General features: G+C 50.7%; 2 protein-coding genes across 3 annotated transcripts; one reads left to right on the forward strand and one right to left on the reverse strand.

Moving 5' to 3' along the window:
- The first annotated feature begins 5006 nt into the window (after positions 1 to 5006).
- B4GALNT3 (beta-1,4-N-acetyl-galactosaminyltransferase 3) lies at positions 5007 to 100478 on the forward strand. Of its 2 annotated transcripts, none has more exons than XM_079714306.1 (20): positions 5007 to 5325; positions 76612 to 76715; positions 77663 to 77740; positions 84675 to 84770; positions 85138 to 85228; positions 85577 to 85677; positions 86128 to 86195; positions 87255 to 87333; positions 87452 to 87518; positions 89061 to 89204; positions 89988 to 90097; positions 90786 to 90886; positions 91110 to 91171; positions 91720 to 92524; positions 93497 to 93816; positions 94538 to 94691; positions 94909 to 94981; positions 95344 to 95497; positions 96033 to 96159; positions 97823 to 100478. In XM_079714306.1, the coding sequence occupies exons 1-20, from the start codon at positions 5157 to 5159 to the stop codon at positions 97929 to 97931; spliced, it is 3012 nt and encodes a 1003-aa protein (XP_079570432.1). In that variant the 5' UTR covers positions 5007 to 5156; the 3' UTR covers positions 97932 to 100478. The 2 variants fall into 2 exon arrangements, with proteins under 2 accessions (XP_079570432.1, XP_079570433.1); XM_079714307.1 differs by having other exon boundaries at positions 91723 to 92524.
- Positions 100479 to 101785: 1307 nt separating this feature from the next.
- On the reverse strand, positions 101786 to 102708 carry NINJ2 (ninjurin 2; the record flags this gene model as incomplete). Its single annotated transcript, XM_079715335.1, has 2 exons — positions 102483 to 102708; positions 101786 to 101952 (listed from the first exon to the last, which is right to left on the reverse strand). The coding sequence occupies exons 1-2, from the start codon at positions 102634 to 102636 to the stop codon at positions 101786 to 101788; spliced, it is 321 nt and encodes a 106-aa protein (XP_079571461.1). The 5' UTR covers positions 102637 to 102708.
- Positions 102709 to 141949: the final 39241 nt, after the last annotated feature.

The following is a 141949-nucleotide window of genomic DNA, read 5'->3' on the forward strand; positions in this document are numbered from 1 at the left end:
CAACTTGGATAATTGTCTATTGACTTGCTGGGGAATCCTCTTTCCTGGGGGCAGAATGCTGGAAGAGAGCTTGTACTGGTTTGGAGGCAATCACAGTGCAGGCTGGAAAGGGAAGCCCGACCCAGCCATAGATGCCAAAAAAGCTTCAAAGTGTATAGTTCTGGTCTGGGTCACGCCTCGAGTTTGAGGACTGCATTCAAGACTCATTTGCTTGGGAGGGAGATGAAGTTTTATGCTCTCAGTACGTGAACTGCCTGGGATCTTTCCCAGCCAATGAGCTTTGTTCTGACCCTTCAGCACAACATCTCTGCCCTCTTCCTCTGGTTCCCTTTACTCTCTGTGATGTAGTCTTGCACAGATCCTTCTACAGGGATGGTAAATATTCATCTGTTTCCCAGTCCAGTATGCAAAATGATTTAGGACCACAGATGGCGGAGCTAAGGCTAGGGGCTTGGCCCGGGCTCATACAATTCTTTCTATCAGCCAGAGAGAAGGGTTCAACTGCATTGGAAATCAGGAGAAGTAGCCAATAAGAAGCATTCAGTGAGGGTCTCCACCTTCTCCTGGGGCTGACCACTGCAGTAGCAAACTCTTCAGAAAGATTTGTGAAAGATGGACTCATGGAAGAAAGGGACAGGAAAAAAAAAAAAAGATGTCTTTAGTAAAGAGCCGCCCAGGCAGCATGAGTGAGGGTGAGGAGGTGAGGGTGGTGAGGAGAGGATGAGAAGAACGATCATGTGGCCAAGTGGGTTACGGACTTACGGATGTGCTGAGAGTGAGCTCACAGTTTCCAGGGTGAATATATTTCTCCAGGGTAGCAATATGTGCAAAGGGAGAAAACAAAGAAGTACCAGGTCTGAACTTCAAAAGCCTGAGTTTGAGTCCCATGTGAGATAAGGTTACCTACATCACCTTGAGTAAGTTATTTATCGTCTCTGAGCCCATTTCCTACGTGCAAAATGGGATCAGAGAAACCTACAGCTTTGGGTATGGATGAGTTACATGAGTTGACTGTGGCCCTTGGGGATCACTTCAGCACTGTTCATTTCTCTCTCAGGATTTCTCTCAAAGGATCTCAGGCCTCTGTGTCTCAGTTGAAGACACTGGCTTAGTGATGGCCCAGAGTTCCTCACTGGTTTATCACTGGAATTTCCAACCAAGGTATCTCCATGAAATACATTTGAATAGCAGGGAAGCTCCCCTAGTAAAAGAGAAGAGGAGGGTGAGGGTCTGTGTGGGTAGAAAGCAATATGGAGGGTGGGGTGGGAGAGGGAGGACTCTCTGGGTGCAATGGGAAGATCGCCAGAGGCTTAAGATCTGGTTTTAGTCCTGATTCCGTCACTTACTGGTCACGTGAACTTGGTGCAGGTCACCTTCAAGAAACCGAAGCTTACTTGTGAAGTCTGTCTGTAAAATGGAGAATATGTCCCCTGTTAGTCTCCTGTGACAGTGAGAAATAAAATACACGTGCTGTAAGCTCAAAGGTGCTGCATTACTATCATTAGTATTCTTTTGGCCATGCCGCATGGCTTGTGGGATCTTAGTTCCTTGACCAGGGATCGAACCCAGGCCCTCGGCAGTGAGAGTGCAGAGTCCTAACCACTGGACTACCAGGGAATTCCCCCAAGGCGCTGCATTATAACGTAGACATCAGGTTTTAGGAAAGGGGAAGGGTAGCACTGGGGTTACGGGATTTAGTATATTCTGACATCCCTATAGTCTAGAGTAAGAATTGCTCTGGATACAAGAGTTCTGCTCTTATACCTACAGGTCAGTGGACACCCCTCCCTTTTACAAATCAGAATTTTTGCTCCCTGTGCTAGCCTCGGCCCATTTTAGAAAGCTTAGGTTGACTTCTCTTAGAAAGCCTCTGTAATTTGGGAGAAGAACCTTTGTGGTTTGGCTGGACTCTGACATCCTTGCCAAGCCAAAGACACAGTCTGTCCCATCAATACTACAGGTGACATGCTGGAACTTATTTCCTCCTTTCAGGTACAGTTTGTGTGATATGGCCCTGGGCCATTGAGGGCAGGTGCCAGGGCTGAAGTGGGAGAGTGAAAGGATGGAGAAAATCATCAGAAGAACCCGTGAGCATCCAGTTAAATGGACACGACGATGAGCAGACCTCGGTGGCAACATTATGCCACCAAAAATTGTCACCACAAATACCTCTGGATCTGAGGGAGGAGGACAGCAAGCTCAACTGATTGAGAAAGGAATTTGGGTCTCAAAGTCCAGATCCTTTCCTGCTGTGATGTCACTAGGAGTTGAAAAGGGATTTGGAGCAAGTGGTGTGAAATCAGGGTCTGATGTGAGGCAACCACAGCAGGAAAGAGAACAGAAGAGGGAGGGAGAGTCCCAGGAGTCTCCTGGCCTCCTCACCCCTCCCCACCCCTGTGCCCTCTCACCAGAAGCAGGAAAGTAACCATCTGTTCAAGGTATAGGAACAGAGGAGGAGTGAGAAAAGGAGGGCACAGAACTGAGAGGTGCAGACTGATCTCTTTCATTTTCTGAATTTCTTTGGAATTCACTATTTGGACCAGAAACTCTACCTTTAAAGTGTCACTTTTCTTTTCTAGTGGAATGTCTTTTTCCTCAACTGGATGGCATGCTCTATGTTTTATATCTCTCCCAGTTCCCACATAATAAACACTTCAAGGGTCTGGTAGATTGAAGTGGTGGTATACTTCTCCCCAGAGGGCCAGTCTTTAAGGAGAGAATCGTGGGGCTGCCACCAATTTTCATACAAAGTCCTGAAAGTGATTCAGCCTAATGTCCAGGGTGGTTGCCCCCAGTGAGAGAGAGAGACTCCATGTGCAGGGGCCCTGGTCATCTCCCACCTGCCTTGGCCAAGCTTGTACCCTCTGGCCGCTCCTGTCTTGGTCTTTTGGAGAGAAAGAAGGGGTGGGAAGTGCACACAGCTGTGGTTTGGACCTTCACAGAGACATTTCCCTGGGGCTATTAGTAGAGAATTGTCCTTCAGATTCACCTTTTGCTGAAGAACTACACTGAGAATTCTGGGGGACTTTCCCTCCTGGGGCTACCTCCCTCCTCAAAGGGTACCAAGTGACAAACAGACGCTGTGCTGCATCCTGAGGATGCACAGTTCTCCCCCCCCCCCTTTTTAAAAATTAATTTTTATTGGAGTAGAGTTGTTTTATAATGTGTTAGTTTCTACTGTGCAACAAAGTGAATCACCTATTCGTACACGTATATCCCCTCTTTTTTTGGATTTCCTTCCCATTTAGGTCACCACAGAGCATTGAGTAGAGCTTCCTGTGCTATACAGTCAGTTCTCATTAGTTATCTATTTTATACATAGTATCAATAGTGTATATAGGTCAATCCCAATCTCCCAATTCATTCCCCCCACACCCCGCCCGACTTCCCCCTTGGTATCCATATGTTTGTTTGTTTTTTCTCTACGTCTGTGTCTCTATTTCTGCTTTGCAAATAAGATCATCTATGCCATTTCTCTACATTCCACATATATGCATTAATATACAATATTTGTTTTTCAGTTCTCACTTTTGAAGCCTTACAGGGAAGTTGGGAGACTATACTCAAACTCAAAGGGAGTGTGCACCTACCAGTGGGTGGGTACACATCAAGCTGCCAGTTGTGCTAAAGCTCCAAGGAGGATGGGGTTACTCAGGACTGGGCGGGTCCAAGAAAGCTTCATAGACCTGAAATGGACCTTGGAGGAGGGGTCAGACCTGACCAGCTAGACCAACTGGAAAGGAAAATGTGTTGGAGGGGGTGAATAAACTCATTTTAGCTGGGGCAGCTTTCACGTGGCCACGTAAAGTTGGAAAAGGTTTCGGAAGGCCTTGAATGCCAGATTTACAGTTTGCACTTTAATCAGTAAGCACATTTTCAAGCAGGTGTATGGATGCATAGAGGATTTTACAAAGACGATCTGGTGGTAGTGGAGGAGATGGGGGTGTGGCAGGTGGGGAGCCTGGAGTTGGGGGTCTAATTAGAAAGGCTCCAATAGTCCCGTAGGGCCTATGGGATGGTTGGACATCCAGCTACAGTGGTAGCAGATGGAAGGGGAAACCACTCAGTTATGTGAACAGCTGTGTTTCAACAGTATTTGCACGTTGTTCATTTGGCTTAAAAATGTCCAGGAATGCTTTTGACCCCCTGCTTTCTCCATAGTCTCCTGAGCATTGTCCCCAGGAGAAAAAGCAAAAAAGAAAACTGCAGTATTCCTCGATGGATGACCTTAGGCAGTCCACTGTGCTCCTCTGGACCTTAATTCTCTCATTTAAATCAGATAATAATGTTTTACCTGCCTGAAGGCAGAGAATTGGAATTCAGAATATCTTGATGAACTTTTTTAACTTTTGGAAGTGAGTTTGTGTTTTTGTTGTTGTCGTTTTGTTGGTTTCTTTTCTGATTTGTAATTTTTCCTCGGAACCCTCCAACATCCATTCTCCCCCCAGGCTCTGTCATCCTCGTCTGGGAGCAACTACTTGTGTTTACCCTGGGGGCCGTATAACTCTCCCAGGGTCTCTTGGAGATGTGGTTGGGAGAGGAGACCGCGGCTGAATTGAGGCGCCAGGGTTCCCCAGCTCCGATGTCTACTCTAAGGCAGGAGTAGGGTCGCTGCGGACCACGAAACGCCCCAAGCCGCAGCCTCCCCAGCACTACCCCCGACCCGCGCCCCGCGTCTACAAAGCTTCGACCTCACTCGTGCTTGGGGAGCAGAGTGCAGATCACACCTGCCCCACGCACCCCCGGCTGGCGGAGGCGCCGGGGATTGACCAGCGAGGCCCGAGCGGCCGTCCCCATCCCGGCTCCGCTCGGGGGCGGGGCCCACCTGTGCCGCGGGGGCGGGGCGGGGCCGGGGGCGGGGCCGGTGGGCGGCGGGCGGAGGCGCGGGCGGCGCGGGCGGCGCGGGAGGGGGCGGGGCGCGGCGCGGGGCGGGGCGGGGAGGCGCACCTGGGTAGCCTCCTCATGGGCAGCCCAAGAGCGGGCGGCGAGTGAGGAGTGGCGGGGCGGCCGGCAGCGAGCCTACGTCCGGGCGTGAGCAGGAGCCGGCGGGGCCTCGGGAGGAGCATGAGCCGGCGCCTCGCGGCGGGGCGGCCGGGGCTGGCGGCCGGGGCGCGGCGCTGAGAGCCGTCCCGGGCCGGGGCCGGGGGCGCAGCGCCATGGGGGGCCCTCGGGCCGCGCGGCTGCTGCTGCTCCTGCGCCCGTTCAAGCTGCTGCGGAGGCGCTTCCGGCTGCTGCTGCTGCTCGCCGTGGTGTCCGTGGGGCTCTGGACTCTTTATCTGGAACTGGCGGCGTCGGCCCAGGTCGGCGGGAACCCCCTGAACCGGAGTGAGTAGCGCCGGGGCCGCGGCAGGCGCGTAGCAGGGACCCGGTCTTCATCTCAGACCCGGTCTTCACCTCGCTGGGTCTCCAGGTGCCGGGCGGGAAGCCGGGAGGGAAGCCGGGGGAGCCTCGGGGCCACCCCTGGCCGCGCTGGGCTCGCAGACCCGGTGCCAGAGAAACGCGTCCACGCCGGCTGAGGTCCGTGTCTGGAGCGCCCTCGGCCGCCTCCACCAGGCCGCTCGCTCCAGTCTGCGCGACCCAAACTTTGCTACCCGCCTTCTCCGTGGCTCGCTCCGTTTGCTCCCCTGCGGCGTTTTCGGGGAGGGGTCCTTTATTTTAAAGATACCGCCGTTTGCCACTCGCCTCCCCAGCTTCCCACAGGCCACTCCCCTCCCAGCCCCTTCCTCTTCCTCCAAGTCTCCCACCTCCCTCGAGCGGTCCCCTCTCCTGGTCCTGGCCACCCCCCACCCCCAGCGGGTTGTCTGCAGCCCCCCTCGGGAACCCTGCGGAATGAGCTGAACCCCCAGACCCTGCTCAGGGCAGCTCAGTGGGCCGGGCAGTGGGTAGGTTCCTGCTTCTCTTTTTCCACGGAGCCAGAGCCACTAAATTTTTCTGTGTCTCAGTTTCCTCCTAGAAAAAAGGAGGGGATGCTCTCTTTCTCTTTTTACTTCAACAGGCATGCCTGTCCGAGGTGATTTTCAGTTTACTACTGACGGAGTGAAGTAAAACCTCCGAAGTGTCAGGCACTGTGTAAAAGGTCGCTGCAATAGTTGGAAAAAAGAGAAACTCCCAGAACTACTAGGTGCCCTTCCCAAGCCTGAAGGGTGGAGGTTTATAATTCCAGACAACATATGGAATTATAGACATTCCCCCTTTCAGGAAACCTAAGGGACGACTGATGAAACTCTGGTGAGAGGATGCTCTAAGTTCTTGTGTCAGCTGTTCTGGCCAGGGCTGGGTGTGGTGCTTTGCCTCCTCTTGTGGCCAAAGACAGGGAATTACTAGGGTCAGTAATTGAGCTGGTTCAGGACAGGGATGGGTATTTATGGCGGAACCTCTCACTCTGTGGCTGCTGAAATATTTCTGGCTGTGTGTTTGGAGACTGGGCTTCCATTCCTGGTTCTGACGCTAACTAGTTGGGAAATGCAGGCGCAAATGGCAGCTTCTCAGGTAGAAGAAGGGAGTTGGTTCCTTTCAATGTGAACACTACGATTGTGTGATCTCCCCGCCTGAGCATTTCCAGGGTCAGGGAGCCCAGCACACCACGAGGAAGGGTCTTCCCAAGTCAGGTCCACAGGTCTCAAGTAGGAAGAGTTCTTCCTTCTGAAGACCAATCTGCCTTCCCTCAGTTCCCCAAGCCTTTCTCGCTCCTCTGAAAGACAGAGTGTATCCACTCTTCCATACCACGGCCACTCAGAGAGTCCCCCGTGGATGAGCCCAGGTGGAGTGTGGGTGGATGGGAGGCGCTGGGAGGGATCTCCCTTCTCACCTCCTTGACCACCATCTTGTTAACCTGGTAGCCAGTGGAGTCCCCTGCACAGATTAAAACCAGAGAGGAGAGACTTCCCTGGCGGTCCAGTGGTTAGGACTCCACGTTTCCACTGCAGGGGGCACGGATTCCATTCGTGGTCAGGAAACTAAGATACCACATGTTACGGCATGGCCAAAAAAAACAAAACCAGAGAGCAAAGCAGTTGCTTTGTGACCCTGAAATGAATGGCCTCCCATCCGCCTCCCTCACCCCCCAGCACATACTTTTCCTTTACCCCAAGTGAGCTTTCTCCTCAGAGTCTGGAAGCAGTTTGCCATAACTATCATCTCACACCTGGCTCCCAACCTCTGTCTCCTGTTGGCTGTCTCATCCTTAGCCATCAATTCCTGGGTCAGTTTCTTTTCCCTTCTAGATGAATCTTCACTTTCTGACTGGGTTTCCTTATTCTTTGTTTCCTTTTCCAAACTGACCCTTCTCCAGAAGAATGTTCTCAGCTTCCTAGTCCAGAATTGGCTTTCCATTTCCCTAACTTGTTTATAACGGGGGTCCAAGCCTGGGCACTGATGGATCCCTTGTATCTTCTTCTCAGCCTCTTAGAACCCTGAAGCCCACCTGCTATCAGGGTGGCTTGTCATGCCGGGCTGTCCCATCGTATTCTACTCTTTCCTTGATTTCCTTTTGGAATGAGATTTAGACAGTGGCTGTGCTTTCTGGCTCCTGGTCCCCCACCTTTTGTTTTTAAGAAGCTCAGACATCATGCATCAAAGTCCTGTCTTGTCTTATAGGTCTTACTCCCAGCCATTCCTCTGGAGGGAGAGTGGGGAAGGAGGGATTAGAAAGCAGAGCGGTAAGAGGGTTGCTAGCCTTCCCTCCCATACACCCTGGCATACAGCAGCAACCAGAGCCCCAGCTTGGCTCTGCTTGCCAGCAAGCCACCCTGCCTCTCTCTAGCAGCCCCTGCCAGCTCACTGCACCACCAGCCTTCCTGTGATCTATAAGGCCAGCCTCCGTTACCAAGAACCTTTCATTTGCCTGTCCCTTTGTGACTGCCGCCCTGATCTGGTGCTGGGAGAAGTGTATGGAGAGCTGGTAGTTACAAACTCCAGAGTGGTTAAGTAATGACAGGGAGCGTGCTTCCTGCTTCTTATGGAATAACCCCGTAGTTTGAGATGGGTGATACGCAGTTTGGGCTCTATCTGTAGAAAAAGATACAACCACATTTGGAGTAACTTCAGGGAGAAGCCACCGAAACTGTTCATGGATAGAAGAATGGGTCCCTTGGACAAAAGAACGAGAGCTGTTTACTCACTCACGCACTTATTTATTTGTTATTATTTTTTATAAATTTATTTATTCATTTATTTATTTTTGGCTGCGTTGGGTCTTTGTTGCTGCGTGCGGGCTTTCTCTAGTTGCGGTGTGCGGGCTTCTCATTGCGGTGGCTTCTCTTGCTGCAGAGCACGGGCTCTAGGTGCGCGGGCTTCATACTCACTCATTTAAACAAGTATTTGTTTAGCACATAGCTCGAGCAGGGCATTGTGCTCGGTCACTTAGATGTGGTGATGGCTCTGTTATGGTTTCTGCCTCTCACAGCTTTCCCTCTAGGAGGGGAGTTCAGGTGCGTATGAGAATAATCGTAATAGGAGACAACCATTAAGTTTTACAGAGGTAGAACCTACACGTTGCTGTGACACTTCTGGAAATGAGACACGGCTCTTTCAACTAATATTTCATGGAATTGGTGACATTTCAGGAGATCTTGAGGAGTTGGTAAGACTTTAGTGGACGCAGAAAGAGAAAGCTATTCCAAGCAGAGAGAGCAGCAGAAGCCAAGACCAATAGTCAAGGAAAAGTTAGTGTTTGGAAATGTTGAGCATCTGGGTTTGGTGAAACAGAGGGTGTGAAGGAGGATAGGGGATGGTGCCATAGTGTGAAAGACTTTGAATAACAACCTTAAAGGGTGGCGTTTATTCAGTAGATGAGAGAAAGCAGTCGAAAGTTTTAGAATAAGGTAGTGTTGTAGAATGGATAGGGAAATAGTCAAGCTGTTTAACCATACTGTACTTTGGTATGGATGGTGGTGCTGGGATGGGGCGGGAGGTTCCTTGCTGTGGCTGGCATTAGTCTTTAGCTGCTGGGTCATGGAGCTCTCCTGAGGACAGGTCAGGGCTCTAGTGGGACAGTCAGAGGGCCTGGGGCATTCACTATATACCGACACGTTCATAAGTGTTCCAGTATTTTGAGAACTGGCACAGGTGTATCGGTGTGTACTGGCTGAAAGCAACCCTGGGCACAGACTATTATTGGAAGTTAAAGACCCCGTCCTGGCAGCTTTTAATGAGCTATACCCATTTGTTCAGACTGGATTAGCTACGTCCTGCCTGAGGGCAGAGGTCTGGACTAAAATGGTTTCTAGGTTCTTTGCTCTATAATTGACCTGCTGCTGAGACCAGCTTGGTGCCGGAACCAAGCGATCACAGCTGGCCACAGAGCCAGGGCCGAATGGTGGTGCACACCAGCCTCTTTCCACATCTCACAAGGCTGGGTCTGCAATGTCCGCATTTAAGTGTCCAGTGTACCTGCTAAACCCCAAGGTGTTTCCAAGCCTGAAACCTATAACACATCTGCCCGGCTGGCCCCTGCGATTCCTAAGTGACTCCGAGTGGGCTGCGGTGGCATAGCCACAGATGTCAGGCGGGCCCTGCGGCTCCCGGGGTCACCACAGACATTCCGATTTGGAAGGGAGACAAACCCTCCAGTGACAGAGGTAGCTCAGGGCAGAACGGTAATCTGAGACGCAGGCCAGGAGAGAGGGAAAAACAGATGAGACAGATGTGTGGCAGAGCGGGAAGGCTGTGGCTTAGAACTGAGCCTCAGAGCAGAGGCAAGTGTGGAGGGCAGCACAGCTGCTTCGTGGGCCCCTTGGGCCCGGGTCCCTGTCGCATGTCACCCTGGCTGGGCTGCCCCTTGTTCCCATGGAGCCTCTGGCTCCTTTTCCTCTGTCCTACTTACCTCTCTTTATGCTGCCATTCTGGCCACCTGGCTGCTGCATGGAACTTCAAGCCAGTATTCAATTCAGGGCAAACACTAGGCACTCAAATACCTTCTGGTTATGGATGGTAAGCTCTGCATTTCCAAGCACCTGATATTTTCCACTGGCAGATACTTGGCTTATCAGTGATGGATCCAAGAATAGAACCTAGGAATTCTTGTTCCTCGTACCATAATACATATAAACAGCAATAGCCTTTAAACACAAATGCAAAGGATAAGAATTAAGCCGTCAGTGCTTTTCCTATTAAAAGTATGTTTCCTTTGGACCAGCGCCGTCTGTACCAGGACCACAGGGTGTGAGGACAGGGGCCTTCACCCAGCCTTGGCCTCTCCTTTCCTGGTCTCTCTAGTCCTTTCTGACGTGGCCGCAGAATCCCAGCAGCACAGCCGGCCCCGCTATCCTGCTGTCACCCAGGGATCCTCGTGTGGGCTGAGGCCCCGATCTCCTGCTCGGTGGTGGTTGGGCTGCCGGCCGCCCCTGTCCTGGGAGGTGTCCAGATGCTCCGCACGGTTCTGACTGCTTTGCAGCACGAGGCCTTTGAAGCAGCCACTTCTGTGCTGGCTTTAGGAGTGGCTGGTGGTGCACTGCAGTAGTTTTCCAGGCCCCAGAGCCTGGCCTGGGCTTTATGGAGCGCAGCAGAGCAGCCGCCAGAGCAGAGTTTGCTTTGGAAGGGGGCCTGGAGGCTGTTCTTGCAGCTGGCCGCTGACTGTCTGCTTCTCTACCGAGTTCCACCGCTCTCAAATCCTACCCTTTTAATTTCCACGAGCACGCTTCCTTCTATCCGAGGATGATGAGGTCTCAGCTAGGCCCAGCATACGTTCTGAGCTTTCAGACAACCCTCCTTTGACCTTGTGATCCACAATTAATAGATTTATATGTTACCTGATATAAAAAGTACTACTGGAAGGGGTGAGAGTAGTTTGGATGGGGTATATATAAAGGGTCCTGGGCTGAATATGTTATACATTTGAGCAAAGCATGACGGATAGATTAAATTTTTACAGACTCTTAGGTTCCAACAAGCACTGCTTTCAGTGTTAGAAGTATCCATGAGATGAGCAAAAATAAATATTTTTTTTAATCTCTGTGATATTTTAGTATGTAATTTACTTCTTATGCTAAACTTAAAAATTTTTTTTTACCATTGACCAACATTTTTCGAAAATAAGCATGCAAATTGTCCATGTGGTCCCTGTTTTGTTTTGTTTTGTTTTACTTTTCATGGAAGTACCTTTTTTGTTTGTTGGGGTTTTTTTTTTGTTTGGTTTGGTTTCGTTTTTTTTTGGCCGCCCCACGTGGCTTGTGGGATCTTAGTTCCCTGACTAGGGATCGAACCTGGGACCCTGGCATTGAAAGCCCGGAATCCTAACCACTGGACCACCAGGAAATTCCCATGGGAGTATGTTACATGTACAGAAAAATGCACATGTAAGGGTACAGCTTGATGAATCTCCACAAACTGAGCATACCCTTGTCACGAACACCCTGATGAAGAAACAATGGTACCAGCGATTTCTGTCACTACCATAAGCATAGATTAATATAGTCTATTTGTATACTTTATGGAAATAGAATCACAATGGAAATGATTATAAAAACAACACATGTTCATTATACCAGATCATCGCTGTGTATCTGGACCACATTAACCCCTATAAAATTACCTTTTTGTGCATTAGGCACCTAGTACCACTGATCCAATAACTTAAGGAGGGGCAAGACCCAGGACCTAAGTGCTATGAGATATAGCCCTGTGAAATTCTCCAAGGATGGGATTGAGAGTCATTGCTTATCCTGTGTTTGAGAACCTTCCAGAAACGTTTCTTCTGGTCTTTATTTTTTTTTCCAGTTTTAGAGGTATAATTGACATATTAAAATGTCCAACATAATGATGTGATATATGTATACATTGCAAAGTGATCACCACAATACGTTTAGTTAATATCCATCATCACACATAATTACAATTTTTTTCTTGTGATGAGAACTTTTCTTCTGATCTTGATATTAGAACTAGCTCTTTTCTCTTGAGCAATCCGTTTGTTTTCCTTTTTATTGGCCGTGTACATTATATAACCACTCAGGTTTCTCCCTTTGTGTTGGTTACTAGAAAGCTTTAGAATTCAGTTTTTGGTTCATTTGGAAAAAAGTGTAAAAGATTTTATGATTTTCACTTTGGTACCAATTTGATTCCTCTGTCTTTTTCTTTTTTTCCCACAACTACTATTAGTTTATGTCATCTTCTATTCTGTGGTACTTGCAAGCCACTTTAACTTTTTCTGGACCAAATCAAGGCATAAAGAAATCAATAAAAGTGCTATGGTATATATAAAAGTATGAAGAAGAAACTGACAGTCACCTATAATCCCACTACTCTGACCTAGAGATTCTTGAAAAGAAAAAATAAAGTATAATAGCTGTGATAACCAGATGCTGGATTCTGGAAAGAATTCTAGATTAAAAACCCCCCAAAACATGAATTATTATTTTCCTGACTTTTTTTGTTTTTAGTCTATTTAGGTATTGAAAAATTGAATGACATTCAAAAATAAATTCTCACCTCCTTATGTGTGAAGCAGACATCAAAAACTTTGAATTTACTGACATGCTGGGGCCTGAGCCACTGTCATTGGAAACAATGACATAAATGTAAGGAAAATTTAATAAAGCTTGGGGCACCCCTGACAATACTAATTAAAAAACCGAGGGGACTGGCCAGGAAGGCCAGGAACCTCAAGTTTGTCCTTTGGGCTTCTGACCTCCCCCCAGGCCAGTGGGGGGACCAGGAGTGTGAAGAGCTGTGGCTTCTGGATGCAGAAAGTCACAAACATCATCCGTCCAGCCCCTTTACTAACAGATGAGAAAACAGGCCAGGGGAAGAGGTGTTATCTGCCTCCTACCCATTTCTTCTCTTCCTTTAAACTGTGTTTTTGGGAATTCCCTGGTTAGGACTCGGTGCTTTCACTGCCAGGGCCCAGGTTCGATCCCTGGTTGGGGAACTAAGATCCTGTAAGCCATTGCAGGTGGAATTGCGCTTTATGGCACCAAGACCTGGGAAGAGGGCCCAAGGTGGGAAAAGGAGAAGGAAAGGTGGGGGTGGGAATAGAGAAATGATATTCCAGACAAACCATGGATTTTATAGCGGCAGACCTGGGAGATACTGTGGGTTCAGTTCCAGACCTCCACAATAAAGTGAATATTGCAAGAGGGTCACACAAATGTTTTGGTTTCCCAGTGCATATAACAGTTATGTTTACACTATACTGTAGTCAATTAAGTGTGCAGTAGCATTATGTCTAAAAAAAAATCTACATACCTTCATTCAAAAACACGTTATTGGTCGAATTCAGGGAAAAAATTTATTGGTTACAAAAATGCTAACCATCATCTGAGCCTTCAGTGAGACATAATCTTTTTGTAATAGAGACATCATTAAAAAAAGTAAGTAACATCAATGATCACGGATCATAGATCACCATAACAAAGAGAATAATAATGAAAAAATTTGAAATACTGTGGGAATTACCAAACTGTGACACAGAGACACGAACTGAGCAAAGGCTGTTGGAAGAATGGTGCTGATACACTTGCTCAACACTCAACGCAGGGTTGCCACAAACCTTCAATTTGTAAAAAATCCAGTATCTGAATTGGGCGATTGGGATTGACATGTATACACTGATGTGTATAAAATTGATGACTAATAAGAACCTGCTGTATAAAAAAATAAATTAAATTAAAAAATTAAAAAAGAAACTAATACTAAACTTTCTTTGGGTTATTTGTATGGAAATATGTTAATATAAATATTTCAGACATTACAGGAAATTCCTAAAAATCTTATATGTTCTGGTATGATGTTATAAGTCATAATTCTAGTTATTATTTTAAAATGTATATCTCAGAAATAACTAAATTTCCTTGTCAATTGCATTATTATGAACTTTCATCAAATCTTTAACCATGGTCATTTTTAAGTCTTTTGTCATTTACAGACAGTTCTGGGTGTACTCTGATGCTTTTGCAAAAATGTTCCTATAAAAGGGTTTCATCTTCAGGGAATTCATGGAAAAGACTGACAAGCACAGGTTTCTGGTAACTGACTATACTGCTGAACTGAATGAATAAGCATCTTCAGAACTCTAATGGAAAACTGATGAGTTCAAAAAAGTGCTAACAAAAGATCAAGATGAAAAAAAATTAATTACATGGGACTGAGTGAACTGGTGAGGATGATTATAATTTTTGTGACTTTCTGTTTGAATCAAAAAAAAAATCCAATATCTGCGAACTGCAGTAAAGCCAGGTACGCCCGTATAAATGCCCAGGAAATTGAGTGATGTGTAGTTTCCAATTCTTTTTTATTTTGCAAATCTTGAATGGCTGCAGAGGTGATATATTTTAAAACTTAAGTAAAATGTTTATGGAGCATTTAGTTTTTTGTGGGGGACTGAATGGGATAAAAAGCATTGATGATTCCTGGAAAAACTTATGGAATTTAAAGACAGGGCAGGGTTCGAATCCAAGCTTTATTTCTCACCAGCTGCAGGACTTTGTATAAAGTACTTATTCCTTTTCAAGCCTCAGATGCTTCATCTGGGTAATGGGGTTATATGACCTCCCTGTGGAGCTTTTCTTATGATTCGATTCGATAAGATTTAGCCAGCCTTGCACATGTGAAGTGCCCAGTTAGATTGAACATAAGCCTTGCACATGTCAGGAGCTAGGAGAGAGTTGGCTCCCATTTCTTCCCCTTCAGAGTTTACAATCTGGTAGGAATTAGAAAAAGGCTGGCAGGCAGGAGTATGGAGATGCATTCCTCAGCAGGCCCTCTTGCCACTGTCTCTCCAGCTTCTTGGCCCGTGACACAGCTGTGCCCGGTCCCTCCACCGTCTCCAGGCCATCCACGCCCGCACCTGCCACCACACGCACATTCTGCCACCAGTCTCTTTTCCATCCTCCATCTTTCTGTCTGCACCCCAGACACAGATCTGCACTGATGGGGAGGGGTGGGTTAGAAGTCAAGGGTTTTGTGGAGAATGAGAGCCATTTGGCGACGGGCCAGGGCACCAAAGTTCAGCAGTTGGGCAACGTAGCCTGTCGCTCTACTGCGTGTCCCTGGGTATGCTCGGAGGACTTCCGGGACTCAGAGGCAAGAACACTGGGCTTTATCTCTGTTTTAATCCAAGCTCTGAAGCTGACTTATCGTGGGTGCTTGCACAGGTCCTGTTTCTTTTGAGGGCTTCAGTTTCGCAGCCTTCCATTCAATGGGATGCTTGTTTCCGGGTCTGGTTTGGAGCCACTACCGTGTCACAAAGGGGCCAAAGGGCCAGTCCATCTTTGGACTCTGGGCTCCGGTCTTTCAAGACTCAGTTGCCTGGTGGAGGGGTGGCAGTTATCCCAGCGCTTCTGGCTATTTGGCCTCCAAGGTCATCCCTGACCATGTGGCCTCCATTCAAGCAGTTGCTTCAAAGATTAAAGGCCTCTCTGCTGAGATCTTCTTACAAATCCCCTGATCCTCTCCTTTCCACCCTTCCTGCCAACCGGGGTCCAAATGGATGTTTGCAGGCCTGTGCACATGCACAGCCCCCTTGCCTGCCAGCTGATCTCTGGACCTCTCACCACCACCTCTTAGCCAAAGATCCGGGGCGGGGGGGGTGCGGTGAGGACTTGGAAGGCTTCCCCAGGAGCCAGGCACAGAGTGTCAGGGTGAATTCTCAGTTCCTGGTTCTGCTGCTTTATTTCAGCTGAGCAGAGGGCTGGGAAAAGGGAGAGGCTGAGAGCACATCTCAGGTGAACAACTTCCAGCAACAGAAGGCAGGCAAGCTGCATAGGCACAAAGAGGGGTAGAAAATTAGGGAGGGACATTGAGGCAGAGGCATCTACGCCATGTTTTCTTTTGGTTCAATGACTGTATTGTTCATATCTGTAAGTTTTACTTGGTTCTACTTCAGATTTGGTTCCTTTTTAAAAATTGTTCTGTGTTTAATACTCTAAAATTAATTTTGCCTAGTATGTTATCTAGAGCTGCACCAATGTTCACATCTTCATGTTTTGACCCCTGGAGATTGCCCTTACTTTATGGAGCCCTTAGCTATGTAAATAAGAAGTTTGTCAAATTTTATGCAGCATTTCTTAGTGTTCTGCTGTATTTCCCCAAAAGAAGAGCTCTGGCTTGAAGTTTTTTATTTTTATTTTTTATTTATTTTTTAACATCTTTATTGGAGTGTAATTGCTTTACAATGGTGTGTTAGTTTCTGCTTTATAATAAAGTGAATCCGCTATACATATACATATCATGGCTTGAATTTTTAAGACCTCCTCCAGCTCCAAGAGTCTGTTGTTATTGGGGGGTGTGTGTGCATGTCTAAGCAAAGGTGGCTATTTGGAGGGGGTGTCTAGCATAAGCTAGCTAAAAGTTTAGGGAACTCAGATCCTGAGGGCAGAGGCTCCCACAGTGTGAAGGAGATGAAATTGGAAGGGTGGACGTGATTGCAGAGTCGAGTGCCAGGGTGCTGCGCGTTTGAACTTGATAGAGAGCAATATAGAATTTTTTTATGTCTTTTTTTCAATTGAAGTACAGTTGATGTACAATATTATGTAAGTTACAGGTGTACAATATAATGATTCACATTTTTTTTAACTTTTTATTTCATATTGGAGTATAGTTGATTAACAATGTCGTATTAGTTTCAGGTGTACAACAAAGTGATTCAGTTGTACATATACATGTATCTGTTCTTTTTCCAATTCTTTTCCCAGTTAGGTTGCTACAGAATATTGAGCAGAGTTCCCTGTGCTATACAGTAGGTCCCTGTTGGTTATCCATTTAAAATATAGCCATGTGTATATGTCAATCCCAAACTTCCTAACTATCCCTCCGCCCCACATTTTCCCCCCTGGTATCTTAAGTCTGTTCTCTAAGTCTGTGAGTCTGTTGTGATTCACAGTTCTTAAAGGCTATACTCCATTCATAGTTATTATAAAATATTGACTGTATTCCCCGTGTTGTACAATATATCATTGTAGCTGATTTTTATTATACATAGTAGTTTGTATCTGTTAACCCCCTACCCCTTTATTGCCCCTCCCCGCTTCCCTCTCCCAACAGGCAGCCACTAGGTTGTTCTCTTTATCTGGGAGTCTATTTCTTTTTTGTTATATTCACTAGTTTGTTGTATTGCAACATAGATTTTTGAAAGCAGGGATTTGATATGATGAAGGCAGCGTTTCTTATTTTCATACACGGATTCATGCTTTAATTCTTCAGACACTTACTGGACACCTTTTTTTTTTAAAGCAGTTCTTTATTTATTTTAAAATTTATTTTATTTACTTTTTTTGGCTGTGTCGGGTCTTTAGTTGCGGCTTGCGGGGTCTTCGTTGCAGCACCTGGGCTTCTCTCTTGTTGTGGCGCACAGGCTCCAGAGAGCGTGGGCATGCGGGCTCTCTCGTGAGGCGCGCCAGCTCAGTAGTTGTGGCATGTGGGCTTAGTGGCTCCGCAGCATGTGGGATCTTAGTTCCCCGACTAGGGATCGAGCCCACATCCCCTGCATTGGAAGGCAGATTCTTTACCACTGGATCAGCAGGGCAGTCTGTGGACACCTTTTATGTCCTAGGAACAGTGATTATTGGCAGATGAAGCTGCTGGAGGTTCGTAAGATGGTTTGGCGACAGAGGCCACCTAGGTGGTCACTGCAGTGACCTAAGGTGTGGGCGATGAGTGCCTAGCTGAGGAGGGTGACAGGAAAGCTGAGACCTGTCAAAGAAACACGTGACACTTTGGCAGTATTGTTGATGCAGAAGGTGATAGGATACTAAAGTTCTGGGCTTCACATGTGGTCCTCTGGCTATGCTCTGCCGTGATCATTTAAATTAAGGGCCGCCTTGCACATCCAGTGTCTCAGAAGTGGTCTCTGGGGAAGAAAGTGCCTCTCTTTCTTCTTACACTTTCCTCTGGGACTGGGATGCCGTGCTGGTCCTTCAAGAGAATACATACAAAGGGACAGGAGACAGACACTCATTCACCAAATATGTAGTGAGTGTGCGTATGTGCTAGGCAGTGTTGTAGGTATTAGGGATGGAGAAGGGAACCAGACATTTCAGGGCTTTGCTGTCATGGAGCTTACATTTCATGAGGACAAGACAGGTAATGAACACTTCAACAAAGAGATGAGAATTTCAGATGGCGGTGAGGTCTTGGGAGAGAATGAAACAGGTGATGGCACAAAGTTTTTGGATGGAGGGTGGGAGAATTGAGGCCGGGAGAGTGAGGGGCTCCCGAGGGTCAGTGCCACAAGCACCCCAGGAATTCAGAGGATGGGAGCTGGCAGAGGGGGGACGGGTGGACCAGGGTCAGCGCTCGTTTCCAGGAAGAGTTATCTTCCTGCCACCTCCCATAGTCCTGGAGCAGTGTCCTCCTTCCCCCTCCTGCTGGGAGTACCTGAGCCAGGGGCTCTGGCCAGGGGCTCTGTCTAGGCTTGGGGAGAAGTAATACAGTAAGTCCTCTACAAACGAACGAGTTCCGTAAGTCCGATTTGTTCCTAAGTCCAACAAAGTTAGCCTAGGTACCCAGCTAACACCATCGGCTCTATAGTGCTGTACTGTGATAGGTTTATAATACTTTTCACACAACTAATACATAAAACCAAATAAACCCAAAACTTAAAACATTTTTAATCTTACAGTACGTTCCCTTGAAAGATACAGTAGTCCAGCACGACAGCTGGCACACGGGGGCTGGCATCGAGTGAACAGGCAGGAAGAGTTACTGACTGGAGGAGGGAGAGGAGGTGGGAGATGGTAGAGCTGAAGGGTTGTCAGCAACAGGAGACGGAGGAAGCTGCAGTTTCACTCACGCCTGACGTTGATGGAACGCACGTTTGTATCTTTGAAATTTCGCAACTTGAAGGTTCATATGTCGGGGACTTCCTGTAATGTCTGTTTTTCCTTCTTTGCAAACTTGGATCCCAAAACTGGGGTGTGGGGAGCACATCCTATGGGCATCCCCGTTGGAATGAACCTCTGCCCCCCTCCCTCACTCTGCTTTTTTGTACCCCGTTAGGGTACTTCTCAGAGGCTGCCTTGCCTGAGTTATTTCTGTTTGTCTGTCTTCCCCCACGAGATTGCATTTCTTGAGTGCCGGACCTGGGCACTTTCCCCTTGGTCTCCCTGGTGCAGAGATTTTTAACCTTTTGTGGCTTGTGTACACTTGTAAGAATCTGATGTGGAAACTGGCGACCCTCTCCCCAGAAATTTGCCTCCCCCCTCATATTTTGCATAATATTCTGGGGAGGTGCACAGGCCCCTGACACCCGTCCGTGGATCCCTAGTTGAGAACTCTGCCTGAGTGCCTTGCCCGATACCTGCACATGGTAAATTCTCAGAGTTTGGTTGACTTGGGGACATCCTCCCAATTAAATCCCTCTACCCTAGTTGGCGGTGGTGGGGAGGGGGACAAAGAGCCAGGAAGCAGTCCGGCTGCTAGGAGATGCAGAAGAGCGTGTAGAAACTCTGGGAGTGACTGTCCAGAGAGCAGTAGCTTCACGGTCGCTTCTCGCCATGGGGAACCGGAGCTGGGGTCTCCTGTCCCTCGGGCTGGTCTTCCTCAAACTCTTCACTGCTGCTCTGCAGGCTCACGATACCCTTCTGCCTGCCGTTCATGCCCCTGCCCGTCCTGTCAGCCTCATCCCTTTCCTGAAGCCTTCCTCGTTGTTTCTGTGCCAGCCGACCTCACCCTTTCTGGAACGTCTGTTGAACTATCTGCAACTCACAGCTGGTATTTTCTTTGATGCCTCCTTTGTCTGGGTTGGCCTTGTGAACTCCAGCTTAGGTTGTCAGAGAAGCCAGAGGTGGCTCCCAAGTGTCCAGTCATGGCAGTTTGCTTCACCCTCCCCACGAGCACTCATGGAATTGATAGAATTCAGCCCGCACAGCCTTTGCTGGGCCTGCATTTCCCCTGTGTGGCACTGCCAGCCCTTCTGCCTTAACTTCTGAGGTTGCTGTGGTGTCCTCCACGCCACCTGCCAGTGTCTTTACTCTTCCCTTTCTCCCTCCCTCCCTCTCTTCCCTCCCTCCCTCCCTTCCTTCCCTCCCTCCCTCCTTTCCTTCCTAGCGTATGACTGAGCAAGTCTCTGAAGTCAGACTACCTGAGTTTAAATCTGTGAGCAGGTGACTGAGCATCAATGTGTCCTGGTTCCTTATCTATAAAATGGAATTATTAATAGTAGTGCCTACCTCACTGGGTTTTGTCATGACAGTTAAGTGAAGTAACACATATAAAGTATTTAGAACAGTTCCTGGTACATACTGTTTAATAAATGTTAGCTATTATTATTGATTATCACTTAGTCAGCTTGTAAAGCCCCTTTGTCTCTCTTTTGATTGGTTTTTGGGTGCTTTCTCTCACATATCATAAAGAATCCTAGGATAGGAATGGAGCACAGAGATTTTAAAATTCTGAGATGGAAAATACCTGCATTTCTTATTCCGGGTCAGTGGCAGGCATCTCCAGTAGAACATGAAATTCTCTTCCTGAGCCCAGTTGCAGACTCAGAATTTTTCTCAACACAGCTCGCCAGGCTGTCACTACAAGTTGACTGGAGTTGCCTCTTAAAGTGCAGTGTTTGCCCAGCCTTCTGATTTTACCAGCGAAGGATTTAAGGCCGAGAGTGTTTTCAGCACCTGCCCAGGGAGCAGTGCTGGGCCCAGAACTCCCAGTGCCCACGCAGTGCTCTCACCATCCCTTTCTGTTTGCTGAGAAGCTTCCTTTTTTTTTTTTTGCGGTACGCGGGCCTCTCACTGTTGTGGCCTCTCCCGTTGCGGATCACAGGCTGCGGACACACAGGCTCAGCGGCCATAGCTCACGGGTCCAGCCGCTCCGCGGCATGTGGAATCTTCCCGGACAGGGGCACAAACCCGTGTACCCTGCATCGGCAGGCGGACTCTCAACCACTGCGCCACCAGGGAAGCCCGAGAAGCTTGCTTTTAATGTCTGAGATTCACGTGGTCCTTTTTCCCTGATGTGTACTAAGTATGCATATGACTGGTTCTCAGATCTATTTATCTTGCCAGTTACCTAGCTGAAGTTATTGCCATTTAGCTGGGGGTGGATCATGTGTCCAACTCAGCTGCTGTTGGGCTGATCTGTGGGTTTTCTGAATTTCTCCAGCGACACTCTGCATTGATAGTGCACTGATAGCTGAAGGTCACCTGCAAGGAAGTTCTTATTGATGTTGAATTCTCATATTGCAAAGGGCAGCCAAGACGTGACAGTCCTCATCCAGCAGGTCCCTTTGTCCCTTGCACCCTCCCATCCTCAAAACAGAGCCCATTCTGCTAAAGAAGCATAGACCTTAAAAAAAAAAAAAAAAAGCGCGTGGAGTTATGATTTTCTATCTTACCTCCTTGAGTTGAGGAGGGATGGGGAATAGGAATAGACAAAGTTGATTGATTGATTGATTTAATAGATCTTTATTGGAGTATAATTGCTTACAACCACTATGGAAAACAGTATGGAGGTTCCTTACACAACTAAAAATAGAACTACCATATGACCCAGCAATCCCACTACTGGGCACATACCCTGAGAAAACCATAATTCAAAAAGGGACATGCACCACAGTGTTCACTGCGACAAAGTTGATTTTAAATCAGAAGAATCCAGGAGCACGTGAATCATGAAACCCTTTGGTAGGAAAATATGTAACAAGTTTTGAAAAATGTTATCTTCTTTCTTCTCTGTAGAAGGATACAAGCGGATGAGGGCTGATGTTTTCATAATCCTAGTACTAGGATTATGAAAGTCTGTAACTGGCAATTCTTTTTGGGGGTAAAAGATGAAATGGATGACAAGTTGAAGAAAAATTGCAGGTAGACAGCAATAAGTGGGTTCAGAACGTGTTTGGAAGATTTCAGAGAGGAGGTGGAAAAAATAATATTAAAGCTTGATTTAGCCTGTTGAATAAGAATTCAACTTTGCTCTGATGCATGAAAATTGGAAAAATATTTGCATAAGTAACATTCTACAATAGTGAAGCTTTAATTATATTACTTAGGAAATACCACCTGTCTGTTGCAGGGAAACATTTACAGAAGCAGGTGCTATTAAATTGGAAGTTGATATTTACCACTTTGAGAAAAAGAAATGGGCATAAGCTGCCCAAGGTACTTGCTGATATAAAAATTAGGGGGGGTTCGGGGCGGGGGAGAGGCATGGACGTGTATACACTGCTGGGCGTGGGGTGGATGGTTGGTGGGGGATGGCCGCGTGGCGCTGGGGGATCGGCTAGGTGCTTTGTGGCTGCCTGGAGGGGTGGGATGGGGAGGGTGGGAGGGAGGGAGACGCAGGAGGGAGGGGATGTGGGAACAGATGTATATGTATGACTGATTCACTTTGTTGTAAAGCAGAGACTAATAAAAAAAAATTAGGGGGGGTTCGATTTCTGGGAAATGAAAATATACTGTAATATTTTTAGGGAAACAACTATGAAATATTTTTGGCACCCCTTACAGATCCAAAGTAGTTTTCTCTTAGTTTAGCAAGATAAACATATATTGTACATAACTTGGTTTGTACAATAAATGATTATGCTTGGTATATTTAGACGTCGGGAAGCCTGAAAGGCAGAAAAAAAACCCAAAGTTGTTTCTTCTAAAACCAAGAAAAAAAAATTCTCAAGAAGGAGTTGTTTTTCTATACTTTTCTGCTCCTTTATGTCTCTGAGAAGGTTTAGAAACTCCCAGGGCGGTGAGCACTTTCCCCAGCTGGCAGGGCTTTCATGAACCAGTCACGTGAGGGATGCATGGATGCCTGGGGAGAACAGTGGGCCTTGTTTCACGTGGAACCTTCTTCCTGGGAACTTGGAGCCAGTCAGGCTGCCGGCATACTTTGGGATTAGAGGCTGCAGCCCCTTTTCCTGAAGGAAGATTAGTCATTTCCACCTGTCTGGGAGGGTGTCCTCGGCCAGAGTCTATGGGTGGGGGACTATTTGCATGCTGAACCTTGGAATTCACGGGGAAGACAGCAGATAGGGCTGCTCCTTTATTAGAGAGGGCAGGCAAGAGGTGCCAGCATAGACAAACCCGTGAGACCCACTGAAGGGTTCCGACTCTCAGAACAGGAGAGAGATGCGGATGGCTCAGGAGCTCAGCGGGCTGCAGTCTGTGGTCCAGGCTCTCCCCTGGGCAGCTCAGCTCCTGCGCAGGGCCTTTGGGTTCACGGCTGTGCCTTAAGGGTGTCACTGTCCTATCCTGCCCAGAGCCCTCCCCTCCACCAGCTGATGGATGTTCCCTGGGCTGCCAGAGCTAGAATGGGGGAGTGGGATGTGGAATCTGGTCTTCAGCAGAAGGGGCTGCACCTGCGGGGACCTTTGGCTGTCCACAGCCAGCCAACGAGGGAGACAGAACGAACCGTGAGGGAAACGTGGAGGAGGAGTCGTGCTGCTAAGGAAGAGATGAGCAGCGGGGTCAGGTGCGGGTTAGAGGTCCCAAAGGGAGGCCTGGCGTGCTTGGCCAAGCAGCAGGAGGTCACTGGTGAGCTGGCTGATCGACTGAGGCCTGTCCTAGCAGAAGGAGGAGAGGAGAAGCCATGTTACAGAACCGGAGCATCTGGGCTTTCTTTTCAGTGCAGTGTTGGGGGAAAGGACCCTGGGCTGGAGCCAGGGGACCTGGGTTCCAGTCTTGGTTCTGATCTGAACTGGCTCTGTGACTTTGAGCAAGTCAGTTCTGCCCTGTGGGCCTCAGTTTCCTTATTTGCAAAGGGAGTGGGCTCCGCTCCTTTGTCCTTGAGGTGCTCTATGGCTCTGACATTGTTCGCAGAGGAAGTGGTGTTGGCACTGAGGATTCTGAGCTGGAGGTGGCTGGAGAAAGACTGGAGGCGAGAAGGTGCCGGATTCAGAGCCCGTCCCTACTCCGTTCCTAGCCGTGTGACCCTGCCTTCCCAGGCAGGCAGAAGTGGGAGCTGGGCACTGGGTCCAGCTCTTACTGGCGAGACAGTGGCCGTCCCCCACCTTCCCCTCCCCCACTCACCTGGGGGTAGGAGGATAGGCTCCCCAGGTGGGGTCAGTGAGGGAGGGGTGAGGCTGGATGAGCCCTGGGTAATGGGCCTCTGGGCGATGGTCTCGGAAGCCTTTGGCTGGAGGGGCTCAGTGACCTTGCGAGCATCTCACAGCCCCTGGTGACCACGGTCATCTTCCTTGTAGCCCTCCTCCTCCTCTGCATTTCTGAGCAGTCCCCCGCCCCAGGCCTCCCCGCCGTCCCTCCCTGCCCCTGGGCAGCCCTCTGTGTGCTCAGCCCCCAGAGGCAGGCCTGCTGCCCGGGATTGGCCTCTTATTTTTGCAGTGCCAGCCACAGGCTTCCTGACCAGACCGTCAGAAGCCGGGGGGCTTGGAGGTGGGGGTCAGGGAGCCACGGGCTCGGGCTCTGCCTCAAAAGGTGCCCCTCCTGGAGGAGATGCCCCTCCCAAAGAAGGGGGCGGGCACTTCTGGATTCTCCCTCCCAAGGTCCCCGGCTCAGGTCAGCTGACTCGGCGAGCGTCCCCATGGTCTCTGTGTGATGGGAATGATGATCCTGACTCCACAAGGCCGTGGTGGCCATTGAGGCCCGGGCATATTTAAGCTCTCAGGAGAGTGTGTGTTCCTTTCCTTGCTGGACCTCGAGCTCAGAACAGGACAGCGTGTACCCAGAGGTGCAGACGCGGAGGAGAAGCTGAGCTTCCACACACACATGCTCCTGTTCCCGGTCCCCAGCCCGAGGCCGACCCTGCGGGGGAAGCGGGACTCTGCTGTGTGCTGTGGTCCCTGCCCCCTTGCTGTCCTGAGGCTCCCAGGCTCCCATTACCTCACCGCAGGGCCCATCTGGCAGAGGGAGCGTGGAGCTGCCTGGGTGGAGAGCAGGACGCTAATTTTAGACCTGGGGACTCCCTGCCAACAGCTGTGGCTGCCTGGCAGTGGGGCTGGGCTGCCTGCCGGGAGCCCTGGGCCCAGCCCTCCAGGTCTGCTCTCGGGAACACATTCCTGCCTCTGTCCCAGCTGCAGGGATGGCCTGGGGGGACAAGGGTTCCTCTGCACAGGGGGTGGGACCTGAAGCCACTGCTTTCTCCAAGTCTTCCTTTCCCCTTCTTGCATTAAGATAGTTCAGTCCTCCATCTCTTTCTAGGTGGCTCTGTACCCCGGAAACTACTGATAGGGCACCTCCATCGTGGGGCAGCTGGGGCAACATGGAGAAGAGAGAGAATCCCCAGACTGTCCTGGGTTTATGGGCTAAATCCAGCCTCCCGCTCACCACCAAGCTAAGTCTAATATCGTTTTTCTCAACTTTTTTCCTCTTGGCACACGTCAAAAATGACGGAAGAAGATATTTGCATCACATATGGAGGTAGAGAGATAAGCATATTTGTGGCTGGAGACAGCCAGCCCTAGGGTTCTGCTGCCCCGGGAACTCAAGGGGTTGATACTGGCACCTGTGTCACCCACGCGAAGCCCACCAGTGGGTCAGGACACACCTGTTGGAGGCTGTGACATCATTCTCCAGCATGCCAAGTCCCAGCCCCAGGAGACAGCTCCTGGGTTAATCATAGACTTGTGCTGGAAAGGGACCCAGGGAGCATGGAACCTGTCCTCACCTTTTACAGATGAGGAGACTGAGGACTAGAGAAGCTTGCCCAAGGTTAAGCAGATGAGAATTAAAAAAGCCAGTTCTGGTTCTAGTTCTGCTAGGACATTTCTTCATTTATCTGATATTTATTGAATACTGTAAAGTTCAATATTCTGGGGATACAAAGATGAAAAATAGTTGCTGGGACTCAATCTGGTTTTGGTGAAAAAAAAATCAAGGAAACAACAACAAAAAGATACCATTTTTCGCACCGTCATATTGGCAAAAATTAAAGATTTTGACCTTCAAAAAAAAGATCAAGGAAACAGTTCCGGAAGGTGGTTATTTTGGGGGAGAGAGATGGGAATGAGATTGGACAGAGACACAAGGGGCTTCAAAGGAATTGATTATGTCTACTTCTTAGGCAGACTGATGGGCACACAAGTGTTATTCTATTTTTTTTTAATAAGTTTATTTATTTATTTATTTTTGGCTGCGTTGGGTCTTCGTTGCTGCACGTGGGCTTTCTCTAGTTGCCATGAGTGGAGGTTACTCTTGGTTGTGGTGCATGGGCTTCTCATTGCGGTGGCTTCTCTTGTTGCGGAGCACAAGCTCTAGGCGCGCAGGCTTCAGTAGTTGTGGCACGTGGGCTCAGTAGTTGTGGCTCACAGGCTCTAGAGCGCAGGCTCGGTAGTTGTGGCGCACAGGCTTAGTTGCTCCGCGGCATGTGGGATCTTCCTGGACCAGGGCTCGAACCCGTGTCCCCTGCATTGGCAGGCGGATTCTTAACCACTGCGCCACCAGGGAAGTCCAGATGTTATTCTTTAAACCATTCATCTATATCCTTTTATATGTATGATATAATTCTTTTAAAAAGTAATTTTAAAAATACAGGGAGTTTACAAACTACAGAAAAATGGCCTTTGGGGAGCTTGGGTAAGGAGAAGGGGGACAGGTCAATCAGTTATTACCTGGCAGGTGAGGAGTGCTAGTGCAGAGCTATTGTAATAATAGCCCACCGTGTGTACTTTGCAAGGAGCTCATTCAGTCTTCACAGTGGCTCGGGGCGGGGGGATGGGAGCCTTTATATAGATGCCACTTTACGGGTGAGAAAACTGAAGTTCAGAGAGGTTACTTACCTTGTTCAGGGTTTTGTCATCTTTGCAGCCAAGTTTGAGTGCAGACATCCTAGCCATTACATGGGTTGATTTTGCAGTCAGTTGGCCTATGGGGTTGGGTGGAGGATGCAAAGGCAGGAAGGTTACTTAATCTCTCTAAACTTCTACTTCCCGGTCTGATAAGTGGAACTCATTTTACTTGGTGTTCCTTCTTGTGCAAATAATTTGAATCTAAAAGCACTGTATCAGTGTGAAAGCTGACTCTTATTGAGAAATAATGCTGTGCCAGCTACTTCTCAGGTAGTACCTCCTCTGATCTTCCCTCTGCCCCACCGAGAGCACCAGGCAGTCTGCCTTCTTGCTCTCAGCATTCGTCTGTTAATAAAACTCTCTTCTCCCTGCCTTCTCCAGGGGAGCTGGCTTCAACTTTGCCATGACGTCCATTCCGGAGCTGAGATGCTAGAGATACAAAGCCCTAGCCCACCCCCAGCATGAGCGATACTGTTCTGTTGGCCCACGCCAAGTTCTGTGGTTATCTCTGGGGAGGCACCATCATCCTCAGCTGAGAAGGGGAAGGCTTTGAAATCCTTTGTCTGTCCCAGTGGTTCTCAATCTGGCTGCACATTTGAATCACCTAGAGAACTTGAGGGACTATCCTTACCAAGACCTCACCTCAAGTCAATCAGTTAGGTTGGGGGGTGGATGAGGGCTAAGCATCAGCTTTCCAGGTGATTCTAACGAGTAGCCAAGGTAGACCACCTTAGGGCTGCGGTTTCTCTCCACATGGGATGAGCTAAGAAATAAAGGGCCATGAAGAGGAAGGGAGTACACAGCTGAGCAATGACCAGGATGCCGCTGGGCCCCAGGCTAGTCCAGGATTAGGCCAGGGAAGCCTGGAAATGGGACAAGGAACAGGGAAGGAAAGACAGTGAGCAGGAAAGGAAAGAGGAGAAAAAAAAAAAAAAAAAAGCTTAGTGTTGGAGGATGCTAAATTACCCCCTGTGATGACCCCATACCTGTCCAACAGTACCTGTTCTGTGAGTTCAGGTCCAATCAATGAACATTTGGTAGTTCGGTGTGTGAGAGCTGCATCAGGTACAGAGAAGTGTGAACCCCACCCTGTTGGTATTGCAGGAGCTATGGTGTTCTTGCACAGACAGATGTGTACATCAGAAATAGTACATCCCCTTGGCTTGTTCTCCCCAGTGCCCAGAGACCCCCTCACCTTGGGTAAAGCTTATTACTTTTTTTTTTTTTTTTTTTGGGTTCGCGGGCCTCTCACTGTTGTGGCCTCTCCCATTGCGGAGCACAGGCTCCGGACACGCAGGCTCAGTGGCCATGGCTCACAGGCCCAGCCACTCCACGGCATGTGGGATCTTCCCGGACCAGGGCACAAACGCGTGTCCCCTACATCAGCAGGCGGACTCTCAACCACCGCGCCACCAGGGAAACCCAAGCTTATTACTTTTGTTTAGAGTCTGTCATGTGAGGGCAGGAACCATATCTGTTTTGGGTCTTAGTTCTGATATTGCCCAGAACCTAGCATTATGCCGTCTTCAAAGAAAGCCCTCAGCTGATTCCATATTTGTTTAATTGAATTTGATTGTTTGAAATAACTAGTGCAAGGTGAGTGCTAAGGGAACCTGGAGCATGATTATGTGCTCAAGTGCCTGGTACAGGTAAGAGAAAGAAAATCTAGCTGGGGGAGGAAGAGTTTGTGGTGGAGGTGGGATTTGAACTGGGACTTAAATGATGCAGAGAACTTAGATAAATGGAGGTGAGGGACAATGAAGACAGAGGGCCAGGCCAGGCTCTTCCTCACACCCTGATGGGAGCAGAGGTGGCTGCATTCCCCAGGGAAGACGGGCAGGGAGAGGAAAGAAGTCCTTACAGTCTAAGGGTGGCTAAAATCGAGAGATGCGGAGGGAGGAGCCAGCTATGGGAAATGGCTACAGGCTCAACAGATATGTGAGAGATAGCTGAGGTGACCATTTAAGGAAAATTTGTGTCCACTTTGAGCTGGATTCTATAATATTAGGAATCAGCAAATAGGTACTCTTGTGGTGGGTGGTGCTCACAGAGGTTCCATCCAGGAGCAAGAGATGTGAAGAAACCAAGACCCAGAAATAAGTGAATAACCTCAGAGTTGGGAGTCCCAAGCCCTTGGTTGGCCACAGAGAATGACAGAGCAGTGGTTCTCAGCCCCAGCTGCATGCTAGACCATCCAGGAAGCTGAATAATCCAGGCAAAGGGGTGGAGGTTATACAGGCATATATGTTTGTCAGCACTCATGCAACTGTTTACTTAAAATGGATACTTTTTTGTATATTAATTATACTCAAATATAGTTAATTTGAAAACAAAGCATAGTGGATCAGAAAGCTCCATAGGAACCAGTGCCAGGGCAGGAAAACCTAACCTGTAATTGACAAATTGCTGGAGGCTCCGTGTAGACAAGTCTGAGAGTTGAAAACTTTAGGGGGGAGAGCTAACACGTAGCATAGTGATTACGGTCAACAATACTGAATTATAAACTTCCAAGTTGCTAAGAGACTTGATCATAATTGTTCCCACCACAAATATGTGACGTGATAGAGCTGTTAGCAAACACTACGGTGGTAATCATACTGCAGCATATAAATGTATGAACTCAACATGTTGTACACTTTATGTCAATTAAATCTCAATAAAAGAAATGAAAAAAACCAAAACTTAAGGGGTGCCCAGTCATGGGGGTGGGAGGTTACACTTCTGTGTTTTTACTTTCTGGGGCTCTACCAGGTCCTCATTCACCTACAGTGAACACTGGAGGAAAATACCCATATGCTTCCGGCAGGGGGAAGGGAGAGGACCACTTTGAAATGTGCCAGAGCACCCTGTACTTCTTAACAAGGTCTGCCCTAAGAAGAAGGTATTTTCCCAGAGCCTGACATACCTGGGGGAAGGGAAATACCCAACTCGAGGCCATTCTAGCCATCCTGTATTAGACCAGGAATTTAAAAATCTATGATTAATATGCTAAGAGCTTTAATGGGAAAAGTAGACCATGCAAAAGCAGATGGATGATGTAAGGAGAAAGATCAAAATTCCAAGAAAGAATGAAAAAGAAATGCTGGAGATCAAAGCCACTGTAACAGAGATGAAGGATGCCTTTGATGGGCTCATGAATAGACTGGACATGCCAAGGAAAGAATCTCCGAGCTTGAGCATGTGATGATAGAAACTTCCAAAACTGAAAAGTAAAGAGAAAAAGGACTGAGGAAAACAAAACAAAACAGAACAGGATGGACTATCCAAGAACTGCGGGACGACTGTCAATACAAAATGCGTAACGTGTAATGGGAATACCAGAGGAGAAGAGAGAAAGGAACAGAAGAAATATTTGAAGCAATAATGACTGAGAATTTCCCCAAATGAATGTCAAACATCAAACTACAGATCCAGGAAGCTCAGAGAATACCAAGCAAGATAAATCCCCTCCCCCCAATCATATTCAAACTTCAGAATATCAAAGATAAAGAAAAACATCCTGAAAGAAGTTGGGGGGTGGGTGGAACGCCTCACTTATAGAGGAGCAAAGGTAAGAATTGCATCTGACATCTCAGAAACCATGCAAGCAAGAAGAGAATGCAGTGCAGTATCTAAAGTGTTGAGAGAAAAAACACCAACCTAGAACTCTGTACCCTGTGAAATTATCCTTCACAAGTGAAAGAGAAATACTTTCTCAGACAAACAAAAATCGGGGGAATTTATTGCCAGTGCACCTACTTTGCAAGAAATGTTAAAAGAAGTTCTTCAGAGCGAAGGAAAACTATATAGGTGAGAAACTCATCTATATAAAGAAAGGAAGAGCATTGAGAATGAATACATGAAAGTAAAATTTAAAAAATTTTATGTTTCACAGATAACAGTTCAAAATAATAATAGCAACAGTGTATTTGATTATGTATGCTTATATGTATGCTTTAAACATCAGTGGGTCTAAATACACCAGTTAAAAGACAGATTGTCACATGGATCCAAAAATAAGATGCAACCTACATTGTCTACAGGAAACCAACTTTAAGTATAAAGATACATATAGATTAAAAGTAAAAGAATGGAGGAAGATATACCATGCTAACATTAATCAAAAGAAAGCAGGAATAGCTATATTTCAGACAGAGCAGATTTCAGAGCAAAGAAACTTATCAGAGATAAAGAGGGGCATTAGATACTTATACAACAGGAAGACATAACAATCCTTAATGTGTATGTGACTAATAGCAAAGCATCAAAATATGTGAGGCAAAAAATGATGGAATTGCAAGATGAATCCACTAAGATAGTTGGAGACTGTAATACCCCTCTATCAGAAGTGGCTGATCCAGCAGGCAGAAGATCAGTAAGGACATAGTTGAACTCAACAGCATCATCAGTCAACTGGGTATAATTGACTTTTATAGACTACTTCACCCAACAACACCATATTACGCATTCTTCTTAAGCTCACACTGAATATTCACCAAGATCACTTTCTGGGCCATAAAGCACACTTTAACAAATTTAAAAGTAGAAATCATACAGTGTCTGCTTTTGGACTGCAATGGAATTAAACTAGAAATAAATAACAAAAAGATTGCTGGAAAACTTCAAATACTTGGAGATTAAACAACATACTTCTAAATAATGAGTCAAAGCAGAAAATTTCAAAAATATTTTGAACAAAATGAAAGAGAAAATACCGCTTATTAAAATTTGTGGGATACAGTGAAAGCAGTGCTTAGAGGGAAGTTTATAGCATTGTTTTAATGTATATATTAGAAAAGAAGAAAGATCTGAAATCAATAACCTAAGCTTCCGCCCTAGGATGCTAGAAAAAGAAGAGCAAATTAACTCCAAAGTAAGCAAGGAAAGAAAATTTAAAGATTAGATCAGAAATACAAGTGAAATTGAAAATAGGAAATCAGTAGAGAAAATCTATGAAACCAAGAGCTGGTGGTTCTTTGGAAAGATCAATAAAGTTGATAAGCCTCTAGCCAAGCTAAGAAAAAAAGAGAGAAGACACAAATGACTAGTATCAAATGAAAGAGGGGACATCACTGTAGATTTCATGGACATTAAGAAGATGATAAAGGAATATTATGAACAGCGCTCTGCCTACAAATTTAATAATAATAATAATAATTGTTGAACTGGACCAATTCTTTGAGAGATCCAGCCTGCTAAAACTTACATAGGAAGAAATGGACAATCTGAATAGGTGTATATCTATTAAACAAATTCAATAAATGATTAATAACCTTCCAAAACAGAAAGCACAAAACTCAGGTGGGCTTACTGGTGAATTCTACTAAACATTTAATGAAGAAAGTATACCAATTCTCAACAGTCTCTTTCAGAGGATAAAAGCAGAGGGAATACAGTTGACCCTTGAACAATGCAGGGGTATAATTTATAGTTGGCCCTTAGTATCTACGGTTCTTCTGCATCCATGGATTCAACCAACCACAGATTATGTGGTACTGTAGTATTTACTATTGAAAAATGTCCTTGTATAAGTGGATCCACAAAGCTCAAACTAGTGGTGTTCAAGGGTCAACTTTACTTACAGTTCATTCTATGAGGACAGCATTACCCTAATACTAGAACCAAGGTGGGGGGGGAATTACAAGAAAAGAAAACTGCAGACCATTATCTCTCATGAACATAGCTGCAAAAATCCTCAACAAAATATTAGCAAACTGGGGGCTTCCCTGGTGGCGCAGTGGTTAAGAATCCGTCTGCCAATTCAGGGGACATGGGTTCGAGCCCTGGTCTGGGAAGATCCCACATGCCGCGGAGCAACTAAGCCCATGTGCCACAACTACCGAGCCTGCACTCGAGAGCCCACGAGCAACAACTACTGAAGCCTGCACACCACAGCTACGGAAGCCTACGCGCCTAGAGTCCGGCCTCCGCAACAAGAGAAGCCACTGCAGTGAGAAACCCGCACACCGCAACAAAGAGTAGCCCCCGCTCGCTGCAACTAGAGAAGGCCTGCGCCCAGCAACAAAGACCCAACACAGACAAAAATAATAAATAAATAAATTTATTAAAAAATAAATAAAATAAACATCTTAAAAAATATTAGCAAACTGAATCCACAGTGTATAAAAATAATTATACACCATAGTCAAGTGGAATTTATCCCAGGTGTGCAAGGCTGGTTCAATACTCAGAAATCAATTAGTGTTTTCCATCATATCAACAGGCTAAAGAAGAAAAATCACATGATCATATGGATACATACAGGAAAAACATTTGACAAAATCCAACATCTATTCATGATAAAAAGTCTCAGCAAACTAGGAATAGAGGTGAACTTCCTCAACCTGACAAAGAACATCTACAAAAACACCCACAACTAATATTGTACTTAATAGTAAGAAGCTCAAAGCTTTTGTCAAGTTTAGAAACAAGGCAAGAATGTCCCCTTTTACCACTGTTTTTCATTATACTGGAAGTCCTAGCTAATGCAACAAGACAAGAAAAGGAAATAAAAGTACACAGATTGGGAAGGAAGAAACAAAACCACCTTTGTTCACAGATGATATCGTCTATGCAAAATCTGAAAGAATCGACAAAAAACCCTCCAAAACCCCCCAAGTTCCTGGAACTAATAAGCAAGTGTAGCAAGGTTGCAGGATACAAGATCAGTATACAAAAGTTAAATCTCTTTCCCACACGCCAGTAATGAACAAGGAATTTGAAATTTAAAACATTATCACTTACATTAGAACCACCTCCCCATGAAATACTTAGGTGTCTAATAAAATATGTACAAGAGTTATGAGGAAAACTATAAACCTCTTATGAAAGATATCAAAGAAGAACTAAATAAATGGAAAGCTATTCTAAGTTCATAGATAGGAAGACTTAATATTGTCAAGATGTCAGTTCTTCCCAACTTGATATATAGATTCAATGCACTCCCAGTCAAAAACTCAGCAAGTTATTTTATGGATATACACAGTCTGATCTAAAGTTTATATGGTGAGGCAAAAGACCCATAGTAACCAACTCACCGTTGAAGGAGAGGAACAAAACTGGAGGACTGATACCACTCAACTTCGAGACTTACTATAACTCTACAGTAGTAATCAAGACACTGTGGTACTGACAAAAAAAAAAAAAGAAAAGCCAAGTAGGTCAACAGAATGGAATAGAGAGCCCAGAAACAGACCCACATTTAGTCAACTGGTCTTTGACAAAGGAGCAAAGGCAGTAAAATAGAGCAAAGATAGTCTTTTCAATGAATGGTGCTGGAACAACTGGACGTCCACATGCGAAAAAATGAATCTAGGGCAGACCTTACACATTTCACAAAAATCAGCTCAAAATGGATTACAAGATTTAAAACACAAAACTATAAAACTCCTGGAAGTTAACAGGAGAAAACCATCTCATGTTAGGTATAACAAGGACTTGCGATACAACACCAAAGGCACAATCCATGAAAGAAATAATTGGTAAACTGGACTTCATTGCAGTTAAAATCTTCTACTCTGCAAAAATCAATGTCAGTAGAATGGGAACACAAGTAACAGACTGGGAGAAATATTTGCAAAAGACACGCGTGATACTGTTATCCAAAATATACAAAGAACTCTTTTTTTTTTTTTTGCGGTATGCGGGCCTCTCACTGTTGCGGCCTCTCCCGTTGCAGAGCACAGGCTCCGGACGCGCAGGCTCAGCGGCCATGGCTCACGGGCCTAGCCGCTCCGCGGCATGTGGGATCCTCCTAGACCGGGGCATGAACCCGTGTCCCCTGCATCGGCAGGCGGACTCTCAACCACTGCGCCACCAGGGAAGCCCCTACAAAGAACTCTTAAAGTCAACAATAAGAAAAAGAATGGCCTGATTTTAAAAAGTGGGCAAAAGACCCAAAAAGGTATCTCATCAAAGGAGATATCCAGATGACAAGTAAGCATATGAAAAATATGTTGAACATCATACGATATTAGGGAATTGCAAGTTAAAACAACAGTGAGATATCACTACACACCTGTAAGAATGGCCAAAATCAAAAACACTGAGAACACCAAATGCTGGTGAGGATGTGGAGCAACAGAAGCTCTCATTCATTGCTGGTGGGAATGCAAAATGATACAGCCACTTGGAAGACAGTTTGGCTGTTTCTTACAAAACTAAACATACTCTTACCATCTACTCCAGTAATCATGCTCCTTGGTATTTACCTAAAGGATTGTGTGCACACCAAAACCTGCACACAGATGTTATAACAGCTTTAGTCACAATTACCAAAACTTGGAAGCAACCAAGATGTCCTTCACAGGAATAAAGATGCAGACGTAGAGAATGGACTTGAGAACACGGGGAGGGGGAAGGGTAAGCTGGGACGAAGTGAGAGAGTGGCATGGACATATATACACTACCAAATGTAAAACAGATAGCTAGTGGGAAGCAGGTGCATCACACCGGGAGATCAGCTCGGTGCTTTGTGACCACCTAGAGGGGTGGGATAGGGAGGGTGGGAGGGAGGGAGACGCAAGAGGGAGGAGATATGGGGATGTATGTATATGTATAGCTGATTCACTTTGTTATACAGCAGAAACGAACACACCATTGTAAAGCAATTATACTCCAATAAAGATGTTAAAAAAAAAAAAAAAGATGTCCTTCAGGAGGTGAATGGTTCAAATAAACTGGTACATCCAGACAGTGCACTAAGAAGGAATGAGCTGTCAAAGCCATGAAGACATGGAGAAACCTTAAATGCGAATTACTAAATGAAAGAAGCCAGTCTGAAAAGGCCACATGCTGTATGATTCCAACTATTTGACATTCTGGAAAAGGTGAAATTGTGGAGACAGTAAAAAGATCAGTGACTGTCTGGGGTTAGGGCAAAGGGGAGGCGTGAGTCAGTGGAGTACAGAGGAGTTTTAGGGCAGGGGATAAAGCCCCTCTTCAATCAGCTCCTCCTGGGCAACCACTGTTCTGATTTCTCTAATAGATTCGCTTTGCCTGTTCTTGAACTTCATTCAGATGTTCCCTGAATTATGATGGTTTGACTTAACGATTTTTCGACTTTACGATGGTACAAATGCGAGAGGCATTCAGTAGAAACTGTACTTTGGGGAATTCCCTGGCGGTCCAGTGGTTAGGACTCCATGCTTTCACTACCAGGGGCCCAGGTCGGGGAACTAAGATTCCGCAAGCCTCGGGGCATGGCCAAAAACAACCCAAAACTGTACTTTGCGTTTTGAATTTTGATCTTTTGCAGCAGTAGTAATACGTGATCTGATCCTCTCTTGAGATGCTGGGCAGCAGCAGCAGCCACAGCTCCCAGGCAGCTCTGCAGTCATGAAGGTGAAGAACTGATACACTTAGAACCATCCTGTAGCACCCAGACAGCGGTTCTGTTTTTCACTTTCAGTACGGTACCCAATAAATTATATGAGATATTCAACACTTTATAATAAAATAGGCTTTGTGTGAGGTGATTTTGCCCAACTGTAAGTTGATATAAGTGTTCTGAGCATGTTTAAGCTAGGAGGGGTTAAGCTGTGATGGTTGGTAGGTTAGGTGTATTAAATGCATTTTCGATTTATGATGTTTTCAACTTATGATGGGTTTATTGGGACACGACCCCGTCATAAGTCGAGGAAGATGTGTGTGTGAATGGAGTCGTGCAGTAATGGGCTCATGTCTGGTACTTTCACTAGAAATGTTTTTGAGATTTGTCCACGTTGTTGTTTGCAACAGTTTTTTTTTTTTTTGCGGTACGCGGGCCTCTCCCTGTTGTGGCCTCTCCCGTTGCGGAGCACAGGCTCCAGACGTGCAGGCTCAGCGGCCATGGCTCACGGGCCCAGCCGCTCCACGGCATGTGGGATCTTCCCGGACTGGGGCATGAACCCATGTCCCCTGCATCGGCAGGCGGACAATCAACCACTGTGCCACCAGGGAAGCCCTGTTTTTTTTTTTTAATTGATGAGTAGTATTCCGAATTTTGGCTAAACCACAATTTGTTTATCCATTCTTCTCTTGATGGGGATTTGGGTTCTTTCCAGTTTGGGCTATTGTAAATAAAACTACTATAAACTTTCTTATGCAAGACTTTGTGTAGACCTATACTTTTATTTCTTTTGGGTATATAAGAGTAGAATTTCTGGGTCATAGGGTAGGTATATGTTTAATTTTTGTAAGAAACTGCTAAAATGTTTTCATAGTATCTGTATCATTTTATACTCTCACTACTAAGGTATAAGCATTACAGTTGGTGTACATCCTTACAACATTTGGCAATATCAGTCTTTTAATTTTAGTAATTCAAGTGGTTTTGAGGTGGTATCTCATTATGGTTTTACTTTATATTTCCTAGTTGACCAGTGAGGTTGAGGACCTTGCCATTTGCTTGTTGGCTATTCCTGTATCTTTCATGAAGTATTTAAATCTTAGGTCACTTTTAAATTGAATTGTCTTATTGACTTGTAGGAGTTCTTTTTAATATTCTGGGTACGAGTCCTTTGTCAGACACATTTTACACATTTCCCCCTCACTTTCAGGCTTTTTTTTTTTTTTGTCTTTTAATGAGCAGTTTTTAGTTTTGATGAGGTCCAGTTAATTTTTTTTGTCTTTTATCATTAGTGCCTTTTATGTCCTGTGTAATAAATCTTTTCCTATCCCAAGGTTATTAAGCTATTATCTTCTAGATATATTTTCTTCTAGAAACTTAGCTTTTGACTTTAGTTCTGTGATCCATTTTGAATTAATTTTTCTGTATGGTGACAGATATGGATTAAGTTTAATTTTTTTCCATGCAGATATCTGTATGTTCTAACTCTATTTTAAAATATTTTCCTGTTTTCCTTTCCCCATTGAACTGCATTGGAATCCTTATTGAAAATCAGGTGTGTGTGTGTGTGTGTGTGTGTGTGTGTGTGTGTGTATTTCTGGACTCTTCTATTGGACTATCCAAATTTGATACCCATATCATACTGTTTTAATTGCTGTCACTATTGTAAGTTATGAAATCTTATAGTGTAAGTCATCCAACTTTGGTCTTTTTCTTTATGATTTTCCTAACTATTTATGGTCCTTTAGCCTTCCTACAAATTTTAGAATCAGCTCATTATGAAGTTCTAGAAAAAGTCTGCTGGGATTTTGAATGGAATGAAATTGTGAGAGAATGGACATCTTAGTAATACTGAGTCTTCCAATTAATAAAAATGTAATATTTCTCTACTTATACAGGTTTTCTTTTTTTATGGCATCTTTCTTTCTTTTCTTTCTTCCTTCCTTCCTTTCTTTCTTCCTTTCTTTCCCCCTCTCTCTCTCTCTCTCTTTCTTTTTGGCTGTGCCATGCAGATTGTGGATTTAGTTCTCTGACCAGGGATTGAACCTGGACCCTGGCAGTGAAAGCCCCGAGTCCTAACCACTGGACCACAAGGGAATTCCCTGCAGGTTTTCTTTAATTTCTCTGAACAATGGTTTGTAGTTTTCGATGTCAAGTTCATGCACATCTTCCACTAAATTTATTCCAATGTGTCTGACGTTTTATTCCAATGTGTCTGATACTCTTGTAAATATTGTATTTTAAATTTCATTTTCAATTGTCTATTGATAGTATGTAGAAAATACAATTGACTTGTATATTGACCCTGTGTCTTGCAACCCTGCTAATTAATTCATTAATTTTTTTAAACACTTTAAATTATTTATTTATTTATTTTTGGCTGTGTTGGGTCTTCGTTGCTGCGTGTGGGCTTTCTCTAGTTGCGGCAGGCAGGGGCTATTCTTCGTTGTGGTGCGTGGCTTCTCTTGTTGTGGAGCACGGGCTCTAGGCGCGCGGGCTTAAGTAGTTGTGGCACGTGGGCTTAGTAGTTGTGGCTTGCGGGCTCTAATGCGCAGGCTCAGTAGTTGTGGAACATGGGCTTAGTTGCTCCGCGGCATGTGGGATCTTCCCGGACCAGGGCTCGAACCCATGTCACCTGCATTGGATTCTCAACCGCTGCGCCACCAGGGAAGCCCCTAATTCATTAATTTTAATAGTTTTAATAATTTCTTAGTTGCTTTGGGTTTTCTAAGTACATAATCTTTGAATTAAGAATAAATGCAGTTTTATTCGTTCCTTTCCTGTCACTATGCCTTTTATTTCTTTTTCTTGCCTTACTGTGGTGGCTAGTAAGTTCAATGTTGAAATATAATGAATGTTGTTTTGATCTTAGAGGGAAAGCTTTCAGTAATTCACCATTATATCTATCAAGAGTTTAAAAACTGTCAGTATATCAGCCACTTTCCTTAGTAGTTCCTACCTTTATCTAGGAGCTTTTAACTTGGCCTCAGGTACATTTTCCATCTCATTTAATTGTGAATCATCAAGATTTGGAGGTAGTTTAAAAAATTAATAAAAGTAACAATAGCCATCAAGGTGGGTGGTGCGTTTTCTACATCACCTGGAACTGATGGCCCAGCAGCATCAGAGTCCTTGCTGGGAGGTTGACCATGCTTCTGCATCGGTCTCTCAGCCTGAGGTCTTCTCAATGCAGTTCTCATCCTCATGGGCATAGGTCACCTTTAGAAAAGGGCCTTATTGTCCATTCTGCAAAATGTACCATCAGTCAGAGAGTTCACGTTGCAAGCTCTGGCATTTCAAACAGTATTTATTTATTTATTTATTTATTTATTTATTTATTTATTTATTTATTTATGCATTCATTCATTCATTCATTTTTGGCTGCGTTGGGTCTCCATTGCTGTGTGTGGGCTTTCTCCAGTTGTGGTGAGTGGGAGCTACTCTTGGTTGCGGTGCGTGGGCTTCTCATTGTGGTGGCTTCTTTTGTTGTGGAGCACGGGCTCTAGGTGTGTGGGGTTTGGTAGTTGTAGCACGTGGGCTCAGTAGTTGTGACTCATGGGCTCAGTAGTTGTGGCTCATGGGCTCTAGAGCACAGGCTCAGTAGTTGTGGCGCACAGGCTTAGTTGCTCCGTGGCATGTGGGATCTTCCCGGACCAGGGCTCGAACCCGTGTCCCCTGCACTGACAGGTGGGTTCTTATCCACGGCACCAGCAGGGAAAGCCAGTGGCCCTTTACTTAAGCTGAACTCTGCTCACTTAGACATACCCTGAATTTAGGAGCCAGGGGGCCAGCAGGTGAGTCATTGAACTCTGAGTTTCTTCTCCCTCCTCCCCACTCTGTAGCAGCGCTGCAGGATTGGAAGGGACCAGCTTAACATGAAGGTGTAACTCGTATGGCTTGGGAGAACTTCCGGAGGGGTATGACTTTCCTTGTCTCAGAGACCCGTGAGCCGTACTGGAAGCTGAGGCGTTAGGACAGGGATGAAGGAAGACCCACCGATCGGCCCCTGGTCACCAGCCGTGGCAATGAGCAAGTGGCACGAGCACCAAAAGCTGGAGCACACAGGGCCCTGAGGGCAGCGATGGGAGAGTGGAAGGCAGGCTGCCTGTCTGATGATGGGGGCCTGGGTTGTTTGTTTTTTTTTTTTGGCTGTGCCACGAGGCATGTGGGATCTTAGTTCCCCGACCAGGGATCAAACCCATGCCCTCTTCAGTGGAAACACAGAATCCTAACTGCTGGACTGCCGGTAAATTCCCTGGGGTATCTTTTCCTTGGTAACCCAGAGTCATTAATCAGAGCATTTACAGGGTTTAGCATCAGATTTCACTTGTTATTTTGAGAAATACTGTGAGAGTCCCCACCTGGCTCCTTTGGTTAGGAGTTAGAAATCTGGGGGTGTAAAGGGAGACCTAGAGTTTGTTAGCTTCAGACTCTGGCATAAACAGGTGCTGGAGGATTAGTAATAACTGGTATTTGTGGAGCACTTTCTGTGCAATAGCTCATTTAAATCTTTTTTTTCCCACTGTTCAGTCTTTTGTCTCTTGATATCTAAGGCCTTTTTCAAAAATTGAGATATGGTTAATGTACAATATTATATGTTTCAGGTGTACAACCTAGTGATTCACAATTTTTAAAGGTTATACTCCATTTATAGTTATTATAAAATATTAGCTATATTCCCTGTGTTGTACTATACACCCTTGTAACTTATTTATTTTATACGTAGTAGTTTGTACCTCTTAATCTCCTACCCCCATCTTGCCCCTCCCCTCATTTAAATCTTAAAAGCACCCTTTCGAAGTAGGTATTATTATTATTATTATTTATTTTTTATTTTTATTTTTTGCGGTACGCGGGCCTCTCACTGTTGTGGCCTCTCCCATTGCGGAGCACAGGCTCTGGACATGCAGGCCCAGCGGCCATGGCTCACGGATCCAGCCGCTCCGCGGCATGTGGGATCTTCCCGGACCAGGGCACGAACCCGTGTCCCTTGCATCGGCAGGCGGCCTCTCAACCACTGCGCCACCAGGGAAGCCCGGTATTATTTTTCTTTTACAGATAAGTAAACTGAGGCTCAGAAAGTTTAGCACAGGCCAACTGTAACAGAGTCAGGATTTCAATCCAGGTCTATCTGACTTCAGAATCCATGCTCCTAGCTACCTCAGTATACTGCTCTTAAGTGCTTTTGGCTTAGTGGTTCACTTAACTGGGGGAGGCTTTCCAGTTGCCCTCTTTGAGGCTCCTCATTTCCTCTGGAATTCTTGGGACTTTCTCTTTCCCGTTTATCACTTTGACTTTCATTGTAAGCCTTCACTCAGTTGACCAGTGCACCCTTCCCCAAATGCACCATCTGAAATAAGAAACTGAAGGGTCGCCTAGACCTCAAATATGCCATAGGTGAGATGTGATGATGTCTAAGTTTGCTTCCTATTTTCAGCACTTAGGAAGTATCCATTATGTTTCCAACCTGTGCTCAGGGCTTGTGTGTACAGTTGTGCAGGTTGTATACTGCACAGATGCTCCCCTTCTGGGGAGTGTGCGGGGACAAAATCTAGCATGAGCTCCACTTACCAAGTTGCGTGCCCAGAGGAAGGGCACAAAGGTACCAGATAGGTTAATGGTAGTCCTGAGTATGCTGGAGCAGTTCAGGGTTACGTCTTGCCTTTGGGTAGCTTTCTTTTTTCTTTATTTTTTTTTATTGGAGTAAAATTGCTCTACAATGTTGTGTTAGTTTCTCCTGTACAGTGAAGTGAATCAGCTGTGTGTATACACATATCCCCTCCCACTTGAGCCTCACGCCGCCCCCACACCATCCCACCCATCTAGGTCATCACAGAGCACCAAGCTGAGCTCCCTGTGCTATACAGCAGGTTCCCCTAGCTATCTATTTTACACATGGTAGTGTATTTATGTCAATCCTAATCTCCCAAATTGTATCCCCATGAAATGATGGAAGCAGGGGCCAGGCGGTTATGAAGAGAAGCATTACAAGAATATCAATGCTCATGGATGATTTATATTTTAAAAGTATGTATACATTGTTATACTTTACTGGTAGTATATATTTTGTGTTCATATATGTATCTATAAAATAAAAGCGCTTTCATGACCTTTTCCCTCACTTGTATTCCAATACTCTTTCTTGAGGCGTGGAGAAAAGGTTGAAATTCTTTAGCTCCTTGAGAGCTGCGAAGAGCCCCAACTATGCCCAAGGATGTGCCATGACAGGTCACCTGTCAAGGATTATGGCAGAGAAAAGGCTGAGAGCAGTGGACCTGGAGACAAGTGATGGTAACTCAACCCCTTGCCCACCTCTAGTTCCTGTTTTCCCTTTTGGCGTCTCTCAGCCTTGTTCCCATACTGACTTTATTCATTCATTCATTCTTCTTCTTCTTCTTTTTTGTTTTGGCTGCATCGGGTCTTAGTTTCAGCACGCAGGGTCTTCCTTGAGGCGTGTGGGATCTTTCGTTGTGGCACGTGGGCTCTTTGTTGTGGCACGTGGGCTTCTCTCTAGTTGTGGCATGCGTGTTTTCTCTCTCCAGTTGTGGTGTGCAGGCTCCACATGGGCTCTGTAGTTTGTGTCACGCGGGCTCTCTAGTTGAGGCACACGAGCTCAGTAGTTGTACTACGTGGGGCTTAGTTGCCCTGCGGCATGTGGGATCCCAGTTCCCCAACCAGGGATCAAACCCGCGTACCCTGCATTGGAAGGTGCATTCTTTACCACTGGACCGGCAGGGATGTCCTTTCTTTTTTTTTTTTTTTTTTTTTTTTGCACTACACGGGCCTCTCACTGTCGTGGCCTCTCCTGTTGCGGAGCACAGGCTCCGGATGCGCAGGCTCAGCGGCCATGGCTCACGGGCCTAGTCTCTCCGTGGCATGTGGGATCTTCCCGGACCGGGGCACGAAGCCGTGTCCCCTGCATCGGCAGGCGGACTCTCAACCACTGTGCCACCAGGGAAGCCGTCTTTTTTTTTTTTAATGAAGGGAAATTCATGTAACACTGACCTTTTAAAATGTACAGTTCAGTGGCATTTAGTACATCTGCGGTGTTGTGCGACCATCACTGCTGCCCCGTTCCAAGATGTTTTCATCACCCCCAAAGGAGATTCCGTACCCTTCAGGCAGTCACTTTCCATTCCTCTTACCCCCAACCCTGCCAACCTCTAATCTACTTTCTGTCTCTATGGATTTACCTATTCTGGATATTTTGTATAAACGAATTCCTAGAGTATGTGACCTTTTATGACTGGCTTCCTTCACTTAGCATAACGGTTTTAAGATTCATCCATACTGTAGCATGTTATTAGTACTTTGTTCCTTTCTCTGGCTGAATAATATTCCATTGTGTGGAACAGACCACATTTTTGTATCCATTCATCCATCGATGGACATTTGGGTTGCTTCCACCTTTGGCTGTTGTGAATAGTGCTAAACACTGGTGCACAAATATTTGTTTTGACACCTGTTTTCAAGTCTTCTGGGTGGACACCTAGGAGTGGAATTGCTGGGTCACATGGTAACTCTTCTTCCTGAGGAACGGCCTCTGTGCATTCTCTCTGAGCACTTGGTGCCATGCTTGGCCTCCCCATCTCCATCCTTCCACCTTCACCTCGTCTCCCTGCCAGGATGTAGACACCCTGTCCTTGGTGAGGCCGGCTTGCCGTCTCCCTGTTGCTCCTCTCTTGTGCAGTAGGACAGCCATCCTCCAGGGGGTTTGCATTTCCTGCCCTAAAGCACCTCCTAGCCTGTTTGCAGTCACTGTGATCCTTAAGACCCCTCCTGGGTACAATGCCCACTGGGTTTCTTAGTCCCTGCCCTCCCCTGCCCCCCGACTTGGACGCCCATCCCAGATTTCCGGTGCAGTGACTAAACAATAAACAGACCTGCTTCTGCTCCTCTAGCCTTATGTCCCTCCCCCGCCCTGGCCACTTGCCAAGTCCTCTGTGCTTGCTCCTGGGCTTATTGATACCTTAGCAGTGCCCCACAGTTGACCCGAAGAGAGATTGTTTTTCCCTCTTCCCGATTGATGCTGCTTCTGAAGAGTATCGTGAGGTTGGCCTTCATACCTCTTATGCTGAGCGGTGGCTTTGAATGAACGAGGCGCTGCCGCGTCACCCCAGCTCCCACACCCCCGTTTCCACCCAAGCCCACTTGCCACCCAAAACTAGACACTTAAGACTGCAGGTCACTACAAGGCCATACTCTGCTGGCTTTGGATGCTTCAAACCAGTGCCCTGTACTATGTGCTGGAGAGATGCTCTCAGACCCACGATGATTTTTTTTTTTTTTTTTGCGGTACGTGGGCCTCTCACTGTTGCGGCCTCTCCCGTTGCGGAGCACAGGCTCCGGACGCGCAGGCTCAGCGGCCGTGGCTCACGGGCCCAGCCGCTCCGCGGCATGTGGGATCCTCCCGGACCCGGGCACGAACCCGTGTCCCCTGCATCGGCAGGCGGACGGACTCTCAACCAAGGCGCCACCAGGGAAGCCCCCACAATGAATTTTAATAGCTGCGTCTGTGGGCCCATTTAACACTGACTTCCTGATTTTAGTTGGTTCTTGATCCATTCCTTGGTTTGTGGGGTTTTTTTCTTTTTCTTTTTTTGGATCCACACCCATGTTGTTGGTTTTTGATAAGCTCTCGGGAGTCGAGGATTCCTGTATGTGTGGGATCATAGGTAGGGGTAGTGGGGAGACGCAGGATGGCTGGGTTGGTACCTATAGGAGAAGACAATTTCCTGATTGCAGCAACAAACTGAGGGCAAGAATACCCGGAACACCAGAGTCGAAGAGTTGGTGTTGATAAGGCGACATGTATAACGTTGTCTTCCTGGATGTTCCCAAGTCCATCCTTAAAAAGGCTCCTTCCAGGAGCTGGACAGCCAAGGGGGCATCGGCCTGCCCTGAAAAGAATCTCAATGATGGTGTCTCTTTGACGGTGGAATTGGGAAATCCAATTAAATGGCGAGTTGGCGAACCTAGGGACCTGGCAATGGAGCTTTGGTGTGGCCGAAAGATGGAAAATCTGGTGGGAGTGATGTGGATCAGAGCCCAGGGAGCCCAACAATGTAAAATCTGCGGACAGACCTCTTTTAGAGGTCAGGAAACTTGAGCTGGTTGGGTGTGGCATCATGGGAGTCGCCTACCTGGCTGTGGTCATTTTGACCTTTGTACGTTTAGCTCGGGTGCCGGGTATCAACAAGTTAAGGTCCAAGCAGGTGACTTAAGGAAGCAGGCCCTGTGTGGGTGCGGACGCATGCAGGGTGGGGTGTGAGGACTGGCCAGCTGGCAGATGTGAACCAGAAGGAATTTCTCAGCCGGCTGGGGTGGGGCCTTCCCGGCCCCCCACCCCGTGTTGCTGCCTCTGTCACACATCTTGTCCCCCCACCGCAGGAGGGATCTAGGCCTCCCCTAAGGCCGAGAGCAAAGGCCAAGGGGAGAAGGGGCCCGAGCCTCTTGGGCTTCAGGATAAACCAGACACGCAAGGTGAGGATTGGGTGTCCTTCCAGGAGGGGAGATCCGGTCCAGGCAGATGAACTTGTTTATGGGTGGTTTTGCCATCACCTCCCTTAGGGCATGGGCCCAGTTGGCCGCCTGTGCAGGCCACCTGTCGACAGCGGCCCCAGCACCCCCAGCACCCCTGAGCTCTTGGCGGGGCTCTGCCTACAGCAGCTGTTGCCGGGGCCCTTCGCCTGCCCGGGGCTGGGCCTCCCCCGACGGAAGCCGTCGTCACAGCCTTGCGGGGTCTGCTCCCAGTGTCGAGTTAGTCCCAATGATCAGGACCATCAGGACGTGGAAGGTGGTACAGGGGACGTGGGGTGGAGACACAAGTGCAGAGGGGTCAGAGGAGGGAGGAGAGACCAGAGGGAGGAGGGAGAGGAAGGGACAGCAAAGCCTCAGGAAGAGCGGCCACGACAGGCCGGGGGAGGAGACGGTGACGTCTGGGAAGGTGGGGAAGAGTGGGGAGGTGCCCAGCACCGAAGCGAACAGTGTGGCAGCGCTTCCCATCTTTTCAGGACGGGTGACATCTTTCCTTTCTGTTTAAGCAAGTTCCCGAGGAGCAACTCCTAGGCAGGTGCGGTGGCTCAACAGAGGCGAGCGGGAGACCGAGGCCGTTTGGGGTTTGCACCCGCTGTTCCTGGCATTGCCCAGGGTGAGATCTGGGTGCCGCGGCCTGGCCCACCTCTTCTCTCTCCTGCACCCCTGTCCTCCACCCACCCAGGGCCGCACCCCGTGATCCCACGTCCCAGCTGTGCCTCCCCCCTCCACCAGGGCTGTGCCTGCAGCTCACACACACCCCTGCAGTTCACACGCCCCACCCCTGCAGCTTACACACACCCCTGCAGTTCACACGCCCCCCTGCAGCTCACACGCCCCCCCACAGCAGCTCACACGCCCCCCCTGCCCCCCTGCCCCACAAGCCCACCTTTCCCGGGAGCCCCCGACATCGCTGCCATCGGGGGTCAAGTCCTCCGCGGCTCTTGCACAAAGCGCTTCTCCTGTCTGTGTCTCAGATTTCTGATCGCTGCTAACCCTCCTTGCAGTGTGGAGCCCTGAATCCATGTCTTTAAGGAACTTGGGGCTTGTCAGATGAAAGATTGTCCGAAGTCGGCTCCTGTCCTCCCCCACCACCCCCAGCAGCCCTGCCCCTACTTCTTCACCGTCTACCACGCAGACAAGCCCTGATTATCTGAGCAGGTCCCCCCAACCTGGGGTCCGGCAGACCCCACTTCTCCAGGCCTCAGCCCGCCAACCTCGGCAGCATCCGACGCCGCTGACCACCTGTGTCCTTCTTGTTAAAATTATACAAGTAATGCATGCCCGTTGTTAAAAAAAAAAAAAAGAAAGAAAGAAAAAAATCCAACATTGTAGACTTGAATTTAAGTAAACTATAAAAATCTCTAGTCCTCCCACCTCTCCCGTATAATCACGAAACGTGTCTCAAATCCAGCCCGCTCTGTCCATCCCCTTCTCTAAGCATTTACCAAATTCACATATTTAAGTGTCTGTTAGCTCTTATTTGAGGTCAGGGACTGTTCATCTTTATCTGTGTCTTCAGTGCTGGGCACAATGCCTAGCGTATGGTCGGCATTTGTTAGGTATCCTTTGAAAGAATGAATGAAGGAATGGGTGAATAAGAAAATTGGACTAGCATTCAAATCTCTGCTGCTTCCTTGTTGGGTGAACCTCAGTTTCTTCACCCTTAAAACTGGAATAATAATTCATGTTCTTGGGCTTCCCTGGTGGCGCAGTGGTTGAGAGTCCACCTGCTGATGCAGGGGACACGGGTTTGTGCCCCGATCCGGGAAGATCCCACATGCCGCGGAGCGGCTGGGCCTGTGAGCCATGGCCACTGAGCCTGCGCGTCCGGAGCCTGTGCTCCGCAAACGGGAGAGGCCACAACAGTGAGAGGCCCACGTACCGCCAAAAAAAAAAAAAAAAAAAAAAAAATTCATGTTCTTTTCAAGTTAAATACGATGCTAGTGATGGTACCAGCACGGTGCCTGGCACGGCACGAGCCTTCAGGAAGAATCCTGTTGAATCGAATTCTAAAGGGACCCAGCTGTCCTCCTCCCTCCACAAACCTGGACCTGCTCCCCTCCCCACCCCGTGCAGGACCTCTGCTGCCAGCTATTGAGAAAGGGATAAGAAGCTGCCAGCTGCCCTTGGGGAGCTTATGGTTGGACTGGGGAGGTGTAGGCAAGCCCCAGACAGTGGATTGGAATACAGATGCTGAGGCCAAGCCAAAGTCCCAGTGTTGGGGGAGGGCAAGGGAGTGCCGGGGAGCATGTGTGGTGATGGGGCCGGGTTGTTTGAGAAGAATGAATGAACGAATGTCAGGCCACCGTTTACAGATTCAGACAGGGTATTCCATGTAGGGGACGCATGTGACATCACCTGCTCACTCTTCCCCAGATCTTAGCTGATCCTTCTGGGTCAGGGACTCAAACTTTTCTACCACGATCCACAAAAAAGTGCACTTTGCATTGCCAGTGCAAACACACACTTACTGTTATAGATGTAACTGGAACAATTTAACAACACAATACTTCCTTCAGCTCAAGGGGTGACTGTGATGCTTTCCTTTCTTTCTTTCTTTTTTTTTTTTTTTTTTTTTGCGGTACACGGGCCTCTCACTGTTGTGGCCTCTTCCGTTGTGGAGCACAGGCTCCGGACGCGCAGGCTCAGTGGCCATGGCTCACGGGCCCAGCCACTCCGCAGCATGTGGGATCTTCCTGGACCGGGGCACGAACCCGTGTCCCCTGCATCGGCAGGCGGACTCTCAACCACTGCGCCACCCCACCTTTCATTTTTTTTTAAAGATACTGTTTGTGTTCCACTAAGTTGATTTCATGGACCACTGATGGGTGGCAGTCCTCAACTCAAAACACACTGCCCAGTTCAGCGATTCCACGTGAGGTTTTCTTTCGGTTCCGTTCTGTTGGAGCTCGTGAGGTCCAGTTTTCAGCTCAGGGAGGGTCAGAATTTGTCCAAGGATGTTTACCAACTAAATGGCAAAGCCAGGAGTCAAACACAGGTCTATGACTCCATGGCCCACTGCTGGGTTGGGTCCCTTTCTCTGACACTTTGCCTGGGGGTTCTGCCAGCCCCCTTCTGGGCCACGGATCAAGGAATGTTAAACGTGGCCCACTTCTTTGTAGCCTAGGACGCTTGGCCAAGGTGACAGCTAAGCCTGCCTTGTATCATCAAGTGCCACACAGCCTAAAGCTGAGCAAGAAGCCCTTTGACACTGAGATTGTAGTATCAGCCAACCCCTGCCCACTGCTAATATGCAGAGTTTGTTATAGAGAGAAGGTACAGTAAGATTAACCTGCTGCTGGGACTTCGCTGGCGGTCCAGTGGTTAAGACTTCACCTTCCAATGCAGGGGGTGCGGGTTTGATCCCAGGTTGGGGAGCTAAGATCCCACATGCCTCGTGGCCAGAAAACCAAAATATAAAACAGAAATAATATTGTAACAAATTCAATAAAGACGTTAAAAATGGTCCACACCAAAAAATCTTAAAAAAAAAAAAATTAACCTGCTGTCTGTCAGCCAAAGATAACAGGATAAAACCATGTCTTCACTGCACACAGCACTGTCCTCATACCCCTCCCTCCTTCCTTTGGAACCCCTCACTCAGAAATCAGGGGGCGGTCTCCTGGGCTACCCCAGGGAAAGAAGGAAAGCTGAAGAAAGGCAATTAGAGAGGAAGGGATGAGTTGGGAAGGAAAGGAGCTGAGGGAAACCAGGAGTACAGATGGAAGATGGGCCTTGGGCCTGCAGTATCTGAAATCCTAAAGCTGCCAGAAGGCAGTGAGTTTTATAGGGAGAAGGAGGGGATTAAAGGGGTTGTCCAGGGCTTCCCTGGTGGCGCAGTGGTTGAGAGTCCGCCTGCCGATGCAGGGGACGCGGGTTCGTGCCCCGGTCCGGGAGGATCCCACATGCCGTGGAGCGGCTGGGCCCGTGAGCCATGGCTGCTGGGCCTGAGCGTCCGGAGCCTGTGCTCCGCAACGGGAAAGGCCACAACAGTGAGAGGCCCGTGGACCGCAAAAAAAAAAAAAAAAAAAGGGGTTGTCCAGTCACAGTTATAAAATCATGGGAGGGGAGAGGGACGGGGGTCTGGGTGCCCTGTTGAGATAAGGGTGAATTGAGTGAGACTGGGGGCAGAACTGGTGTCTAGCCACGCTGGTCTGTCTCCCTTTTTGTGCCAGGCAATGTGGGTCATTGATCGAATTATCGTGCATGCTGAGAAGCTCAGGCCAGAAGGAAGTGTAGACCTCATAACAAAGACCACTGTTACGTTCGGTTTGCCTTTGAAATCTCTTTTATTTCATATTGGAAACTAACAAACAGAACTTGTTTGAATTGATCTTGGTGCTTTTTCGTTCCGTGGACTTCAGAGCACTAATTATATATATAATGGGTTTTTTGTTTGGTTTTTTTTTTTTCATTGATTCTTGTAACATTCTGGAAAGGGCAGGGGTTGTTATTCTTCGACACAAGCTAAAACAGAAAATGGCCCACCACTGAAGAGTGGCAGCATGGCTGAGGGGCAGAACCAGGATGAAATCTAGGTCTGATTTCTAGGTCCAAAGTTCTGTCTGCTTTGAGTGCCAGGGCTGCCGTGGTCCGGGCAGGAGGGCCTAGGCTGGGCTTACACAGATTTACCACTTGCGAGGCTAACTCCATGCACTTCTAATCACTCCATTATTCCATGCCCACTAATCAGTTTGTATTACATTAGTTAATATAGTTCAATACTTACTAGTTTAAGATTTGAGCCAGTTACGCATCAGCTTAATACTTACTAGTTTGCACTATATTGATTTATATTTGTTGGTGCTTTTGTAAAAGACTCATCTTTTCCCTTTGTATTCACCACAGGGTTTAGCAGACTTCTACACTATGTAAGCGGTGAATTAGCTAGTTATCTGGTACCTCGGCTTTGACTCTCTTCCTAGAATAAATTAACACCAAGTGAAAGGGTAAAGACAGGGATGGGTGACCACCATGCTGACTGCCCCCCGGGAACTGGCAGTGGCACCAGTGTCCTTTCCAACCCTGAGAGCCCAGCCAGGGAAAGGAAGGCACATCTACACTGTCTCCCCGCCCCCATCCTTTTTGGATTGGAGAGTTTCTTTGGATAAACCCCAAATCGATTAAGAACTGGCTCTTGCTGAAATTTGCTAGGGGGAGAAATTTGTCCCCATCCTTGGGTTGCGCTTTTGCGATTTCTGGCCTTTCTCACGCTTTCTCGTCCCATTTTCGGAATGTTCCCACTGGATGTGATACTGTCTCCCCGACACACTCCATTGTCGAGTGAAGACCCTCGTTTCACGTTAACCAGGCCCAGGATTGCTATCTGCAGAGAGATAGGGCTCTGAATAGGTCTGCCTCTCAAATCTCCTGGGCATCCGGAGTTGATAGGAGTTGGGGGCGGTGCGTGGGGAGCTGGAAACAAAGCTCTGCAGAGCCGCCAAGGATTTCTAGCCCTCTCCCATGAAGAGCCCTAGTTTGGGGACAAGCAGGAGGACTGCCATTTGCAACTCCACCCATCTTTTTTGTCTTCTTTCATTTGCATAGATTTGAGCCAGTTAAGCATCAGCCAACACTCTTCTTATAAATCAGACTGTAACCCAATTTCTCTCTCATTTTTTTAACCTCTAAAACTGCATAGGTACAGTGTACCTGTAGACTTGTCCCTGAAAAATTCTGTGCAGTTCAGAATTTTTTTTTAGGGACTGAAATATTTTAAATGTATTGGGGAAGGGGTCTTTAATATTTAAAGAGGACCCATGATGGATCTGCCAGCAACATGCAGTTTTCATTTATGTGTGTTTATCATCAAATCACAGAAGGTGACATTTGGAATATCCTTAAATGTCATCATTTGATAGGGAAGAAAACCGAGGGTCAGAGAGGTCCCAAAACTAGTGAGAGAACAAGGACAAAACCCTGGCCTCCTGACCCCTGCCCCAGTGCCCTTCCTATCACAGGACAGTGGAATATAGCAAAGGTTTCCAATTTTGATTCTCCTCTATTTTTATTTCCATGTCTTTCCTTCTACTTAAAAGCTATTTTTTATTTTATTTCATTTATTTATTTTTATTTTTGGCTGCATTTGGGTCTTCGTTGCGGTGTGCAGGCTTCTCATTGTGGTGGCTTCTCTTGTTGCAGAGCACGGGCTCTAGGCATGCGGGATCAGTAGTTGTGCCGCATGGGCTCAGTAGTTGTGGCTTGCAGGCTCTAGAACACAGGCTCAGTAGTTGTGGTGCACGGGCTTAGTTGCTCCGTGACATGTGGGATCTTCCCGGACTAGGACTCAAACCTGCGTCCCCTGCATTGGCAGGTGGATTCTTAAGCACTGCGCCACCAGGGAAGCCCAGCATCTTATTTTTATATTTCCCCTGTTTAACCCAGATTTGTTCTCTGTAGTTGTCCCTTGGAACACCATAGCATCTGACCTGCCTTAAACACTCCCCACCATCCCAAGCCCCACGTCCACTGCCTTAGCCCTGGTCTTTTCTCTCTGACCTCTGACCTCTCCTTTACACAGGCCCCAGTAGCAGAGCTCCAGGGCCCTTCTTCCCCTGGCCAGGGATTACAAACGGACTCCTTTTAGGCCTGACCTTCTCTGCCTTGGGACTTAGACAAACCAGAGTAAGGGAAGAAAGAGACAACCCTCTGTCTCCTTCCACAAAGCCCCCAGCAGGCTTCCCACACTGCAAAATAGAATAAGTCCTTTCCCAGAAAGGAATAGGGGAGCCGACGTCCTTTCCTCCCATGAAGCCCAGGGAGGCTGACCAGACAGTGTGTAACCCACGCCGGGCAGAGGTGCCAGGCTCCGCTGGGAAAGGTGGAGACCGTACTGGCTTTTCTCACCTGACCGGGAGTCTCTGCCAGGCCCCAGCCGGGATGCTGCCTTTCTCATCACTGCCTGCTTTCCAGCCCCTCGCAGATGATGGACAACTTGTCCTGAGGCCGATGGGGGCAGAGGACAGACATCTGTACCTACTGACCTTCCCTTGGTCGTTGCGTCCCTTCCTTCTAAAACTCAGACCCCGTTTAGGTGGGTGGATGGGCTTGTTGAGCAAAAGGCTGACAGCCTAGAAGTACTTTGCAAAATGCAACTGCTTAACAATAAATGAGCATTAGAGGGTGGCCGGGGACTGCTGTGTTTTAAGAAACTCTGCACTGAGAGGACAGGAGACCGGGAGGTTCCCAGGGTAGGAGAAGCTTGGGGGGCAGCACTGAATGGTGGAGGGGAGCCCTCCTGGGGGATTTGGATGGCACTGGAAGCCAGACACGGAATAGGAGGGAAAATACCGGCTTTGCTCCCAGGATTCTTTACCCTCCCAAATGCTGATTTCATCGACCCAAATCAGGTCTCTGCTCCTGTTTGCTGGGACCTATTTTAAGAGAGTCTTATAAATATACAAAGGCGGAAATTCCTGGATGGGGGGGGGCGGGGTTGGCAGGAGAGGATGTGGTTCCACTCCAGGACAGGATCTGACTCAAATCACACCTCTCTCCCGGATTCCAAGCTGTCACGGGGGGCTGCCTCAGAGGTAGTGCTTGGAAGGAGATGCTGAGAGCAGATCAGGGTGGTTCTAACTGCGGCCTCCACTGTGTGCAGGGTGGGGTGTGGAAGCCGGGAGCAAAGGGGACCCGGGGCCCTCTTGTCCACACACCCAGGGAGCCCCTGCACTGTCCTGAGATTGTGTCCTTGGGAGTCAGCCCTCCCATCCCCCGCTGTCTTCCCTGGGGATGGAGACCTTGTGACAGTTGTCCCCTCCAGGGCCCGGTGAATTCAGTCAGTGTTCATGGAACTGAACAGTCACGAGTCTCAGAGCCCGGAGAAATCATCCAGACCCTGACCCTTGTTTTTAGGTAAGATGAATGAGGTGGTCCGCCTGCTTCAGCCAGTTAGCTGCAGGGCCTCTCCACGGCATGCAAGCCAAGCACATCTTGACAGGGATGGAGCACCCGAAGATGGGGCAGCGAGGTGCCCCGTGTGCGGCTAAGATGTGGCAGCAAAGGGTGCTAGATACCCTCCCGGCCATTTTGCACAGGGACAGGTTTTGGGAGAACCAGGAATTCTACGAGCATTTGCCCGGATGCTGGGCTGGTGGCCTGCTGGGTTTGTAAGCAGTGGAGATAAGGCTCTTTTTGTCAGCTCTTTGAGGGATTGGTGTGGGCGTCCTAGGGGGTGAGAAAGCACAGTGGGCGGGGGCAGCAAACTGCCCCCCCATCTCAGGCATCCTCCTACGACCTGAGAAATGCTTTGTTGGGGGGTGGGCGGGGGGAGGACCTGGTAAAGAGAGCCTGGGCTGAGAGGGAAGCAGGCCCTTTCCAGTACAAGTCAGACTCTTTTGTGAGCTGTTTACCCGCCTCCTGCCCAAGGGTGCAGCGTGAGTCATTTAATCTAATTGGTTTAATAAGTAAACGATCTGGGTACAAAGTAGAGGGGGTTGGGTCTGAGCGGGGTTGGGGGGGCGCAGTGCTATCGACAAACCCTACCGGGCAGCTTTGAAAAGAAACCTGTTGCCAGCTCTCTAGGGATGAGGATCACTGAACTGGAGGTGGAGATGCTCGGGAAGGCGTGGGGAGTGGGGAGCCTCAGGTGTTGGGTGGAAAGAGAAGTAGAGGCCATGTGGGTGTATTTGCTCATTAAAGTGTACAATTCAGTGGTTTCAGCATATTCACGAGGTTCTGCAACCATCACTACTATCTAATTCCAGAAATTTTTCATCATTTTCAAAAGAAACCCAGTACCGCACAGTAGTCGCTCCCTATTCCCTTCCCCCAGAGCACTGGCGACCTCTCATCTACTTTCTGTCTCTGTGGATCGGCCTCTTGTGGACTTTCACGTTAATGGGATCGTACAATACGTGGCCTTTTGTGTTGGCTTTTACTTAGCATCGTTCGAGGCTCATCCATTTTATAGCCTGGATCAGCATTTCATTTCTTTTTATGGCTGAATAATAATTCCATACTGTGGATACACTACTGCATTTTGTTAGTTGTTCACCACTGATGGACATTTGGGCGGTTTCCACTTTTCAGCTATTATGAATAGTGATGTTTTTGTTTCTCCCGGGTGTGCACCAAGGAGTAGAATCATGGTATCTACGTTTAACCTTTTGAGGAACTGCCAGACTGTCATCCGAAGCGGCCGCCCCGTTTTGCATTCTCCCCAGCAGTATACGAGGGTTTCCATTTCTTCCACCTCCTCACCAGCACTTGTTGTTTTCTGTCTTTTTGATGACCACTATCCCACTGGGTGTGAAGTGATTCTGTACTTGTTTTTATTTCTACCTTCTCTTGCCGATTAAGGTAGGTCAGCGTCTTCGCTCCTAGATCAGCTGTCCCACGTGGGAAAGAAATGTGCTCCAGGACACAGAGGTGAATTGCATGAGGTAAACAGCAGTGTTTACAACAGTTGAAAAGATGTCCATGGTACTATCGTTGAGAGAAAAGAAAGGCAAGTTGCAGGATAATATGTATAGTGTAAGTTCACCTGTGTTTTAAAAAACACATACTTCCATCAGATTGGCAAAAATTTTAAAGATGAACCTGTGGTGCTGATGAAGTTGGCTGGAAACAGACGCTTTTAAATCACGCTGTTGACAACGTGGATTGTTTTCAAACCATTTTGAAAAGCAATACGTCAATTACTAAAAATTTTAAAAATACATTGTACCTCGACGTCTCACTTTGAAACTTGATTGTAGAGATGGTAGCAGCCACACGAGCTGGAAGCATCGTTTGGAAACAAGTGAATGGCTGTTGGTAGGAAAACAGTCTGCTAACGTGTGCTATAGCCATACCATGAAATGTTATTGCAGCTATTTTAAAAAAATGGATTATGTTTTAACCTAGAGAAATGTCCACAATGTGAGTGAGGAAAGCAAGTTCCAGAGTAATATATGCATAATATGAATATATCTTTTAAAACAAAAAAGTTAAGAATTCTGTTAGTGTGTAAACAAGTGCAAGGGTATGGAAGTTGGCCTGACTATTACCATTAGTTGTGATGAGGAGAGAGAGAAGGAGCAGAGATACTTAAAAATCATATGCAATTAACCCTTGAACGAGGTAGGGCTTATGGTGATGACTCCCCATACAGTCGAAAATCCGAGTATAACTTACAGTCAATCCTCCGTATCAGCGGTTCCTCCATCTCTGTGGTTCCTCTGTATCTGCAGCTCCATGTCCACAGATTCAACAAACTGCAGATCATGTAGTACTGTTGAACTATTATTATTATTATTACAGTAGTACTAGTACTGTATTTACTATTGACAAAAATCTAATCTAAGTGGACCCACACACTTCAAACCCATGTGGTTCACGGGCCGAATGTATCTCTCTGCAGTTCACCGGTTGTGATGAACACTTGGAATTTTTAGAAAACAAAAGGAACCACACATAGGAAGAGTTTGTTATCAAAGCAGAAGAGTGGGTGAGAACAGAGGCTGGAACCAGAGACCATGGGATCAAATCCTGGCTTTGCCACTTACCAGCTGTGTGGCTTTGGGAAAGTTACTTAGCCTCTTTGAATTTCAGTTTCCTCATCTGTAAAATGGAGATAATGACAGTACCTACCTCAAAGGGTTTCTATGAGCATTAAATGAGATAATATTTATAAAATGTTTAGTACACTGCCTGGCACATATTAAATGCTAAATGTTTTAACCCTTGTTTTTTCTATTATTATCTCCTGTATTATTGAGCACTTACTATATGCCACTCTCATTTGATCCTCATAACCAGTAGCCCCGTAAGGTGTAAATCCTACTAATATCATTACTTTAGAGAAGGAAACCAAGGCTTAGAGATTGAGATCATGTAGCTATAGATACCATGGCATCTGACTCTGCAGCTCTTCCTTTTAACCGCTGTGTGGAGCTGGATGGATACTCTTAACAGTGACATCATTTCCTCAACAAGTGCCTACTGTGTGCTAGGCATAATACACAAAATAGGTATGGGGAGAAGATAGATTTTATACACACACACGCATAACATGTCAAGTGGTAATAAGCGCTATTAAGAAAAGTAACGGGGACTTCCCTGACGGTCCACTGGTAGAGGCTCCGCGCTTCCACTGTAGGGGTTGCAGGTTCGATCCCTGCTTGGGGAACTAAGATCCTGCCAGCCGCGTGGCACAGCCGAAAAAAAAAAAAAAAAAGAAAGAAAGAAAAATAACGCAGGGTAAGAGAGGGTGGTAACTGGGGGCAGAGAGAACTGTTGTAGATGGGATGACCAGGGAAGAGAGAAACAGCCATGTCCATGTCTAGGGGTGCGAAGACCCTGAGGTACTGCATGCCTGGTGGTGGGAGGAACAGCAAGGAAAACAGAACAGCTGGAGCGGAACGGTGATAAGGAGACGGGAGAGGAGATCGGGGCAGAGATTTAACATGAGAGGCATCTTCAGTCGAGTGACCCTATCGTCTGTGGGACACTTTTTTAAAAAATTTATTTTATTGAAGTAGAGGTGATTTACAATTTCTGCTGTACAGCAAGGTGATTCAGTTATACATACATATACATTCTTTTTCATATTCTTTTCCATGATGGTTTATCCCGGGATACGGAGTATAGTTCCCTGGGCTCTACAGTAAGACCTTGTTGTTTATCCACTCTCTATATAATAGTTTGCATCTGCTCATCCCAGACTCCCAGTCCAGCCCTCCCCCACCCCCCTCCCCCTTGGCAACCACAAGTCTGCTCTCTGTGTCTGGGAGTCTGTTTCTGTTTCATAGATAAGTTCATTTGGGTCATATTTTAGATTCCACATATAAGTGATATCATATGGTATTTGTCTCTGTCTGACTTACTTCACTTAGTGCGATAATCTCTAGGTCCATCCATGTTGCTGCAAATGGCATTATTTCATTCTTTTTTATGGCTGAGTCGTATTCCATTGTATATATGTACCACATCTTCTTTATCCATTCCTCTGTCGATGGACATTTAGGTTGTTTCCATGTCTTGGCTACTGTAAAAAGTGCTGCTGTGAACATTGGGGTGCATGTATCTTTTCGAATTATAGTTTTGTCTGCATGTATGCCCAAGAGTAGGATTGCAGGATCATATGGCAGCTCTGTTTTTAGTTTTTTGAGGAACCTCCATACCGTTCTCCATAGTGGCTGCACCAATTTACATTCTGTGGGACACTTTTGATCGTGCAAGTGGGTGCTGATAATAAGGCTGCCAAAAGAAACAGTGTATGGGGCTTCCCTGGTGGCGCAGTGGTTGGGAGTCCGCCTGCCGATGCAGGGGACACGGGTTCGTGCCCCGGTCTGGGATGATCCCACATGCCGCGGAGCGGCTGGGCCCGTGAGCCATGGCCGCTGAGCCTGCGCGTCCGGAGCCTGTGCTCCGCAATGGGAGAGGCCGCAACAGTGAGAAGCCCACGTACCGCAAAAAAAAAAAAAAAAAAAGAAACAGTGTAACCTGGGTCTGCCCCCAGTAAGCCTCACTCATAGGATCCAAAGGACCTTGGATTGTATTTGGAGTGAGCTGGGAAGGAACTGGAGCGTTTGAGCAGGAGGTTGACGTGGCCTACACTTTGGTGGGGTCACTCTGGCTGCTGAACTGTAGGGGGTGAGGGTGGGGGCACAGGGACCAGACGAGAGATGGTGGCCGGGACGAGGTGGAGGAAGTAGAGGTGTCGGAAGAAGTCAGACTTTGGGTAGCTTTTGAAGGCACAGGTGAGTGGACCTGCTGATGGATTGTATGTGGGGAGAGGAATCAAGAATGAGTCAAAGGGCTTCCCTGGTGGCGCAGTGAGAGTCCGCCTGCCGATGCAGGGGATGCGGGTTCGTGCCCCAGTCTGGGAAGATCCCACATGCCGTGGAGCGGCTAGGCCCGTGATCCATGGCCGCTGAGCCTGTGCGTCCGGAGCCTGTGCTCCACAACGGGAGAGGCCACAACAGTGAGAGGCCCATGTACCACACACACACAAAGAAGAATGAGTCAAAGATTTCTGACCCAGCAGTTGGAAGGCTGGAGTTGCCGTTACTAAAATGGGGAGGACAGGGAGCAAGCACGTTTGGCAGGAAAAATCAAGAGTTTGGTTTCAGGCCTGTTGAGTTTGAGATGCCTCTCAGATCTCCAGGCAGGGGAGTGGGTTCGTAAATCAGAGATACAGATGTGGATTTCGGGGGGCGGGCGGGGGCAGCTGGGGAAGTCATCCACGTGCAGACAGGATACCCAAGGACCAGAGAGTGGGGGCATAGATAGGAAAGAGGATAGTCCAGACTGAGCCCCGGGGTGGGTTATCCAGCTGTGAAGGTAGGTGTAATTAGGGGCATTATTAACAAGAGAACTGAGCGGTGGCCCGGAGGGGGCGCAGTGGGGCTTGCAGGGGTCATCGCTTTCTCTTGGTGAACCTCTGCACTCTGACACTGGGGGAGGGTGGTGTTCATAGGCTACTTTCATCTTGGTAAAAACTTCTGTGTTCCACGCAGGGAGCCCAGATGAGTGCCTGGGTGGGGCTTGGAGATGGAAACAACCCAGGTTGCCCTGTAAAAGCATGACTCCTTAGGGGCGGCGACTTACTTCCATTCCCAGGCCCAGCACCTCCACCCGCTTCCCAGAGCCCCTACCCTGGCCCTCCTTCACCACGACGTCTTCCCGGACCACCAGGATCCTCCTCTCTGAACTCCAGGGGCCTCGCCACGCCCTGCGTGTGTGAAGCAGACTTGTGTTGTGGAAGCACAGGAGGCCTCAGACCTGTGCGTGGAAGCGGAGCCCTCTGTGCGTTAGCAGCGCTGGCTGAGGCTCCTCCTTCTGACCTGGGCTGGATCCTTTGCCTCCGTTTCCCCCCGGCCACGGCTCCATAGCCACCGCCGTCACCGGGCTGCTGGGAGGGTCGACCCGGCAGCGGTGGGACGACTGTGAACTTTGGAGCCAGACAGGTCTAGTTTGAATCCCAGTTTGGCCCCTTTTGGGATCTTGAGTAAATCATGTAGACTCTTTATAAAGTTTTATTTTTATCTATTTTATTTATTTTATTTGTTTATTATTTCTGGCTGTGTTGGGTCTTCGTTGCTGCACACGGGCTTTCTCTAGTTGCGGCAAGCGGGGACTACTCTTCGTTGCAGTGTGCGAGCTTCTCACTGCGGTGGCTTCTCTTGTTGTGGAGCACGGGCTCTAGGCGCGTGGGCTTCAGTAGTTGTGGCGCATGGGCTCAGTAGTTGTGGCTCGTGGGCTTAGTTGCTCGCGGCACATGGGATCTTCCCGGACCAGGGCTCGAACCTGTGTCCCCTGCATTGACAAGCAGATTCTTAACCACTGCGCCACCAGGGAAGTCCCATGTAGACTCTTTAAACCTCAGTTTTATTACTGGGAGAATGGGGAGAGAAATATTTACCTTAAAGGGTTAGTGTATGTTGGAAATTAATGAATGAAAAATGCCGGATGGGGTAAACAATTGGTAAATAACAGCTGGTACCGTGATGCTGAGGAAACTGCCTGTTACCCCGTCTGCAGGGAGCAAATGTTGGTTTAATTCATTCAAGAAACTAATTAATCTTCCTAAGGGAAAGGGCGGGCGGTGGCGAGCTGACTCAGCTGAGGCCCTGAGAGGTTAAGGAACTTGCCAAAGCTCACACAGCTGGAAGTGACAGGGCTGGGGCTCGATTCCAGATCTTCCTGGCTCCTACACTGGCTCTTCACATAGAGCCGGGCAGAGCGGCTACGGGTACATACTAGATGCTCAATAAATCCAGCTAATTGCCTGCCTGCAGCTTCCGCTTTAATTCCACAGGTCTCTTTTTTTTTTTGAGCTTCCTTCCCACTATGAACCATTTAGTGCAGCCCTTGCAACTCTAAGAAGCTGATCCAAGAAGCCACTTCAAAATAAATAAGAGACTGTGCCTTCTTTGTACGAAGCCTGCATCTGTTTTTGTGTGCTGGTGAGCTCTGGGGAAACCTAGCGCACTGCTCTGCCCACTCTGGGGAATATTTGCATCTTACTCTTCAAGTTGCCTACAACAGGCTCTTTGAAAGATGGAAAACATATTCCCCTAAGACCTGGGAATGCTAAACAGTTAATAGATCCCCAAGGGTCTTCTGGATTACTAGGATACCGACCGCTATCATGGGTCATTAAATATCAAAGTTTATGCTCAGGAGGCCAAAAAATAATCTAAGTTCTCAGTGCCTCACTTGTCTTCACAAGTACCCCAGAAACCATTTAGGTATCACACAGGTAAAACGAGAGCTGCTCGGACCAAAAGGTTGCGATCTCAAAGGTTGATCGCAGCGCGTGGCTCGGTGGTCGTGAGCCCCGCCTCCGCGTCTTTGGAGCGTGCTTGTGGGCCTGGCTCCTTCTCCAAAGCTCTCTCTTTCACCTTCTCCTATTTTGGGAAGGATCAGCGCCGTCCGTCTGTCTGATTTCGGGCACGAGTCCTTGAGTTCCTCTTTGGTTCCTGCTGGACCTTGATTTGTTGGTTTGCTGAGGTTCTTTAAGACACATCGGGCACACATATTCGGGTTGGGTGACCGTGTTTCTTAGCTCAGTATCCTCAGCAAAAAGCGGGTAGAGGGCTTCCCTGGTGGCGCAGTGGTTGAGAGTCCGCCTGCCGATGCAGGGGACGCGGGTTCGTGCCCCGGTCCGGGAAGATCCCACATGCCGCGGAGCGACTGGGCCCATGAGCCATGGCCGCTGAGCCTGCGCGTCCGGAGCCTGTGCTCCGCAATGGGAGAGGCCACGACAGTGAGAGGCCCGCGTACAGCAAAAAAAAAAAAAAAGCGGGTAGAGTGGAGCCTCACCTCATCTTCCGTAGTGCTCGTGGCCATCCTGGGGACATTTACTCTGAAAGTCTTTTTTTTTTTATTTGCCAGGGGAGCCACTTAGACATCGTTGGCTTTCTACTCCTCCATGTGTCCTTGATGTGGGGGAATTTCAAAACATACCTGGCCTCGCAGTGATTCTGTGCTGCCCCCTCTTGTATGGTTTGGACCGGCTGTCCCTCTGTCCAGCATGGCCTGTGTCTCGGGGGGAGGAGAGTGCTGGGGAAATGGTGAGGAGCCGGGGGTGGGGGGGGTGAGGGCACAGCATGGGGTACAGGGTCTTGGAATGAACTTTATCCTCTCGAGCTATTTGTGCATCTTTGGCCAGATTCCTGTTAACCTAGCTATAGATAGGCTAGATCGAGTTATACAGATCAGTCCTGTCTGGTCATTTCACCAGTGAGTTTAGCAAACTTGGTGAGGCTAAGACAATGGCGATCTGTGAAACCGATAATTTAGTGTCAAATAAACAATGGGACTGTTTGGCCGTGGTTTCCAGGAAAGATGAACTGTTGCAGACATGCTATTGCCTTGGTCAGACCACAGAGCCGGACTTTGGGTTCAGAAAATGTGGTCACTGACACATCAAATAACCAGTTGACTTCATCAAATTTTCACTCTCCTATTTATTGCCCTTTTCTCTATAGACCTAGAGCTGGTGTTTGACTGTTAGGGATATAAAGACCATATACTAATAGTTTAATCAGCCATCCTAGAGGGCAATGTTTCACTGCATTTGTGTGCGTGTGTGTGTTTTTTTTTTTTTTTGGCTGCGCCACACGCCACGTGGGATCTTAGTTCCCCGACCAGGGATCGAACCTGTGCCCCCTGCAGTGGAAGCACAGAGTTCTAACCACTGGGCTGCCAGGGAAGTCCTCATTGCATTTGTGAAGCTAAGAATAGCCCGGTAGAGATTCTCTTATGGTATTTAGCTCAGTAGCATTGGCACTAATGTAGTTATTTTAACAACTACACTGTAGTCCAATGAGCAGAGTCTTATATGTGAAGGTAGAAAACAGACATAACATCAACCGAGCTGACCATCACTGCTCCTGCCTGGCTCCTTTCCTACCAAGTCTAAATTCCTCCCTATTCTCAACTATACTTACCTTTGTTTATTTTAAAAAGTGGTCGTTAACCCAGAGAAAAGGGTATTTTTTTCCTTCCATGTAGAAAGTTGATAGATAACCTGGCAAAGGAGTATTTAATGTGCTTGTGGATATTTCTGTGTATGTGGATTAAATATTTTTTAATAAAGGTGCTTAGAGGACAAACTGTGGTAAAAACAATGAAAGTTATTTCCATGAAATCATTAGTCATTCGTCGAACATCTTCATTTTTTTAATGCCATAAGTTTATTTACAAGCGTATCTAGTACAGTTGGACTTGTTCCTTAAAGTAGCTTTCTTTTGAACTTTACTACAGCCACTTATTAGATCACATACAGTAAGTCCTTCAAGTTGTGAACCTTCAAGTTCACATATGCACCTTCAAGTTGTGAACTGTCAAAGATGCAAACGTGCGTTCGCATGTCCAATCACATAAGTTAGTTCATGTGTCTGGCGTACGTTGTCACGTGTGTGCATCCCCTACAAGTGGTTGTGCTTTTGTGTACTTTACTGTACAGGACTGTATAGAGTACAGTAGTACAGTGTCTTTATTTCAAGTCCAGAACCTGTGCCGTCACCGTCAGCCGTGAGCGAAAGTGCAGCTTCCTCCATCTCCTGTTGCTGACGACCCTTCAGCTCTACCATCTCCCACCTCCTCTCCCTCCTCCAGTCAGTAACTCTTCCTGCCTGTTCATTCGATGCCAGCCCCTGTATGCTAGCTCTTGTAGTGTACTACTGTACTTTTCAAGGTACTGTACGGTAAGATTAAAAATGCTTTCTTTATTTTTTGTGTTTGTTTTTTATGTATCATTTGTGTGAAAAGTATTATAAGCCTATTACAGTACAGTACTAAATAGCCGATTGTGTTAGTTGGATACCTAGGCTAACTCTGTTGGACTTAGGAACGTGCTCTCGGAATGGATCTCGTTCGTATGTAGGGGGCTTACTGTACTGGAAAACATTGCATACAGAAGTAAGCTTGAGTAAGCATTTGAGTGTTATGCATTATAATATACCAAGCTTATTTTATCTTATTTATTTTAAAATTTTTAAAATATTTATTTATTTATTTGGCTGCACTGGGTCTTAGTTGTGGCATGAGGGATCTTTGTTGCAGCATGCGGGCTCATTAGTTGAGGCATGTGGACTCTTCGTTGCGGCACGCGGGCTCCTTAGTTGTGGCATGCGAACTCTTAGTTGCGGCACGCGGGATCTAGTTCCCCGACCAGGAATCGAACCTGGGTCCCCCTGCATTGGGAGCGCAGAGTCTTACCCACTGCACCACCAGGGAAGTCCCATACCAAGTTTATTTTAAATGCAGATATTGCTTTAATGGAGTTGAGTATTTTAAACTGAAGTTTCCAGTTTGTGGGTCTCCCACCCTGCAGTTATGGGATTTGATTATATTGTGAAAGTGCCCCTCCTACCATCTCATTGTGGCTTCCTTGTTTTCGGATATAGAACATCTCTTTTGGTAGGTTCCAGTCTTTTTTGCAGATGGTTGTTCAGCAGTTCGTTGTGATTTTGGTGTTTCCGTGAGAGGAGGCGAGCTCGGTGGGGTCCTTCTGCTCCACCATCTCGTCTCAAAGGAAACCGAACATCTTCATACTTAAAGCTATGGCTGAAGGGGGTCGGAGGTGCATGTGGCACAGCTCTGCTTCTGAAGGGCTCTGAGGCCTGCCTTTATACACTCACAGCTTCTACGTCGAGAACTGGTCTGGACCCAAATGAGCAAGCTCTCAAATACCCAGAGAAACACGTTCTCCAGGCTGCTTTAGACCATGGCCAACTTTCCTCAGGAGGGGCCATGCTCAGTCTTAGGATCACAGACCACAGAGTGCTGTCACCGCCCCCAATCCTCGCCCCAGGCTCATCACAGGGGACAACCAGGCTATTCCTGCGGTCTGGACGGAAGATCCTGATCTGGAAGAGAGGAGACCTGGGTTCTAGTGCCGGCTCTGCCTCTGACTTGCTTTGTGACCTCAGACGACGCGTCAGTTTTTTTTATGTAGAATGGAGGGGGCTGCAGTGATGATTTCTAAGCTCCCCTTCGACTGCAGTGCTTACATTTTTCTTTTTTTTTTTTTTGCGGTACACGGGCCTCTCACTGTTGTGGCCTCTCCCGTTGCGGAGCACAGGCTTCAGGCGTGCAGGCTCAGTAGTTGTGGCTCACGGGCCCAGCCGCTCCGTGGCATGTGGGATCTTCCCAGACCGGGGCATGAACTCATGTCCCCTGCATCGGCAGGCGGACTCTCAACCACTGCGCCACCAGGGAAGCCCTCTTTTTTTTTTTTTAAACAAGGTTAAAATGAATTGATGAAGTGTTACTTTCAAAGGCTCTGACAGATGATGGTTTTACCTCTCTTCCCAAGAACTGTGTTTTGAACATGGTGTGTCTGTATGAGTCTGGAATTTACTTTTCCTAAGGATATGCTAGATAATCAACTCTCCCATCTGCCCCTTATTCTGTAAAGTCTTTTAAGTATTATAGAACCGACTCTGTCTGTCTGCGTCTTTCATACTTTCAGCTCTATCTGCATTTTATGTGCCCCTGCTTAAAAAATAGGACTCTCCGACAAGTCCCACTTTTGTTTTAGGAATAATGGTCAATTATTGAGTTCAGCTATTTTCACATGGAAGATTCAGAAAATCCCCATGATTTTCACATGGAGGGAGGGAGCAGTCTCCCTCCCTCCACCTGTTCTTCTAGAGGAGCTGCAGGGGTCTCAACCCCCCTGCCCACAGCACGTCTCCCTTCACCACTGGAGGGACACCCGGCCCAAGCTGGGGCTGCTCAGACTCTTTCCTGGGAATCTGTATTCTGAGTAGAGACACACAGATACTTGGAGCATCAATGGCCGGCTGGTGGGGTCTCCATCACTGCCCTGGTTCTTGGCCTTTCTGGAGCCTGGTTGTGTGCTTCTTGCTGATTCTGTGAGCCACGCTGTAGTCTTTCCCCAAATTGCCTTTCGTCCAAATTAGGAAGGAGGAGAGGGAAAGGAAGGAAGACAGGCAGGCGGGCCCCTGATGCTAACTGAACAGACTATCTTGAGTGAAGGGCCAGTTTGTCTGCTTCTTGATGTTGGCTCCCAACCTGTCACAGGTGTGGTCTTACTACGCGTCACCAGTAAGTAGCTTGCAGCCCTCACGACTCTCCGTGGGAGTTTGAGACATCCAAAGTGGTTCACAGCGCACTGTCCTATGTTGGTGTTACAGAAATGTCAGCTTGCATCCACAGGTCCCCAGTGTTTACTCTAAGCTCCCGTACCTGTCTCCTTGAGGATGGGTAGCCCCCAGTTTGTGGACCTGTGTTGGCACTGGGCTGGAGTTCTAGGGGCCCAGGTAACTTAGCCTGTCTCAGAAGCTGGGATGTGTTGAAACTGCTCATCTCCACAGAGGCTAGTGGACTAGGACATCACTGTCCACACGGAGGGCCCCACCCTGGGCACCCTCGGAAGTTCTGCTCTCCCTCTTACCTTGTTGGCTGGGAGGCTCCACCCTGCTCCCACCCACGGTCCACAGACTTCCTGCATCCTCAGGTGGACATGAGGTTTCCCACCATGTCTCTGCCATGAGGGCAGCAGCCTGGCCCCCCTTGGCCTATCTCTGGAAGAATGGACAAAGTTTTTAGCAGTTTAAAAGAGAACGCCTTCCCAAAAGAAGAGAATGCAGGGATTCGAACAGACACTTGCCCACCCATGTTCACAGCGGTGTTATTCACAGTAGCCAAAGGTAGAAACAACCCAAATGTCCGTCGACAGATGAATGGAGGAACACAGTGTGGTCCATCCGTATGATGGGATATGGTTCAGCCTGGAAAAGGAAGGAAATTCTGACACATGCTACCATACGGATGAACCTTGAAAACATTAAGTGAAAGAAGCCAGACCCAAAGGCCAAATATTGTATGATTCTACTTATCTGAGGTGTCCAGTGGTCAGATTCATAGAGACAGGAAGTAGAATGGTGGTTCTAATTCCAGCTGATTTACACAGTGTGAATGTAATGACGAGACCTAGTTCCTGCCAGTGCAGTGCTAACGCTCAACGCTCTCCTAGACTGAGTCCAGCCAGGCTCCCTGTAGCCCACTGAACCCAGCAGCCACGAGTGAGCACTGTGCTGTGATGCTCTGAGCCTCAGGCCCAGAATCAAAGGCCTCGGCTCTAGCGTGGTCTTAACCCTGACTCCCCTTTGATGGTAGACAAGTCCGTTCACTTATCTGTGGGTCTCTGTATCCCTGTCAGCAAAATGGACATGACTCTAGGATTGGGATGAAAATATAAGAGAGAGCTTGGACATGAAGGCATTGGACGGATGGATCGTGGTGGGATGCTGCTGACTCAGGGCTGGGGGCTAACACAGGACGCCGGCCTCCGTCCTAGGTGTGGTCTCACCCTTGAGCTTCTGCTAGTGTGATATGCTGGAGGAACGCAGCACCCAGGTCCTCAGCTGGAGACCAGAGCTACTACCGGGCATGCCTCCCGGTCTCACACTTGGTCCTCCTTCCCCAGGACAGGTTACAACAACCTCAGCTTGGCTTTGGCACGTCAGCTCCATCAGACCTCACCGGCTAGCGGCTGGCAGCCTTCAGATCAGATCCTTCATCTTCCTTGTTCTCAAGGCTGATGGAGAAGAGAGGAGGGTTCATCTTGAAAGAGTACATTGTTCTCAGCGGAGACATCAGGGGAGAGAGGCCTGGGGGTTGGTGGCTCTAGGTCCCAAGCCTAGTCCCTGTGTGGCCCTAGAAAACTTCCTTGGCCTCGGGGTGCCTCTCTCTTCCCGCTTCCTTTGGATTCCATTGTTTCCTCACTCAACAAACAAAAAGGTCTGTATTAGATACCTGTTAAGAAATCTTTTTTTGTTTTAAAAGAGTCAGATGATGGGACTTCCCTGGCGTGGAATGAGTCAGATGCCCTGGGTTTGAGAATCCCAGCTCTATTTTCTAAGGGTTCTGAGGTCTTGAGCAGATTGTACTCTCTCTCTGAACTGCCCAGGGCCTCAGTTTTCTCACCTGTAAAATAGGAAGAATATTAGCACCATCCTGACAGGATTGTACGAAGATTAAACTAGACAATGCCTGTCCGGTGCTTAGCACACGCCGGCCTGGGCAAGTGCACACGTGTTAGCTGTGATGGTCACCGTGTAACGTGCACAGGGTACCAGCCTGCTGCTGGGTGGGCAGGTTAATGGGTGGACGGGGGCTTTGGAAGCAGTGCTGCTCCCCTTCCCGGTCCCCTCTGGCATTTCACTGTGGTCTCCCCATGGTCTTCGTAGTTAACTTTGCTGTCTCACGTTTCCCACTTCTCCCCTCCCGTGTCTGTCATTAGTTGGCTGGGTGACGCTCTCTTCTTTTTTATTTAAAAAATTTTTTAAAATAATTTTATTTATTTATTTATTTATTTATTTATTTATTTATGGCTGTGTTGGGTCTTCGTTGCTGCGCCCGGGCTTTTCTCTAGTTGCAGCAAGCGGGGGCTACTCTTTGTTGTGGTGCGCGGGCTTCTCACTGTGGTGGCTTTTCTTTGTTGTGGAGCATGGGCTCTAGGCGCACGGTCTCAGTGGTTGCAGCTCACGGGCTCAGTACTTGTGGCTCATGGGCTTAGTTGTCCTGTGGCATGTGGGATCTTCCCGGACCGGGGCTCGAGCCCATGTCTCCTGCATTGGCAGGTGGATTCTTAACCACTGCGCCACCAGGGAAGTCCCTCTCTCTTTTTTTTTTTTTTTTTCTCTCTTCTTTTTTAAAGGCACATTCCCAGTGGAATCTCCACTCCCCCCTCCCCCAGTCTTTTTTCCAGTGTTCAGTTTAACTATGGAAAGTACCCCTCCCACCTCTATCCAGTCGGGAAAGAGAGTTCTGGGATCTCAGGCCTCCACTTCTGTGTCCTTCCACCTGGAAAGGCACGGGAGCAAGAGCATGGACTTTGACTAGCTGCTGGGCCGTGGTCCGCTGTGGCTCCAAACCCCAGAGCTTCTGTGGGCTGCGTCAGGTCTTCAGGTGGGTCCTGGTGACTTTTCTGCTGGGATGACTCCAGGGCCATCTTCTGGAACCAGGGTTTTCTTCTCTCTGTGTTGCTTCTCCAGAACTCTGGGATCTTGGAGACCAGTTCTCTGGTCCCAGAAAATGTTTGCAGAGTACTTTGTCTGAGGCTCCTGCACGTCTGGAAAATCATCACAGCATCACACCATCAGCGTCTGGTGAGCTCAGCGGCCTGAGGTGCGGCTGTCTGTTGCCTAAAGCAGAAATGGCTTGTGTGTGCCCTGCATGGGGCGCGGCGTGGGTCCAGAGCACATGCACGAGGCCACAGTCACGTGGATCCCTTCATTCACCACGATGCCCACCCCAGGTGTGCCAGGAGTGGATGGAGCTGAATGTCTCCTTTTGTACTTTCTCCCCATTGCAGCAGTTAGCAGGGCACTGAGTATACAACAGGCGCTCAATAAGTGCCTGGGGATTGGTTGGTTCATTGATTCATGCATTCAGTCTTCCCAGCCTGCTATTGCTTACCCTTGACCGCCACTGAACTTCCTCTTTGAAAGACTCCAGGAGGGGAAAGGATCGCCCCACTGCTTCTCCACGTTCAGAAACTTGTCTGTGTCCCAGTCCAGCGGGATGACTGGACAAGAGAGTCTGACCCATGGGGTCCTTGACCAGGTCCACCCGAGGATTAAAGCACCTCTTCAGTGGGCATGGACCAGTTTTAGAAATCCTGGACCCTGTTACCTCTAGATTTTCCTGAAACCATCCCATTTCATCCGGGGTCTTCGTCGAAATTCCCCATGAACTGTGTTTGTGGCTCTGACTGTCCTGTCATGACCCGGATGAGTACATGGCGCCTGAAAGGTTGTGGGGTTTGTTTTGTTCTTTGTCACGATGATGGTGACGATGACGATATCCTGGAGGTGCTTTGGGGCCCGGCCAGACCTTCGGGGGCCTCTGCGGGTCGATCCGCAGCTCGGGGGGTGGGAAGTTACAGAGCGGGGCTGGGTGCAGGCCTCACCCACCCCCTTAAAGTCTCATGCTCAGATCTGGATGTCCGGGTGAGCAGGACACAAGCAGCAGGGCTGAAGTGCACAAGCACGGCCCTGGCACAGCTCCGACGCCACCCATTGGGCCCCCTCGGTTGGCAGCCGGCAGGGCGGTGGGCACGACCCCTTGCGTCTTGCTGACGAGCCCCGGCCTGCCCTGCTGCGGCCCCAGCCCTACGGCAGCTCAGGGTGGGCTCGGCAGGGAGCTGGGGGTGGCTGGCTATTCTGCTCTGAGCCTAGGAGCCGGTGGGCAGAGGGGAGAGGCTCGTCGGGGCCCTTTCCATATTTCTGCTCATCAAATTGAAGAGTGGCTGGGGAGACCTCGGGACCCCACCCGTCTCCCGCCCTGCATACCCTCCGCCCCGTACCTGTGCTACAAGGGAGCGTGAGACGGAGCTGGACCCACACTTAGGATCCTCCTTGGGGCCCACCCTGCTCCAGACCCGCAGCTGCATGGTTCACCCTCGTGTCGAGAAGGAAGAGGCTCAGAGGCCGGGGTGAGGGCAGCAGGCCTACTCGCAGGTGCTTTCTGCCCAGTTTTCCAGCTGTTTGGGGGTGTTTGGGTTTCCATGCGCCCTCTTGCTCTTATTTGGCTTATATGGGGAGGTGTTATTGGCGTTACTGGCGTTAGAGGGAGTGGGGAGCTAGTCTGTGGGGTGTCGGGGGTTGTGGGCAGGTGAGTGGGAGGTAATCGGGGAGGGATGGGCCGGTGACTAAGGTGTGCCTGACACCAGGTGATGAGGAGGTGGCATAGCTGGACCAGGTTCTCAAGTCTGTTCCGTAGAGAGGTGTGGAATTCGGGACACAGCGTTCAAATCTTCTGTCACTTACTGTCTCTGGGACTTTCAATGAGATTTTTATCCTCTAAGCCTTATTTTCCTGTAGGGTTGTTGTACTAAATCATCTATATTTCATTTACTATAAATATAAGTATATGCCCGACACGTAAATGTTAAGCTTACATTAATAATAGTTCCTCTTGCATCACGTTCTCTGGGGTGTCACGGCTGGAAAGGAAAGGCCGTGTCTTTGCTGTCAGAGATTCTGGTTTGCCTTAGAGACTCTCTCCCAGGTGACAGTCCCTGGCTTCATCCCTGACTGTGCCACCTCGGGTTTTTGGTGGCGTCCAGCCACGGCAGCTTTGCTCTGCAGAGCCCACATGACTGGCCCTCGGGTGCACTCCAAGGTCAGAGCCTTGCTTTTTCATCCCAGGACTCCGTGCTGGTTCCTGGCCTTTGTGGAGCCGTGCCCGGGTGTCATGACCTCCTGTTCCCTGGACAACCTGCTGTTCTCTAGTGGGACAAGGGCTCTGTCTCTGCTCAGCTCCTCTGGGGTTCACCACCTTTTCTCTCTACAGGCGCTGAGCTTCTTAGCAGATCGTCTGCATTCACCCCAGATCTTTGGGTCCTTTACACCTGTGGAGCCTATGGGACCAGCCCTCCTGGCTTGTCCTTGAACCCCACCTTCCTACAGCCCTTGAGGGTGCAGGCCTTCCCCTCTCGCAAAGTGCATCTTAGGGCAGGTGGGAGCCCTTTCCAGCGGAGCCCTGCCCAAGCTGGAGATGGTGCTTCAGAAGCACCACGTTCATTGCACCCCCTCCCTGCCATGCTCCCACTTCTCTCTCAGGCATTCCTCTCAGCCCTGCCTCTCCTCTGACACCCATCCTCCCCATCTCGGTAAGCGCCTGCCAGCCTTCCAACGGCCAGGGCGGAAATCCTGAATCATTCTTGATTCTTCTCCCCATGTCCAGTCCCTCAGCTGAAACTTCATAATCTATCCAAAATCTGTCTGAGCAGCCAGGGGCTGCCTTTCCCCCTTGTGTGAATGTCCCTGTGGACCACATGACACATCAACAAGAGAGTCAGACCAGAGGTCAGGAGAAACGAATGCAAGTTTCACATCTGCAATGCTGTGACCGATCATAAACTAATGAGCTGCAATGTGTTAATTGCTTGTTGTGTTCCAAGCACTAAGTCCTTAACATGGATTATCTCATTCACTGTGTGACTTCACTTCTCTGTTTCCTCATCTCTAAAGAAGACGACAACAGTTCACAGGGAGTTGGTGAGGATGCAGGGAAATAATGTAGGTGAGAGTGTTTTTTATTAAAAAAAGCAGCAAGGGGGACTTCCCTGGTGGCGCAGTGGTTAAGAGTCCGCCTGCCAATGCAGGGGACATGGGTTCGACCCCTGGTCGGGGAAGATCCCACATGCCGCGGAGCAACTAAGCCCGTGCACCACAACTACTGAGCCTGCACTCTAGAGCCCTTGCGCCACAACTACTGAGCCCGTGTGCCACAACTACTGAGCCCGCGTGCCACAACCACTGAAGCCCACGTGCCTAGAGCCCGTGCTCCGCAACAAGAGAAGCCACTGCAATGAGAAGCCCATGCACTGCAACAAAGAGTAGCCCCTGCTCGCCGCAACTAGAGAAAAGCCCGCGCAGCAATGAAGACCCAACGCAGCCAAAAATAAAATAAATAAATTTGAAAAAAGTATCATCTGAAAAAAAAAAAGAAAAGAAAGCACCAAGGGCTGTACTTACGCTGTATTTTCACCAAAGAGCCAAAGAGATGCTCTCCAGGCCTTTGAAGAGTCCCCATAGCACAGAGGAGAGATGTTGGCAGAGTTCCGGCTGATGGTGAATTTGATAGCCCAGCTTTGTGAGGGCAGAATGTGAGGCCCACGGTGGTGCTTTATCTGTCACCTGAGATCGGGGTGTCTGTCTCCTGGCACAAATGTGACATCTGTTGCAGGAGAAAGGGGCCCTGGCAGCTGGCGCTCTGGCCAGGAGCAGGAGTTCACGTACCCGAGGGCAGGTGACAAGTGTCAATAGTTAAATCAGCACATTCTTTAGCTCCTGGTTCCCCCAGGGGGCTAAGCGGGGCCAGGGTACCTCGGGCAGGGTTAACACAGCGGAAAAGCTCCACACGTGCCTGACGCCTACTATGCACTCAGTGAATATTAATGGGGTTGGGAGGATAGGTGGGTGATGGGAGAGGCGCCGAGAACAGCCGGGCAGCAGGGAGGAAGTGCTGTCTGTTACCCCCACCACTGAGTCGCTGCTGCCCATGGTCCTCTTGCTTCTCTGCACAGAGGAGAGAGGCGGCGACTGGCCGTTCCCGGTTTTTATAAAATTCTCGAGGTGCTGGGACTCACATCTTCTGACGCCCAAGTCCAAAACCCTGAACTCAGACATTGTTGGGGGACGGGGTGCTAGCTGTGTCTGACACGCACGGTGTTTAATCCTCACGGCAGGGGCAGGGGTCTTATCTCCACCAGCCAGAGAGATAAGACCAGAGAGGTTCAGTTACTTGCTCAGGCGGTTACCATTTAGAATGGTGGCCATCCATGGAGATCTTCCTGACTCCAAGCCTTCTTGTCTTTTCCACACTGTGAAGTCTGCCAAGGGCGTTTCCTGCTCCTTGAACTGCTAAAGGCTGGGCTGTTGACTGTCTTGCTGCAAGTAATTTCAAAGCCATCCAGACGCACCTGTGACCTGGGCAGGGCCTGGTTAGGTTTAACCACTGACCTCCCCTCCCTTCCGTGGATTGTCCTTGTTTACTGGGAGAGCCACCTGTTACCCTCTTTTAAAGAGAAATAGAGCCAGGCCACAAGTTAAAGGTGATGGACAGGTTTCATTCAGTACTATCGCAGTGTGGGAAAGAGACTGAGGTATCGAGGTGAGCTCAGTTCCAAAGGCAGCCAGGGATTTACAGCCCACAAGCAGCGTGAGGGGTCAGTGGATGGAGGATTGCCAGGAGAAGACATCAGGGTGGGGGGTTCTTGCTGGCCCGGCCTAGCAGCATCCTGGCTACCTGATTGGGTTCAGGTATCAAGGGTGGAGGGTTTTGTAAACAGAGTTAACAGGATTCTTCCTAAAATCTGGGCTGGGCAGGCCAAGGACAGGGCCCAAGGGCCACGGCCTAGTCGAAAAGAGTGCTCACAGGAGCCCTTCCAAAGTTTGGTCCAGGAGAGGGTGTTCCTTGTCACTTCCCAGTAAATGCGAGGACACGGCATGGTGAAGACCACGGGGAGAGTCCATTGACCTTGGGGTGACTTGTCTCACTTTCCAGGAGTCAAAGAATTTGGCTGGCATGCGGCAAATTGATTTTTTTTTTTTTGCGGTACGCGGGCCTCTCACTGTTGTGGCCTCTCCCGTTGCGGAGCACAGGCTCCGGACGCGCAGGCTCAGCGGCCATGGCTCATGGGCCCAGCCGCTCCACGGCATGTGGGATCTTCCCGGACCGGGGCACGAACCCGTGTCCCCTGCATCGGCAGGCGGACTCTCAACCACTGCGCCACCAGGGAAGCCCGGCAAATTGAATTTGTAGGGTTATATCCTCACAACCTTGTCTACAAGTAGGTCGTTTTCAGCCACAGAGCAAAGTCCAGGAAGAGGTGACCCTGAGGCAGAAGTAAGGCAGCGCCTCCCCTCCCCTCCCACGGTGCGACTCATTTGTCCCCCAGGCCCCTGAGCCTCCAGCTACTAACCCGCAGCCCCCGGGGCCTGGGCAGGGATGGGGCTCCTTTGTTAGCAGTGTCTTAGCTGGGTTAGTGCAGGAACACCAGGCAGGAAGGTAGGGCTGGGTCTGGGAACATTCTTTCTCTTTCTGTCTCCCTCCCTCCCTCCCTCCCCCTCACTGTCACCGCACTGGCTCCGGGATCCTCTTCCCGAGAACATCTCTGTGCGTCGAACTAGTCTGACCTGTTTCTGCCTGCCTGCTGGCCAGCCATGGAAACAGCAGAGACCTTGAGGGCAGCAGGATAAACCTGCGGAAGTCCCGATAAACATAACACGAGCGAGCAGACGGTTAATGTCTGCGCAGAAACCCAGGGGCACAGACCCCCAGCGGACGCTCTGCCCCCGGGTCTCCTCCAAGTCCACACCAAACAGCATCCACAGGAGAAAATGTAGGCGGGAAGAGGAAGCGCTGGCTGGTGAGGCAGACAGGCTCTCTGTTCCGATGCCGGCTTCGAAACAACGGACTCTGTGACCCTCAGCCCTGGGCTTCTCTTTCCCCATCTGTGAAGTGGGGGTAATCAGACCTGGCCCAGGTGGGATCATGCCTGCGAGGTGCTGAGTAAACCCTGTGGAGCACCCAGCATGTAACTGGGTAAGAAAAACTCCCCCGCCGCGCCCCACGTTCCACCCACCTTCCTGGAGGTATTCACACACACACACTCTGGCAAAGCGCCGATGTCCACCTTCTGTGGGCTGTGCTCTTTCCTCTGTGTCTGGTTGGCTGGCTGTGCCTCTACTGGTGCCCGCCTGGGGCTCCTCGGATGCCTCTGCTTCCAGGCATCTCTTGGCTCACCGTGGCCAGTGGTGCCAGTCTAACTCCTGGGCAGCGCCCACTGCAGTGTCCTGGGAGCATCTTGATGAAGCTGTTGGAGAGCTTTCTGCGCTTTTGCAGCCCCATGGGTTCCCTCTGAACTCTTGGGTTCTAGCCTTAGCTTTGTCACTACAGTGGTCCTACCTGAGCCATGACTTCACTTTCAGCGGTTCCTGTTACCCAAGGTCAACCAGGGTCTGAAAATATTAAATGGGAAATTCTAGAAACAATTCATAAGCTTTCAAGTGTGTACCGTTCTGATCGGCGTGATGAAATCTCACGCTGTCCTGCCCCATCCTGCTCCATCTTGCCCAGGAAGTGAGTCACCCCCTTTCTCCAGCCCCTCCCACTGTTAGTCATTTAGTAGCTGTCTCAGTTACCAGATGGACTGTCCTGGCATCACAGTGCTTGTGTTCAAGTGACCCTTATTTTACTTAATACCGTCCCCACAGTGCCACGGCAGTGATGCTGGAAATTCACATTTGCCAAAGGAAAGCCATAAGGTGCTTCTTTTAAGTGAAAAGGTGAAACTTAAAGAAAGAAAAAAAACTGTATGCTAAGGTTGCTAAGATCTACGGCAAGAGCGAATCTTTTCTTGGTGAAATTGTGAAGGAGGGAAAAGAAATTTTGGCTGGTTTTGCTCTCACACCTCAAACTGCAAAAGCTGCAGCCATAGTGAATGATAAGTGCTCCATTAAGATGGCAGAGGCATTCAATTTGTACAATAAAATATTTTGAGAGAGACTCATTTACATAACTTTTATTACAATATATTGTTATAACTGCTCTATTTGATTTGTAGTTAACGTTATTAATCTCTCACGGTCCCTAATTTGTAAATTAAACTTAATCATAAGTATGTATAGGAAGAAACGTCGTATATATGGGGTTTGGTACTATGGTTTCAGGCATCCACTGGGGGTCTTGAGTGTATCCGCTGTGGACAAGGGGGTCAACTGTGTTTGCTAAGTGACTCCAGATAGCTGGGCTTCCATTTCCTTACCTGAAATGAGGACTAGGTGGTCTTGAAGGCCCCTCCCAGCTCTTGGTGGCCTGTGATTCTGCCTTATGGTTCCACAAAGTCTCCATCCTGCCCGAGCGTCCCCCTGACCTGTGGGCAGCCCCGGCCCCCAGTGGACAGCAGTGCTGACCACTGAGCTCTGATTCTCCCCCGCCGAACCCTCGGCGGCTCCTTGCCCCTTTGCGTGGCTGTGAATGCACGCGCATCTCCCTCATTCTCACCGTGGTTTGGCTGTTACCTTCCCAGATGCGTGAAAGCCGACAGGCTCCAGGGCCTCAGGGCACAGATGTCAGCCGTCACACACAGCCTCTAGATGCATCCAGGAGGAGCTGGGCCTCAAATCTCATATCTTCAGCTGTTTATAATTCTGACAGGCAAACGCCAAGCCCTGGCCCACGGTCTCCTGGCGCCCCCAGCTCTGGGTCCATCCAGCAGCCCAGCGACTTAACGGCGGGCAGGGGGAGGGCCCCCCCCCAGTCAGATAGCCCCACCGGCTCCCTGGCTCGGGGGCAGGGAGGTTGTGAGGGGAAAGCTCAGCTCGGCCGCTGTGCGCCCAGTGGCTTTTGGGCGAAATTGGCCTCGACAGGCAGCCTGTGGTGGTCACATGGCAGGACAAAGCTCCGGGTTCCCCTGGCCTGGTTCCTCCTCTGAATTAGGAAAGACAGCGAGTCCTAACAGGAGATGAGCTCATGCCCTTGCTCTCTGCCGTGTTGACCTTGGCCGAGGTTGTAACTGTCCCCCTACACTGCACCCCACTTCACACCCACCCCAAGACGAGGGCTCGGGAGCCACAGAAGGTACACGATTACCTCTGTTATTACGCCCTGAATCTCGCAGATTTATGAGGTCTTCAGGTCGTGCTGACCTTCTTCCTCTCTTCTTCTTTCCCTTCCTCAGGGTATGGCAGCTGGAGAGAACTGGCCAAGGCTCTGGCCAGCAGGAACATTCCGGCTGTGGATCCAAATCTCCAGTTCTACCGTCCCCAGAGGCTGGGCCTCAAGGTACGTGGCAGGGTCAGCCCGTCCTCCCTGCTGGTGCGTTAACGTGGGTCCTCGGCTCCCCCTGCCCACAGAGCCTTAAGGGCATCCTCACGTCCTGTGTTAGGAGAGGGCAGAGCAGAGGGAGTCCCTGGATGGCAGGCTGGCCTCATGGGCTCTCCTAGCTTCATGGGTAGAGACGTCCATCCTGCCTTCCCCAAAGCCTTGTCACATAGTTCAAGATGCCCAAGTCTGAGCCGTCCAGGCATGTGGCCTCCATCAGCAGCCTGAGCCGGACCAGCACCTCTCGCCTCTTGCCGGGATGATGACTGGGCTGGTACTTTAGTGACAGTCCCAGGTGCTTGCCGCTAAGAGTCAGAGATCATGCGGTAGAGACGGCCCCTCCCTGCAAATAACTGGGGGACAGATTTGTACTGGGGCATTTTCCCTATGGTGTTTCTTGGGCTGATGGTCCCTAGAAGCTGCTCTGGGTGGGATTAGGGAACTTGAGGTCCAGTTCAGCCTGGAGCCCTAAGGTTGAGCCTCTGAGCCTAGAACAGACATGGATCTCCAAGGCCGGACCAGAGCCAAACTGCACCCATGGACCTGCAGGGTAGGGAGGGGTTGGGGTGTCTCCCCCAAGGGGGCTCCCACTTGTTAGGACAGATGAGTCACAGAAGAGGGAGGCAAGGTCCCTGCCCCCAGGAGAGCCTGGTCTAATTAGAAAAAATTTTTCTATATGAGAAGACTGAGAAAAGTCAGGAAAGTAGAAGCACCTCAGGGGTATACATTGGAGGTATATTCCTGAGGGATATAGTGTGAGCCAGAAAGGGGAGTGTCCGTAAGTTGATAAGCCTCCGACAGCAGGGCTGGGTCTCCTGACCCTCTGCTTCCACAGGCACTTTCAAGGGGCCCCGATCCTGTTGTCACCCTAATATTCCCACCAAGTTCATTCTTCTCTGTTCTGCCAGGGCCAAGACTCTGCCAGAGGTGGCGTGGGGAACAGCAGCTACCTGAAGTGGAATAAGCCGGTCCCCTGGCTGTCAGAGGTGAGGCTGCTCTTGGAGAGGGTTAAAAAACAGTGTTTATAGGTAATTCCAGAGGCTCCAGAAAATTTTCTTCTAGTGGTTGTTATTAAAAATTTTCATCTAAAAAAAATTTTTTTTTCATCTAATTTGAAGAAAAAAATGAAAGGGTTCCAGGCTCATTGAGTTTTCTTCCTTTAGAGAAGCTCTGACACTTGCAAGGGGCCTACTGGGTGCCAGGCTTTGTGCATAATCTCCTGTCAGCTTTATGACCCTATAGGATAACACAATATCCTCATTTTATGGGTGAGAAAAGCAAAGCTGAGGAAAGCTACAGGACTTTCATGTCCGTGTTAATCCCCAGTTATAAAATTCGGCTTCCCAAACTGTCTTTCATGGACCATTAAATCCCCTAAGATATTCCAGGCAGAAAGAAATCCACTGTTAAATACGGTTTCAGATCTATAGACATCCACTCCCTGGAAATACACATTAGCACATGAAAGGCTCTGAGTTCTGCGGTCATGTGTTTGACTTGGTTTATTAGCTCAGCATGTACCAAACTTATTTGCCTCCTGAATTACCGTTTCCCGTGAACCATTAATATTCTATGAAACCAGTGTTCTAAGAGACATATACTAGGAAACTCTGCTTTAGAAAATTTTTATAGGAAGCAGTTAAACATGTGAATGAAAGTTGTCATAAGCATCATCATACCTTTTGTGTACATAGGATTTGACAGATTCTTTTTCTTTCAGTGAAGAAGCAGAAACTCAGGAGGTTAATCACATGCACAAGATCACTTTGAGTAAAAGCTTGTGCAGATACTCCAGAGCAGCGTGGTGCTTTGGGGGTGAACATTTTAAATTTAGGTTTTGTATCATGCAACTTGTCCAGGCCTTTCTTGCCTGGGTGCTGTCAGCCAGCCCGTCATCTCGTCCACACCTGTCACAGGTTGACCTCTTCCGCCTGGGTGATTTTATTTCCAGTCCACCCATTTGCCGTGGGGCGGGCGTGAAGGATGCAGTGTCATACATAATATGATGGTAGGTTATCTACACCATGAAATTGCCTCTGTTTAAACCCTGAGAGAGGATGGATTACAACACCGGCACACCTGTACCAGGTGATATCATCAGGTAATTAGGCCCTGCCCTGCCCTGCCCCACCTGGAGATGGCATGGAGAAAATCATTGGTCCAGCAATCCAGCCTTCTGTCTTTGAGGACAGTTGGATTCTTTATTTTTTTATTTTTTATTTTTTTTGCGGTACGCGGGCCTCTCACTGCTGTGGCCTCTCCCGTTGCGGAGCACAGGCTCCGGACGCGCAGGCTCAGCGGCCACGGCTCACGGGCCCAGCCGCTCCGCGGCATGTGGGATCTTCCTGGACCAGGGCACGAACCCGTGTCCCCTGCATCGGCAGGCGGACTCTCAACCACTGCGCCACCAGGGAAGCCCGGATTCTTTATTTTTTATTTTTGGCCTCGGCTCTCGGGATCTTAGTTCCCCAGGAATCAAACCCGTGCCCCCTGCAGTGGAAACGCGGAGCCCTAACCACTGGACCGCCAGGGAAGTCCCTGGATCATTTTTCTTAATGAATCAATGATTTTGAAAGATTATAACTACATAATATTCTGCATTTATTAATCATTAGTTTTCTTACCTTTTTTGGCCAATCAAGGATGGAGATATATACGTATATATCTCCATGACAGCAGTGACAAACAGTAAATAGTGATTAAAATAGGATTGACTTTTTAAAGAAATAGTTGATCTTTTAGTAAGTGTGTTTAGCCTTTTGGTGGTAAATGCCTGATTTCCACGGACTTTGTCCTTTTATTATTAAAAGTGGCTTATAGGGAATTCCCTGGCGGTCCAGTGGTTAGGACTCTGGGCCCTCACTGCCGAGGGCCGGGGTTCAATCCCTGGTCGGGGAACTAAGATTCCACAAGCCACGCGGCATGGCCAAAAGAAAAAAAAAGTGGCTTATAAAATCCTCATTACAGTCTTCATGGATCTTCAGGGAATCACTGATCCAGTCTCCTTATCTTACCAGCAAGGATAATTAGGCCCTGTTTAAATAACTAGCATATGCCGTCTCCCAGCTACAGTGGTGCCCTCTCCTCCAGCCCGTCGTGGGGACCTCGGTTCCCCTCTCCTTACCTGTCTCCTGCCTTTTGACATACGGTTTCAGCAGGAAGTGCTCAGGTGAAGGACACGTGTCATTTACTGAACATCTGCTAGCTGTCAGGGCTGGCAGGTTGCACTGTTGTTGCCCCTTTCCTGGCGATGGCTCCAGAGGGGTTGACTCAGTCACTCCCCCAAGGTGGCATAGCTACTGCAGCCCTGCCCTGCCGGTGAGCACGGAGAGAACACGGGAAGGCTGACCGTGGTCTCTCCCTTGACCGTCTCCCCGCCCCAGCCCTTGGCCGCCAGCAGTTCAGGGTCTCCGAGGCCAGCAGTCTCTCTCAAGCGAAGCAGGCTTAGTCAGTCCACTCCCTGTCAGACCGGGAGTGGACGGCTGGTGGGCTGGGCTTCATGGGGTAACCGCCCTCAAAAACTTGTCCCTGTCAGCCCAGATCATAAAACACTGACTAGCAAACCCCACTAATTAACAAACCTCAGTGCCAGTTTATTCACCTACCAGTCAGTATACGGTCCACTGACCAGACACTGTCTGCTGCTCAGGCCGCTCCCCCCAGAAAACCAAAATAATTATAAGAAAGATATTTGGTGAACGCAGAATCAGATCAAAGCAAGGCAGAGTCCATGGGTGACGTCACGCGGGCTTGGTGAGGTGGTGTCTCTCTCCTGAGAGGAGGGCTGGGACCTTGATTCCCCTTCTCAGGCTCCCCCCGCTTTTTTCTCAGTTTCATTGAGATACAGTTCATACACCATATAATTCACCCATTTAACCTGTACAATTCAGTAGCTTTTAGTATATTCATGGAGTTGTGCATCCATCACTTTCAATTTAGAACATCTTCCTCACTACTAAGGAGACCCCTCGCCTGTTGGCCATCACCCCTTCACTAACCCCCAGCCCCCAGCAAGCACTAATCTACTCTGTCTCCCTAGACCTGCCTGTTCTGGACACGTCACATAAAGGGAATCGTATGCTCCGTGTGGCCTTTTGTGTCTGGCTTCTCTCACTTGGCATTACGTTTTCGAGGCCCATCCATGTGGTAGCCTGTATATCAGAACTTTGTTCATTTTTTTGCTGAATAATCTTCCACTGTGTGGATGGACCACATTTTATTATCCTCGATAGATGGGTATTTGGGTTGTTTCTGCTTTCGGCTCTTGGGAATAAAGCTGCCGTGAACGTTTGTGTATGGGTTTCAGAGCGAATCAGGCTGCCCTTTATTCAGGGCCCTGAACCACCACCATCATACACGTTGTCACCGTGGGGAGACACAAGTGACACCACAGTTCAATTACAAACCATCTGTTCCAATGGGGATAATTCCCTCCATCAGAATTCCACCAGACGGGCCTCGGGCCCTGTCCTCCAAATCTAGAGCCACCTCTTATCCTCTTGGAGCCGGGACCCCCTGGATTCCCAGTGGGAGCTCCCTCAAGGGGCAGGTGTGAACAGGAATCGAGTAGCTCGGGTGGGCTTCCCTGGTGACGCAGTGGTTGAGAATCCGCCTGCAAATGCAGGGGACAAGGGTTCGAGCCCTGATCTGGGAAGATCCCACATGCCGCGGAGCAACTAAGCCCGTGCGCCACAACTACTGAGCCTGCGCTCTAGGGCCCACGAGCCACAACTACTGAAGCCCGCGGCGCCTAGAGCCCGTGCTCCGCAACAAGAGAAGCCACCGCAATGAGCAGCCCCCGCTTACCGCAACTAGAGAAAGCCCGTGTGCAGCAATGAAGACCCAACACAGCCAAAAATAAATAAGTAAATAAATTTATTAAAAAAGGAAAAATAGTAGCTCAGGTGCTAGAAACTCTGAACGGGAGTCCGGTGTGTAGGAACTGGTGACCTCATTGTCCTGCTGGGTGGAAGTCACGTGGTCCAGCCAGGTGTGCTGGTCTCGAGCTGGCCGAGCAGCGGCATGGTCTGTGCTCACACCCGTGCTGGGCTGCTCACCCCTCCTGGAGGTGGACCTGGCCACCCCGCCTTCGTGCCCTCTGCATCTCAGCCTCTGCAGTAGCCCTGACAGAGGTGGCTCGTTTGTCTGCGTGTCTCTCTCCTCTGAGGAACGCTTTTCATCTTTGCGTCATCACGGGTACAAAGCAGACATTTGGTGCTTACAGAATAAATGAAGGAACATATGGTTCCAGACTTAGCTTCTCCAAGCATTTGTTCACTCAGATCATTAAGATGTGCAGGGAACCCACAGAGGGAGCTGGAACTCTGCCTGGGGAAGTTGCAGAAGCCTAGGGAGAGAGATTTGAAAAGAACCTTGAAGGGTGAGCTGGAGTTTGCAGGGTGGGGAAGGAAAGGGCCTTCCAAGCAGGAAACAGCATCTGCAAAGGCACAGAGGCGTGTGTGCGCTGGGGTGTAGGTATGACCGGGAGTGGCGTGAGGTGGGGCTGGGAAGACAGGGTGAGGTTTTGTTCAGAAGCCTCAGGGAACCCTCGGAGGTGTGAAGCGCCGGAGTGGCGTGATCAGATCTGTCTCTAGAAAGACAGTTCTACAGGCAGTGTGAGAAGTCAGTGGTGGGAGACTCCTCCATCCGGTTGGGAGGCTCTGTGAGCCCAGCGAGGCTGGCAGAGACCCTGTGGTGGGTGGAAGGCAGTGGACGTGGTGGGTGAGCACCCACCAGGCTGCATCCGCACCCCCAGAAGCCCTCCCACTTCCACAGGGTTCATTGCTGTGTGCCCTTAGGGGCTCAATTTACCTCTCTGGGCTTCAATATTCTCACCTCTAAAATGAGAGGGTTCAGGGGACTTCCCTGGTGGTCCTGTGGTTAGGACTCCGAGCTTCCACTGCAGGGGGCGCAGGTTCGATCCCTGGTTGGGAAACTAAGATCCCGCATGCCGTGTGGCGTGGCCAAAAAAGAGAAAGAAATAAAATAAAAAATAATAAAATGAGAGGGTTCAACAGGTATTTTCTCTACTGCTTGTAGGCGGGGGTTTCCAATCCGTCTTTGGCCGTGGACGTGTTCTGGGCATGGGAGTAACCAGTGCTCTTCCCTGGGCCTTAGCTCTGCTGGCCAGTGGAGAGAGGGGTCAGAGGGCAGTGCTGACAAGCCAGAGTCCCACGTCCCTGCCCGACACAAGCTTCTCCAAAGCTTGGAGGGACATGGGCCCTGGGTGGGGGGGGCGGGTCACCAGTCAGGGCCCGGGGAGGAAGAAGGTGCCCACTGGTCCCTCAGGGATGGTGTCCATCCCCTCCTACAGCCTGAGGGCAGGTGGAGCATGGCTGGAGGGCTGGCTCTGTGCTGAGTCAGGGCCTAGCCCCTGGGGATGTGGATAGTCCTCCCCCTGCCTGGGTTTCCCCGCAGCATCTCAGGCCCCTGCTGCTACATAAGCAGGGCCCTGAGGGGCAGGTGGGGGTGGCTAGCCCAGCTCCTTCCTCCTTTCCCTGCCCAAGCCCTTGTAGCCTCTGGCCTCCTGGCTGAGCACAGCAGACTTCTGGGGGCGTGCGCCCCCCAGTTTGCTGTGGACTCAGAGTCTCCCGGGAGGGGCATGGAGGAGACAACTGAGTCTTGTAAACCGGACTTAGGAATTTCCCCAGAAGTAGCACAATGTCCCCATTCTTTCGTTCCAAGAATCCCTAGCCCGCCCCCCACCTACCCAGCCCACATTCTCTCTCCCACCCGTCCCAGCGCCCCACTCATATTCTGGGGAGCGACGGCTGCTACCCGCGGCCCCGGGAAGAGCCAGGTTGCTGAGGGGACGGGTGACGGGCTCTCCGCGTGGGGACGGGACCGTCCTGTCTGGGGGCTCTCCCCGGCCCCTTCTTTCCCCCGTCATCCCTCCCTGTGGGTCTCTTGCTGAAGCCCTTCTGTCTGGGCTTCCAGTCTGGCTGTCCTTTCCTCCGCTGTCTTCCTTAAGGGCGGCTTGGATTTTGATACCTGAATATCTGAGGGCTGGAAGGGCAGGGCCTGTCTGTGTGGCCTGATGGGGGCCCACCTCCCGCACCTGGAGATGAAGCTGGGGAGGGGTGCGGGGAGTGGGGGAGGGCTGAGATGGGGTGATCTGAAGCCCTTTGTCAGGATGACTTGGGACCCTGTCCCCACCCCCTCCCCCTCCCCACCCTTCCACCCACTCAGGGTCCCGGCTGCTGCCCTTGCCCTCCCCTCCCCTCCCAGGGGGGCCCTGTGCTCCCGGCCTCCACGCTCAGTCCCCTGCCCACCAGCCCCACAGCCGAGGAGGGGAGGCAGGTACCTCCGTGCTCCTACCTTCCCAGGGCTGCCCCGAAGGCCCAGGCACCTGGTGGGCATCCCGGCAGAGGCCTGGGCAGCATGAAGCTCTGAGCTCCCAGGAGAGCCGTCAGAGCCCTTCTGCCGATGGGGCCCCCAGACCTCCTGCAGCTTTGCCAGCTGCTTCCCCACGAGGGCAGCCAGTAGCACGAAGACCACGGGTGGATGAGGTTTCACCCAGACAGCTGTGCGGGTGTCCTCTTACGAGGCAGTAGAGGCGGTAGGGGAGGGAGAGCGGGTCCGGCTGGAACCCCAGCCTGGCACCTCCCTCCTGCCATTGTGTCCTGGCTGGTACCCCCCCTGCCTGGGGGATGCAGACCAGCCCACTTCCTGCATGGAAAGAGCCGGGAGTGTGTGTATGTGCGTGTACATGCATGTGGGCGCGTGGACACGTGCAAGGACAGAAAAACAGCCCCAGGCCTCAGGGCCAGGCCACGGGGATGAGCTTCCCCAGGCAGCCGTGGGTGCCGAGGATGGGAATGGGACTGGCGTGGACCATGACCTTCAACAGTGAGGGGCGCTCGGGCCGGGGCTGCAGGCCGGCCCCGTCTCACGCTCACACCCTGTCCCTGTCCCGTGCAGTTCCGGGGCCGCGTCAACCTGCATGTGTTTGAAGACTGGTGCGGCAGCTCGATGCAGCAGCTGCGGAGGGACCTCCACTTCCCCCTGTACCCACACGTGAGCGCCTCCTGCCCCGCTCCTGGCTCTCACCCCTGCACCCGGCTTCTGTCTTCCTCACCTTCCCTTGCTCTTCTCTGGTTCGTTTCCTTTCCTTTATCCCGTGGGCCCCCTTCTAACGCCCACAGTGTCTCCCTCGTTCCCTTCCCGGGGATCTCCTTGGCCATATGGTTTACCCGGGAGGCCGCCACGTACGGTTGTGGGGCTGTGCACTCTTCCAGGTCACCTGGATAAAGAAGCAAGTGGGAGCGGGAGGCTTGCCTGCCTCACTCCCTCCTCATCCTCCTACCAGCCCTGAGCAGACCAACCTCTTCATATCCCTCTTCCCTCTTCCGGGTAATGATTCCCCTCTGGTTTCCTGGCACAGATCCGCACAACCCTGAGGAAGCTGGCCGTGTCCCCCAGGTGGACCAACTATGGCCTCCGCATCTTTGGCTACCTGCACCCCTTCACCGACGGTGAGGCCAGCCCCGGATCCCGCTCTTCCCCGTCCTGCCCGAGCTCTCAGGGTGCCCGGAGCACATCGCCTGTTAGCCTACCCTCGGGGGAGGGGGGAGGTTGGCCGTGGTGAGGCCTCACGCAGGCCCCCAGGCGGCCACTTCACGCCCTGATTTGAAGGGTCTGGAACTAGCTTGTCCTTCCCTGTAAGTCTCCATCTCCACGGGGTCTCCCAGGGTGTAGAGACCCCCACTTTACAAAGAGGGGAGCCCAGCAGCAAGCCCCCAAAGAAGATTTACCCTGAGACATGAGAGCCCGCTATGTGGAGGCCCGTCCTGCTCTCACCTGGAAACTGCCCTCATGCCCAGGGGAGATCCAGTTTGCCATCGCCGCCGACGACAACGCAGAATTCTGGCTGAGCCCTGATGACCAGGTCTCAGGCCTGCAGCTGCTGGCCAGCGTCGGCAAGGTAGGGTCCCCACGGCCCCATTGGCCCTCCCACTGCCCCCAGGAGCCAGGTCACCTGCCTCCATCAGGACAGTCTGGTGTGACAGCAGGGAAGGGGCATGAGAAGCAGCATTCTCCCCCGTTGCCTCCCATCCTACAGAGGGATGGACTGGGTGTGGCCGGGAACAGACCCCGGGAAGACTCAGGACTGGGCCACACCCATCCTGGGTGCTCTGGTCTTGATGCTGAGGATTCACGTGGTGGGCGCGGCTGCTGGGGGGGCGGCGTGCGGGGAAGGGGAGTTACTTCCCGAGTGGTCCTGCGTCCCCTCCCACCCTCCCCAGCTCCCCGCCCCCCTCCTCCCACTCTCCTCCTCTCTCCTTCTGCCTGTGGCCCCTCACTCACCACTTCCCACCCTCCACACTTTGCCTCTGCGTCCGCCCTTCTCTTCCCTTGCTCCCCACACCTCCAGACTGGAAAAGAGTGGACTGCCCCTGGAGAATTCGGGAAATTTCGGAGTCAAATGTCCAAGCCAGTGAGGTGAGTAGGGAGCGTGGTGACAGGAGCGGCAGAAACCCCAGCCTCTGTCAGGTGCCGAGAGGCCAGCTCAGGGCCGGGGCCCGGGTCCGGGGGGCACTTCCCCACTCCCCGCCCCCCGCCCCATCACAGAGGTTCAGTGAGCCAGGGCCACGTGCATTCAGGTAAACCAAGTCTTTGATTAGAGACCACCTGGCCCATTCTTCCTCACTTTACAGATGAGGAACTGAGGCCCAGAGAGGGCTGTGACTTAATGAGGGTCACACAGCTGTTGAGTAGCACTCAGGACTGGAAAACAGAATGGGTCTCCTTTCTCCCCGCCCTTGCTTGCCCGTTTTCTCCATCCCTTCAGGGTCCACAGCTGGACCACCGCTGCTCTTTCTGAGCTGCAGAAAGTTCCGAATGGCGGGGGCCCCTGGGCAGGCTGGAGGGAAGGCCTGTGGTGGCTGGGATGGGAACTATCCCCGCCCCCAGAGCGCCACCTGGTGGCCCACACACACTGGCGAGAACACGTGTTGGCTTGAAGGTTCCGGTGCTGATGTTGATGGTAGTGAGGCAGTACAGCTTGTCCAGAGCACTGACCGTGCCAGCCCCTGAGGTCACCACTTCCCGTGTGACTCAGCACAGCAGCCGAGGATGAGGGCTCTAAAGCCAGACTGCCCGGGTCCAAACCCCAACTGCGCCCCTTATTACCTGGGGACTTTGGGCAAATTACCCAAATTTTCTGCGCCTCGGGGTTCTTATCTGCAAACAGGGATTACGTGAGTTCATGTGTATAAAGCACTTAGCACGGTGCCTCCACATAGGAACAGCTCTCTGAGGGTTAACAGAGAGCTGAGTATCCTGGGAGGTTAGTGCTGTTGTTATCCCATCTCACGGGAGAGAAGCCTGAGGCCGCCCTGTCAGTAAGCGGTGATGGGGCTTCTGACCCAGACGCCCGCCAGCAGGTCCCTGGGACCAGGAGCAGGGAGGGAGGGACGGGGCGTGTGCAGCACTGGGAGCGGGCTCAGGCGTCGTGGGGGCCTGGGAGACAGCCCCCTGTTCCCTGCCCTCTCCTGCCAGCCTGTCAGCCGCCCGCAGGTACTACTTCGAGGTGCTACACAAGCAGAACGACCAGGGCACCGACCACGTGGAAGTCGCGGTGAGCCCCCGAGGTCCCCTCCGCCCCTGTGCCTGGCCGCCCCTCTGCCCAGGCCCTGGAGCCCTGTTCCAAATCAGCCACCTCCAACCTGCCGCGTCCACCCTCTCTCCTCTCCCAGTGGCGACGGAATGACCCCGGGGCCAAGTTCAGCATCATTGACTCCGCTTCCCTGTCCCTCTTCACCAGTGAGTGTCCTGCCCCAGCCTGGGGACGGGCCGAGGTGGGGCTGGCTTGGCGGGGGGGCCGGGAGGGCTGCTTGGAACGAGGTGTGGAGGGTCCGGACCAAGGAGCAGAGCCTGAAGGGGCGCTACGGTCAGAGGTCCTTAGCTCCTGGGGGGTCGGTGACCTGTGAGCGCCTTCCGGAACCTCTCTGAGCCCTCGCCCCAGAAAAACGCCCGTCCGCCTCCACACGGTGTTGTCCGTATGATTTCAAGGGGATCCAGAGACCAGGACGCTCACTCCCGATGAAAAGCCTCTGAGGGAGGCCAGTCCCTATTTTGCAGATGAGCCGCCATGGTTCTCACACGGCTGTGGCCAGAGGAGAGACAGCGTTGTCACCTCTCTCAGGCTGCAGTCAGTGGACTCCCCGAGTGTACTCGTTGTTGCTTATGATTTCCCCCTGCCTGGAGGCCCCACTGAGAAGTCACCCCTGGCAGGTGGGCCGTGTGGGCCCAGGTATAGGAGGAGCTGGCAGAGCAGAAGCCCTGGCGAGGAAGGGAAGGTGGGTCTGGAGGAGACTGGGAGATGGTGGGAAGAGCGTATGCGCGGAGGGCAGGATGGAGAGCGGAACAGAAGGTCTGGTTCACAGGAGAGGGCGGCAGTGAGGAAGGGGTGAGAGGGGTCGGGGGAGGCTGCCGGTGACCGAAGCAGGAGGCCAGGGCTGAAGGGCCAGTTGGTGCCAGAAGAAGAAGGGAGATCGGGATCCATAGACTGAGTGTGAACCAAGGAAAAGGAAGCCCGAGGCAAATTCAGGGAAGAAATCAGTGAGATGGGCCAGAGGTAACCGAGCTCTCATCTGGGGCCACGGCAGATGATCTCAGGAAGCAGAGAGCAAAGACAAGCAGCCAGCCCCCGGGGCTGGTCAGATAGGGGACAAGTAGTTTTGAACACCAGGCCCCCAGACGGAGGTGAGGAGTGGGTGCTGGAAGCCTAGGGGCTCCCTGCTTGGTGGGCGTGGGCTTGTCTGCTGGAGAGGCTGAGACACACGGCCTGGGTTCACCCAGCTTTGTGCGATCTCAGGCACGTGACTTCGCTTCCCTTTGCCCAAGTTCCTTGTCTGTAAAGTAGGAATGATGATAATAGTACATAAGCCACAGCAGCTCTGAGGATTAAATGCGTTGATATTTGTAAGATGCTTGGATCAGCGCCTGGCTTATTATTTAGTAAGTGCCCTTCGTGTGTTTGTTAAATAAACAGACTTCTAATGATGAATTTCCAGCAGATAGCAGTTAAAACATTTTGAGGAAGAGGTGGCTTTTTCCAGCTCACACAAAACTGTGGTGTGTGCTGGCGCTGGGGCTGGTGGAAGGGGTCCAAGGGAGACCACAGGTGGTGGAGGCAGGGCTGGGGGGAAGCGGGATTGAGCGCATCCCATACTGTACCAGCCTGGGGGTACGGAAGCCTTCAGTCGGCCCCTTCCTGGCCCCTCCAGGAGGCAGGGGCCTGGCTTCTGGGCTGACTTTCTCTGGGAGTCCAGCTGCCCTCTGTTCTTTCCTCCCTGGGCGCAGATGAGACAGTCCTGAGGATGGATGAGGTGGGCCACATCCCGCAGACAGCAGCCAGCCATGCAGGCTCCCCAGACCCTCTTTCCAGTGATGAGCAGCCCCTGGCCGACATGCTGCGGCCCGACCCTCGGGACACCCTCTATCGAGGTACGACCTCACCGCGGGCTTGACCTCCCGCCGGGGGACGCACTGCCAGGTCCACGGATGTCGGGGAGGAGGCCTCTGTGCTACCGCAATATCCCCAAATCAGAGACTCTTTTCTTTTACTTGTATGAAATATAACATGCATACAGAAAGGTACAAAAATATAGATGTACAGCTTTGCAATTGTAGAAATCATTACAGTGCAAACATTACAGGACAAGAAATAGAGCCAGAACCCAAGTGTGCCCTCTGCAATCACGTATATGGGTTTCTTATTGGATTCTAGCTCTTGCCTCCAGTGAGAGAAGTACGTCCCCACTAAGGTGTAGGAGTCTTAAGCTGTCCAGAGTGTTTACATTTTAAAAGACGACAAAGTGTCCCCTTCCAGCCCTGTCCCCCCAGCCCACCATGACCACCGGAAGGGAATTCAGTTACTGACACCACACTAGGGGGAGGCTTCTTGGCCTCACTGGGAGTTTCTAGGCCTGTTTTGAGGCTGGCCCTTTACAGCGATCCCAGCACTGTCCTGTGCCTCGAATCAGGCGCCGCGTGCGAGCTCTCTGCCTCCAGCTGCCCCTGGAATCCACCCCCACCCCCAAGAGTGGTGGCAGTCTCCGCTTGGTGGCCTCAGCTGCCGGGCTGGACGCTGCCACGAGTGAATACAGAAATGTGTGGGCTCGGGGCCGCAGGTCCAGCCCTCACCCCGCAGCCGGGAGGCTTTGTGGCTGTGAGCCGGCCTGTTTCAGGCTCCCTCACCCAACCTCACCCCGCCCCCTTCTGCCCCAGTGCCCCTGATCCCCAGGTCCCAGCTCCGTCGCGTCCTGCCCGACTGTCCCTACAAGCCCAGCTACCTGGTGGACGGGCTTCGTCTGCAGCGCTACCAGGGACTCCGGTTTGTAAGTCTCGGGCCAGGCGGCGGGGACAGGCGTGGGAGGGGGCTCGCTGCCCGTGACCGGGACTGCAGAGGCTGGCCCCTCCTCCCCACGCCACACGCCTGCAGGCGGGATGCCTCCTGGGGCCCAGAGAACCGGCATTTCTCTGTGCCCGGCCCGGATGGGCTGCCCTGCGGAGCCCGAAGCTGTGCGGGGAGGGCTGGCTGAGGCCTCCCACCCTCCGCCCCGAGGGTGGCGGTATTTATTAAACTTATAGACAAGGCGCTGGTGAGGTGAAGCTCCGCTTTAGAGAACCCCTAGCCCACACGGAAGCCCCAGGGGCAGGACCCCGCTGCGCCCCCGCGTCCAGAGGTGATGGCGGGAGAGGCTGGGGGCAGCCGTGGGGCAGGGCTGAGAAGGCTTTTCGTGGCCGAGGCCTCGAGCTATGTTGAAAGGGGGCAAAAGACGGTGCAGGGAGTAACGGGTTGTCTCAGGACTGTGGGAGGTGGCAGGAGAGGGAAAGGCCGCAGGAGGGACGGGGGTGGGGTGGCCTCGGCTGCAGCTGCGGAGAACGAGCCAGGGCAGGAGACGGGGACGTGCACCCGGGGAGCTTGACTCGGGCACGTTCTGTCCAGAGCCCAGGGGAGGGCACGTCAAGGGTGGGGTGGAATCCAGATGCTGCGTCCGCTGCAGCCCTGCTTTCCACCTCCAGGTTCACCTGTCCTTTGTTTACCCCAATGACTACACCCGCCTGAGCCACATGGAGACCCATAATAAGTGCTTCTACCAGGAAAACTCCTACTACCAGGACAGGTGAGACACTGATGGGGCAGGAGCCGGGAGGGCTGCCTGGACCAGAAGGGCCACAGAGACCCTCCACCAAGGAGCCTTGGCGCTTCCTGGGTGCTTCACACAAGCACACGTGCACACACGCAGCCTCCCCGCTGCAGCCCCGGCCAGGCGTGACCTCAGGCCGCCCCTCCCGCCCCCGCCATGGCCTGCGCGGTCCCCATGCCAGCCTCCCTCACTCCTGCAGGCTCAGCTTTCAGGACTACATCAAGATTGACCAGCCTCCGAAGCAGGGGCCAGAGCAGCCAGGTACAGAGTGACAGCCGAGCTTCCAGGCCAGGCCGGAGGGTGACAGTCCAGACTGTGCCAGCCGCCCCCTCCCCCCGCAGGAGCTTACAACGCAAACCCCACAGCCCTTCCCCTCAGCCCCAAGGGTGGGGGGAGGAGCCCTTCTCCCCCTCTTCCTTTCCAAGGCACATGTAGAGGACGAAGGGCCCTGGGGGACGCCCGAGGGCCTCGCTACCCCGGCCCATCTTTAGGGAAGCTCTGCTCTGCAGAAGCACCGTCTTCCTGTGGCCTCTCTCCTTGCAGCACTGGGGACTGAGTGGGGCTGTCTGCTGGGTCCCTGCACGTGCCAGGCCCCGGCTCGTGCTTTCTGTCTTCGTGTCACTCACTCCTGACAGCACCTCTATGGAAGAGGGAGACCCTGGCTTTAGCTGAGGTTGAGTAACTCACCCTGGGCCCAGGGCAGACCCCGCCAGGGACCCCCACTGTCTCACCCACTGGTCCTCAGCTGTCTTGCGGATCTTGCTGGGGAGAGGTTGAAACCCCACACAAGGGATGGTTGTTGTTGACAGCAGGTTCCGAGGAAGGCCTTCTAGAAGAATCCCAGTACGGAGAAGCAGCAGAGGACACCCCTGCCCCTGACGGCCAGAACGCCAGGACACCAGAGGGGAAGCCAGGGCCCCCGACAGACCCCGGGCAGAACGCCACCAACCGCCGCCTCCGAAGCCTGCGGAGACTTCTGGCTCAGCCCCAGGCGGGCCTGGTGGTGCTCTCTCCCACGCAGAACTCCACAGCCCCCTTCCCAGCGAGGACCAGCACCATCCCGGCCCAGCCAGCAGAGAAGAAGGCCAGGAAGCCCAACCCCGAGCCCCACCAGGCCCCACGACATCCTGACAAGTGGCCCCCGGGACACCCAGCAGGGCACCCGCCTCCAGTGAAGAGGCCCAGACCCGCGGGTGGCAGCCCCGGGAAGACACTGGGGCAGTCCCAGTGGCTGAATCAAGTTGAGTCGTACATTGCAAAGCAGAGAAGCGGTGACAGGATGGAGCCTCCGGACCCCAGGGGGGGTTGGCCTAAGGAGGGGGAGGAGGTGTTGGCAACAGCTGCCGGCCAGGAAGGACGAGCGGAGGGAGAGGACGAGGGCGAAGAGGAGGAGGAGGAGGAGGATGTGAGTGAGGTGTTGGAATACCTGTCCATGTTCGACCCGGTGGTGAACTGGGACCAGACCTTCAGTGCCGGCAACCTCGACTTCCAAGCCCTGCGGACCGACTGGATTGACCTGAGCTGTAACACGTCTGGCAACCTGCTGCTTCCCGAGCAGGAGGCGCTTGAGGTCACGCGGGTCTTCTTGAAGAAGCTTAACCAGCGCAGCCGGGGGTAAGGTAAAGGGCTCTCGTGGGCTGGGCAGGGGGGGGCCCTGGCCGCAGGCGCCTGGGAGGATGAGTGCCTGTCAGGTCTCCGTGCCACCATCAGGCAAGGGGTGAGATCCCTGGGGCCTGGCCCAGGATGCGGGCTGAACACTGGGAAGGCTCTCAGGGAGGGAGCTGGTAAAGAGATGGGACAGGCAAAACGGGGGCTAAAAAGACACCTTGAGACCCAGATGTGGGCTAGAAGGGCGGGGGCAGAAGACATGGATGAGTGCTTTGTTCTTTCATTCATTCATTCAACCCACCAACATTTTTCTGGTTGAGATAAAAGGCACATACCATTCAGTTCACCATTTTGGAGTGTACAATTCAGTGGTTTTTAAGTGTATTCAGGATGTTGTGCAGCCGCCACCGCTATGTGATTCCAGAACATTTTCATTGCTTTTATTTAACTTAATTTATTTATTTATTAAATTAATTAATTAATTTTATTTTTAGCTGCATTAGGTCTTTGTTACTGCATGCGGGCTTTCTCTAGTTGCCACGAGCTGGGGCTACTCTTCGTTGCGGTGCGCGGGCTTCTCATTGCGGTGGCTTCTCTTGTTGCGGAGCACAGAGTCTAGGCGTGCGGGCTTTAGTAGTTGTGGCACGCAGGCTCAGTAGTTGTGGCTTGTGGGCTCTAGAGCGCAGGCTTAGTAGTTGTGGTGCACGGGCTTAGTTGCTCCATGGCACGTGGGATCTTCCCGGACCAGGGCTCGAACCCGTGTCCCCTGCATTGGCAGGCAGATTCTCAACCACTGCGCCACCAGGGAAGCCCAATAGGTGCATTTTTAAAGATGGCAGCAGTGCTCACTGGAGCGGGTAAGCATCGTGCGAGCATGTTAGCCAACGGCAAAGCTGGGCAAAGACCAAGGTCTCCTGATGACTGGCCTTGCTCCCACGTGTGGGAAGAGTGACCCAAGCCCCGCACCCTTTCCGCCAGGAGGTACCAGCTGCGGCGCATCGTGAACGTGGAGAAGCGTCAGGACCACCTCCGTGGGGGCCGCTACCTGCTGGAGCTTGAGCTGCTGGAACGAGGCCAGCACCTAGTGCGGCTCTCGGAGTTCGTGTCCACACGTGGCAGGCAGGGCGTCGATGCCGCTGGTGGGGAAGAGGCCGAGGCCCGGAACCTGCAAGGCCTGGTGTGGAGCCCACACGACCGCCAGAGACATGTCCTGAGTGCCCGGGCCCCGGAGCCCAAGCTGTGCTGGCCCCAGGGCTTCTCCTGGAACCACCACGCCGTGGTCCACTTCATCGTGCCGGGTGAGCCTCCTGCCACCTGGGCGCTGTCCGCGGAGCAGGGACCTCATGTGATCCCGAGCCCCCGGTCTCTGCTCCCTGCTGTGATTTCACAAGAACTTGTGGGAGAGGCCACTTTGGGAAACTGGGGCTCACAGGAGAAAAGTAACTAGTCTGAGGTCATGTGGGCAGTCAGGGCCGGAGCTGGGAAGGATGCTGACTCATAGGCCAGCGGCTCTTCTTACTGAACCAGCATTCAGGGTTGGATGTGAAAATCAGCCGGGGCTGCTGGCCTGGGCTTTACAGCTGGCCTGGGGCAGTGAGACAGGGAGGGCAGGCTGGCTGGTTTTTATAACAAGAGAGGGGAGCCCATCAAGGAGTGTAACCGTAGGGTCGGACGGAACGTAAAGGATGACCGTAAGATGGACAGCTAGAGGGTCTGAGTGTGAGAGCCCAGCAGGGTAACCGTGCCGAGCTGATGACAAGCCCCAGCCCCAGGCCTTCCCACAGAGCCCTCCCTGGGAGGCTGTGCGGGGGTGGGGGGGGATGTGGAGGCCCCTGTAACGGTGAGCTCTCCCTCTGCCCTCCGTCCCCCGCTGCTCTGCTGACCTTGCCCGTAGCCGCATTACCCTCAGCCAAAGTCTGATGGGACTCCTGAGCGCGCAGGAACCGGGAGTGGAGGTGCCCTCCTTTGCGTTACCTCTGCTTCTTTCTCCCCGCCTGCCCCGCCTGCCCCACCGGGCAGTAAAGAACCAGGCGCGCTGGGTGCAGCAATTCATCAGAGACATGGAGACCCTGTTCGGTGTCACCGGCGACCCGCACTTCAACATCATCATCACCGACTACAGCAGCGAGGACATGGACGTCGAGATGGCCCTGAGAAGGTCCAGGCTGCGCAGGTGAGGGTGTTCTCGGCAGGGCACAGCCGGAGCCACCTCTTCCTGAAGCCCTGCCAGCTTCCCTGATTCCCAGCCTCTAGCTTTTCCCAGAGGCCGCACCCGCCTGCCCGTAGGCCCATCCCAGGAGCACGCGCCACCTCTTCTCTGCCTGCCAGCTTCCCCCTGGGACTGCCACAGCCGGGCCCTGAGGCTCAGCCCCTCTCTGCTCTCCCCGCAGCTACCAGTACATGAAGCTAAGTGGGAACTTCGAACGCTCAGCCGGGCTTCAGGCTGGCGTGGACCTGGTGAAGGTAAGCGGCCTGAGAGACGTGACTAAGGCTGCTGAAGAGACGCATAGACGGCCGGCTCCTCGGGGAGGAAGGGTCGAGGACACGGGGGCCTCTCTGCTGCGCCGCAGGCCCGGTACCGGGGTGGGAGCGTTCGTGCGGGGTCCTCGGAGTCCGTGAAAGGTCGGGGAGGAGTCGGGATTCCCTCTGTGATGGTGAGAACAGTGCCCTGATGCCCAGTACCCTGGAAACCCATCCGACAGTTTGTTTCACGCAAGTTTGTCAGTCACTGAAATGGGAAAGAGCCTGAGGATTGTCCTAGAGAGCAGCCTGGCCTCCTCGCCGGGGTCTGTAGGGGCTGCTGACCCTCCCACCTCTGTCCCCAGGACCCGCACAGCATCATCTTCCTCTGCGACCTCCACATCCACTTCCCAGCTGGAATCGTCGACACCATCCGGAAGCACTGTGTGGAGGGCAAGATGGCCTTCGCCCCCATGGTCATGAGGCTGCACTGCGGTGCCACTCCCCAGTGGCCTGAGGGTGAGCCTGTCCTGGGCTGGGGAGGGTAGGAAAGGCCCCTCTGCCTTGCTTCTTAACCCAGAGCTGGAAATAGTCATGTCTACGATGGCAGCACCTCTCCCCCACCCTCCCCTTCCGCTCCTCTGCCCGCCCTGGACAGACCGCAGAGAAGTGCCCCCAGGGCTGAGCTGACACAGCAGCAGCAGCAGCAGCAGCAGCGATGAACATTTCCCGCCTCATCTTCCCCTTCTTTTGTTCATCAGACCTTTATTAAGCACTTACTCTGTGCCAGACAGCGCGCTGTGTGAGGATACAGAGATGGGAGGAAGATTCCCCACGCCCTCGGGGGCTGCTGCCGTCAGAGCCTCCTGTAGGGCTGCCACCAGCCCTTGGTCCCTCCCTGGTAGGACTGCTGCCTTCCCTGGACCCGGAACCTTAGCTCGGGGGGCTTCCCCCCCAAATAGGCAAGGGGCTCGTTCAGATGAGAGTTCTCAGCCTCAGTCTTCTCTGTCCTCCTGGCCCTGGGTCAGCTCATCTGGAGCTTGTCTGTCCACAGGCTACTGGGAGGTGAATGGATTTGGACTGCTCGGCATCTACAAGTCAGACCTGGACAGGATCGGGGGCATGAACACCAAGGAGTTCCGAGACCGCTGGGGTGGAGAGGACTGGGAGCTGTTGGACAGGTGAGTGGGGAGCGAGGGCACCTGAGAGACCTGGGGTGGGGGGCCCTGGGATGGGGGCAGGGCTCGATCCCCCCCAGGCCCAGCACCGCCTCTTGGGGGTCAGATTCCTTCCCTGGCTGAGACTGCATCTACTGGAGGGGATACTGCCTCTGCCTGTGTCACAGGGCGGGTGTGGTGGGTGCCTGGCAGACTGTCAGGGGGAAGAACACAGACTCTGAGCTGTGTAGATGTGAATGGTACTGTTCTCGGCAAGGCTCCCGCCTGCCCACTCGGGAGAACACGGCTGGGGAGGAGGCTGAGCTTGTGGCGGTGGATAAGAGACCCGGCAGAGGGTCGGGAAAAGAGCCAGTGTGGACTGTTAAAGGGCAACAGGTATCCAGGAGGTTCTGGGTCCCTGGAACCTGGTAGAAGGGAGTTTGGGGGAGGAGGACAGGGTCTGTGGTATGTAAAGAAGAGGCAGGACCAGCCGGCAGGGCGCGGGTGGGAAGAAGGGTTGCAGCAGAGAGCAGGCTGGTGGGACCCCAGGATTTCAGAGCACGTGGGTGGTGAGGACGTGGAGGCTTCGTCTGAGATTCCTCCGTCAAGAATTTATTGCCAAGAGAAGGGGAGGGAAGGCGGACGCTCCCTTGAGATTTGAGCTTAAGGGGTGGGGGCAAAGGAGGGAGAGCGGAAAAATCCAAGAGAGCAAGGGAGTAATTGCTGAAGCAGTGCCCAGAGGAGGTGGACAGGCAAGGTCAGGGGCTCCGGGGGAGAGGCGACCTTGACAGCGAAGATACGCTCTTCTTCCTGAGAGACAGGGCACTTCCTCACCCCCCAGTCACTGGGCGCCTGTACTTGGCCGGTGATGTACATCCATCACCTCCTTTAGTCCTCCCCAGACCTCTGTGAGGTAGGTGTGATTGTCTCCGTTCTCCAGATGAGAAAACTGAGCCTTGGGGAGAAGTTAACAACTTGCCCCAAATCTCACAGCTATGGCTGTTGCAGGCTTAACAACCCGGTCTGTTTGTTTTTTCCCTAGAGAGCAGGCAGGAGGGAAGGTGACAATACTAAGGGAATTTAAGGTGCAAAGGAGGGAGGGTGAGGGAGCTTGTATTAGATAACGCAGCTCCCGTAAAGCTCTGTCCGTCAGACCCCAAGGTGGACAGAAGCCTAGGCTGGTGTTACCTCCACCACTGCCAAGAGGCAGACCTCGACCAGTCCTGGACCTCCCTGCCTCCTCTGAAGCCCGAGGAGAGAGAAACAGCTCCAAATTCCAGTTATTTCCACCTGCTGGAAGCGCAGGCCTCCCAACAGGCCATGCATAGGGAAGGGGGGCGGGGAGGGATGGGGGAGGTCTGCTCTGTGTCCTCCACCCCCCAGCCCCGTCCCCCGCCTCCATCATCTCTGGTTCTCACCTCACCCTCGCCGTTATCCAGCCCGTCGTTATCTTTTCTAGAGGGAGAGGCTCTGAAAGATGCCGTGCCTCATAGGTCCGGAGCTGGGCTTCCAGCCCAGGCCCTTTGGCTCTCTTTGCACGCCCCACCCGCTCCCCTGCCCCGTGGGGAGTAGCCAGAGGGTGACAAGGACAGGGCCTGGCGGAGACGTGGAAGGCAGGCTCCTCGGGGGCCCCCTCCCCACCCTCGCCTCTGTGCACCTGTTGCTCATCCCCCCCCTTCCCACCCAGGATCCTCCAAGCAGGCCTGGAAGTGGAGCGTCTCTCCCTCCGGAATTTCTTCCATCACTTCCATTCCAAGCGAGGCATGTGGAACCGCCGCCAGATGAAGACGCCGTAACCCCGGGGGTGGCCCGCTGGACCCACCGCTTCCGGCCCCTGCACCACGGTGGCCTGGCCAGTGCCCGCTTGCTGCCGGAGGGGGAGAGGCCAGGGAGCAGGGGCCGCACTGGGCCCGAGGGGCCTCCGAGCCGACACCCCCTGCTCCGGCAGCTGTCCTCCATGGAAGGAGACCAAGACCTCTCCCCACCTCTGGGCCTCCGGGGCCAGGAGATGGGAAAGAGACGGGACAGCTCCCGGGAAGGGCGGCGGAACCGGGTTGAGGAAGGAAAGCCCTGCCTGGGCGACACCACCCTGACCGGGAGGTCCCTTCCAGCGTCCACCCTGGGCTCCTCAGGGGGCAGTGGCCGTGGACTGGGAAGCTCTCCTATTGGACGTATTTTATTGGGGTTTTTATTTTTTTAACAGAAAACCAAAACTGTAACTGTCCCGATCCAGCACTGACTGTGAGTGGTCAGAGTCGTGCATTCAGGGGGGCCCCACATACCTCAGACCCACAGGTGCGTCCCTCGGTCCTTGACCAACAGCTGATTTGTAACCGAGGGGCCGGCCTCACGTGGAGCCGTTCTCAGCTCTCCCGCAGGCATGTGACTCCAGGACACGCATATCTCTCCCAGGTGGCCACCCGACAGCTGGCCACCAATTAGGGCATTAACCTTACCCTCCAGGTGGCACTAACTCCGGACTGGCATCCTCTTCCCGGCGTCACGATGGGCAGGGGGCTCCTGGCCCCCTGGTGTTGGGTGAATAGGCCGTGTATCATGGGCAAGGTGGGGAAGGCAGGGACGAGAAGCCCCTTTCTGTCCAGCGGCCTGTGAGCTGGGCCTTGGGGACCATGTGAAGCCGAGCCGGGAGAGGGTGAGAAGAGGGGTGGGATCCAGCGGGAAGGGATGAGAAGGGAAGTGGGAAGCTTGAGTCCTCACAGCCCAGCTCCCTCCTGCAGAGGGGGCCCCAGGCCGGCCCGGTGGGGAAGACAAGGAGGAAGACGCTCGGAACTAGGGAACAGGGACCCCGGGGGAGGGTCTGGGGAGGCGAGGGCGTCGCTCTGAACTACTTCCTCACGTGGAAGGGAGCGGGCCGGAGGGTGACAAGTGAAGCCGTTTCAGGGAACACAGCCCCTGACCTTCGTAGTCCGGGGCACCCTCTCTGTCACCTACGATCACGCACTTACCTTGCACTAATGATCCCAGACGCCTTCGTGGCTGGGGATTTTTCTACTACTGCTGCCTCTGCCGCTACTCTGATTCACCAACGGTGCATCGGACACTGCATCTCGAAGCCCAGTGTCTGTGAGGAAGGGCGTAGGGGGAGGTTCAGCAGGGCCCAGGGGGCCAGTCAGCTGGGCCCAGGCTCCGTGCTGTGGTGGAGTCCAAGTCACAGCACGTGGAGCTGCAGGGTCTACTTGGTGGGCCCTGCATTCACCAAGAGCATGAACTTGACGTGTGGGAGAATGGAGCCCCTCGAGAACCTTCTGGAGGTTGAAGAGAATCCCTGCCTCCCTCTTAAGAAATCAGGAAGGACACAGGCTTTTCAATTCATAGACTGTGGTTTACAGAGGCCATATCTGCCCTCAGGCCGTGGCTTTTTATGGTCCCTGCTCAGGCTCCGTGCCTTGGGAAGAGGGCTGTAGGGAGTAGGTGAGAGTGGCAGTTGGCTGGCTGCGGCGCCAGGTTTCTTTCTGGGGCCACTCGCATCCCTGGGCATCGCCCTGCAAGGCCCAAATCTACCCAGGCAGCCCTCCCGCTTCACCCCTCCTGACAACGGGAGCCCGCCCAGCCTCCCCTGCCTGATCCATCACCCCCTCTGCCCCAGCCAGTGCCTTGTGTTTGATGTTTGTTACCTCCACACCGCCTGCCTTAATGGAGAGGGCCCGGCACGGCCCCTACTCTGTAGGGAAATGTGTAGGGTGGGGGGAGGGAAAGCATTGAATACAGCATCTTCTCAGAAAACAAAACGCTCTTGTGTTTTCCTCTTGCCCATCAGGGTGGGAGAGGGCTGGGCCCAGGGTTCACGTCGCCGTCCTGCCGCTGTCGGGCCTCTGATGGACGTGCCAGGGACCCTCCACCCTTCACCGCCTGGCGGGTGGGGTCAGCCCTCCCTGGGCTGAGGTTTACTCGAAGGGGCGCACCTGGTTCCTGTCTGAGGAGCATTTTCTGAGCACTAGATTCATGGAGGTTGGTGGTTTTAGTTGAGAAAGGATGGTTGGGTAAACAGTGGAGAGAAACTGAGGTGTGGCTTATCCTAAAAGAGAAGATAGGGGCTTCCCGGGCGGTCCAGTGGTTAAGGATCCAGCTTGCAACGCAGGGGACGCGGGTTCGATCCCTGGTCGGGGAACTAAGATCCCACATGCCACGGGGCAACTGAGCCCGCGTGCTGCAACTAGTGAGCCCACGGGCTCTGGAGCCCACGTGCCACAACTAGAGAGCAGCCCGCGCGCCGCAACTAGAGAAGCCTGCGCACTGCATTGAAGATCCTGCGTGCCGCAACTAAGACCTGATGCAGCCAAATAAATAAATAAAATGTTAAAATAAATAAAAATAAAAGAGCAGACGATCGTAAAGTCATTTCTGTTTGAGCTGGGGGTGCCCTGTTGCTGCTTTACAGGGACAAAGGTACTGTCCTAGTCATATTTGCTCTAGGCAGAGATCAAAATTAGTTTGTATTCCTTAAACTCATGCCCAGGAGAAGGTGCTGCTATGAAAGCTGGGGCACCCTATAGTAGGTTCTCAAAAAGCATCATGCGTACACACACCAATCCAGAAATGACTCGTCTGCCACTGATGCAGCAGATGGTAATTAGCCCGAGGCACTCGGGCCGGGAAATTTGACTCAGCAGGACCCAGAGGAGAGGGAATGACTTAAAAGCCTCTTCTCCCTCCAGGCTAGGGGTTGCTCCTTTGAGCCGTTTCTAGGACACAGATGGAGAGAGCAGCCCGGGTGCTCAAGCCTCCCCAGCTGAAGACATAAAGACTTACAGTAGATTTGCAGAAACCTTTATAAAGAGAAATCATTCCATCCCACAGAAAGGGAGAACAGGCCTGGAGCAGAGTGGAGGAATGGGGTGGGGTCAGAACCAGAGTCCTTAAGCTGGGCAGGCCCAGCCTTCGGTAGGCACGCCTGAGGTACAGGAGGTGCTGCCAGGAGGAAGGTGGGTGGTACCCCAGTCCGAGCTCAGGACACCAGACCGAGATGAGTTCACTTAAGCTGGTAAAAGGGCCCATCTTTGTTCCAGGGCCGAGGGTAGGAAGCAAGGGCATCTACGTTGCCCTTCCAGGAGCTCTCCCAGGGGCTGTTGACTGTGCCCATCAGCCTGGCAGATCAGCGGGGGAGAGAGCAGGAAGCAGTGGCCGGCCCAGAACCTGTAAGGAAGCAGAGAGATGGTGAGGAGGGCAGGTCAGACCAGTGCCTCAGGCTTAAGTGTCCCACGATTGCCCTGGCAGGCTTCTCAGGACGCAGGTGCGGGTTCAGATCTGAATCTGAAGCGGGGCCTGAGGCTCTTCACTGCCGGCCAGTTCCCAGTGGTTTCGTTGGCGCTGCTGGCCCGTGGACCACGATTGGAGCTGTACGGGCTGCCGGACAGTGCCAAGGAGAAAACCCACATCTCCCTCCTCCTCCCACTAACCACAGCCTCCACCCAGCCCAGGCTGGAGAGAAGCCCAGCCTAAGAAGAGAGAGCACAAGGGGACCCTGGTGAGTCCCAAGCCAAGCTATTCTCCAAGAGCCCATCCCTGCCCCAGGTCTATATTCTTCCCCTTTTGCTTGGCAAGGCTCTCTCTCTCTCAGCCCAAACCCCCAGAGGTGAGAAGGGCCACCTGGGGACCTCCCATCCTCCCTCACCTGCCTTCTAGGCTGTGTTCAGAGAGGGGTCCTTGAGGTCCTGGCAGCCAGGAACCCAGTCTTATGTGCCCCGAAGGCCGTGATGAAGACGTTGATGATGACGGTGATGAAGACCAAGGCGGTGGCTGCATTGTTGAGCTGGTTTAGTCGCCACTGCTTTTCTACCTCGTTGAGGTTCAGTCGAGCTGTGGAGAAGGGGGAGTGGCAGGTAAGTGTCTGCGGGGGGCAGTGGCCACAGCCTGGAGCTTCCCCCACCACAGCTACTAGAGTCCAGAGAAAGTCTGGTCCCTCAGAGATCAAGGGAGGTGGCAGCCATTGTGCTGAGATGCTTTCTCCCCAACTGACTGGTGTGGGCTATCCATGTGGTACTCAGTAGAGCCGGGATTTGCGAAGTTATACTGGGTCTTCTAAGAGTAGGGATGCACGCTCGCACAAGAGGCTCAAAGGAACGCTGCTATGAGTTAGTGAGCATAGTCATTCAGCAGGTATTATGGAGTGGCCACTAGATGGGATACCAGGAGGTGGGACAGGGTGCCTCCCCGCACTGTGTGGTTGTTACTTGGGCATTTGAAGGTGCACAGGGCTAACAGCAGGTTATGGCTGAGAAGGTGGCCTGTGCAAATGCAGGGTGTGACAGGGAGGCACTTGGGGCTTTTCTTCCCACCGGGGAGGCATCCCCCCACCCCAAGGCCAATTCCAGGCCTGGGCTCCTTACCAATGACCAAGAGGAGGATTCCAATGACCACCTGCAGAAGCAGAGAGATGCTGATGAGGGTGACGAGGGTGGTGTAGTGATGCGAGGACGGCCCCTGCTCCAGCACCGCTTTCAGCTGCGTGGCATTAGATACAAAGAGGGCCACGTCCAGCATGCTCTCTGCCACGCTCTTCTTGGTGGCATAGTGGTTCAGGTTGATGGGCGGGCTCCTCCTGGGGCTGGCGTTCCCAGGCTGTAGGGGACAATACACAGGCTTACCTGGGAGGCTCCGGAGGGAAAGTGGTTGAGAGGCTGGGAAGAGGAGTGGGGTTTTAAAGGTCTCCCCTCACCAGGTGGGAAAGGAGTGCAGGTAACCCCTTCTCGGTGCCGTGGTCTGAAAGAATAGAGGTGGACTAGGAAACCCTTATGTGCGTTTGAACTTGGAAATGATGCTGTGTTGTAATTTCTGTTTCATGGAGGGTCACTCTGCTTCACACCTTCACACATCGAAAGGGAGGAGGAGTCTGGGCTGCTTGTAAGCGAGCAGTCCTCATTTTATTCGCCATTTTGCCTGGCCTTGGGCGGCTCTTTTCCTCCGAGAGGAAAGCGTCTCAGCTCTGAGGCCTGGCTGGAGAAGGAAAAGGCACCTCTTCTTCCAGAACGATGCGGCCCCGAGGTGGGGTGCAGAGCTTCACAAATGGAACAGGAGCTGCCTGTGGGTCCCACTCGGCCCTCGTGGGGAGCTCTGGAGCCACAGCCCTGCTCGGGCACACATCTGTGTGCCCACATGCACGCACACAGCAAAACATACTGGCCAAAAGCTCTTCGTTTGTTTTTCTATTACTTTTTGGTGAGAATTTATTGAAGCATAATTTACATTTGATTTGATTTTGAAATATTAAAACGAAGCTCTTTGAAGTTCTTGAGAAGTCACTCTAAACGAGAGAGTCACGATGCAGTGCCTGTGGTGTGGGCCTCTGCGCTGGACCAAGAAATTCAGACTGGGTGGTGCAGGCAACCCTGCAGTCACTCAAGAGAACCTGGGTAGGTTTTAGGGAGATTCATTTAGTATGGCGCTTGGGATGCATCAGCTCATGAGGGCCCGGAGACAGGGAGACCCCCTGAAAGGTTATGGTCTTGATTTAGGGTCAGGCTGTCATGGAAATGAAGGAGAATGGGGGTGAGAAAGGAGAGGAAGGGAGGCCTCGGAGATGTTACAGCCTGGATGGGATGTCTTTTTTTTTTTTTTTTTTCGGTATGTGGGCCTCTCACTGTTGTGGCCTCTCCCATTGCAGAGCACAGGCTCCGGACGCGCAGGCTCAACAGCCATGGCTCACAGGCCCAGCCGCTCCGCGGCATGTGGGATCCTCCCAGACCGGGGCACGAACCCGTGTCCCCTGCATCGGCAGGCGGACTCTCAACCACTGCGCCACCAGGGAAGCCCGGATGGGATGTCTTTTGAGCGGGCGGGTGCGCGGGTGGTTGGATGGGGCAGGTCTCAGAGGGTTCTGGGTGCCCCTTTTGGATGCTGGGCTTGTCTGGAGCTGGCTGGCCTGGTTGGTTAGGGCCAGGGATCCCAAGGCCAATACCCCACGAAGCCCACACTGTCCCTGTCGGCCCTGAGGCTACAGCCTGTGGTCCTAGCCTACCTGGTAAATGTTTGTTCTGGGTATAAAATGCCCTCACAAGGAGAGAGAGTCCATGGGGCAGCCCCCAGCTCTCTCCACGATGCAGAGGCCTCTGCCAGGCACAGCTGTGAGCTGGGGCTTCTTTGCCCCCGTTCCCCACCCCCCACCCCCCACCCCCACCTCTAGTTTGCCCATAGCAACGAGCTTTGCACTTTCTCCTCCTTCCAAACCCGGCTCTAAGTCCAAGACCTGATAAACTGAAATTACTAAGAAAGCTTCAGGGAGAGACCCCCCCTTCTCTGAAAAGTTGCCTATGAACAGTGGATGAAACCATAAATCCCAACCTCTATGGTGTTCCGTTGTTTTGTTTTGTTTTTGAGCATCAAGCAGATAGTGCGTGGAGGCAGGGGTAGCAGGGGTGGGTGTCGCGGGCACAGGTCTTCCAGAGCCTCAGCAAAGACGGCTGTTCCTAGGTTTTAATAGACCTGATGGGCTTTGGTTGTTAAGTGATCTCAGGGCCATCGCTTCACAGAGGATGTGGGTTCCCAGGAGCACAGGAGGGGACAGGCCTCATCCTCTCCTCTTTAATTTAGGGCCTGCTTTTATTCTGATTTGTGCCAGTTCGGGCTGCTTTAACTGAGAGTGGTGGCGGGAAGCTCTCAGGGGCCCCTCTAAGTCCCCCAGGGAATCGTTCTCCCGTGTCCACGTGGTGGCGCTCAAGGCCCGGAGGAGCAACTTTGGTACCAGCTGCGCGGCGTTGCGGGGCGGAGTGGCGAGGGATCCACGGACAGGACAGGACTGGTGTGAAACCTGGACCCCCGTGGAGGCCCGGGACGGGAGCCTGTTCACAGGTCTGCCCAGGCCGGCCTAAAACCCACCAAGCGTGTCAAATGAGGGTTCAAATGATCCAGTCCTGATATTGGGGCCTGCATGGGTGGGTCACCTTGCAGGGTGGGGAGTTGGTTAGAAGACAGATGGCTGGGAGACCCTGGGAGATGCTGCCTAGAAAGGGGTCGCCCCGTGGCAGTATCTTTAAAAAGCAGGAAAAGGGTTTTCTTAATCCCTCTGAGCCACTTTACGTGCAGCCCTGACCTGAGGCAGAGGGATGATTGAAATGACCTGAGGGCCCTCCCTTATGGCCTGAGGATTCGATTGGATGAACCCCTGAATCCTGCAGGACGTCCCCCTTTCTGCCGACAGCCCGGAACCCAGGAGCGACCCCAGGAGGAGTGGGGGCGGGGGCGGGGGCGGGGGCGGGGGCGGGGGGAGGCCGCCGGGCGCGCTCCTGCCTCGGGCGCTGGCCCTTTAAGGCCGGCGTCCCGGGAACAAAGGCCCGGCCTGAGCACCGGCCTGAGTCACTTCAGTTCCTCCGCCCGCGCCCTCCCCGCCCGGCCCCTTCCCACCCGGGACTACCGGCGGCTCCGCCGGGTCCGCCCCTTGCGCCCGGGGGTCTGCGGAGCGCGCGGGCGCGGTGGGCGCTGGCCTGCCCAGGCCCCTGTCGTCGTCTGACTCCTCCGGGCGTGGGCCGGGGGCTGGCGGCCGGGACCCCCGGCTCTGGGCCTCCCACTTTGGGCCTCAGTTTCCACATCCACAAACCGGGGAGATCCCTTTCTGGAGGCCGAGTGAGCGGGCTCCTCCCCAAAGCAAAGAGAACTCCGAGCCTCGGACTTTTCCCGTCTGAAGTGCGTCTTGCCGTGACCCCTGACCCTCTGTGTCTATGTCTCAGGCCCCCACCCCCGCCCTGCACTGTTCCTCCAGGACAGCGGGGCGCCAAGCCTGAGACGAGCCCCTGCTGGAGAGGCGCGCGCCCCTCAACCTGCCCACCCGCGGCAGCTGAGCGTCTAGGCAGGGCCTTGCTGATAGGAAGTCCGGGCTCCGGGGTTCTGGGCGGCCAGAGGACCTGGGCTGGGAGATGGGGTGGGATGACACCACAGACCTCTCCCCGGGTCCCCCGAGTTTCCCCCCGCCTGGCCCTGCCCCAGCACAGCCGTTTCCCTCCCTTTTCCTCGCCCTGCCCTCCGTCCCGCTCAGACTTCCCTGTTCCCGGGCTCTGGCTTGCTTGCCAAGTCCCAGCTCCCAAGGCTGGTGTGGATTCCATCCCTTGAAGTCACGGATTGCTCCATTGTTCTGCCAGACAATTATTTATCCCTTAATCCTTGCTGGCCTATATTTTTGTTTCTTGACAAAACTTGAGTTGGATGGGAAAGGAATAACTCTTTTAAAAGAAAAGTAAACACAATTTTATATTGTTTATTGACCCTAAGGTCCGTGGGAACACCAGCTCCAACAGATCATTCTGCCCTTTCTTGGAAACAAGATTCCAGGGATGTTCTTCCAAAGGGGTAAGTAACTGTCCTACCAAAAAGCCACGGGATCCGCTGCTCAGAGTGTTTAGGACCTGGAGCCCGAGGCAGGAGTGAGGGCGCTGTGGTTGGAAGGCCCAGAGGTGGGGAGCTGCAGCGGTCCAGAGGGAACCACAGAAGTCACGGCAGGTACAAATCCTGCTCCTGCAACAAGCTGGCTGTGTGCCTGTTCCCATCACCAGGTTCCCTTTCTTATCTGCGAGACGAGGGAGGTGGGATAAATGATTTCTTGGCTCCCTTCCAACCCAGAGCCATCTAGGAGCGGGGAAGCCCCCTCCTCTGCCTGGAGTCTCAGGGGCCGAGGGCATGGCTTCCGAGAGGCAGAAGCCATGAGTCACATGCCCTCGGCAGCTCCAGGGCAGGGGTGACCCTCCAGTGAGTCATTCCTGTCAGCCCTGAGAAAAGCCATATGACAGCTTCCCCGTGTATCAGTTCAAACTCCGGGCATTAGACAAAATAGGCCCAGAGGAGCTGTGGGCTGTCGGCCCCTCTGTCAAAATGCCCGACTACCCAGACAAAACACCTGAAAGGAGATAGTGAAGAGCCGGCCTTTGGAGGGCTGGTTTCACAAAAGGGAAGGGCAGATCCCAGCCCAGGAAGAGCGAGCGATTGGTTCAGGTACATGGATGTGAGTGACCTACTGCGCCGATTTGCCTTTGATGAGGTGCCTGAGATCCCTGATTCTCTGTCAGGATTAAGGGTGAAAGGGTGCCCAGGTCTGTCATACTGCAGACACACGCGGGCCCCAGAACACGGGGAATGGTGGCAGTTCCCACTTACAGATTACAGACCTTGTGCCTGACACACTGCTAAACACGGGACATAGGTCATCTTATCCAGTCCCCACAGCCCTGTGAAGTTGGGGAGGGCATCCTTGTCGTAGCTGAAAAAACAGGGCCTCAGAGAGCCTAAGTAACTTGTCCCACAGCACAGTTTTTATCCCAGTTCTCTATATGCCAGAGCCTCTAATTTTAACCCCTACTCTATGACCTCCCAGAAGTTGAAGATAGATTCCCTGCCTCCAAGGAGTTTAGGCTCTAAAGATAGATTTATGTGGCCTCAGATGAAAGAAGACCAAATGGACACTTGCTCAGAGGAGGTATAACACCCCTCCTGGGGTGGCAGTTATGTTGGGCTTTCCTGAATCGACAGGGGGGCTGTGTCCTGAGCCCCTGCCCCACTGTGGCAGAAAGGGCCCTACACCCATAGTCAAAAGGCTTGAGTTCAAACTGGTAAGAGTTGACCCGGGCAGCTGGAAGAATAGGGTTGACAGAGAAGCTTTCATCCGGACATTTTGAATTTTGACTCATGTAAATGTTTGAACTATCTAAAAATAAATAGTAAATAAATAAATAATAAAACAGAAACGAATATGCACCCCAAAAGGCCAGTGGTTTATATAAAGGAGAATTTATAACTTCACCTCACCTAGGCCTTAGCTTCTCCATGTGTGAAATGGAATAATATGCCCTGTTTAGCCCAAAGTGCTGTTAAAAAGATCAGTGAACTAATGTGGGTGAATGTGCTTTGAAAGCTGTGAAGCCTTAGAACAAGGATGAGGTGAGAGAGAAAACCCTCCTACTCAGGACCACACTCCCACCTGTGGGCCTGGAGGCATTTAAGTACTAGGTGCTGACTCAGCCCGACCCAGCCCACATTCCGAAGGTTTGTCTTCTCAGCAGCACCCCTGGTCTTTGAAACCCTTCTCTACCCATCCGGGAACCTGTCTCCTCGCCCACCTGTGGGACGCTCCCCTTCAAGCTGCTCCAGGCCCATCTCTCAGGGAGGGAGATTCTCAGACAAGCCCACCTACACTGGGTCCCCACGGTCCCTGCCATGCAGAACCCCCAGCTGGCTTCCACCTGCGTCTCCAGCTGGCGTCCTCCTCTGCCCTCCCTGGAGGGGCTGAGGGCTCACCGTCCTTACTGGGCCATACCGCGTGACTCACTGGTCCCTGAACACGCCCCAGCCTTCCACCTGCTCCTGCCCCCTCCAGGACTAAAGGCCTTTCTTCCCCGTGCCCCCTGGGAGGCCGGCCCTCCCTTCTAGACCCTGGGCTGTGTTCAGAGCCCTCCAGGTGGCCCCTCCGGCCACCTGCTTTCCTGTGGGGAATCCATCTTCCGTATTCCTGGGTCTCCACGGTGCCAGGCTCAGTGATTTGCCCACATTAAATGCACAGTAAATGATCACAGCAGGGAATTTTTTATATGAAAGAGTTACTTCAAAGAGTTTTTTTGAAAAAGGTCAAAAAATGGATCTCTGAAGGTGGGATTTCAGACCCAAGGACTGAGGAGGAGGGTGAGGAGGGTGCTGTTTGGACAGTGAATCTGTGCCCCTGGTCCAGGGAGAGCCCTGTTTCCCCGGGTATCCTGCCTCAGGGAACCAGTGACTCAGGCCGGCTGCTGCCTCTGGTCTTCAGGCCAAAGCCTGCCAAGGCCCGGACCCCTGAGACACTCAGCCTGCAGCGTTCCCGTGCCAAGAGCAATGGGTCTCGCCCTTAAATGTCAACAGGCTCTGATCCACCGCGGATGGGGTGTCCACGTGCTGTTCCTGTCATAACACCAAACTGGCCCAGAAATCTCCTCTGAGCCCTGGGCGCAGTCTTACGAGGCGCCAGCCGTGCCCCAGGTGCACACGGTTGCGTGGGCCCTGGGGCAGCCCGGCCTGGCCAGGGGCCCCAGGAATTTTGATCCCCCTGTGAGTCCAGAGGTGACAGCCTTTCTCTCTGACAAAAGGGGGCTGTGGACACGCGGGAGCAGAGTGGGCAGGCAGGGACGGGAAGGCGCGGGGGCTGTGATAGGAACCCCGTGGGGCCTGCTTCCTTTTTCTTAGGCAGCATTTTCCACCTCCCCTGTGAGAGGTCACCTTGTCAGCCAACTGGGTCAGGGTCCAAAGTTAATTGTAGATTTGCCACATAGAAACTTCCATAGAATTGGAAAACGAGTTCTTTCTGAATTAGCACATTGCTCTGGGGCTTCCAGATCCATCCAGCCCTTTGCTCCGGGCTTTGGGGTTCTCAGCAGCATCCCGCAAGCCCGCCTGGCCCATCTCTGCTCATGCTAATCCTACCCATCCTTCAAGGGCCAACAAACTGAGCCAAAATTCAAACAATAATAACTAAATACTGAGAATGCTGTATGCCAGGCACAACCCCATGAAGTTGTTTTTTGTTTGTTTGTTTGGGGGTTTTTTTTGGCCACACCGAGAAACTTGCAGGATCTTAGTTCCCCGACCAGGGACTGAACCCGGGCCCTCAGCAGTGAAAGCCCAGAGTCCTAACCACTGGACCGCCAGGGAATTCCTGTGAAGTGGGTATTAAGAGTCCCATTTTACAAGCAAAGACATGGAGGCTCAAAGAGATTAACTGCCCAGAGTCACCAGACACTGAGGGATGGTCCCAGCTCCCAAATCCTACACCTGAGTTCTCCCTTCTCTAGACCAGTGCTTCTCAAAGTATGGTCCCTAAAGCAGCAACTGCAGCATCACCTGGGAACTTGTTGGAAATGCAGATTCTCAGATTCCACCCTAGACCTGCTGAATCAGAAACTCGGGGTGGTACCCAGCCCTCTGTGTTTTAACAAGCCTTCAGGGGAGTCTGATGCACCTCAAGTGTGAGGGCCATTGGTCTACGTTGCACTGCCACACTGAGCTCGTGGCCAACGCCTCACATGCTTACCATCTTCTAAGCTCCGTGCTAGACACTTCCATCGACTGTCACTGAGTTCTTTTAACAACACCTGTTTTACAGATTAGAAAGTCAAGGCTTAGAACAGTTCAGTACTTTCGGCCAGGATCACCCAGCTGTTGAAATTAGAGTTGGGATTTGAACCCAAGCAGGCTCTGGAGCCTGTGTCCTTTTTTTTTTTTTTTTTTTCTGGCCGTGCCACACAGTATATAGGATCTTAGTTCCCTAACCAGGGATCAAACCCGAACCCCCTGCAGTGGAAGCACAGAGTCTTAACCACTGGACCACCAGGGAAGTTCCAAAGAGCCTGTGTCCTTAACAACTACAGTCTTTAGTCCCTGGAAGCGTAGGTCCCGAAACCCCTCAGAGGTGGACCCTGAAGGATGCAGAGGGTAACTCTCCAGACCTCCCCACTGAATGGCGAATAAAACCAATTTATTCGTTTGGCCCCAGCCGCACATGCCAGCAGCTCCCGTCCCCAGTGCCGGGTCATGCCCACCACGTGCCTGTTTACAGGTCCTGACACGTTTATCCTTAGACCCTCTTCATGTCTTCACTCAAACATTTACTGAGCCTTTCTTGGTTTTGTAGAACCTTAGATTTTGCGGCGGAACCTGTGTCCAGATAGGAAGCCTACACACGGGTAAGTGAAAACGACTCTCGGAACAATTCATCATAAAGCAAAAGAGCAACATTCCACACGACAGTGCGTATGAGTTTTGTACGTTCCCACTAGAGGATATGTTTGCAAAAGGTGAGCATTATTTCCTTGGCACCTCAGGCAATTAGAATGAGAAGCAGTGAGAGCTGTGCCGGCAGTCCCTGGCTTCGGTCCAGGGGAGCACACCTCATCGGGACATCATATCTGTCACGGAGATGGGAAAAGGGAAGGTGGTGAATTTCCCACCCCACCCAGCCGTGCGCAGACCTGCCAACATCCTACGTGTTCTCTGCTCCTAGCATGTGCTGGGCAGCGAGGATACCACGAGATCGCCGCCTTCCCGACACCCCTGTTCCCCTAATCCCCTAAAATGACAGGGATTAGTAGAGCATCGAGTGCATAAAGGAGGAAGCATAAGGGAGATAAAAAGACCTTTTCAGTCCCACCCCAGTAGATAAGCTTTACGGAAACAAGGACTTTATCCGTGTTGCTCATGGCCGTATTCCTAGCCTGACGAGCCAACGATGGCTCTGGCACCCCTGTATTCATTCACCAGGGGCTGAGGAGGGAGGACCACTGTGAGCAGTGCTCCCCGGCTGGGCCTCTTACATGGAGCCCTCTGTGGGTGCAGTAAAGTGCCTGTCTTCCATAGGCGCGTCCACTCCTGATGCGGCCTTCCGTGCCGCATCACAGCCTCAGCGCGTGTGCGTGTGTGTGCGTGTGTGTGTGCATGTGTGTCCATTGTCCCTGGGGTCGGCACTGCCAGGGGCCAGGCATAGACAGGCAGGCACAGAGGACGGGGGATGCTGTTGTTTTCACTGGAAGAAGCCCAGCTGCAGCTCCAGGCGGGTGGGATCAAGATGGTGAGGCGTCCCCAGGGCACTGGGTCCCAGATAGCAAAGCCAGGTGCAAACAGCCCTCAGGGTCGGCCAGCCCTGAGTCAGATGCCCTCTCGGCCCAGAGCCTGCCTGCCAGGATTGCTGCCACCCCCGCCGCAGCCCCAGGAGTCACCGCTGTCCCCCCAGGCCCAGCAGACCCCACTTCCTGCCTCAGGATCGCAACTCCCAGCCCCAACTCCTGCACCCTGAGCGGCAGCTCTGGTGTCGTGGGCCAGGGTCTGGGGGAGATGAAGGTCAGCAGACGGGTGGCCCTGGGCTTGGAGCCGGCTGCCATTTCTTTCCCCGGTGACCTCAGGCAGCTCCCACAACCCCACTGCTTCCCAGCCTCCTCTATGGCAAAACGAGAGGATGCCGGCCCCTCCTTCACTGTGAGGGGCTAGCGTGTGGGAAGGGGTGAGCCGCTGCCAGGCTGCCAAACCCTTGGCTGAAGGGCCATGAAAGCCCCAGGCCCGTTCTCAGCCAAGCCAAACCCCACGGCATCCTCTGGAATGATCCAGCCGTGATGCTGACCCTGCTGGGCAGCCCGAGCTCCAGAATACTTCCAAAGGTACAGCCTCTCTTTCCACAGCTGCGTTTATCCAGCCCTTACCAGGTTCCAGGCCTTCTTCTAAGTGTGTTTATGCACTATCTCATTTGCTTCTCATAGACCTTAAGAGGGGAAATGCAGGTTCAGAGAGATTAAGCAACTTGCCTGAGGTCACACAGCTAGAGACAGGGGAGTCAAGATTTGAACCTGGGTCTGTCTGAGGCCAGAGCTCTCGCTCTTGACCACTATTGTTCCGTAAGCCTCTGGTCAGCTCTCGTTCTTTTGCCACCTTCGTGGAAGGCCAGGGCCCTGAGGAAATCTTTCCTCTAGTGCCTAACTCAGTATCTGGCTAGTAGTGTGTGCTCAGGAAGGAGGGAGGGAGTGGGGAGGGAAAGAAGGAAGGGAGGCGGCCGGTCCTGCCCTTAGCCACCAGCCTGGACTCAGGCTGGAAGCCCCTTTCCACTGCCCAGGGCGTTGCCCAGGCAGAGAGGCAGTTGCTGGGTCACTGCTGCACCCTCACTTTTTCTAAAAATACAAACAGACAAGCCCTCCAAGGCCACCAGACAGATATCCAATTGCTCTCTAGGGTCACTGCTGTGTGGCCCGGTCCTGCCACCTGACACCTGCTCCCTCTGGGCCCCTGGCTGACAGCTGACCCCGTATCCCTGTGACTGTTTACTGCCAGACAAAGTCCAGATTTGCAGAGGTGGGAACTCTGAGCCACGGGCCTGGCCCTGCCCTGCCCGTGCTGAGCTGTGGGACACCCAGGCAGTTTCGGGATGTTTTCCCTGAAGCCCAGTCCGAGCAAACCCTTCTTGGCTGGGGCTCTGTTCCCATGGCCATCAGCCCCTCCGGCCCCTGTGGAGTCCGAGTAGCAGCCGGATTCAGGGATACAGACACCAGCGTCAGAGTCAGGACACCAGAGTCGGGCCCCAGAACTACCCCTAGCAGCTGTATGACCTGCGACCTCTGTTAGCCTCCTGTAAAACTGGGAATAATAAGATTACAAAGCAGTGACAGTGTTATCCTGTTTTGAAAGGTATATATTATGTACAGAGATAAATCTCATGATATATGGACTAAAATGTTAACAGTGTCATCTCTAGGCCCTAGGATTTGAGGTGTCCTTGTTCTTTGGGCTTTATCTGCATTTCCTAATTTTTCCTCCAGGATTATACTCAGTGAAAGGAAAAATGTTAGAACAGCAACCCAGAGTTGGTATTTGGAGTATTCATCTTGACTTGCAAGACAGTTTGAGGAGAAAGTTAATGAAAGCGGGTTTTAAACTTTAAAGGGCTTTGCAAGTGTTGGGGGTTCTTAGTACCCTTTCCTGCAGGGCATTTTGGCACTGGAACCCCAGGGCTGGGGAGGGAATAGTCCGTCCACCTCCACACCAGGAAACCCTGGCCTGTCCTTCCTTCCTCACCAGGTCGGAAGGGGAGAGAATAATGGTCCGTGTGATGCTTTGGCTGAGGACAGGTATGGCCATGTGGTGCAGTGCCCCAGCCTGCTCTGTGCATGAGTCAGCAGCATGGATTGAGCACCCACTGTGTGCACTGCCCTGGACCCTGTTCTGAGAAGATAGCTCTGTTTACTTTCCTCAGTCAACAAACGTTTATCGAGCATCCTCTATTTTGAGGAAGTCAGAGTACAGAGGGCACGACCTGGGGTTGAGGAGTCTGGGATGAGTTATAGAAAGAGGTGGGTGGCGTGTGAGAGAGACAAATGAAGTGGGAAACAGGAGACCACCCACTGGGGAGGCTGGAGGAGAATTTGTGGACTTGTATGCCATCTCAGCTGATCTTGAGGGACTAGAAGAGTCCTTCAGGATGTCCTTCCTCTGGAGATCAGAGTCCTGCCTTGGGAACCAGTACCCTAATGGAGAGACTGGTGAAAGTTTCAAAGTGGGTGTTCATAGAATCCTTTGCAGGTCCAGTACGAAATGAACCTGAGGGCCCCTAGTTCAAATTGTATTAGGAGAGACTACCCCGGCGGTCCAGTGGTTAAGACTTCATGTTCCCAATCCAGGGGGCACGGGTTTGATCCCTGGTCGAGGAACTAAGATCCTGCATCCCGCATGGCAGCGGAAAAAAAAAAAAAAGGAAAAAAAAAGTATGAAGAATTTCAAGATGGTAATGGCATTAAACCAAGCACGGGCCGTTTCTCAGTGCTGACGCTTCTGAGCAGGCCCCTTGAAGCCAGCCCAGTCTGCTAGTAAGTCCGGGGGGAAAAGGCTTAAGGATTTCTGTCGCCAAGAGGACCACCGCTCTTGGGAAACGCAGTGACTCTTCACTGCATCTTGGGTTAAGGTTGGCCTCCAGAGGTGAGATAACCTGCCAGATCTGGTTCTGTACTTAGCTCTTCCTGTTGGTGGCCAGTGGCATTTTCTGCCTCTCTTAAATAATGGTGCCAGAAAGGCCAGAGGCTCCTAGCTCCTTTCCCAAGCTCCAGGACTGGGGAGCAGCAAAGAACACAAACACAGATGCCTTCCATGGTGGAAGTGGCAGGAAATTCTTCTCATGGGAAATGCCAGCCTCACTTTAGGGTGTTCAGCCCCAAACCAACCATGCACACTTCTGTCTGCCAGCAGGGCATCAGTTTCAGCCCTGTGCCCGACCCTCTTTTTTACCAAAGAGGAAACCGAGAACCAGAGAGGGCAAGGGACCCGTCCAAGGTCACATGACCAACCAGTGCTGAAACTGGAACCCAGGTTCCTGAACTCCCACCAAGTGCCCTTCCCGCAAAGGAGCCCTATGCATTGGACTGCGGGTGCCAGGCTTGGGGGCTGCCCTCTGCAGTGGTCTTCAGACCTCCAGGACTCTGCTCTCCTGAGGCAACCACTGCCGCCCACTGGAGGACACTGTTGGCTGGGCTCTAGTGGTGTGGAGAGGAGTTGAGGTCCGGATGCTCGCTGCCCTTTCACCCTTAATCTGAGCAGATGGTGGAATTGCCAGGGATGGAGAGGGCCCACACTAGTGTCTGGGGAAAACAAGGCCAAAAGCGCCTGCGAGCAATTTCTAATCCTGCTACCGAAACCTGTCAGGGGAGGAGGCTCAGCCCTTCCTGTGTGGGAGCTTTGTCAGGGTTAAAGGGTGCTGGACTAGAGCCCTGATCTGGGTCAACAACAGGACTAGGAGAGTCGGGTGGAGACGCAGGCGACCAGGAAGGGGTGCAAACATGGAGGCCTGGGTCCCTGCGCAGCTGCCCCCCTTCAGGGAGCAGGGCGGAGCCCCAGGGAAAGGAGCGGCCTAACCCACAGTGAAGCCCCCAGGCAGGAACAGCTGCAGTCACCAGTTAGCAGCAGAAAGTGCCCGAGGGTCTCCGATATTTACGTTGTACAGCACAGAATGTTTGCACGTGTGTAATCGTATAGAATTTGCACAGCTGCCTAAGGACACAAGCTGAGGCGGCATTTTAAAGATGAACGAATGAGCGCAGAGGAGTGAAGTCACTTCCTTAAGACCATCTGACTAGTTAAGTCCTGGAGCTGAGAGAGAAGCCAGATTTCCTGTCTTAGTCTCGGCTCCTTGCTCTGGCCTCTGGCTGGTCTCCACCTACCTACCTCCTTCCAGCACCACACCCAAGGGGACTGCGGGCAGAGGTAGCGGGAGGGTCTGGCGTGTGTTTGCAGAGTCTTGATGGAACATCCTGTCCCTGTGTTGGGAACGTCCTCTGCCCGCCTCCTCGCCACCACCCTGTAAGTCTCCTCCCATCAGGGATGCTTTCGCCCCACGAGGCCTTCAGTGACACCTTCCGTCTGATGACTAGTCTGTTCTCATGTTGGACTATGAATTCCTTTAGGGTCAGAAACTTGGCATGAGGCTGCCACTTATGGACAAGCAGAAGTGGTTTAGTTAATGAAGGAGGGGTGACCGGCCCAGGCCCACCCTTTAGACATGAAACGACAGCTACTGTCATCCATTTCCCAAAACACTGTGCCTTCTACCTTCCCTGGTCCTTGCACATGATGGAAACACAGGCAGGCCTCCCCTTTAAAACCATCCTGAATTGACTTAGAAGGAGCACAGTGGGGGAGGGCTGGGGAGGGGAGATCCATTTTGCAAATGGACTCCCCACAGACTCCTTTAATGGCACGCTTGGTGGACATTTTTCTAATCTTAGATTGAGGAAAGTCTTTCTAAGCATGACGTGAAATCCAGAAGTCATAAAGTATCAGTGAATTTGATTGCATATAAATGAAAGCTATTTGAATACAAGATAATAATAACAACAGCATATACCCCCATAGCACTTTTTTCATGCTAAGCACTGTGCCGGACCCTTTCTACACATTTAACTCATTTCATTCTCATAAAAGCCCATGGGGCTTCCCTGGTGGCGCAGTGGTAGAGAGTCCGCCTGCCGATGCTGGGGACACGGGTTCGTGCCCCGGTCCGGGAAGATCCCACATGCTGTGGAGCGGCTGGGCCCATGAGCCATGGCCGCTGAGCCTGCGCGTCCGGAGCCTGTGCTCCGCAACGGGAGAGGCCACAACAGTGAGAGGCCCGCGTACCGCAAAAAAAGCCCATGAACCCAAGGTTAAGTAACTGAATCTTGGTCACTGAGCTGGTAAATTAGAGACAAACAAGGATTACCTAGTAGTCTACCTTCAGATTCTGTGCTGTAGCCACTCACCACACTGCCACACAACGTAAAATGTCGGAGGACAAAGACAAGTGAGGAAATATTGCAACACATAGGACAAAGGACTGATTTCCCTGCTTTACACAGAGGTCTTTAAAGAGAAGCCAATAGAAAAATAGAGAATATGGACAAACAAGCACTGAAGAATAATCACAAATAGCTATATCGTGTGTGTGTGTGTGTGTGTGTGTGTGTGTGTGTGTGTGTGTGTGGTGTGTCCTTTTAGATTGGCAAAGATTTAAGAGACTGATCATTCTCAGTGTTGGTGAATGTGGATAAACAAGCATTTTCACACACTTGGTAGGAATGTACATTATTACCCAAATTACCCAAATTTACTACGATCTTTTTTTGAAGGACAATTTGGCAATTATCTATTAAAATTTAAAATATTCTTATCCATTTACGTAATAAATCCACTGCTAGGAGTTTCTCCCACAGAAAATGTTCCCCAAAGTGCAAAAAGACAAGATAGTCACTGCATCATTGTTGGGAATGCAAAAAAATTGGAAATGACCCAACTTCTAACCCATGACATGTTAGCTAAATAAATCAGGCTATATCCACAGAATGAAATACTATGTATGTCTTTAAAAAGATTGAGGTAGGACTTCCCTGGTGGCGCAGTAGTTAAGAATCCACCTGCCAATGTAGGGGACGTGGGTTCGAGCCCTGTTCCGGGAAGATCCCACATGCCACAGAGCAACTAAGCCCGTGCTCCACAACTACTGAGCCTGTGCTCTGGAGCCCACGAGCCACAACTAGTGAGCCCGCGAGCCACAACTACTGAAGCCCGTGTGCCTAGAGCACATGCTCAGCAACAAGAGAAGCCACCACAATGAGAAGCCTGTGCACCACAATGAACAGTAGCCCCTGCTCGCTGCAACTAGAGAAAGCCTGTGTGCAGCAACAAAGACCCAACACAGCCATAAAAAAATAAAAAAATAAATAAGTAAATGTATTAAAAAAAAAGTTTAAAAAGATTGAAGTAGATGTGGGATCCTATGCATAGATGTGGGAAGATATATACAATGTAATATGAAATGTATTTAAAGGGGAAAAGTCATTATGAATATAATGTGATATTTTCAATTGAAGTATGGTTGATTTACAGTGTTGTGATAGTTTCAGGTGTACAGCAAAGTGATTCAGATAAATATATATATACACACACACATTCTTTTTCAAATTCTTTGCCATTATAGGTTATTACAAGACACTGAGTATATAGTTCCTTGTGCTATACAGTAGGTCCTTGTTGTTATCTATTTTATATATAGTAGTGTGTATATGTTAATCCCAAATTCCTAGTTTATCCCTCCCCCGCTCCCTTTTGGTAATCATAAGTTTGTTCTCAGTGTCTGTGAGTCTATTTCTCTTTTGTAAATAAGTTCATTTGTATCATATTTTAGATTCCACCTATAAGTTATATCATATGATATTTGTCTTTGTCTGGCTTACTTCACTTAGTGTGATAATCTCTAGGTCCATCCATGTTGCTGCAAATGGCATTATTTCATTCTTTTTATGGATGAGTAGTATTACATTGTGTGTGTGTGTGTATACACCTATATACCACATCTTCTTTATCCAGTCATCTGTCGATGGACATTTGGGTTGCTTCCATGTCTTGGCTATTGTAAATAGTGCTGCTATGAACATTGGGGTGCATCTATCTTCTCAAATTAGAGTTTTCCTCTTTTCTGGATATATGCCCAGCAGTGGGATTGCTGGATCATATGGTAGCTCTATTTTTAGTTTTTTAAGGAAGCTCCATACTGTTTTCCATAGTGGCTGCACCAACTTACATTTCCGCCAACAGTGTTGTAGGGTTCTTTTTTCTCCACATTCTCACCAACACTTGTTATTTCTTGTCTTTTTGATGATAGCCATTCTAACAGGTATGAGGTAATACCTCATTGTAGTTTTGATTTGCATTTTTCTAATAAATAGCGATGTTGAGCATCTTTTCATGTGCCTGTTGGCCATCTGTATGTCTTCTTTGGAGAAATGTCTGTTTAGGTCTTCTGCCCATTTTTTGATTGGGTTGTTTTTTTGATATTGAGCTGTATGCGCTGTTTATAAGATATGATCTTTATTATTTATTTTATTTATTTATTTTTCTGGCTGCACCAAATGGCGTGTGGAACTTCTCCGACCAGGGAACGAACCCAGGCCCCCAGCATTGGGAGCGCAGAGTCTTACCCACTGGACCACCAGGGAAGTCCAAGATATGATCTTATATTGGTAAAAACTAAACGAAATATTCAGAGTATCTTTTATACTATTGTGCATTAGTGTAAGCATAGTATAAAATATGGAAGGAATTTATCTCACAGTAAGGACTTTCCCTTTCTAAATTATATATTTTCTCAATTTCAATTTTTGACAACTAACACATCTTTTTTTTTTGGTCAGTCATGCTTTATTTTAGATGAGCACAGAGAAAATAGGTAACAACTAGGCAAGGCAACTATAGTTATTATAGAGTAAAAAGTGGTTAATGAAAAAAATGGTTGAAATAACTAATTGTAGGGTACAGTGAAGATTTGACCTAGGTGTGCTAAAACCAGTAAAATATGAAAACCTCATTCCTTTACGATTCCATGCCAGACATTAAGTGCAAACTGTGGTCATTCCAAGGGTATCTACAGGAGGTTAACCTGGTGTTGATGACTGAATCTTACTTAAAATTTCTAAATTCTCTCTTAATAAGCGTGTAAATTACTGTTGCATTTCTGCTTAAGTTTGAGTGCAAGTGAGCTCTGTGGAATCAGCAACATTATCTCCAACACTGAATTTAGGGTCTGAGCTATGAACACAGCAGGTACTCAATAAATGCTTATTACTGTGTAGACAACATACTTTCAGTGTGGTGAATGCACTCGTTCTTCTTGTCTCTGCCTGACTATGGAGCCTCCAACAGCTCCTCAATTGAAGGGAAAGAAGCAATAGAATACCTGCACATCCTTCTTTTATAATCAGGAAAAACATAATAAAGATTAAGAATACAATAAATAAATAGCAGAACAACACCCTCTCCTGGATATTCATTTATTCTGTAAGCAGGTTCCAGGTGCACCGGCTGAGTCCCGGGCACTGATGCTAGATGTTGGGGCTGCAGAGACTGAGGAACACAGCTCCTGCCCTCAGGGAACTTCTCCTCTACTGGGGGAGACAGATGGAAGATCTAGGGGAGTCCTCAGGCCTGGAAGGTGCCGGGGCGGGGAGAAGCGTGTTCCAGGCTTAGTTCTCCTGGGGTGGAGGAGGAGCCAGAATCTCAGGGAGGGAGCAGCGGGCTCAAGCTCAGGACCCAAGGGGTCCTTGGGCGTGGATACAAGATGGCAGGTTATAGGAGAGGTGCGGGCGTGTGGGGCAGGCTGGGCGGTCCCATAAGGTCCTCAGACTTTATCCTGGAGCCCCGGGGAGCAGTGAGAAGTGATAGCCTTACATTTTATTTTTTATTTTTCAATTAATTAATTAATTTGTTTTTTACTTTTGGCTGCGTTGGGTCTTCGTTGCTGTGCACGGGCTTTCTCTAGTTGCGGCGAGTGGGGGCTACTGTTGGTTGCGGTGCGCCGGCTCTAGGCGCATGGGCTTCAGTAGTTGCGGCACGCAAGCTCAGTAGTTGTGGCGCATGGGCTTAGTTGCTCCGCGGCATGTGGGATCTTCCCGGACCACGGCTCGAACCCGTGTCCCCCTGCATTGGCAGGCAGATTCTTAACCACTGCACCACCAGGGAAGCCCTCCTTACATTTTAGAAGGATCACCATGAAGGCAGCACCAGGTTGGACGGGAGGGCAGAGTCAGGAGTCCAGGAGATAGGGCGGGGTGCTGGGGATGGAAGTGGAATGGGGGGAGCTGCTGAATGATGGAGGCGGAGGGTGTGGGAAAGGGAGGGGTAAGGATGACCCCTGGGTTTCTGGTTGAACCCGCAGTCTGGAATCTCGCCTGCAGCAGTGCAGCCCTGTAGGATTCAGCTCATGAATGGCTTTCCAGGAGTGCGGCTCTGCATCAAGCGAGGGGGACCTATTTGCCTGGTGCCGATGACAACAGTCTAGCGGGGTCACTGCGCCAGGGCATCTAGAAGCCTGTCAGGGGCCAGAGTCCACCACCCAGGGCAATACCACTTCCGAGCAGGTGGCAAATTGTGCATCACGGTCCAGATCATGGGGGTGGTGTGATGGCCCCCCGGTCCTCTGGCTCTTGCCTGGATGTCAGGGTTGTCAGGGCCCCACTCCTTCCATGGTTTTTGTGAACCAACAGCGGAGGCAGCTTTACGTCCTACAGGCTGATGGGGCCCCAGCCCTCAGCAAGATCCCAGCGGCACTGCGCCTAGATTTCACAACTCCCTGCAGCGTCACCCCTCACCTCCTGCCTGCTGACAGCACTCCGCTGGGGCAGAAATGGCCCTGCACGTTCACCACGCCAGCCCCGCACATGTCAGCCGTGCGAGGGCTGACTCTCCTGATGCAACGGTCCCTGCTCTCTCCCAGCCGCAGCTGCTGAGAACCCCCTGCCCAGGACTGAAGGCTGGCTCATCTGCTGCCTTGGCCAGAGGGTCGGGGGCAATTCTGATTGCAGAAGCCTCTGGAAGGGCAGCACTTATCGGAGCTCCGTAGAGCTGGTCTTAAACCAGAGGGCTCTGGGCTGAGCCCTGAGTCCCTGGAGGGATGGTGTCTGCTGTGGACGGACGTCATGGAGGGAGCAGTCGGGCGTCACCAGGCTGGCCTCTTTCCCCAGGTCCCTCCTCGTGTCTTATCTCATGGTGCGGCTGGGCTGGGGGCGCTGCCAGGCTTCGTGGGGGCAGGGCCTGGGCGTCATTTTAACGGGAGAGCTTTCTGAGAGCCGGAACCAGCTAACAGCAGGTGTGCTCCGTGAAATGAGCTGGCAGTTTTGAGCAGAGAGAGATCCCCCACTTTGGCCAAGTCACCCCTCACTCCTCCTGCTCTCCTCATCCCTCCAACTGTCTAAAATCTAGGCCAGGCTGTAGCCAAAATGCATATCTTGTTTGCATTCTTGTTGCATTCTTGCAAGAATCTATAACAGATAAAAATGTGGACTTTGAACTCAGAGTGGGGTCAGGCCTGGCTTTCCTACTTGCCTGTCTGGTGACCTTGGACAAGCTGGGTTCCCTAAGCCTTAGTCTCCTGAAGATGGGGACAAATAATGGATCCTACCTCACTGGACTGCTGTGCAGATGAAAAGGGAAAATATATGTAAAATAGTGCAGTACCTGTGGAATCATACCAGAGATGTTACTACCAATGATAATTACTATCATTGCTGGAGGTATTCAGCTTTTTGGCTTTTTTCACCATTGCTAGAGACTCTATTTTGTTAGTTTGTTAATATTTCAAGTTTACTTTGATAGTCTCTGTTCTTCCTCTATCCTTTCAATCTTCTTCTTTATTCCTTTAAGCATATTAGTAATTCTAAGTCTGTAGAATTCAGTGTGTATTTTACACTTAGAGCACACCTCAACTGGATATTTATATGCAAAAGGCTGAACTTGGACCCTGGTCTCACATCATATACAGAAATTAACTCAAAATAGAATATAGACCTAAATTAAAGAATTAAAACTATAAAACACTTAGAAGAAAATATAGGAGTAAATCTTTCTGACCTTGGGTTAGACGGTGTTTTTTTTAGAAACGACACCAAAAACATAAGTGATAAGAGAAAAATTAATTGGACTTCATCAAAATTAAAAACTTTTGGGAATTCCCTGGTGGTCCAGTGGTTAGGACTCCGTGCTTCCACTGCAGGGGGCGTGGGTTCAATCCCTGGTCGGGGAACTAAGATCCCAAATGCCTCGCAGCGTGGCCAAAATAAATAAATAAATACATAAACGAAGCATTAAAAATTTTTTTTTGTTTGTGTGCTTCAAATGACACCATCAAGAAAATGAAAAGGGAACTCACGGAATGGGAGAAAATATTTACAAATCATATATCTGATAAGGGGTTACTATCCAGAATATATAAAGAACTCTTACAACCCAATAAATAAGAAGACAAAAACCCTAATTTAAAATGGCCGTTTTCTTTAAAAGCTGCATGAACAGCTGATAAGCACATGGAAAGATGCTCAACATAATTAGTCATCATAAGTTATCACTGCAAATCAATGAGACACCATTTCACACCCACTAGAATGGCTACAGTAAAAATGATTGAAATACCAACAGTTGATGAGGATGTGCAGAAACCGGAACTCTCATTGCTCGTGGGAATGTAAAATGGTGGAACAAACCACTTCGGACTGCTTGGCAGTTCTCCAAAGGCTAAACAGAGAGTTACCATGTAACCCAGCAATACCACTCCTAGATGTCCACCCAAGAGAAGTGAAAACATTTGTCCACATGAAAACTTGTACATGGATGTTCATAGCAGCACTGTATTCATAATAGCTGTAGTAGAAACAACCCAGATGTCCATCAGTCAGGGAACAGATAAATCAGATGTAGAATCTACATACAATGGAATGTTTTTTGGCCATAAAAAGGAATGGAGTTCTGATAGAGGCCATGACATGATGAACCTTGAAAACATGCTAAGTGTAAGAAGCCAGACACAAAAGACCACGTATTACATCTTTCCATTTACATGAAATGTCTGGAATAGGCACATCTATTGAGATAGAAAGTAGAGCAATAATTGCCAGGGTCGGGAGGAGGGAGGAGTGAGAGGTAAGTGACAACAGGTACAAGGTTTCTTTTAGGATAACAGAAATGTTCTAAAATTAGGTTCTGGTGCTGGTTGTACAGTTCTCTAAACTGCACACTGTAAACAGGTGAATTTGATGGTATATAAATTATATTCCAAAAGTGCTGTTTAAAAAAAAATCATTACAGGGGCTTCCCTGGTGGCACAGTGGTTGGGAGTCCGCCTGCCAATGCGGGGGGCACGGGTTCGTGCCCTGGTCTGGGAGGATCCCACGTGCTGCGGAGCGGCTGGGCCCGTGAGCCATGGCCGCTGGGCCTGCGCGTCCGGAGCCTGTGCTCCACAACGGGAGAGGCCGCAGCAGTGAGAGGCCCGCGTACCGCAAAAAAAAAAAAAAAAAAAAAAAAAATCATTACAGCCTCTCTTGCCTTCCGAGATGGCCCACACTCTGTCTACAGAGTGTGTATCTCCCTGAATAAAACTTCCTTCTCTTTAAAAACAAAAATCATTTACAGACTCCTTAGCTAATTATGAGAATCAGAACATATTATGGAATGTAGTCAAAATTGTATTAAAGGTAAATGCTGCCAGTATAAGAAATGATGAAAATAAGCAAACTGAAATTCACCGCAGAAAAGTTATGAAAAGAACAGTTAAATACACATAAGGAAAATAGAAAAAAAGAACAAAATTAAGATGATTCCAGAAACTTGTGACATTACAGAGCATAGTGTCAATAGATTTAGTATATAAACCTCTGGGATTGATTTTTGTTTTTTGAAAGAAGAGTATATTGGGAATTCCCTGGTGATCCAGTGGTTAGGACTTGGCGCTTTCACTGCTGTGGCCCAGGTTCAGTCTCTGGTCGGGGAACTAAGATCCTGCAAGCTGCGCAGCATGGCCAAAAAAAAAAAAAAAAAAGTATAATAAACCATTCTCTGTAAATGTAATCAAGAAAAAACAAAAAGAAAATACAAGTAGACAAAAGGACAATTGATAAAGATGTTACAAATATGGTAGAAGATGATTTTTTTAATGGAAAAAATTAGAAATCTGAATATCTTAAATATGTCAACTCTTCTCAAAATAATTTGTTAGGTTTATTGCCAAGCCAACTTGATATAATAATTCTGTTGTTCATTTGGCAAAATATTAAGGCATTTTGGCAAAATGTTAAAACACTTAGAAAAAAAGACTGAAGAGGGAAGACTTGCCCTACAAAATAACATCTATTAAATAAACAGATCAGTCAACAGATCTTAAGGAAATATCAAAACTTACCCCAGGGAAAGGGATACATTATTCGTCGAATAAATTTTAAATAGCTCAAATTGCTAAAGGTAAAAAAGAAACAATAAAACCAGAAGACAAGATAATGACCCTTTAATGGGGAAGGATTTTTTCAAACATTAAAAAAAAAAAACCTGTGACTTCATGTGGCAGAAATCACAAAGAAAAAAATTAATAGATATCAAAATGTTAAACTTTTCTGCCACATGAAGAACTTCTTAAAAGTAAAAGGCAAATATTACAAACTTATATCCTGAACAAAGAAACACACAACACCTATTAAGTATATCTATGATCCCAATTTTCTAAAATAAAACAAAATGGTTTACATACACAGGTAAAAAGTGGACTGCTGTACACTAAAATGTTAGCAGTTAGAGGTGGTGAGCTCTTGAGTACTGTCTGGTGCTACCACCTGTGTGACCTTGGGCGAGACAGTTAACCTCTCAATGCCTCAGTTTTCTTACAGGTGAAATGAAAATAACAGTAATGCCTTCCTGATAGGGTTGCTGTGAGGACTAAATGGGTTAATGCACTTAAAGGACTCCCAACAGTGCCTGGCACGTAGTAACTGCTCAATGACCCTTAGAATTGCTGCTGTTACCATATGCTCTGTTACAGACGGGCTTCTTTTTTGTGGACAGGGATGCTAAGGGTTGTACCGAGAACATGGTAACACGTTGACACTGACAGACTTACCAGTTATAAGGAATGGACAAGTGAAAATAGGTCAGACACATCAAGGAATAAAGGTAGCGCACATTATTCATATTACATAAAGTCAAGGAGATGTTTTATACATATGATGAAGTGAAAGAGTCTCCAAAAAATTGTACCTTGAGACAATAGGGTGAAGTGCAATTCCCACTTCTTGTCGCTGGCCAAGAAGATGTCATAGAGGAGGAAGGGGCATTTCCTAATTGGAGTTACCAGCAGCAGTTAGCACTAGGAGATGATGGCATAGGAACTGTAGCAGGAAAAGTGGAGGGAGCTCTGAATGGAAGGCAAGGATGGACTGGGGTGAGGCTGGTCTGCAGGGATGTTGGACTGTTGCAGGCCCGAGGGCCGGAAGGCTTTTGCCTGGCTGCGCCTCTAGTATAATATCGAACCTTCCAGCATAAGGGACCTTTTGTGATCACCAATAGGGTTTTTCTTTGTGACTCTGGGCTCTTTTGTTTAGGTGGGAGGTTCCCTCCAGAGACAAGTTAGTCTCTCATATATAAACACATCTCACAAGTATCTGAAGATAAGTTTTCTGTCGAGAAACGAGCATGTTGGTAGATGGGGGTGGTGGGGGCTAGGGATCTTGGTGGACAGAATCCAGGTGCTGATGCCGTGTGTGAGCCCATGGCTGTGAACCCCATGTGTGTGTGGATACGTACAGATAGTACTTTCCAGTGACCTGACTCGTGTGCCCTAGGAGGATTCCAGACTCGGCCATATCACAGGGGCTTTCACTCACTGCCCCTGGGCAGCAAGGGGCTGAGTGCCAGAACGTGCGTCCAGCAGGTGGGTGTCTCCTCTGCTCTGTTCTGGTGGCCCTTCCCTCCTCCTGTTCCTGGGGAGGGGACTGGCGGTGGATCCAGAGAGGGGCCGAGGTGGCCTCCCCAGCTTGTCTGTGTTGCCAGCTTGGCTTGAGCCAAGTATGCGGATGGCGCAGTCCTGGCCACAGGCAACCTTCAGAGAAGGAGCTCTCTCACGACTCAGCCTGGGCTTGTGAGGAACGACGGAAAGCGGGGAGACGTTTAGAAAGTGGCCATCAGTTGAGTCCAACCACTTGGTGTCATGTGAGGTGCTCCTGATATACACCAAACTGTTAGTAGCATTATCTCTGGACAGTAGAATTCAGGGAAATTTAAATCCTTTTTAATATATGTTTCTACAATTAAAAAAATTTTTTTTGGACAAGAATGTATTTCTTTTATAAGTAGAAAAAGAGAGAAATGTTAAACAGATAAAACACAATCTTAAAAAGTATTTCCTTCCCAGTTAATTTGTGAGTGGGTCTCAAAAGCCTGACCTAGTAGTTCCATTTTAGAAATTTATCCTGGGAAAATAATTAGAAATGTGTGCAAGGATTTAGCTTTAAGAATGTTCATGATGGTACTATGTGTAATAGTGAATACCGGATGTAACTAACAATACGGATTGGTTAAGTCATTATGCTATAATCATACTATGGGATATTAGTATTTTTAAATGCTAGTTATTTTAAATGCTTTTATATAAGTATTATGATGACATGGGTAATGTTCGAATAATTTCATTAGGATACAAAGTAGGACATAAAGATGTGTAATTTATCATACTATGCACATAGAGCAAATACTGGGAGGCTATACCTGAAAGTGTTAACTGGTTGTTTCTGAGTGGTCAGATTATAGATTATTTTGATTTTGTGTTGTTTTTTGAAAAATTTCAAAGATCTATAAGAGGATGTATTACTTTGTAGTCATATTGCAAAATAAGCCTTTTAATGTTAAAAAAATTCTACTCCCCGAGTGATGAGAATAACAAAGCTGACTCCAAGAAATTTAGGGGGATCGCAGCCCCTCAGAACAGGGTAGGTGTCCTAGACACAGCGCAAGCCACCATTCCCGAGAACCGAGGCCGTGCCAGACTTTACAGCACGTCTCTGACCCTCAAACCTTCTGCAAGGCAGGGACTTGCCTCTGCCAAGCTGGGCACGGCGCCCTCTGCCCCCCTCCTTTGGCCTCTGCTGTGTGGTTTCTGAGTCGTGCGGAATGCGCCCAGAAGTGAGCTGGAGCTGGGATTCATGTTTACTCCTTTGGCCCCTACCCCAGGCTCCTGAGCAACTGGGGAGTCCTGGCTGACACCAGGCTTCAACGCTTCAGGTCTGAAATTCTCAGTGAGTCTCAGGAGGTCCTTTGAACTGGGTCCTCGGAGAGACATGCAACGAAGGTGGACAAAGCTCTGGGGGAAATGGAGCTGGAAGCTTTAAAAAATGGGTGGAGTGGAGAAAAGTTTTGAAATTAGATTGATGGGGGAGGGCCAGGTGGCAGAATTGCTGTAAACTTCCTTTTTTCCATTTCTGTTAGTCTTATTCTAATATTTATGTAATTTTAAAAACTCAACCTTGAGTTCTCAAAGGGAAAAAAAAAGATGGATAGACCTTTCTCTGAACGTCTCAGTAGTTAAAACAACACCAAGTCCTCTGGGAGGGATATCTCTGTCCTTTGACACTGACCTAAAGGCGTATTTATTTAGCTCTCTCCTCTCTATAATTTGTTCACCATTGCCTTCACGGAATCTGGTAGAGTAACCAGTGCATAGTAAATGCTCGATAAATATTTGTTGATTAAATAAATGAACTGGGGGGCTTCCCTGGTGGCGCAGTGGTTGGGAGTTCGCCTGCCGATGCAGGGGACACGGGTTTGTGCCCTGGTCCGGGAAGATCCCACATGCCGTGGAGCGTCTGGGCCCGTGAGCCATGGCCGCTGAGCCTATGCGTCCGGAGCCTGTGCTCCGCAACGGGAGAGGCCACAGCAGTGAGAGCCCTGTGTACCGCAAAAAAATAAATAAATAAATAAATGAACTGGGTTTGTATCCTCATTTACGAATGCATTCCTAGGCTGGCAAGTAGGCAGGTGCTCTTTGTGTTATTTGCTTTTAATAAAAAGAGATCTCTTCTTTTTTTTTTTTTCAGTATGCGGGCCTCTCACTGTTGTGGCCTCTTCCACCGTGGAGCACAGGCTCCGGACGCGCAGGCTCAGCGGCCATGGCTCATGGGCCCAGCCGCTCCGCGGCATGTGGGATCTTCCCGGACTGGGGCGTGAACCCGTGTCCCCTGCATCGGCAAGCGGACTCTCAACCACTGCACCACCAGGGAAGCCCAGATCTCTTCTTTTAAAATAAAAGAAACCGTTTCCTATGTAATAAGAGCGTGAAGTCAGGCACAGTTTATTAATTTGTCTGACTCAGTAAACACCATTTTTAGGTACATCCCCTAATGAAGCCAATAGCAATCTGATAAAGTACCATTAGGTTAAGAACAAATGTGTGACTTCGGATTTGATCCCCTAACGTGGTGATAACTGAGAAGCCCTGTACGTGAGACATGCTGGAGATGCCCACGGTCAAAGCTGATGGCACTGGAGACCTGCAGTCAGACCTGGTGGGCCAGATCCGTTACAACCACTTTATGGACATACCATACGATTCACCTATTTAGAGTGTGCGATTCAGTAGCTTTTAGTATGGTCACAGAGTTGTGCAACCATCGCCACAATCCATCTTAGAACATTTTCATCACCCCTAAAAGAAACCCTATACCCATTTCCTCCCCGACCAACAAGGCCCCAGACTAGGCAACCACTAAGCTACTTTCTGTCTGTATAGATTTCCCTATTCTGGACATTTTATGTAAATGGAATCATAGAAAAGTGATCCATTGTGACTTTCACTTAGCATAATGTTTTCAAAATTCATTCACGTTGTAGCATGTATCAATGCTTTATTTCTTTTTCATTGTTGAAAAATAGTCCATTGTATGGATGTACCACGTTTTATTTATCCATTCTTCAACTGATGGACGTTTGAGTTGTTTCCACTTTTTAGCTATTATGAATAACGTTGCTTTGGACAGTTGTTCATTGCGTGAATATATATACCTAAGAGTGGAATTGCTGGGTTATATGGTCTACGTTTAACTTTTTGAGGAACTGCCAGACTGTTTTCCAAAGTGGCTGCACCATTTTACATTCCCACCAGTAGTATGTGTGGTTCCAGTTTCTCCACATCCTTGACAACACTTGTTATTATCTGTCTTTTTGATAATACCCTCCCAGTGAGTATAAAGTAGTATTTCATTATGGTTTAAATTTGTATTTCCGTGGTGGCTAATGACGTTGAGTATCTTTTCATGTGCTGTTGTATATCTTCTTTGGGAAAATGTCTATTTAGATCCTTTGCTCATTTAAATTTTGAGTCATTTGTCTTTTTATCATAGATTGTAAAAGTTTTTTAAAAATATATTCTGCATACAAGTCTCTCATCAGATATATGATCTGCAAATATTTCTCCCAATGTGTAGGTTCTCTTTCACTTTCTTGATGGTGTCATTTGAGACACAAAAGTTTTTAATTTTCGTGAGTCCAATTTATTTTTCCCTATGTTACTTGCGCTTTCAGTATCATATCTAAGAAGGCTTTGCCTCATGAAGATTTACTCTTATATTTTCTTCTAAGAGTTTTAAAATTCTAGCTCTTACATTTAGGTCTATGATTCATTTTGAGTTAGTTTTTGTGTACGGTGTCTCCCTTCATTCTTTTGCATGTGGATATCTAGTGTCTCAACAACACTTGCTGAAAAGACTATTCCCCCACCCACCCCCGCATCAAATTGTCTTGGCACTGTTGTTGAAGATCAGTTGATCATAGAGCTGAGGGTTTATTTCTGAACTCTCAGTTCTATTCCACTGACCCATATGTCTATCCTTAGGCCACTATCACAGTTGATTACTTGATTAATGTAGCTTTGTTGTAAGTTTTGAAGTTGGGAGATGTGAGTTCTCCAAACTTGTTGTTTTTTTTTTCAAGATGATTTTGGCTATTCTGGGTCCCTTGAAATTCTATATGAATTTTAGGATCAACTCTGCAAAGAAATTAGCTGGGATTTTGATGGGGATTTCATTAAATCTGTACATCAATGTGGGGAGTATTGCCATCTTAACAACAATATATGTATTTTTAAAAGTATAAACTGCAAGGGCAAAGAGAATGGGAACAGAAACAGGTAGCATGAGGAGGTGTACATGACTCTGCTGAGCAGTAGATGCTGTGTCCTGATGCCTGCAGAAAGGACATGAGCAGTTCAGGAAGGCACTAGATTTGGAAACAGGGTACCAAGGCGTGTGAGAGTGGAGTGCAGAGCTGAGGTGGGGGATGGCCCGAAAGCCTATTTACAGAGCAGTTCCACCCTCCAGATTCCCCCCCGCCACCCCGCAAGCCTTGGTGGCAGCTCCTCCTCAAGGCAAGAGTCTAGAGATTTGTTCTTTTCTAGAGCAGTGCTCTCAGAGTGTGGTTGTGAACTGGTTTAGGTCCACGGGCTTTGTTACTAGCCCCAAGAAGATACAGAAGTACAAAAAGTCAGAGTGTTTAGAATTTTTATAGAAATCTGAAATTGCCTCAACATTCAGGTGTATACTCAGTGGCTTCTTGCTGAACAGGATACAGGCCAGTTTGGATGTTTGACCCCCTACTGTGGATCACGTATGGTGGGTCACGTGTACTATCATGTGCAGTAGGACTATGTGTGGGTCCTCACAGATTGTGAGATTAATAACTGGTCCTTCAGCACAGATAGTTTGAGAAGCAGGTGCTAGAGGCTGACAGGTCGGTTGTATATGTAGCTGGGAGAGGGTTGAGGTCCCTGGCTGAAAATCTGCATTCTGAACGATGGGATTTTCAGCCCTCCTTCCACCCTCATTCAAGAAAACTGTCAGCCAGGTGGATACCCTCCCCCAACACCTATCCCCAGACACAGGTCTAGAAGATTCTCATCAGAAAAGACTTGATGACCCAGAGAGAAGACTTTTAAACACTGACATTTAGAAGTCCCCTCTATTTGTCTACAGTGAAGTTCTTCAATGGATGAGCTACACCCATGCACATAAAGCTTAAAATAAACTTTAAAAACTTTTGTTTTTTGAATACACTTTCTGCTAATGTGGCTCAGAATTCAAAAGAATGAAAAGGGTACAATGAAGTGGTCTTCTGTCTGTCACTACTTAGTTCCCCTTCCAGTAAACTGTTTAGTGCCTCGCCCTTTTTTTTTTTTTTTTTTTTTTTTGCTGTACGTGGGCCTCTCACTGCTGTGGCCTCTCCCGCTGCGGAGCACAGGCTCCAGACGCACAGGCTCAGCGGCCATGGCTCACGGGCCTAGTCTCTCCGCGGCATGTGGGATCCTCCCGGACCGGGGCACGAACCCGTGTCCCCTGCATCGGCAGGCGGACTCTCAACCACTGTGCCACCAGGGAAGCCCCTCACCCTTTAGTATAAATAGAAAGTTACATGAAAGAGACCGTAAGTAAGAAACCAGAAGCTCAGAGAAAAGAATGTAAAGAGAAAAAAACTTCAAAACAGGAAAATAATAATAATAATATCCCTGGAGACAGTAGAGAAGCTATTACATCAATGAAATAAGAACAGTATTCCGTTAAAAGAAGGAATAGGGACTTCCCCAGTGGTCCGGTGGTAAAGAATCCGCCTTCCAATTCAGGGGACGTGGGTTCGATCCCTGGTCGGGGAACTAAGATTCCACATGCCATGAAGCAACTAAGCCCGTGTGCCACAACTACTGAGCTCGTGTGCCTCAGTTAGAGCCCGCATGCTGCAAACTACAGAGCTCACGTGCCCTGGAGCCCACGCGCCACAACTAGAGAGAGAAAAACCTGCACACCACAACTAGAGAGAAGCCTGAGTGCCATAATGAAAGATCCCGCATGCCGCAGCAAAGATCCTGCATGCTGCAAATGAGACACGATGCAGCCAAATAAATAATTTTAAAAAAGGAAAAGAAGAAGGAATATTCCGAGAATAACAACAAAAAAAGAACTCTTAGAAATTAAAAATATGAAATAAAAATATAAATTTTTTAAACTCAACTTGAAAAGTTAGAAAAAGAGGTTTGTGAAACCTCACAGAAATTAAAACAAAGAGATAGAGATGGACAATTAGATACAGAAGATAAGAAGATTGAAGGATCCCGTCAGGAGATCCAACATCCTAATAACGGATTCCTGACAGGTTGAACAAAGAAAAGAGAGGGAAAGAAATAACCAAATAAATAATAAAAAAAATTTTTTTTCTAGAGCAGGAGGACAAAAGTTTCCGGGTCATAAGGACTCGTCAAGTGCCCCAGTATAATGAACGAGGAAAGACCCATCCTAGGGCACACCACTGTGAAGCCTGAGAACACTGGAGAGCGGAGAGAAGAATCTAAAAGTTTTCAGACATGAGGTATAAAGGCTAGAGAATGGAAATGGCATTGGTTATCACAACAGCCACTCTGGAAGCTAAAATTCTATACTCGGGCAGATTGTCAATCAAGTGTAAAGATATTTTCAGTTACGTAAGTAGCAAAAATTTTGCTTCCCTTGCTCACTTTCTTAGGAAGTTACTGGAAGATATGCATGACCAAATCAAAGAGTAGATCCAGGAAGAAGACACAGAATCCACAGGCCTGTGGGGAGTGTTGCTTGGCACTAACCAGAACAGAGTGGACGGAGGGAACGGACCGAGGAAGAACAAAGCCATGAAGTGGGCGCAAGGAGAAAGCAGAGTCCGGAGGCCGGGAGAGCCCTCCCGGGCTCCAGCTCTTCCCGAGGCCCAGCTTTCGTGCCGTAGCTGGCCTTGTGAGACACTCGACATCCTCGTGATAAATTCATCTTCCTGCTTAACCAGTTCACATTGGATTTCGGTCACTTGCAACCAGAATGTTCCTCCTGATACATTTGCTCCTCAAAGAGTTAGAACCAGCAGCATCGATATCACCTGGGAGCTTGCTAGAAATGCAGGCTCTCAGGCTTTCCCCAGACCTATTCAGCCGAATCTGCGTTTTAACAAGATTCCCCGGTGACTTATATGCACATTCACGTCTGAGAAGCACTGTCCTAATAGATCAACCTTGCGAGTTTGGGTGCTGGGTGGATTAAAGATACTGTCTAAAATACCTGACCGCATAGCCAGTCCTCTGCAAGGTATTCTGTAGATGATGACGGTGAGGATGCTGGTGGAGCTGGGACTACTTTGGGGTGACCATCTCGGGAAGCATTCCTGGGACCATGGCACATGGTGCTCGGGACCAAATTACAAAGACAGGCGCACAGCAGAGAAGGCAGGACGCATGTTTGTAGCAGGAAGCAGGTGACGGCTGTACTCCAGGAACCTGTCAGGTTAGTCAGGCCAGGTGTTGACATGGGAAAGCATGAGGAACGCCACCTCTCAGGTGTGGCTGCGAGTGAGTGAGCCCGGGATGATGCCTGGCGGGTGGGCTGGGGAGGGGGCGAGGCTGAGCTAGGGCCACCTTCTCAGCAGAGCGGGTGTCCTGCCCCAGCACTCGGGAGTGGGTAGGGTTGGGATCGTATCCCACTCTCGGCAGGATCAGGGCTGTCTGCACCACAGTTTTCCTGGCTCTGGTCCTCTTGGCTTTCAGCCACCTTCTTTGTGCTGAGGGTTCCGTTGACTTTCCAACGCTGAGCAAATTTGAATAAAAGCTGGGATTTTAAAGATTTTTAAAGGAAAAGGAGATGTGTCTGTAGGAAGCTGGTGTCCCATCTCAGCCCTCAGGGTGTGTGGATAGAGGACGTCCTCCCAGGTCTGTACCTCCCCGGGAGTTATTGGTCACTGTTTTCTAACCGTCCACCAACTGGACGGCCCTGTACTCAGTCCTTGACCATCTCTACAGGAGAAGCGCCCCAGTCCTCCAAGAGTTTGCAGAGCCCCCAGTCCTTTAAAACACCTGTGGGAATCTCGTCCTATCTGGAAACAACAAACTCCACCATCAGCAAAAGGCTGTCCTGTGAATGCCAACTGTAGTCACCACCTCTATAAAGGTCTGACACTTAGGAGCCTCAAACAGCCCCAGACACTTAACTACGTGCACTCTGTGCGCCAGGACTTTCCTAAGCACAGCAGCCTTGTGACCTGAAATACCATCTCGATCCCCATTTTCCAGATGAGGAAGCTGAGGCATAAAGGGATGAAATGAAGTTATGTAGCTCATGAGTGGCCGACTCCGACTCCAGCCCAGGCAGTCTGGCTCCAGAGCCCCTGCTTCTCAGCCTCTGTACTTGAGCCCCAGGCACCGGTGCCCTGGTGGGCAGGGATCTGCGACAGCTCTCCTACAGACCGGTCCCTTTCCGGCCTTTATGCTGTTAGCCAACCAAGCTGGGGACAGTGCAGTGAGGGGTGGGAGCAGAGGCACTGGAGGTGGAAGATCTGAATCCAACTTGGGCGCTGCCACTCGGAGAGGAAGGGCCCTGGTGCTGATGGGCAGAGGCCCGTCCTGACCGGGGCTCTCCAGGCCTGTCATCCCCGCTGGCCCGTGTCACCTAGGCCAGTCTCCGTCCCTTGCTGGCTTTCAGTTTCCTTGCATGTAAATGGACCAGTCGATCCCAGGGGTTCGGTCCACACGGTGCGCACGGAGGGGTCACTACACACACGGAGGTGTGTCCAGGTGCAGTGCTGAAGGGCACGGAGACCAGTGAGCACAGACCTCGCCTTTGCCGGTGCTCTTCATTGTGTAAATCCTTAGATTCAACAAGACAGTTATTATCTGGGTTTTTTGTTTGTTTGTTTGTTTTATTTTTGGCTGCGTTGGGTCTTCGTTGCTGCGCACAGGCTTTCTCTAGTTGTGGCGAGCGGGGGCTACTCTTCGTTGCGGTGTGCGGGCTTCTCATTGCGGTGGCTTTTCTTGTTGTGGAGCACGGACTCTAGAGCGTGCGGGCTTCAGTAGTTGTGGCACGTGGGCTCAGTAGTTGTGGCTCACGGGCTCTAGAGAGCAGGCTCAGTAGTTGTGGCGCACGGGCGTAGTTGCTCCGCGGCGTGTGGGATCTTCCCGGACCAGGGCTCGAACCCGTGTCCCCTGCATTGGCAGGCGGATTCTTAACCACTGTGCCACCAGGGAAGTCCCTATCTGGTTTTTTACAATGAGGGAAATGATATTTGAACGTGGAAGGTCGCTCAGATCAGTCGGAGCCACGTCGTGTTAGGCCACAGGTGGACCCTGGCTCAGCTCTGCCGCTGACTCTCCTCCCACGCTGGACGTCACTGTGACCGAGAGCTGCGAGGTCCACCCCTAGTTCCTGCTCCTTTATCCACCCCCCGCCTCCCCCATCCCGACACCCAACAGGCACAGAACCAGTGCTGCTCAGGGACGGGCATCGGCCCCCCTGGCATCTCCTCTCTGGCCCAAAGCGCAGTGCAGGGCGGTGACTGCTCAGCCGCAAAACTGCCCTGTTCACCATGACTCATGACCCATCCATTCACTGACGCCAAGCCTCTCGCCTGTCAAGTAAGTACTGGTGAGCCGGAAGCTTGTGGCTGAAGAGAAGGTCAGGCTCGTGGCTGAGAGGAGGGACAGTGGGCTTAGCCTCCCCCGCCACGGGTCCCGCCCAGCAGCCAGCACCTGCCCTGCATGCAGTAGGAGCTCCGCACGGCCTCACTGCTGGATCAGCTGCTCCCAACACAGCCGAGGGACGGGGTTGCCCGGCAGGAACACAGCGTGTGGGTCCAGTGCTTTCAGGAAGAGACTTCCGCTCCCCTAGGCAAGCAACCCGCGCTGGGGCTACAAGAACCGCAGCCCTGGAAACCACCTCTTTACAGGACCCCGTGTTATCACCCTGACTTCCACAACCTGGCCCAAGAAAGTCCTGTTCTGCACCCTGAATTAGGGGAGGGGAAGAGGCACTTCCTCGCCGTGGTGTAAGAGAGCAGAACGTTTAGACATCGCTGGTGTGAACTCGGCCAGCCCATCTTCCTTGGCAGGGCCCACGTTGACGGTCTTCCTGTGCTGGCCACGCTCTTCTGTGGCATAACCTCCTCCCAAAGCCACAGTCAGGAGAGATAGACACCTCCCTGAGTTCCCAGGAACCAAGGCCATATTGCCCCATGTAGGATGTTGTCCCCAGCATCTACTTGACCTCACAGGTTGTTGACTGGGTGCAGAACCACCTAGCTGGTCATCCTTTCCCCATCTCTCTCTTGCACCATGTCCACATTACCAAGTTCTGGCCGTTGAGAAGTTAGCAGCAGTGACTGTGCCCTTGAAAGGAAGGCCCATGCCTTCCCTCCCCGTCTTTCCTTGACTGCAGATGTGGACATTGTGGGGAGCCATCCTCACCCCTGTGCACAAGGCAGACGTCCTGAGGGAAGAGCTACAAGCAAGAGGAGCCTGGGTCCCCAACACCGCGGAACCACCGTATTATCCCTGGGCTGTTTGCACTGACACCGCTACACACGGAGAGAAATAAACTGTCGTCTTGCCTAAGCCTCTATTCTCTGGGGTCTGGTTACAGCAGCCAAACGTGTTTGGACACAACCAAACACATCGTTTTGGTTGTGGACCAACCACCCGCTGATGGACACAACCCCCGCTGGGCTGTCAGGCCAGTCACAACCTCCCCTGCTCTGAGATCGCCCCCCCACCCCGCTTCCCATCCACTCACCAGGAGGTAGCCTAGTGAGATCATATCTACAGGATTATCACAGTGGCCTCTGCATGCCTGGCTCCTCTGGCTGAGGCTGAGTGGACTCAGCATCCCACCAGGGCAGGGCCAATTAGATTCTCTCTCCCCTGCGTTTGGAAATGAGATCACGGTTGCCATGAAGCCTGTGCTGATGACATGAACCACGATGCACAGGGAGGAGCAGGAGTGGGGCACAGGGAAGGAAGCCTCTGGGGCCGCAGGGCGTCCTGGCTTCTGCTTCCAGTGATGGGCCCCCTGATCGCCCTGCCTGTGGTTTCTGGGAATGACCCTGCCACCTGTAATAAATCCCCCTCCTGGTCTTCGATGCTTCAGGTTCATTTCTGTCCCGTAACCAGAAGCGCCTGAGTCTCCTCTGATCCTTATAAAGATCTGGGTATCCTTGTAAAATGGGGGCCCCCGCCTCTGCAGCCCCCCTACCCCTCACTTGGGGTGCTTTCATCATTGTGACGATAGAAGTGTCAGAGGTGAACTAAATGGATGGATAGATTAATTGCCTGATTGACTGGCTAGCAGACCAGTCCATGGACTGTCCAAGGGATGATGCTGGGAGGCCTCATGGAATCACAGAATCGGGGTGAAAGGGACAAAAGGCACCAGGCAAAGTGTGGCCACGGAGGTTAAGTGATGCACCCAAAGCCACGCAGTCCAGTGGCTGAGCCTGGATGGGACCCTGGCCCTGGCCCCAGGGTTCCTCCTCACACCCCCTCCCCTGCCCCCCAGGCTGGCCTGATTTGGGTGCTCTGAGCCACCCACCTGCTGACGAGCAAACCCCACGATGGCTGTGTCTAACCTGCCATTTCTGCGTCTCCTAGAAAAATGCGAACAGATCCTTTTCTCTTATTTCTGGGTCATTCTCTCTACTTCTAAGTCACACCATGTATTTTAAAGAGTAAATGGCTTTTCTTCCACCGAAGGAGTAACGAGAGTGTCTCCACTGCGTGCCAGGCGTGGCGTGTGGCACTTTCCAAGGTGCTGTCTCATTTAAACCCTGCAAGTGGGGGGGAGGGATAAATTGGGAGTTTGGGATTAACACATACACACCACTATATATAAAACAGATAAGAAAACAAGGACCTGCTGTACAGCACAGGGAGCTCTGCTCAGTATCTTGTAATAACCTATAAGAGCAAAGACTCTGAGAAAGAATAGATATATAAACTGGAATCTCTTTGCCGTACGCCTGAAACTAACACACTGTTATAAATCGGCTATACTTCAATTAAAAAAAAAACCCCAGGGCTTCCCTGGTGGCGCAGTGGTTGAGAGTCCGCCTGCCGATGCAGGGGACACGGGTTCGTGCCCCGGTCTGGGAAGATCCCACATGCCGCGGAGCGGTTGGGCCCGTGGGCCATGGCCGTTGAGCCTGCGCGTCCGGAGCCTGTGCTCCGCAATGGGAGAGGCCACAACAGTGAGAGGCCCACGTACAGCAAAAAAAAAAAAAAAAAAAAAAAAACCCCAAACCCTACAAGAACTCATCTTCCAGAAGAGGAAAACGAGGTTGAGGGAGGAGAAGCAGCTCGCCTGAGACGCGCGGCTGGGGAGAGGGTACCAGGGAGGGAGTCGGTGGTCTAGCGGGAACGGCGGGTCTTTGATGCCGGGTCGTACTCCTCCTGAAGACCCATCCCTTCCGTCTTTCTGCCTTTGCTTTCCAGCCTTCTCCAGGGGCACCTGCTCGGCAGAGCTGGGCTGTGGGCCCCAGGGCGGGTTGGGGAGGGAGGTGTGCCCGTGTCCGCAGGAGCCTTGGCAGGGGGCCCCTTCGCTGGCCACTGCTGCCCTCTCACCTCCTCCCCCAGTCCTGGCCTCTGCCCGCGTTTCCCGCTCACCCACGGCCACCCTCCCCCTCCATCCCCAGACGTCCTGACCGATTCCCGCCTCCCTCTTATCCTCTACTCTGCAGCTGCCCGAGAGCTGCCTTCTTCTGAGAGGTCCTGAGTCAGCTCGCTTTTTCCTCAGACAAGGAGGCGGAGGCCTCGGACCTCAGGGCCCAGCCTGCCTGCTCTTTTCGGGCTGAGTTTGCACCCAGAGCTGAGTCTATCTCTAGCTCAGGTTCCCCGGGGCCTGAGGGCAGGACTGTGTCTTCACACGCCGGGTGGCATGCAGTGTCAGCGCCCTGAGAACAGCACAGCTCTCAGGCAAAGATGAGGAAGCTGCCTGGCTCGGGAGGCTGTGGTCCAGCCCAAGGTCTTGACCTCTCCCGCTCACATGCTCACGCCCCTGACGTTACCCCAGAGGCCAAGCAGGGACCCCAGGGAGGTTCTCTGAAGAATCAGGGGTGAGCAGTGGTGTGAACATGCAAAAGGTGTGTGTGTGTATGTGCATGCACGGAGGAACCCTTTCTGGTTTCACTGTGATGGTAGAAATGACAATCTATAGTTATCTCTCACTTTAGTGAGTGATTCTCAAAGGAGAGATGCAGGCCCCACGAGGAAGGCACATCGGAATCTCAGGTGATAGAGTGAACGTGGGAACTTATTACGTTTATCAAAAGGAGCATGATTTTTTAAAAGGACTGATCCTGCCCTTTCAAAAGCTGTACCTGTCTCCTGTTCTTTTTTCTACTTGAAGAAACCCCACTTACCCTTCAGAGCCCAGCTCAACTGGGAAGCCTTCCTCAGCGCCGTAGGCTGAATCTAGCCCTCTTTCTCAATCCTCCCAAAGCATCGGGTTCATCCCCCAGGACAGTGTGTACCATGGGGTAGTGCCGAGGGCTACGTGTGAGACTCAGCCCGTGGGCCGCGCGCTCCTGGAACACAGGAAGTGTGCCCCACACAATTTCCTATACCTGCTTCAGTACCCGCGGATAGGCAAGAGCAGGCCCGGTTGATTGGTGTGGGTGTGGGGAGCACAGGGAAGGACTGGGCTGAAAAGTGCGGACTGCTCTCCGAGCCACGGGTATCCATCCTAGCGGGCCCCGTCTGGGGTGAAGCGCTACAGAGAGCTCTCTTAATGGGATGGGCTAGAGGTAAACTGGTTTAAAAAGCCGATGAGAATTCCTGGGGGCAGAGGAAGTCCTCAGGAAGGTGAAGGACTGGTGCAAGGGGATTTCTGGATGTGGAAACCCAGAACCACGCTGCCATGCTGAGTGGCTGCCTGGCTGAGACTGAAGCAAAGTCCTGCAGACAGAATAGTTCCAGGAGCAGACCTGGACTTCTCTAGGAGTCGGGGCCAGAGGAGGGAGGCGGGAAACAGAGGCAGTGATGAGGACCTGGTCATTGGGGTTGACTGTGTCACACTGCATTGAGCAACTGGGTAGTGTACCTACAAATGACTAACCTCTCTCTGGTTTGTGCCTCAAGATGCCTTTCGTTCTGCTGATTACTTATGGGTTGCACTTCAGAGAAAAGGAATATGTGTAGGTTCAAGGGCCTGATCTAGGGAGGACCCCTGTCTGGATCCGTGGGTGGTAGCAGCACAAAGTTTTCAGGGATGGAATGTTGGAAAATCATCTGTATGCGTGCTCTCTTCAGGACGGTGGAAGTGTATGCTCTGGTCCAGGGCAAATGACAACGACAGTGTTACAGTTTCACTAGGAAACCCACCCCCGCCCTGTCCCCAAATAGGAAGGAGGTCAAGGTGCCAAGATCAGGGGCCTCTTAACTATGACGTGGGCCTATCTCCCAACTTCTAAATTAGAAGCAAGACTTGTGAACGGTGCAAGGAAACTGCATGGTGCTCTCCTTCCTCAGGAGATATTCCTCAAATACCTTTAAGATTTGTCCCAAATGGAACACCCTTCCATACAGCAGCCTCTTCTTGACCTAATCCTGGAGATAAGAATCCCTAGTTATGCCAATAAAGGATTAAAAATCCCCAGGCGCTTGCCTTCCAAGATGAATGTGTCAAGTCTCTGGCACTTGCAATGCTCAAGTTGCCTGCATTTCATGAGGAGTGTGGTCACCCCTGCTCTTGTCCTGGGTCCCCTAACCTAGGAAAGTTGTTGTTGTGAAGCCTGGCACATGCCTAGATGGCGTCAGGAGAAAGACGCTAGGGACCAGCGTGTGCCCCGCACAGGCTCCCCGGGCTCCCTCCCTTGAAGTCAAAGCCCCGGCTGAGCTGAGAAACCACGTCTGACACCTGCTCCCCAGAACCCACTGCCCAGCATCCCTCTACCTCCAGACCTGTCTTCACGACAGCTGCAGAGGCCCGTGACCCGGCCGAAGCACAGTTCACCTCCCCTTCCCTCCTGGGCGTGTAATGAAGGGATGTCTGTGAAGCCCTCAAGCTCTTCGGGATGACAGGACCAGTCTGGCCCCTGTGCTTTTTCTCCCGGGTCCCTGAGTCTCCAAGGAGGTGACTGCAGGCGGAGGCTTGCAGGGTGTCCCTGCCCGCCCATGGTGTCGGCGTGTTCTCTGTCCCCTGCTTGCACCCCAGGATGTTCTGATTTCCTCACCCCAGCTCTCTGTTGAACCACAGAAGTTGGGCAACTGCCCTGGGTCCTCGGAACTGGCTTCTGCTTCACAAGTTGATCTGAAGCCACTGCTGTCCAGAGGCCTCAGTCGCTACCAAGCCTGGCCGTCCCTGACTCTGGCTTCTCCTCTGGGTGTCATGGGTCAAAGACCCCCACGTGGAGGCAGCGCTGTGCTCTGGGCAAGAGTGCAGGCTCCGGGTCACCCTTCCTGAGTGTAAACCTGGCTCTGCCGTGGGCTAGCGACCTTGACCTTTACCCCCTGTAAAACGAGGTCCCAAAGAGTTCCTCTCTTACAGAGATGTTGCGAGGTTTAAATGAGATAATTTTGAAGTGTCTAGCCTTGAGTAAGTACAGCGCAGTGGTTTTCTTTTCTAAGAAATGTTGTCAATTGTAGCTCTGCGGTCACCCGATGGATTCTGGTCAGCAAGTCTTCCTGGGATGACCCAGATGAGTGGCTTTTCCTGCCTGACCCAGGGCTTTTCCTGCC

The sequence above is a fragment of the Hyperoodon ampullatus genome (genome assembly GCF_949752795.1).
Source record: "Hyperoodon ampullatus genome assembly, chromosome: 11".
Taxonomy (NCBI): Eukaryota; Metazoa; Chordata; class Mammalia; order Artiodactyla; family Ziphiidae; genus Hyperoodon; species Hyperoodon ampullatus.

Coding starts and splice junctions, on each gene's coding strand:
- B4GALNT3 (XM_079714306.1), top strand. CDS start 5,157: ATGGGGGGCCCTCGGGCCGCGCGGCTGCTGCTGCTCCTGCGCCCGTTC. Junction 85,678..86,127: donor TGCTGGCCAGCGTCGGCAAG/GTAGGGTCCCCA, acceptor CCACACCTCCAG/ACTGGAAAAGAGTGGACTGC. Junction 94,692..94,908: donor AGAAGGTCCAGGCTGCGCAG/GTGAGGGTGTTC, acceptor CTCTCCCCGCAG/CTACCAGTACATGAAGCTAA.